The 142333-nt window shown below is 51.9% G+C and overlaps 1 protein-coding gene across 2 annotated transcripts; it reads left to right on the top strand.

Annotated features, from left to right (window-relative positions):
• Positions 1 to 45462: 45462 nt before the first annotated feature.
• Positions 45463 to 134957, top strand: LOC111150890 (cornichon family AMPA receptor auxiliary protein 3). Of its 2 annotated transcripts, XM_022508571.1 has the most exons (6): positions 45463 to 45583; positions 93128 to 93196; positions 96895 to 96942; positions 127662 to 127774; positions 131611 to 131754; positions 134930 to 134957. In XM_022508571.1, exons 1-6 carry the CDS (start codon positions 45503 to 45505, stop codon positions 134955 to 134957), a joined length of 483 nt encoding a protein of 160 aa, XP_022364279.1. In that variant the 5' UTR covers positions 45463 to 45502. The 2 variants fall into 2 exon arrangements, with proteins under 2 accessions (XP_022364279.1, XP_022364280.1); XM_022508572.1 differs by lacking the exon at positions 96895 to 96942 and having other exon boundaries at positions 45503 to 45583.
• Positions 134958 to 142333: the final 7376 nt, after the last annotated feature.

The following is a 142333-nucleotide window of genomic DNA, read 5'->3' as shown; positions in this document are numbered from 1 at the left end:
CACGGGGCAGAGATGGAGGGAGAGCAACCTTACAAAAATGGGGCAGATCATTGTGGTCTTGTTCGCTGGAAGGCAAGGATTGCCAGAGGAAAATCCTGACCAGGGGCATGGTTGGAGGCAGGAATCATGAGCCATGGGAAACAGGTGAGCTGGGCTTCAGGCAGGAGAGAGAACAGGCTGGAGAAAGACCTGGAAAGATGGGCCAGACTCAGTCCCGAGAGAGAGGTGCAAGGGGTTTCTGAGTGTGAGAATTAGGGAGAGCAAAGTAATGCCTTCCTCACAGGGTTGTGGGGAGACATGAATGAGCCAGCATGTGGGAAAGTGCTCTTGAGCTAAAGCACCATAAATGCACGGTGCGTATAACAGCAGTTATAGCAACGATCACTGCCGTCTACTCTGGGGTTCAGGGAGATGCCCGAAAAATTTCAGCTGTCCCAATGGGCTGGGAATGACTGCTCAGCGTCAGCATCTCCCGTAAGTCGTGTAAGGGACTTGGTCCCTCCACTGACAGCAGGGGATCTGGGGCACGGAGAAGAGCAGATCTAAGGACAAAAATCAGACACAGTAATTGAGGGGAGGTCTTCAGCCTCAGCTTTGCCAAACTCCTGAATTTGTTCTGTGCTTAATTCATTCCGAGAGAGTCTCTTGGACATGGGAGTTGTCTGCCCCTCGACTGAGTGGTGGAGAGGAGGTGTATGTCCTGAAACATTTATGAGCAGGTGTGTGGAGGGGAGCTAGGGGCCGTGACCCATCCCTAAGCTTCTCTCCTGGTGTGGCTGGAGGAACAGCAGTGGGCATCTCAAAGAGCTTTGGTTTGGGGGAATTTTTAAACCCCATGCCCCTTGGTTAGCTGCCGGGAACATAACTCACTCTCACCATATCTTGGACGGTGTCTTCTCTGTGACTCGTGGCTCCTGGGACTTCTACCCTTGTCACTGGGGCTGGGGGCTTGGCCAGCTTCCCCCACTGGTTCCCTGCTCTCTTCAGACTCCAGTGTCTCTTGACGTCCAAGTAATCAATTGCCACCTCTTGTGCTTTCTTCTTCTGAGCTCCCCAATCCAAGGCCATGGTTCTGCTCTAACTCATGTCCTTATGAACTGTACTCTGGAGATCTCCATAGCTTCTTGACAGTCAGATTTCCAGCCCATTTTCTTCATTGTCACATGGATGGTCTTATGACATGGGTCAGACAGTTTTACTCCCTCAAAATTTTCAGTGGCTCTCCTTGCCCAAAGTATCTGGTTCAACTCCTGGTTGTGGCCTCAAGACCCTCGAGGGTGCAGCCCCAACCCGCCTTTCCAGCTTCCTCACCTGCTGTGTCTGTGTCCCGGACACTCGCCACATGGCACCTTGTGCCATTCCTGCCTCTGTGTTTTTGCTTGGCTATCTGCGGGATCCTCTTCACTTCCACTCAGACCCACCTCTCCAGGTGGCTTTCCCTAAGCCACGCACTTGGAATTCGTCAGTCCCCACTTTGCCTTTCCGCACTGTTCTGCTATCTCTTCTACTAGAGTCAAATATGCTGTATATTATAACTGTTTGTTTTCCCTCCAGATTGTAAGCTGCTCCAGAGACGCTGCTGCATTTTTTTTAAAAGATTTTATTTATTTGACAGAGAGAGAGAGAGATCACAAGTAGGCAGAGAGGCAGGCAGAGAGAGAGGGGGAAGCAAGCTCCCCGCTGAGCAGAGAGCCCGATGTGGGGCTCGATCCCAGGACTCCGAGATCATGACCCGAGTCGAAGGCAGAGGCTTTAACCCACTGAGCCACCCAGGCGCCCCACGCTGCTGCATTTTATTCACTTCTATGCCCTGTGCTCTCAGGACACGCCAGCCAGTGCTCGAAGACGACTGAACCACACAGTGGGACGGTGAGGAGGCTGGCCTCCACGGGCGTACAGGCGTGTCATGGCTGCAGGATTTCTGCTTCCTTCTTGGTAGGCGGAAGTTGGAAACTGGAGAATCAGGTTGGGTGGGGGAGGGGAGTAGCCTTCGTGAGTCTACAACGGAAATGCAGCTGTATTTCCCTTCCCTTGTGCTCCTCTGGTTTTTGTCTCCTGGCCTCGACTTGGAATTTCAGTTGGAAACTTGAAATGCAACCAAAAGAGTTTCTTCTGTGTCACTCCTGAATTAAGGCTTTCGAAAACCTTCCTTTCCACTCGAGCCTTTCTCTTGAAAATCAGCTCTGCTGCAAAGTGGGGCTAATTCCGCCCCCGCTGCCCCCGCTGCACCCCCTCCCTGCGGATGTCGTGGGGAGGATGGCTGTAAATGGGGCACTTTGAGACTCTCCGGTGTGTCAACAAGCTGTGAGTTTCATTCATTTAAAAAATGTAAATAAATGCAGCTGCATCTGGCTGTGTGAACAACAGAAGTAGGACCGCGCTGCTAGAACCAAGGGAGGAGATGCTCTAAATTGAGCGAGACACCCAGCCTTGAGGATAATTTAAGGAGCATTAATAAATATAGTTAGAAGACGCATGCGGCAGAACTCATACCTCCAGCTTGTCTTTTTTCCACCCTGTGAGCTAGCAGAATTCACAGCGACAGCTTTAGAACAACAAAGAAAGAACTGGCTGCTTCCCAGAACCAATTAAGGGGTGAGAAAAGGAAGTCTCATGCGTTAAACATGCGTGTTGGAATTCTCCGTTACTATACTTAAAATAATTATATAACTTCATATTTCTCATTAGAATATTTGATTAGGCGTTAAACAGTGTTCGACTTTGAAAAACCGCATCTTCCGGAAATCAGCCTGAAAGTCTGTTTGCTTGAGGGTCTAATGCACTTTCTCATAAAAATGCCATTATAAGTGCAGCTGGGTTCCCAGGCTGGCCCACGAAAGCCATTTGAACTTCATAATATTGACGCCATGTTGTAGATTTGCGAGAAAAATTTGTAAAAAAAAAACAAACAACAAAAAACCAAACCCATTTTCCTTGCAACAGTGTAAGAGCATACTCAGCACCGATGTAAGTAATTTAATCTCTCATGCCTGAAATTGATTAAGGAAGGTTTTCATTTTTACTGGATGATGCTGCCTGTGGGAAAATAGGATTAATTAAGGAGGATGAACGTATAGATCAGCGCCATGGTAGAGAATCTGCAGGGCGACGGGGGTCCTTCCTCAGGCTTCCAGATTGGGGCTGGGGGTTCTTTAGGACATTAAATCTCACTTCCAAATGCCGGCCTTTCCTTCCTCCTCGTATGGACAGCCTCTGGCCCTTCTGTATGGTGACTGTGACTGGGCTCATGTTTCCTTGGCTCACACATGGAAAAAGAGGAACGCAAAGGGAGGGACATTTTCCTGCAGGAATGGAGCACAAGTTGTGCGAGAGGAAAGAGGGAGAAGAGGTTCTTGAAAAGTGTGCGTGTGTGTTGGGAAAAATAAATCTTCCATATTGGGAAAATGGGGCTGAGTCAGCAAAAACGCACCATATGCCTTCAAGGAGAAGCAGCCGATGGTTAGATCTGAGCGTGCCTGCCATTAGCAGCCCGGGCTGTGGCGTCTCATCCTCAGCAACAAGCCGGAGGACGGGGCGTGAACCCAATGGCTCTTTTTCACAGGACATTCGTGAGTTGATTGCTTGTAACTTTGGGGCTTACTGCTCTCTCTCAAGAACGACTTTGAATTTTATAAGTATAATCATGATTCATTTCTATTCCATTTTTCCACTCAGGGTAAACTACTGTGTCCTATTTTAAAAATGTTTCTCTCTCTCTCTCACCATCACTTCCAACCCACCTTGCTACCACTGTTGGGATTGTACTTCCATCATACCCTTCTCCATACAAAGATTCGGTGGTTTCCTGTTTTCTTGGCAAGTTGAACCTTTCTGCCGAGTGTTCCAGCCTCCATCGTAGGGCCTCCCCCTTCCTGGCCAGGCCCATGCCCCCCGCCTCCTATCAGATCCCTCTGCTGTGATGTGGCCTGAATCCTTCCTGTTCTCGGCAAATGCTACAACCCTTCCAGGATCAGCTCGGTTTCCTTCTTGAAATTCGTGCATTCTCTTCCCTGGCTGTCTGCATTCCCCATACTCATAGGAAGCAAAGTTTGGGGGTATCTGCTCTACCTATAATAATTTAGGCACAGGAGATCCTAGCAAAGATATTTGTGTTATGTGGCCCTGCCTTCTGAAGAGCGACCCTTGACTGAGCAAAGAGAAGACATGGGACTGACCTGCAGACTGAGTGTCTGGAAGTGGAATGTGTCGACTGAGGAAAGGAGGATCGGCTGCATTCTGTTATGTGGAAGAGAGACCATGGGAGCCTAATGGTAAAAAGGCAAGCAATGCTCAGGGTTCTTGGTAGAGAACTACAGAAACCAACCCTGGTGAACCTGAGCAGAAATGACTTGTTACCAGCGTATATGTAGCTCCCAGAATCAATGGGAAGGTGGGAGAACCCGGTTTGGAAAATGGCATCTGCTCAGGAATGTGTGGTGGGAAGGCCACTGTAGGTTCCACTGTCACGCCTGCAGTCCAACACTCCATGGAGCAGCTGCAATGATCTTTCTGAAATTTAACTCAGAGCACGATCCTCTCCTGCTGTTCTAGAATAAAGAATTCCTCTGGTCTTTGTCCCAGGTTCCTATCACAGAGCTTCTAAACCCTTAGGATTTCCCAAGTGATGGAGTGCCATTGTTTTTTGTGGTGGGTCTTGATAGTTTATGCTAACAGGATGACTCAGGATGGGGACAGGCCACATCAGAAACACTCACCATGTGATCAGAGAGTTAGTTGGGCTGTGAGCCACGGAGGTCAGCCTGCCCTTGGGGGAGGAGATGGGTGTTGAAGACACAGTTCATCCATGTGGGCCAACAATTCAATCAGCCGTGCCCATGCTGATGAAGCCCCAGCAGACTCTCTGGACATGGAGGCTCAGGTGAGCTGCCCTGCTTGGTGACATACCCTGAGTCCCTGGGGAGAGGACTCAGACCTGGCTTTATGTGGTTTTTCATGTGGCTGGTCTCGATTTGTACCCTTTATGTGCAACTATAATCAGAAGTGTAGAGCTTTCCTGAGAGCTGAGGGGGTCATAGAAACCCCTGAATTTGTACCTAGTAGGTCAGAAGTGTGGGTGGCCTCAGGACCCTGAACCCGCACTGGTGCTGAAGTAATGACAGCCTTCCTGGGGGCTGTGCCCTTGAACCCCAGGGGTCTGTGTAGATTCTGGGTGGCTAGTGTCAGATCTGCAGTATACCACGTGCTTAACACCTTCAGCTGGCTTCTGTTAAACCAGAATGTCCCAGAATGAAGGAAGTCCTTACTGGCCTCTCTGGTGCCCTCTCCCTCTGTGCTCCTCTTTGTTTGCTCCGGCCTGACCCTGGCCCTCATACTCACCATGCTGGCTTCCTGCCAAGGCCTTACACTCTGCTGGGAATGCCTTTCCTCAGATCTGCACATGGACTTCTCTGCAGGTGGGAGAGCTGCTGGTCTTGTGCGCCTCAATACCCAAGACCTAGAACAGCAACTTGGTTGGTTGATTGGTTCTAGATGACAGGTCACAGAAGAGCCCCAGGGAGCCTGTTAATTATAATTCTGCGACCTACAAGATCAGATTTGAGGTCTGACTTTTTAGTAGATTGGCTCCACAGCTGTGAGAGACACGAGGTTCTCTTTCACGGTTGGAGAGTCTTTATGGGTCTCTAGCCTTGACATCAGCTGAGATGGTAAAGCTTGGAGCTGTCGTTTTCCCTGGGAACTCGGTGTTCAGAAACAGCCAGCCCATCCAGAGCCCTTTATGTTCATCATTTCTACCCAAATGGTCAGTTAGGCCATGCTGGCTCTCCTCAAGCCTTGCCTTCCGGAGCACTTCCTCCCAAGCAGACAGCAGTGAGAATTTAGGTGACCGTTGGCCACTGCATAGCACGGACGCCAGTATCGCATCTCCCACTGGCATCAAGCAAGTCACTACACTCGAGCCAAGGCACCCCCAATAACCAATCCCAATTCCTATCTTTGGGTCCATTTGCTGGGCTGCATTAGGAGCTGAGCGTTAGTTTAGTTGGGGAGCATAAACTGCTCTAGGTTCTTAAAGGGAGGGAATTTGGTAACAAAGGTCTTACCACAGTGGGATCCAGTAAGGGGAAGAAGGACTGATTCAAACGCTGGCTGTTTCAGGAAGGTGGTCCGCCCCTGGGGCTGGATGTGCAGACAAGAGTATGGTGTTGCCCTGAGCCCGCGGCCACCCGGCTGCTTAGTTGCCACACCCCCAGCATCACGATGAAGACCACCTCTCCCCGCCTCCAGCTTTCCCGGCTCCTTCCAGTGCCTTCCAGCGCAGAACCAGCTGTCAGGGGAGTCCAAAATGCAGTCTTCAGGCTTCTGCCCTGGGGTGGGGAGGAGGTGGAGCAGGCGAGGCCACAGGCTGTGAGTGGCCCAGACTCCGGGTCCCCCGGCAAGCCTTCCTTGTCCTCCCAGACTAGAGCAGATCACGCTGTGCTCCCTCTCAGAACTTCCTGGACCTAAACCCTCATAGATCTTCCTGCAGTTTATTGTGTATTACGTTTATATGTACAGACATACGTTCTCCCTGCTAGAAGCTTCTGGAAGGCAGGGCCTGTGTAGTGTCAGCAGCTCCGACTCGTCGTGGATGCTCACAAACATTTGTGAATGCATGCCCAACTGCCAGTGCTGCCTTACTTCACACAGTCCCTCTGATCCCGATCCAGAGGTGTCCTCCAACTCCCACGGAACTAAGGTCAGCAGAAGACTCAGCTCTGACAAATCAGTGTGCTGGAAGCTACAATGTCCCATTGTCCACCTGTGGTCCCCATAGAGCATCTTTCCCAAAGAGGCAGAGATGGGGCACATGTGATGCGGGGCACGGCATAGCTCTAGACAGAGCATGGATTTTTAGCAACAAAGCCCGTGACAGTCGTCAGCCAGAAGGAAGACATTCAGCCACGTAATCAGATCGTTGAAAGAGTCATCGATGGCCCCAGGATGGGTGAGTAGCTAGGGCTACCTGTGTTCACACCTGCAAGGCCGTCTCCACACTGAAGGCTGAATGAACAAAAGGTTGTCAAAATTCAGAACAGCAATGTTTTCTAACAGTTGGAGATGTTTTAGCTTCTCTGGCAATTTGATAAATGAGTAGGGAAGAACAGAGGGGGCCCTGTAACTCTGAATTGGTTTGGAAACAATGCTAGAGGCTTCGATGTTAAGAAATTCCATCTTTTCCCTTTTCTTTCCTGGGCTTTGGCTGGTTCCTGCACCATAAATCTTAAAGGAGGCAGTGCTGAGAGTAGACACTTTTGACCCTCTGGGTGCCTGGGCCTGGAGGAAACAAGGTCTCCTTGGGCCCTTCTGAATCAACGATTCAGATGCTGAATCTGATGCTGACTGAAGTTTATTAGAACTTAGATTAGGGTTTCATGGTCATAATATATTTGGTTAAGAACTGTTCATTTTAATTGTGACTTCACTAATTCATTGTTAATTACTGAGAAACCAGAAGTCCTCCAAGGAATTGCTCTTTTGGGGGCACCTGGATGGCTCAGTTGGCTAAGCGTCTAACTCTTGGTTTCAGCTCAGGTTGTGAACTTGGAGTCGTGAGATTGAGCCCCGTGTCAGGCTCTGTGCTCTGTGGGGAGTCCGTTTGAGATTCTCTCTTTCCCTCTCCTTCTGCCCCTCTCCCTGTTCATGCTCTCTCTCTCCCAAATAAATAAATAAATCTTTTTGGAAAAAAAAAAAAAAAAGAATTGCTTTTTCTATCTCTGTTGATTGCCTAGTGTTCTTATTAAAGGAAAATTTTGGTGAGGAAATGCCAGTATTTTTCAGTTATTTTTCAGGCTAACCAGGTAGAATTCAATGGAACTCCATCCGTCCAGTCAGCCATACACCTTATGTACCATCCATTCAGCAAACCTGTACTGGACACCTGTATTGATCGCCCTCCATCCTACTGGCCAGGAGATGTCTGTCACTGATGGGGGGAGCTTGGATTGCCCCTGGGGTGCTGTAGTGATGAAGCCATCAAAACTTTAACTGGGGTCAGCTGGAACAAATGCACTGGACAGGGTAATATGGCAGGCATTTGTCCGTAAAGGAAGAAGTAAGTAGTAATCTAGAAAAGGAAGCTAGAACTGGAGGGTTGATTACAGGGGCAATCAGTGCATTGAAGAAAGACAATGAAGGCTAAAGGTAATCACCTATTAAGGCCAAGCATGAAGGTTGCACCAAATGGCCCAGAACTTAATTGGAAGAATAGCAGGTGTCTGAGAGAGGGCTGAATTCTCAGTTCTGTTAAGTCTGCTACACAAGGTCAGGGCCTTGAGTGGGGCAGAGTGGAATCCTGACGCATGCAGTGGGGACATCTGGGTCAGTAAAATCTTGAATCTCTAGGTCCCTCTGAACATTCTGGGCCCACAGAAGTAACCTGTTCCTCTGTTAAAGGGTAGCACTCCCTCTTCAAGACAATGTCACCAGGCTGGTAAATAAGGTTGAGTCCTACCATAGCCTGGCTGGAGAAGTGAGGGGCCAAGACCTCTACACCATTCTCTGGCATGAGCTGGGAGAGTGTATGTAGGAAAGGATTCTGATGGTCTAGATCAGCATATGCAGGGAAGTATTCTGAGAATTCTAGATCACTGTATGTAGGAAAGGATTCTGAGAATTCTAGATCAGCATATACAGGAAAGGATTATGAGGTTTCTAGATCAGCAAACATTCTAGGAAAGGATTCTGAGGGTTCCAGATCAGCATGCATCCTAGGAAAGGGTTCTGTGAGTTATAGATCATCATACACAGGAAAGAATTCTGAGGGTTCTAGATCAGTGTATGTAGGAAAGGATTCCTTTTGATCATGTGAAATACAGTTATAACAAGTGTTTTTATAGCCATGCCCACCAATTCTATCATTATTGTGATTTCTGAATGTTTCAGTTCATAGATTTTTCTCCTTGTTATAAATTATATTTTCCTGCCTTTTTGCATACTTTGTAATTTTTTATTGGATGCCAGACACTTAATTTTACCTTCTTGAGTCCTGGATACTTTTGCATTTCCTCTAAATATTATCAAACTTTATTTTGGGATGTGGTGAAGTTACCAGTTGGATACTTTCCAGTCTTCTTTTAATATCTGTTAAATGGGATGAAGCAGCATTTAATCTGGGGAGAATTTCCCCCCAATCCTGACACAGACCTTCTGCATACTCGACTGAGGTGCTGTGAGTTATCATGAGTTCTCACTCTGGCTGGTAAGAAGAGTTGTCATCGTGGAACCTCCAAGTCTTGTTCTTTCTAAGCTTTTCTTGAGTTTCTTTGCCCAGCCTTAGTTTCTTCACACATAGGAGCTGGTCAGTACTCAGCTGATGCCTGGAGGAGGACTTTCTATAGATCTTCTGAGCTCTTTCTGTGTACAACTCTCTCATCTTTGCTACTTGGTCCTGGAACAGTAGGGCTGTCTCGGCCTTCCCGTACTCCCATATCTGTGTCCTTGACTCAGGGATACCATGGGGCTTTGCCCCCATTCTCCTCCCCACTCTCTGAGCCATAGCCCGGAAACTCAAGGAAGACAGGAAGGTAGGCCAGTGTTGGACTCACATTCTGCCTCTCAGAGATCACCATCCTTCACTGCCTGCCTTCCAGTGTCTTGAACACCATAGTTTTATAGAGTTTGTCTGTTTTCTTAGTTGGTTCATGCGGGAGGTAAATCTAGTCTCTATTTTTCCATCTGAGCTGGAAGTCAGTCTGTAGTTAACTTTTTTCCTTTAAATAATATATTAAACTTACATTTCCTAACCTATCAATCTTCTTAAATGAATCAGTGTCTTGACTCTCCTTGTGAAATGGGAAAAAAATTATACTCCAACAGCACCTCTCTTTTCAATCTCCTGGTTTTGGCATGTTGTGAAATTTTTTCCAATATATTATCATCAAATTATTATTATTTTAGAATTGTGTAACACTTCTTCCAAGATTTATAGTGCTTTTGTCATATTTTATAACTGTAGTTACCAGGATTTCTTTCTATGTTTAACTGAAACCAGATTACCACTAGTTTTTTGTTTTTTTTTTAATACCTTGGCTTCTCCATGCATGAATTCATTATTTTGATTCCTCTTTTCATTTCAGAGTGCTCTGTTGAAGGGCGAGTGCTCATGCCATTTACCTTGGCAAATTTGCATCGACTTGTACCCTTAGCTTCCTAGACTCAGCACACCCAGAATGGATCAGTCTCTCTAGGGTGATACTTACTGCCCAATGTCACAATGGATTCATAAGGAATCTAGTACATGATTTTGTTCACTGATAATGAATAATTTAGCTCCTTTCGAGACCAAGACACTGATGTTCTCTGGTCAGTGCATTGCGTCTCAATAGGAAACTTAACACAACAGGTCAAATTTTAAAGATTTTACTTATTTATTTGAAAGAAAGATATATATATAGAGAGAACAAGTGGTCAGGGAGGGGCAGAGGCAGAGGAAGAGGGAGAATCTCCAGCAGACTCTGTATTGAGCATGGAGCCCCACACAGGGCTCAATCTCACGACCTTGAGATCAGTACCTGAGCCAAATCAGAAGTGGGAAGCTCAACTGACTGAGCCATCCAGGTGCCCCAACAAGTCAAATTTTAATGGGCAGTTTCTGTGCAATCATAACAAGGTGGTTGTGGGAGTGAGTTGTACTTTTTTTTTTTAACCATTTTTTAAAAAATTCAAGTGTAATAACATACAGTGTTCTATTAGTTTTAGGTGTATAATATAATGATTCAGCATTCTATATAATACTCAGTGCTCATCATAAGTGTAGTCTTAATCCCCAGCTCCCATTTAGTTCCCTGTATTTAAGAGTCTGGTTTTTTTTAATCTTTTTCTCTTTGTGTTGCTTCTTAATTCCACATATGAGTGAGATCAGGTGGTATATGTCTTTGACGGACTGTGTCACTTAGCATTGTATCCTCTAGGTCCACTCATGTTGCTGCAAATGGCAAGTTTTCATTCTTTTTCATGGCTGAGTAATATTCTATTGTGATATGCCACATCTTCTTTATCCATTCATCTATTGATGGACACTTGGGCCGCTTCCATAATTTGGCTATTGTAAACAATACTGCAATTGACCGCATAGGGGCATATATATCTTTTTGAATTAGTGTTTTCATATTCTTTAGGTAAAGTCCCAGCATTGGAATTACTGGATCATAGGGTAGCTCTATTTCTAACTTTTTGAGAACGCTCCATCCTGTTGTCCTCAACAGCTATACCTGTCTGTATTCTCACCCACAGTGCATGAGGGTTCCCTTTTCTTGTCCACGTCCTTGCCAACACCTGTTATTGTACATTTAAAACACTTGAAGACCTCAGGTTCAGAGCACCCACCTGCGATGTGGAGATGTCCCTACTGTGCGCACTCGGGGTGTGTGCGCAAAGGCATCTCTGCCCGCAGGTATCCTGAGTGTGCGCCTCCAGCAGCAGCTGCCTCTGACAGCCATGGAGTCTGGGTATTCGCTAATCTGATCCCAACTTTTTTTTTTTTTTAAGATTTTATTTATTTATTTGAGAGAGCAAGTGAGAGTGCACAAGCAGGGGGAGCAGCAGAGGAAGCAGCAGACTCCCCACTGAGCGTGGAGCCTGACGCAGGGCTCGATCATAGGACCCCGGGATCATGACCTGAGCTGAAGGCAGACACTGAACCGACTGAGCCCCCAGGCGACCCGTGATCCCTACAATTTTTGTGTCATTTTCTCTGCTTCAACTTTGGCTCTCTAACAATGAAGCAAGAATTTGCTTGGTTAGCCAGGGTTGGGCCCCAGGAATACTTGATCTTTAGGGTAGTTTTTGTACCTGTCAAATCTCACCCTTTAAGAACTGACTTAGAGTTTACTCTTTCAGTTTGGGGGAACGTTGTAGTTGTCTCTCTGACAATGACCTTTTCTTTCTCTGAATGCTGACCTGTTATTTGTTCCTCGTTTCTTACTCGTTCTGCTTGTTCCCTTTTGTAAAGTGGTCTTGCTGTGTCTGATTGTCCCTGTTGGGAGAAATACTGGCTGTCGGACTTGCTTTCTACTTAGTATTTAATACATCTTATACCAAGATGTTCAGTGGGTACTTGTCAGGGGGAGTAAAAAGTTTCCCTGACCTCCTTCTGTTCTTTGGCACCTGAATGCCTAGATCTAGACTCATGTTCCATCTGTTCTTTAAAAAAAAGAAGATTTGGGGGTGTGTGAGTGGCTCAGTTGGTTAAGTGTCTGCCTTCAGCTCAAGTAATGATTCTGGGATCCTGCGATCGAGCCCCGCATCGGGTTCCCTCCCTGCTCTTCCCTCTGCCCCTCCCCCGCCTCATGCGCATGCCTGTTCACTCTCTTTCTCTCAAACAAATAACTAAGAGTTAAAAAAAATTTAGAAAGGTGATTTGGAAACCTGTTGGAGTCCGCTCGATATTATAAGGCATGACCCGAGTCACAGCAAAGGCAGACATGAGTGAGTGGGAAGGGGAGGGAAGGAAAACGCATATTAAAATCCCAAGACAAGTATATTGAGCGTTAAGTTTCCAGTTTCTGGAGTGGACGACCGAGGATGACTGCTCAGAGCATGTGTGAGCAACTTTACTTGGTTATCGCCCATTCTCAGCGAAGCCTCCTGACAGAAGAACCTACAGCTTCTTGGGGGGCCGGGGTCACAGGCTTCTTCTTTTAGGGACCAGCCACGTTTGCCCATAGTCACGTATGTATTCAAATGGAGCTCAAACAATGCTGGGGCCAGAGAACAGTGGGTGATGCCCCATGTGGTGTGTGGCAGAGATCACAGTGCAGCCAGCCATCTGGGAGGTTTGGGTTCAGGCGCGTTGGCAGCAGGGGACACGGTGTGTGGACATTCATCCCCATTTGTCTGCATCAGCTCCAGCCCTTCTCCTGGTTCCCCTCTTTCCCAGGCTCTGCCCGGGGGCGATCGCCTCCTGATTGCTCCTTTCACTCTAGGCAGGGTCAGGGGCTCTTGCCGTGCACTCCGCTGCTCTTCCTGCTGTCATAGACCCCAAACCCGCTGAACCATAGTTGTTTGTCTCTTATTCATCCTTGAGTGTAGTGCTGAGGGCACGGTGCCGGCGAGAGAACGTTGGAGGCCTGTCTGCCCGAAGAGCAGGAGGCTTAGCGGAGTGGTGGGCTTCTGGCGACCCAAGCTACCCGGGGCTCTATGAGACAGACACACTGCTGATGACAGGGCTGCTGAGGCTGCCATGGCCCGCAGACGTCACCCATCTGGGACGCTAGACAGAGAGAGTGAAGGTCACTGTCAGAGTCCTAGCCTCTTGGCCATTCTGCTGGACACAGGTGTGAAGATGGGCTTGCTCTGTGGGGACTGTCACAGCCAAGTGAGCCTCCAGCCCACTGGCCCCTTTCCTGCCTTCTTTGCCCAGTGCTGCTCATCAGCCTGTAAGGTGCAGCGGGGGGTTTCTTCTCTCCCGGCAAGGATCCCTTGCTGTTCCCTTCCATACCCACCTCTGGGTTGTGGGACGTCCACTGGGGTGTGGACGCGTGAGTTCACCTGGAGGTTCAGGGGACCCAGCTGATTCACCAAAGTCTTCTCTCTTTCTATGGGTGGGCGGTGTCTCTGCAGGCCCCTGGGGCTCCCACTCCTCCGTGGACTCCCATCACAGCCCCTGTGGGATGGTCTGCTCTTCCCCAGCAGAGGTGATGCTGTGGAACACGTCTTGGGCACTCTTTCAGCCTTTTTTCTACATATTTATACACATAACATGCACAAATGTGGAGGCTGGTTTCTTTCCTTCACACATGAGCTCATACTACAAATCCTTTGGTTCTAGCTTTTCCTTCCTTCTGTTTTTCCCTCCCTCTGTTCATTTCCCCAGAACAAAATGGATGTTTATAAAGAATCGTTTTGATGTTTTAAGGGCCTATAAAACACTAAACTGGCATTCAAGTAATTGATTCCTCTGTAGGAAACATCCATTTGCTGCAGATCAACCACTCAGCTGTTGATTAATTAATCATGTAGTTCTGCAAAAATTCTCCTTTTTCTCTCTGCAGGCATAAATCACCCACCACAGGGGGGCTGGGAACCACTGGAGAGCCAACAGAGTGAGGCGCTCCACTAAGAGGGTCAGGTCTGTGCCCCAGATTTCTAGCTCTCTGCTCAGCGCCATGCCGCGCCCTGCCCTGAAAGCCCTCCAGGATCTGCCTGCCCCAGGCACCCTCACCACATCCCGAGGAATGTGGGGGAAGGAGTGTCTCTGTCCCCCTGGCAAACACTCGCTTTGGAAAGCCATGAAAATGCTTACACGGTAAGGCTGTGGGATGCAGATCCCACAGCAGATCCCAGATTTCCATGAATGACATATTTATTCCACACTCGCTTTGGGCTGGGCAGTTTGCCTGTGCTGTACATATATTAACTTGGCTGCTTCTCCCAGGCTCTTAAAGTGGGTTCTATTAGGAGGAGGAGGGAAATGAGGCCCAGAGAGGTTGACTTGCCTAAAGACACAAGGTGAAGTATGGAGCGAAGGTTTGAACCCAGGCAGTCTGATTGTGGATCCTTTGCTCGTAATCACAGAAGTTTGGACATTGGAAGACCAACAGTGTTTTGGTCATTGTGCAGAGAGCTGGACTTACTGATGGCTCCAGTGGCCCTTCTTTGTGGATTCAGGACAACACTGGCCAGGCCTGTTCAAAGACCCAAGGAACTCTTTCTTTCTGAGGCCTTAGCCTACAACATTCAAACAAATAAAATGCTACATTAAATGTAAATTTTTGCTATAAATACTTTGATGATGTTTTAAAAATAATTTGCCTTTGAAGTAATCTGGCTTTGAACAGTTCACTTAATTCATGATTGACTGTGATCCCTCATTCGTATTTGGAATTCTTGTCATTGTCCCAGATGTAATGACACTGTTATGAATATTAATTTAGCAAATGAGGTTGACATGATATTATTACATTTTGTAGACATGTAATGAAGCATTTTATTTTTAAAGGTTTATTCATTTGAGAGAGAGATTCACAAGCTGGGGCAGCAGGAGAGGGAGAAGCAGTCTCTCCGCCAAGGAGGGAGCCCAGTGTGGGGCTTGATCCCTGGACCCTGAGATCATGACCTGAGCTGAAGGCAGACGCTGAACCCACGGAGCCACCCAGGTGCCCCATGAATCATTTATTGACCTGGAGAGAGACAGTGAGACCAGGCTGGGGAGGAGCCGAGAACGGAGTGTTCTTCAGTCTCATTTCTACCCCATGCGGCACCTTCTGCACAGTAGGCCCATCATTTTCAGCTCGTAAAAGGTAGTTCGTTATACTGCCGTGAGCGAGTACTACCATAATACATGTTAACATCTGCATGTCATTTTCATTAAGAAACAAATGTCTGTGGGTGAAAAGGGACCTCCCAATGTACCGGTCACGATCAGAGTGCTGGAAGCGCCCATGCCCAGAGGTGCGGCGGGGACCTGGGTGAGGCCGTTTGTCTGTCAGGGGGAAACGAGGCGGCATGAATGGCCAGGATGTGAGGCACGTCCTCCTCACTCTCTGTCCAGCTGGGGTGTTGGGGCACTTCTGCTGCAGACGATGTGTCCACTAATAGTATTTCTTTGGTTTCAGAAAGAGAGAGATGAAAATGCTGTATCATATCATGAAATTAACCTGTGACTGGTCCTTATGTCCACACTGTGGAAGAATCTTCACCTCTTAACCGTCAGATAAGGGATGGGAGCCCTCAGAAGCATGAGCCAGGTCTGTCTACAGGCTCTTCCTCTTTTTTGTTTCATTTTAAAGAAACACATTTAAATATATGTGTGTGTGTGTGTGTGTGTGTGTGTGTGTGTGCGCGCGCGTGTGTGTGCGTGTGCGTGTGTGTGTATTTGAAGTTGTGAAAGGGCGCCTGGGTGGCTCAGTCGGTTTACATCTGCCTTCAGCTCAGCTCGTGATCCCAGAGTCCTGGGATTGAGTCCCGCATCAGGCTCCCTGCTCCACGGGGAGTCTGCTTCTCCCTCTGCCTGCTGCTCCCCCTGCTTGTGCCCTCTCTCTCTCTGTCTTTCCTGAATAAATAAATAAAATCTTAAAAAAAAATAAAGGCATGAAATATAACACAAATAAACAAAATACATAAGGGACACCTGGGTAGCTCAGTCAGTTGAGCGACTGACCCCTGGTTTTAGCTCAGGTCATGATCTCAGGTCCTGAGATTGAACCTGGCGTCTGGCTCCGTGGTCAGCGGGAAGTCTGCTTGGAGATTCTTCTCCCTCTGCCCTTCCCTCCACTTGCTCTCACTCCCATTGTCTCTCTAAAATAAATAAATAAATCTTGCAATAAAGTAAAAAAGAGAAAAATGCATGAAAGATAACAGTAAGATTTTCAAATTATTATGAAGCCAATGCTCGGGGGAAAAGAGACTATTGGCAACACTCTGAAAACCCCTGCGTGCCCCCTCCAGGTACACCCTTTGCCTCTCCCTTGAAGCAGCCACTATCCTGGCTTTCATGGTTATCACGTCTTTGCTTTTTTTTTGTTTTTCAGTATTTTACCACTTGAGGATGAATCCTTAAATACTATATTTGTTACCTGATTTTGAACTTTTTATAATCACAGAGTGCATTTCCGCCTGCACCATATTTGAGAAATTCACTCAATCGTTCAGGTGTAGCTCTAAACAATGTCCACGGGGTGTGCTGTCAGGTGAACACACCATACACTGTTTATCCGCTTGACTTCTGGCCGACACTCGCCTCACTCCAGTGATGCTGCCATGAGCGTTCCCATATGTGACACTGTACGTGTCGCGGGTTATGTGATGACTTCTTGGTACTTCCCTACTCAAGACTGGAATCTTAGGGCCACAGGGTGACTGCAGGTCTGTATTGCAAAAGCTTCTGATGCTACTGCACCATTTTGCATGCCCTCCAGTGACAATGGGAGTTCTTGTTGCTCCACATTATTTCCAGCGCTGGGGTCACCCGTCTTTCTGACATTCACCATCCAGGTGGACATATAGTGATGTGTCACTGTGGTTTCTGTGTGCATTTCCCTCCTGATGAGTTGTACTCAGTATTTTCTGTGAGTTCGGAGGTCCTCTCATAGGACCTGTTCCAGTGTCTTGGCTTTTTCTCTACTGGGTTCTCTGGCTGAATTTTTTTTTCATTGACTTTTTGGTGATTTTGTATTGGTCTGCTTGTGAGCCCCTTCTCAGTTCTGGGTGTTAAAACCACCTTCTCCCACACTGGCTTGGCTTTTCACTTGCCTCTGCTTATCAAAGCAGAAGTTCAGAACTCTGATAAACCAGAATTCTTAATTTGATGTATTCCAATGAATCTTTCTTTTCCTTTATAATTTGTAGGTTTCCTTTCTTGGTCATATATACATTCTCCTGTATTCTTTCCTAAATGCTTAAACTTTGTTTTTCTTTAAATCTTCCATATATATATATATATATATATATATATATATATATATTTGGTCTTTTAAAAAAATTTAATTTTATTTTTTTCATGTTCCAAGATTCATTGTTTATGCACCACACCCAGTGTTCCATGCCCTCCTTAATACCCACCACCAGGCTCACCCAAACCTCCACCCCCCTTTGCTCCCAAACCCTCAGTTTGTTTCTCAGAGTCCACAGTCTCTCATGCTTCATCTCCCCCTCCGATTTCCCCCAACTCACTTCTCCTCTCCATCTCTGAATGTCCTCCATGTTATTCCTTATGCTCCACAAATAAGTGAAACCATATGATAATTGACTTTCTCTGCATGACTTATTTCACTCAGCAAATCCCCTCCAGTCCCATCCATGTTGCTACAGAAGTTGGGTATTTATCCTTTCTGAAGGAGGCATAATACTCCATTGTATATATGGACCACATCTTCTTATCCATTCGTCCGCTGAAGGGCATCTTGGTTCTTTCCACAGTTTGGAGACCGTGGCCATTGCTGCTATGAACATTGGGGTACAGATGGCCCTTCTTTTCACTACGTCCGTGTCTTTGGGGTAAATACCCAGTAGTGCAATTGCGGGGTCGTAGGGTAGCTCAATTTTTAATTTCTTAAGGTATCTCCACACTGTTTTCCAAAGTGGCTGTACCACCTGGCATTCCCACCAACAGGGTAAGAGGGTCCCCCTTTCTCCATATCCTCTCCAACACTTGTTGCTTCCTGTCCTGTTAATTTTTCTTTTCTCTCATAGTTGGGCTTATAATACACAGGGACCTGGTTTTAAAAAAAAAAAAAAAAGATATATTTATTTATTTTAGAGAGAGAATGCATAAGCTGGGGAAGGGGCAGAGGAAGAGGGAGAAAAACAGACGCCGCACTCAGTGGGGAGCCGGGGTTGGGGCAGGGCAGGCTCCTATGACCCCGAGATCATGGCCTGAGCCAAAATGAAGAGTCAGAAGCTTAATGGACTGAGCCACCCAGACGCCCCCAGGTGGACCTGATTTTTGAGAATGGTGGGGGGGGGCAGTGAAGTTTCAGGTTTTTTTCCCTTATGTATATCCCACTGGCCCAGTGCCTTTATTGAAAAAGTATCTTTCCCCCATTAGGCTGGTGTTTATGATGAGGCCATGCTGCCCCTGGCTGTCCCCAGTTAGCGATTGAGCACAGGGAGGGCACAGGAACCAGACAGTCTCTGCCCCTCTACTCAGAGGAAGACTCTGGTGGGACCTTTGCTTGGAGACTGCCATCGGTCAACTGAGGCTTTCTCGGGCCTGCACTGCGGTCCGAGGGCTCCCTGCCTCCTCCTGTACCCAGCCCTGTCCTCCACGGGCACAGGCTCCCTGCCTCCTCCTGTTCCTGCCACCCCCCCCACCATGGTCACCTGCCCCGCCGATGCTTGTGTGTCTAGCCCCTATCTGGCGTCTGCTTTCTGGAGGCTCCAACTGACCTGGGTCAGGGAGAGCGGGATAAGGGAGCTGTGGTGATAAAGGCTGGCACAGGGGACTGGCTTTCTGAAGGAAGAGTGGGCAGAAGTGGCTGGAGGGGTGCAGAGCAGGGAGGACGGGAGCTGAGGCAGCTCTGGGGTTGGACTCGGTCACTGTGCCTCAGAGCAGGGGCTCTGTGGGGACCCGTGATAGCTTTAGCTTTACGCCAGTTCAGGGGATTTTGTGGGAAAAGTAAGGTAATAAATTACATTTGACCTGGGCGTCCACCGTTCACTGGGCACATCTGCTCCAGACCCTTCTCCAGCAGGGCCTTCTGCATGGAGGAAGGGAAGGAGTTGAGGGGATCCCATGTGTCCCTTCCTGTTCGGTCTTTGTGTCAGGCCCCACTCCTGCCGTCTTTCCAAGGGCTGCAGGATCAGCAGAAGAACTGATGAGTTAGGTCGCATCTAGTCCTGGCAGTAGGTCAGGTGGTGGCGGCTGAGAAGGAGATGGGGCGGGGCTGGGGCACGGAGGGCCTAGAATGGGGCTCATTGATCAGGCTTGTGGAGGGTGGCTTGGGGTGGGCCACGGAGAGGACTCCATGATGGGTCAGCGGGCGGGGCTGTTTCACAGAAGGGGAGACCCCAGGACATGAAGTGGGGAGGAGCACACCCATGAGAAGGAAGGACCGTCGTCGTAGCTGGGTCGGCAGAAGGACAAGAACACTTCGTGACCTTTACGTGGGGGTACGGGCGCGTGCATGTGTGTGCTCTCGCCTCAGGCTGGGGAGCGGGAAGGGGATTTGGTGGCAAGAAGAGCAGAGTGCCAGAGGGGTTGGAATCCCAAAGCTTCCAAAGAACTTGAAGGCCCTTCTGATCGGCCGCCACTTGCTTGGTTGGTTGGTCCAGTGGCCTCGAGGCTCTGTGGATGGTGACGGTGTGGACGGCGGGTCGGAGAGGCCAGCTAGATTCCGAGGCTCCTTTCTGTGCTAGGGATGGACAGATGGTTCAAGGGAGTTGCTAACTTTATACGGTTGGGTACCAGGTTTCAAACTAAATTTGGGCTCTGGCTTCCAGCTTTCCGTTGGCCCTGGATTGAGAATAGCCTCTCATCTCCCAGCCATCTGGTCCCTCCTGGTGTCCCCTGCCGAGTGACGTCTCCACATAATCTTCCCACAAAGAGGACAGACTCTCAAACCGAATCTATTAGGTGAACCTATGTTTTTCCCACAGGGGAGCCTCAGGTGGGATTCTGGGGAGGAATGGGTCCCCACATTGGAAGCGTCCATGGGGTATGTATGGGTCACAATTTGTTTGATGGGATGGGATGGCCCCTTGGGCAGCCTCATGTTGAGCTGTGCCCTGGAGGGGTGGTTCCTGCCTGTGCATCTAGATCTTGGTTTCTCGAAACTTCCTTTTCTGATGCCGCCTCTCCACCATCTAGCGTCAGTGGGCGTGTGTGTATGCCTGCTGTGTGCGGGGTGCTGGTGGCCCAGAGTGGTAGAGGCAACAGCTACTACTAGTATGGAACACAGCTGGTTCTCTAAGACGACGAAAGCGAGAACGAGTTAGCTTTAACTGCGGCGTTCATTATTAGTAAGAGAATAATCCGCTGTTATGTCTGCCAGGACCGTCTCTGCATGGAGACCATGAGCTGGGCTTGTGGAGACCAGAAGACAGACCAGACGCTGAGCTTCCTCCACTCCCACCCTCAGCCTCTGCCCCTGACAAGCCAGCTTCTTTCTCCCCGTGAGGTCGAAAAGGATGTCTAGGGCTAACTGGAAGAGGGTCCGTCACGAACTGGGCCACGTGACCGGAGGAGCTGGACAGAAGTGGAGGGTGGTGTTAGCATTTGGCTAGCTCTGGGAAGTCTGGGGCCTCAGGCTTCCCTCCTTGGCCCCAGATGGCAGAGCTGCCCTCGGCTCTCCACTGGTATCCTCAAGAACCCATGTTCGGCCTCAAACCAGGAGGTCCCCATGCGCCAAGAGAAGCTGTTATGGTGGAAACCAATGTGTGGTGACCCCGTGCGGATGGAGCTCAGGTGGCCCCTGACAGTGTCTGGTGAGCGGAGCCTGCGGCATTGTGCGGGGGATGTGTGTGTGTGTGTGTGTGTTGAAGACTCTGGTGGTGGCTACAGGGTGCCCGGAGGGCGCAGCTGGTCGAGTGGTGAGCTCCTGCTTTTGGCTCAGGTTGTGTCTCAGCGTCGTGTTGAGCGCAGAGTCTGGGATTCTCTCTCTCCCTCCCCCCAATCACACACAAGCGCTCTCTCTCTCTGTAAATAAATAAATCTTAAAAATAACAACAAAAAACTGGTGGCGGGCAGATCCACCACATACACCTGTCCTCTTCCATGGCTCATCCCAGATGCCTGAGCGCTGAGTGTGAGCCAGTTAGGACGTGACAGGTCCAGAAACTCATCAGTTTCTCAATAACAACAAGCAGGCTATGAAACTGGTAACATTTCCCCAAATAGATTCTGCAAAGCTTGGAGGCTCTTCTCCACATATTCTGGGTTGGGGGGAAGGGATGTTTCTATGAGTGATGGACCTACAAGTGTGTGTGGGGGGGGGCGGGGGTGCTCACTGCAAATGTTATCTTCTTGCAAAAATGTTAAACAAGCCTTGTAAGGGTGGTTTAAGTCTTTGTGGTTAGCTGTGTATGTCCCAGCCCCCAGCACAGCAGTGGTCAGGGGCTTTCTTGTTGCAAAAGTGCAGGGTAGGGTGGGAGATCCAGGCAAGGCGAGGTGAATGAGTCATGAAACTGCTCTTCAAGGATAAGGACGTACATTTCCTGGGCTTGCCCAGGGGGCATTGAGCCCTGGAGAGCCTGGACCCAGCACCCCTGTGTGCTCTAGGCCCCTTGTCTGTGCAGTCCTTCTGCCCTGTGCTCACTCCCTGCCCTTGGCCAGCTTGGGACTTTCTCTCTCTGCTTTCTGTCCCTGCTCACCCCGCTGTGTCTGGCCAGCGGCAATCCCTGTTTGGAGTCTGGGGTTGGAAATTGCTTCCCCTGGGAAGGTTCTCTGAGCCTCCAGGCCTGGTGATGTGTGCCCCTGTGACTGCCCCCGTGTCTCCTGGACATAGGACATCATTTATCCCCCTGGCTTCTACACTGCCCTTTGCCCGCTGACAGGATTGTTTACTTTTCCCACATGGACCCCGGCATAGGCATACAGTCGGTGCTCAGTGATGCAGCGAGGGGATGAACTGTGTTGTCCTTGGAGGCCCGGCCTGGTCGCCTTCTTTTTCTCCTCTCCCTCACTCCCTCTCCCAGACAACCCTCCTCCTCATCCCAACAATCTTAGAAATGCTATTGTCTCTTTCTGTTTCATACCTGGATGCCACTTCCCTAAAGTCTCTTTGGGTGAAATAATAAAACTTTGGGTTATTTGCTCAGATATTTTTCAAGTTGCATCAAGGTTGCAGAAGGAGAAAATCACAGCTGTGGGGGGGAGACCAATGTCAGAGCCATTTTGGCTAAAACGTCAGCACTGTTCGCAGCTCTTCCTGGTTTGGGGCCTCTTGTGGGACAGATGCTTTCAGATTGCCTCAGCGTTTATAACCTTTGGGCCAGAAGATGATTGATTGAAAAGCAGGCGTTGGGTGTTACAAGAACAGGGGACCGGGGGTGGGGAAGCCTTGTGAGTCCTTGACTTTGAAGCCCCTGCACATCCTTCGATCTTCCAGCCAGTGCTGAGGGTGTAAAGACACCACTGATTAGTGTCCCTCGACTTTGTGCTAAGATACCGACAGCGAAAGAGGAATTAGAGCAACAGCGCCTAGCACCTGCCAGCCCCTCCGCTCATCATCTCCTTGAACAGCTTTGGTTAAATGTTGAGTAGCTTCCAAAGGACAGAGATTTCACTCACCACGGCCCCTGGGCCTCACGTCCTTTGCCCACCTTTGAATTGGGCTGTTTATTTTTTGTTGTTGTTATTGAGTTGTATGAGTTCTTTATTTTTCTGGATATTAATCCCAAATCAGGGATGAGCAAATATGCTCTCCCATTCTGTGGGTTTTTTTTCACTCTCCTATAGTGTCCGCGGATGCACAGTAGTCTTTAATTTTGATGAAGTCCTATTTATCTGTTTTTTCTTTTGTTGCCTTTGTCTTTGGTGTGATATCCAAGAAATCACTGCCAAGTCCAAAGGCATGGAGACTTTCTTCTAGGTTTTTTTCTGCGTTCTGTAGTTTTAGTGCTTAAGTTTAGCTCTTTGATCCTTTTTGGTTTAATTTTAAAAAAAGATTTATTTATTTGAGAGAGGGGGAGAGAGAATGCTTGTGTGAGTGCAGGAGGGAAGAACAGAGGCAGAGGGAAACTTCAGCAGACTCCCCGCTGAGTGCAGAGCCCAACACGGGGCTGGATCTCACCACCCTGAGATCATGACCTGAGCCAAAACCTAGAGTTGGACACTTAACAGACTGTGTCCCCAGATGTCCAAAGCCTTTTTGGGTTAATTTTTGTGTATGATGTAAGGCAAAGATCCAAATTCACTCTTTTGCATATGGCTAACCAGGGTTTCCAGAAGCGTCTGTTGAAAAGACTGTCCTTTCTCCCTGGAATGCTCTTGGCACCTTGTCGCAGGGCTTAGCTGAACTGCACATCTCCTTCCTGTTTTTGTGGGTTCTGAGGGAACAGCAGCTAGTGAGTGTGGTTTTCCTGCCATCCGAACCAGAGTCCCAAGATTTCTGGAAATAAAAAAGGCCTTGTTGTGGAGAAAGCCCTGGAAATCCCTACCCCCACTCTTCTGCCCCCTCTGTCCTTTGTGAGAAGCCTTCACTTTGGGGCCACTTCCACACTCTCTGCTCCGCTGGTTAATCTGACCATGTATTTTTTAAATAAAATATTTTTTAAGATTTTATTTGTTTATTTGACAGAGACAGAACCAGCGAGAGAGGGAACATGAGCAGGGGGAGTGGGAGAGGGAGAAGCAAGGTTCCCGCTGAGCAAGGAGCCCGATGTGGGGCTCAATCCCAGGACCTTGGGAGCATGACCTGAGCTGAAGGCAGACGCTTAACCGACTGAGCCATCCAGGCACCCCCTAATCATTGCTCTTGAGGCGGTAATATGAAGAGCCCAACGCATGTTGATTATCTCCTAACACGAGGTTTTAGGAGAAGTAAATTGTACTAGTCCTAAAAACAGGACTATGTGGTTTGTTCGCATCACGGGGAAAAAAGAATTGTCATTCTCTCAAACCTGTTATTTCATATTGACTTGTTGGCTTTTTAAAGGTGACTGGGTTCTTTTTCTTTTCTTGGGACATGATCTGTTAAGGTCATATTTAGCTCATCTGCTTTGCTAAGGGACTTTCGGGAGAACCTTTGAGTCACTCATAAGCCTGGAAGACAGACATTGTAATATTTGAATTACACTGGGGTAAGGACTCTGGGAAGCTGGATGGCCTGTCCTGATGCCTTTTCCCACCTCTGGAGTCAGACTGGACGGGCCAGGTTGAAACATCAGACATTTGTACATCCAGATGATGGGGCCGGTGTGCACGCATTAGGGATGAAGACTGACCATGAAAATCAGACACAGGGGATGGCGTTGGGCAGGGGGAACTGGGGAAGCCGACTCTTCTCTGGATGATCTTTGCATTTTCATTCATAAAATTAACATCCTTTTTGGCTTTTTGGCTCTGAAAAGCTGAGGGCTGGGGTTTCCTTTACCCTCTCTTTGTGCTCCCCCAACTGTCCCGAGGTTGATTTATTTATTTTAACTGCTATTTCTGGTAGACACACACTATAGATGGCCAGGCCCCGGAGTATGTTAGTGGATTAGCATAAAGTTCTAGAGGCAAATATTTTCTGACTCTGGGAGAGGCGGACATGGCCAGGCTTTTCTGTAGCACAATTTGCTGTGACCAGCATGTTCCCCAAAGATAGAAAAGGACAAAACATGTCACTTTTGTCTCTGACTTAGCTACGGACTGGTTTTTCATCTAAAATAGTGTTGGGTATGGAAATACCCTATGTGCAATGAGCCAGGATCCCACAGAATGTCCTCCTTACAGATGTAGGTAATGAAATGGAAGGACTTTTCTTCACCTGAATTCCTCTTGGAGAGAAGGGAGTATGCGTTTGGGAGGAATATTTTGGGGAGCCTGGAAAGGTCAGCGCAGGGGACCACAAGTGACGTGTTCAAAATCAGAAAGTGTTGCGAATGCCTTCTAAGAAGCGTGAGCCCCACTAACTGCAGAGTTTGCTTTTCTGAAGACTGAGACCGTCAAGTGTGCAAGCTTGCAGTTTAAGAGCCTGCCCTGTGCCTGCATTGCTCTGAATGATGGAGGGGAGGAGACTCTGACTCGACTTGACTTCTCCACCATGCAACCCGGCTCATGTGTTGCTGAGGTCCGCAGCATGTCCCCGGGGGGAAAACACGGCACATTTTCTGGGCATTGGTGGTCTCCATGAACAGACCACGGAGAATTCAAAACTCATATACGCTGTTAAAAACTTTAACCTTGGGGCTCCTGGGTGGCACAGTCATTAAGCATCTGCCTTTGGCTCGGGTCATGATACTAGGGTCCTGGCATCAAGCCCCACGTTGGGCTCCATGCTCAGTGGGGTATCTGCTTCTCCCTCTTCCACTCCCTCTGCTTGTGTTCCCTCTCTCATTCTCTGTCAAATAAATAAATAAAATCTTTTAAAACACACACACAGGGGCGCCTGGGTGGCTCAGTGGGTTAAATCCTCTGCCTTCAGCTCAGGTCATGATCCCAGGGTCCTGGGATCGAGCCCCACATCCGGCTCTCCGCTTGGTGGGGAGTCTGCTTCCCCCTCTCTCTCTCTGCCTGCCTCTCTGCCTACTTGTGATCTCTCTCTCTGTCAAATAAATAATAAAATCTTAAAAAAAAAAATAAAAAAAAATAAAACACACACACACATTACCTTTAAAGACATGGGTCTGAGTCACGTGAGTCTCTGGTCCCGGATGCTTCTGGTCCATCTGCTATGTACCTACCTTCCCTGGGCACTTACCAAGTGCTGCAAGAATTCAGGGGACAGAGGGAGCATTTCTGGCCGTGGGCAGTCACTGAGTGACCTCGGGGTCCTGTAGGGAGACAGCACAGGAGATGAGTCTCCAAGGACCGAGAGTTTTTGTTAGGGAGAGTTTGGTGGGTCTGCGTTGGGTGTGTGGGGGACTTGTCAGGTGAGGGGTGGTGTGAGTCCCAGCTCCAGGGTGGAAATGACAACCAGAGAGGGGACCAGTGTGGGCAAGCTGTGGCACAGTGAGGGAGGAGGAGATCTGCATTGCGAGTGGGAACCAGTGGGCAGGAGCCAACTTTCATCTACCCTGATGAGAGACCAGGGAGGTCGGTCAGCCACCCCTCATCCCAGATGCCTCCGAGGCACCGGGGCAGAACTTTGGGGCCTGCTGGGACCCCGCCAGCAGAGTTTCTGAATCAGGAGATCTCCCGTGGAGCCCAAGAAATCTGTTCAAGGATTTTTGTTTTTAAAACACTGCAATGGAAGCTGATGGCAACAGCCCACTTTGTAATGTAGTCGACCTTGGATTGAGGACTCAGGGGGGTGGCCATGAGGTGGGAGAGGGGGTCCGCTTGAAAGGCTCTGTGAAGGAGCAAGGAGGACGTGAGGTGATGTCAGGCCTGTCGGAAACCCCAGCTGCGGGCCCGGAGTGGAGCCCACATCCCATCCAGCAGGTAGAAAGGAGTTCTCCCGAGCTTTAGCAAAGGAGAAATTTTCACAGGGTGGAGATCACGCGCAGAGAACACAGTTTTGGGTGAGGGTGGCTTCCTGAGGGGGATGGAAGAGGTCTCCTGGGTGGACTGTCCCATTGGGCCACTCCTCCGTGACTGGTTCAAGCTTCCTGGGGCCAGGAGGCTGGAAACTGCTTTGCTGGTGGTGTCAGGCTGCATGGCTCCATGCGGGGCCCGTTTGAACAGACTGCTCCCCACTCTCCGTGCCCCTCCCCAATCAGCCATTGCTGGGCTCCCCCACTCACTGGTGACTGCGTGAACCTCATTAACAGCCTTTTCCGGGGAGATAATTCCACAGGATACGTGGTTATTTGAGCTCTTTGTGGACAGTTTTTCAAAAGGATATTTTTGCATGCTATTATAGCTGACATTACCATCATCATTATGTTTTTAAAAGCTATTTTATTGCAATCTCCAACTTCTGTTTTGTCTGATTCTTTCTTTTGAAAAAGAGTTCTACTGTGCAGAGCAAAGGCATTAGGAAAAAAATTCTCAAGTTTCTGTTGCAGAGAGACACGTAATGCCCCTATAGACCTAATCCCCCTGTACCTCTGATTTGTCCTTGACTGTCCCCGGAATAACGGGCGACTCCTGGACAGTGCGAGACCCGGTGTTATGTAAGACAGCAAGGGACTGCTTGATCTCCAACAAACTGGATTTAAGTCTCGTTTGGGCACCAGAAGAAAATTACCCAGTTCTATCACAAACCCTCACTGCTGGGGCAGACAATGTTTCATTAAAAGGCAGAGAAAAAGTGCTGATATGCACCCTTCCTGTTTGGGAAGCTGATCCTTTTGTCATGGAACAAAGAAAGGCTGGTAAAAATATTCACTCTGCAGTCATCAGGATGGCAGAACTCGAATCTGATGAACAGGCGTATTTATCATTTGTCATGATGTTTTGGCTACATGAGTCAGCATTATGACTTGCAGTGATCGATTTGAAAAGATGAGGCCGTTCTTGGTCCTGAGATGTGTTTCTTGGGAATATTCCTACTTTGAGGACTGGTGTTGACTATGTGGAGCTCTTGGCCTTCATGCAAGAGAAGAACATGGGAGTCTCAGAAATGTCAGTGTGGGTTGGCCAGCGTGAGGTCTGTGAGGGAGGGACTGAGCCAGGGCCACATGTAGGAATGGGAAGGACATGGCAACTGCTGGCGTCAGCCTCAAAGGTCAGGGAGGAACCCCTAGAAAAGCTAGTGTTGGGGAGGAACAATTTTACTCTACCCTTCAGAGTTTCTTCTGGTTGGTCTGAGAATCACATTGACATGAGACAGATTAACAGCAGCAAATCAAATTTAATTTTGCGCCTACTGGAACCCCACATACAGAGAGGTTCAAAGACAGAAGAGGTAAACTGAGCCACATGTGCTGTCTTGAACTAAGGATGGATAGGGGCCTGGGGCCTCTCCAAGTGGAGGACCGCCATCCACAGGGCACTGTTTGGTAACGAAATGTCTGCTCTGTCATTCAGATGGGTCACTTGGATAAAATTGATCTCTAGTAATAATTCTGATTCTGGGAAAGACCCACAATTTACATCCCTCTAGGTAGTCAGGGGAGGGGCAGAAGTTTCTCCTGAGTCTGCTGCATCCTGATTGCCCTTACCCCAGATAGTCCACATGCCAAAGTGGCACATTTGGAGAGACTTGCTCTGAACCCCTTCACTGGCTTCCCCAGTCGTCTGTCACAGGCCAGTAAGGCGTTACTCCATCCGAACAACCCCAGAAGCAAGCTCTGTCTTCAGCCTGTATCACTTCCCTCCGTTTTCTTCCTGTTAAATCCCAACTTGGCGTCATCAGAGGCTTACCTCTCTGGCCTCATCTCCCACCCCCACTGGCCACACAGGGGTCCTCCGCCTCCAGGAGATGCCCTCGCTGTCATGCCTCCATGCCTTCGGTCCTTTGCCCTTTGCTTATAATGCCTTTCCTGCACATGTGCCTCGATCAAAATCCTACTCACTTATTTTCCAAGGCCTGACTCAATGTCACCTCTATCAGGAAGCCTTCCAGATCTCCCCAGTCATTCAACACACATAGAACAAGTGTCCTCCATATGCCAGGTGCCATGCTTATGAGAATAAAGATGGGCAAGACATGGTCCCTTCAGGGGTCCCGTATGGGATTCCTTAGGCAGTGAATATGTGTGCCAGCTACTGGTGGCATGAAATCACAATATAGTTCTTTCGTTGCTGAAAGTCCCCATTCCTGGTGGTCCCATAGCTGTGTGTCTGATCCATCAGTGTCTCAGTGAACAGTGGGCATAACGAGGGACAAAAGCACTCAGCTCTAAACATCATAGTTGGGTATTTTGCAAGATTTTATTTATTTATTTATTTGACAGAGAGAGAGAGAGAGCTAGAGAGAGAGGGAGAGAGAGAGAGCATGAACAGGGGGAGCAACAGAGGGAGAGGGAGAAGCATACTCTCCACCAAGCTGGGAGACCTGGGATCATGACTTGAGCCGAAGGCAGATGCTTAACTACTGAGCCACCCAGGTGCCCTGGTTATTTTGAATCTATAATCAGGCAGTAGTCTTGAAAGACAGACTTTGTGGGAAGAGAAAAGGGCTTTCTAGAGACTTTATGTGTTCTCCTTTCATAGTGAGAGACAACTGGGCCAACACAAGTCATGGGCTTTTTACTGAGCCTAGAGAGAACTCCAGATACAGATCTGATATAGGAACGTTCTTACATGAACAAGGAAAGTCCTTCCCTCCTCCCCAGTGCTGGGGGAGGAACAGGGCAGTGTGATGTTGTGGTTTGTAATAGAAATATGCATATTTGGTTTTCATTCAATTTCTAAGGGATTTTCTAAGGGATAAGAGCAATGGGACCATCTTTTGCTTTAATATTTGATTTTTATCCTCAGTTTCTGGAAAGGCTTGAGAGATATAAAGGTGAAGTGGGTGCCTTCTTATTCGTAAGAAGCCCCTTTCAACCATACTTGAGTTTATGCTAATGAGGTGACTTTTTGTAAACCCCTAAGCAACCTTAGGCTGGGGGCTGGTTGCCCAGGGTGGGCACTGTGTGACTAGAGGGGTGGAACTGTTAGTCCCACTCCTGACCTCCTGGGAGAGTGATCTGGCTGGAGATTGAGTTCAATTGCCAATGGCCAATGCTGTAATCAATCGTGCCTATGTAATGAAGCCTCCACAAAAATCCAGAAGGATGAGCTTCAGAGGGCTTCCAGGTTCTTGCACAGATGTTCACATCTGTGCTCCTCCAAACTCCTTGGGGACAGAAGCTCCTGTGTTGGAGATCTTTCTAGACTCAGCCTATGTATTTCTTCATCTGGCTGCTCATTTGAATCCTTGTCATAATCTTGTAACCTGTTAAGACTTTGCCTGAAACAATCTTTTCTGTTGCTCATAACTTCTTGCCCCACCCTCCTGCCTATAAAAACCTTCCATTTTGTAAACTCCCCAGAGGTCCCTCTACTTGCTGGGTGGGGTGCTGCCAGGTTTGTGAGCTCATTGATAAAGCCGGTTGGATCTTCAGATGTACTCAGCTGAACTTTGATTTTTAACAACAGCCTGTGGGTCAGGAGGAAGGCTAACAGCCTGCACTTGTGTTTGGAGTCTGAAATGGGGGCGGGGTCTCGAGGGACAGAGCCTAGAACCTGTGGGGTCTGACACCACCTCCCGGGAGACAGTGTCAGAATTGAGTTAATTGTAGGACATGCAGCTGGTGTTGCAGAAACTGCTTGACGTGGGGGACAGCCTCCCATCTGGAGAGGGAAGTTGACGATCTATCTATGAACGATCTGCTGCTCTGTGTGGGATGAGCATTGGAACCTCCAAGGGGCTCTCATGACACCTGATGATCTGGGGACTTTGGGGACTTGTGAGCAAGTCCTCTGCTTCCCTGGGAAGCTGCTGCCTGCTGAGAGAAAGTCTGGCTTTTGGCACGTGGGGAGACACAGGATGGAGGCAGAGGTGGGGTGATGCCACTGCAGACCAAGGAGGGCTGGGAGTCACTAGAGGCTGGAAGGGGCCAGGGGCGGGGAGTCCTCTTATAGAGACTGTGAGGGGGTGTGCCCCTGCTGACCACCCTGGCCCTGTGCTTCAGACTTCCTGCCCGCAGAACCCTGAGAAAATTCATTTCTGTAGTTCTAAGGCCCCCAGTCTTTGGGACTTCATGAGATGAACACTGTGTGGGAGCGCTAGGCAGGGCTGGCACTTTGGGCCATATTTCTGGTTGTCCACGCTCTGCACACTACCTTGGGTCCTGCAATCTCTGTGGGCCGGGTAGGGGTGCAGTCGTGAAGAAGGAGCCAGGGGTGGGGACCAGGGAGGCCACAGAGGAAGGCCAGCCACCTAGGACCTCAGCCCTGGGGCACAGCAGCCCAGGACACTGGTGGGACCAGCCACGGCGGGGACATCCGTGTCCAGAAGAGGTCAGGGGACAGCCTGTGGATCATAGGCCCATGTGGGGTGCTATCAAGACAGGACGTGTGCCCCTGCACGTGTCCCCCTTCCATGTGAGAAGGAAGCGGCTGTGTGGCCAGAGCCCCTCTGGAAACAGGATATAGACCTTTTGAACTTGGAAAGTGAGTGAATATTTACCTGAAAGCAACATTTCCAGCCACCAAAAGCCTGAGGCTAAGGCTCCTGGAAAAACCTGGGAGTGTGCGTGTTGTCACTGGGGATAGAGCACAAGAAAAGACTGGTTATAGAAAATGTATTTATAGTTTTTGCATATTTGAGTTTTAGAATATAAAGTCTGCTCTACCCTTCAATATTTACCATATTCTGTGTTTTTTCCCTCCCATGTTTGCTTCCTCCATTAAACTGTGAACTCTCCACAGGTAGAGATGGTGTTCTGCCTTTTGGGATATCTGTGTCCCTGAGACCTAACGGGACAGCCCTGACACACAGTCTGGTCTCATCAACTGTCTGTTGCCTGAATGACAATGTTCAAAGTGTCACTGGCTGGCTCAGTCGGTGGAGCGTGTGACTCCTGATTTCGGAGTTGTGAGTTTGAACCCCACGTGGAGCGTGAAGATTATCTAAAAATAAAAAATCTTAAAAAAAAATGTATAAGTAGCATTTCCTCTCATTTTCGCTCAATATCTTTCTTTCAAGTTTTATTTATTTTTTTTTCAGTTTTGTTGAGCGATCACTGACATATCGCACTCTGGGAGTCCAACATGGGCAACAGAAGATGTGATATAGGTACAATGCCATGAAATGGTCATTACAAGGAGATTGGTTAACACTGATCATAGTTACAATTTGCCACAGAGTTAGTTTTTCTTCTCATGATGAGAACTTTGAAGATTCATTCTCTTAGCAACTTCCGAATCTACAACACAATGCTGTTAATTATACTCCCTAAGCCGTGTATGCTTCCCCAGGACTTCTTATCTTGAAACTGTAAGTTTGTATCTTTGGACCCCATCCCTCACTTTTTTTTTTCAAATTTTAAACAGTGTCCAGGCTTTCTTAGGGCCTTTGCCTTGGATGCACACTCGGCAAGATCATGAGGACTGGGGTGCAGGCCCAGGCTCCAGAAGGAGCCGGGAGGACAGCAGTGGCTCTAGGGAGTACTTCTGTATGAGTTCCTTTTTGGGACCTCGGCTAGCACAGGACTGTGGCCCTGTGGCAGGGTCTTCTGCATCTGTCAGTACGTCAGAGGTGAAGGAGAGGGATTTTTCAGAAACAGCGTAGTTTCTAGTAGGATCTTTGCTGCTACTTTGGCAAAAAAAAAAAAAAAAAAAATTTAAAACTCCTGTAGTGTAAATTAATTCAGATGTAAATAACCATTCAGACAACCACGGAATTTGACAAGCAGGGGTGTCTGCCAACATGTCCCGAGTAATTAACTTGATTTTTGCACTTTTTTTTTTTTTTCATTTTGCTGGCAGCACCAGGAAAAACTTACTTAGTTCTTACTCTGAGTTGATGATGCTGATTCTAGGAGTCAGAAGAAGACTTGGGGGTTTGGGTGGCTGCTTCTCAGGCTCTGAAGCCTGCTGGCCCAACCTGCTGGCCCGAGAGGCTTGCTTGGTCAGTTCAGAAGCTCTGTTAGCATCAAGCCTTGGGCCACCCCACCTGCTTCTCCCTGGCCCACCTTTGTTTGGAGCCATCACAAGGGCCGTATGATGACTCTCCGCCTCCCAGATCCCCCCTTGGGATCCATTCAGAGGTCTGGGCTCTGAGATGAAAGGCTGGAAGGCAACTCTTACTGCTCAGGAGACCTGTCTGGGTCTGCTGTCACCTCGCCTTGGCCAGACGATCAGGTTGTTGACTGTTCCCGGGCACAAGCTCCGTGCGCTGCTATGCACGGTGGGGTTCCCAGCCACTCCGTGCTCTCCTCCTCTTTGAGGCCCTAGGAAGGGATGATGTGGTGACATCATTACTGTACGTCCACATTTGAATCAGAATAACTGCTCGGTCTTCTCAGGTGAGACTGAGTGTCCGGGTTAAATGAGAAATAATTCCCGTTAACTTCCTATGTGCAAGCAAAATGGATCTCAGCCTGGCTGAGCTGCAGGCCTCGGTCTCTTCTCTAAGCCAGCTCTCGGAGGGGTGGGTCGAGTCTGCTTTCTCCAAGAACTGTTCTTTGACATTTGGACACCTTTATTCTATTTTTATTTTAATTTTTAAAAAAGATTTTATTTTATTTATTTGACAAACAGAGATCACAAGTAGGCAGAGAGGCAGGCAGAGAGAGAGAGAGGAGGAAGCAGGCTCCCCGCTGAGCAGAGAGTCCAATGTGGGGCCTGATCCAAGGAACCCAGGACCATGACCTGAGCCAAAGCAGAGGCTTCAACCCACTGAGCCATCCAGGTGCCCCTTTTTGGACACTTTTTAAAAAAATATTTATTTATTTAAAAGAGAGAAGGAGAGCAAATGCGGGGAGTGGCAGGGGGAGAGAGGGTCTCGAGCAGACTCCATGCTGAGCACGGAACCTGGTGTGGTGCTTGATCTCACGACCCCAAGATCATGACTTGATCTGAAACGAAGAGTCGTCCGCTTAACCGACCGTGCCATCAAGGGGCCTCTGACATTGAGATGCTTTTCTCTCTGAGGACAGCTCTGATGCTCAAAGTGAGCTTTTGCTTCAAACTTGAGTTTCAGGAAGGAAGAGAATTTTTAAGCCAGAATACACACACAACTACCACAAGCCCGAGAAGGACAAGACAGGACAGAGCCGGTGCTCACCGCGTCTCTGGCACCCTTGCCTCCTGCTGGGGCTCTGGCGGGGGCTTACTGGTGGGACCTCACTGTGCGGTGTGGAGGTTTGAGGGTCACAGTTTATCAGCATATGTGTTTCAATGGTAGACCATGAATAAATGTCTGTTGAGATGAAATTCCTTCTAACCCTACATGAGGTGTTCGGATTATTGGTTTCTTTGGGCTGCTTTGCCTCCATAACTCCCTGCCCTTGCCCTATGACCACTCTGCATCTTAACCGTGAGCGTGGGGCTGCATGTGCCCCTGTCTCCCCGGCACAGCCCTTGGCCCTTCCTCGTCACACCTGCTCCCAGGGGAGGGGCCCGAGGGGACTCCTGGCCTCTGTGTCTGCAGCCTGCTAGGGCTTTGGTTCTCTGTTTACGAGTGGTGGGTTTCCACGGAAGACTTAGAGGGTCTTGCTACAGAAACAGCTCCTCCCCTGCAGTTACATGTGCCGAGACGTGATGCGGGGGGGGGGGGCTGGAAAAGGCAGGACTCTGACTTCACCTGAAGCTGTTTCGTTTGGTTTAGGCCTTGGCATTCAAGGCCTGTTATGCTTCCCATCTCGCTCTGTTAGCCCAACAGTTCTGTTCCGTGATCTGCGAAAGAACACGCATGTTGGCACCCTGCGCCCCTTTCCTTCCCTGAGTCCTGCCTGTGCTTCCAGCTGTGGCTGAAGGGACAGCTCCTCCATAAAGTTCCTCCTCTATTTCAAGTCGTGTATAATGTGCAGGATTAGTCCAGGCCCTCTGTGAGGTGAGGGGTTTCGGAACCAGCTGTGTGGTCAGATCGCCTGGGTTTGAATCCTGGCCCCTCTGTCTACCAGCTGTGTTTCCCTGGCAAAGTTAACTAACTTCTCTACCGCTGAGCCTTACAAATGGCGTAGGGGACAGGTTTGGTCTCAGCGCGTGGAGGTGGGTTTCTTGGAGGCCCATTTCAAAGGATCAGGGGAGGACACAGATTAATCAGGCCTGCCCATCTTGACACCCACTCCCTGTCCTGTACACCAGAATGCAAAAGATGGCGTGGTTCCAACTGGAGAACTTCTGTTTTTAGGCCCCGCGTATCAAGCTATAAGATAGCCCATTTGTGGGGCACCTGGCTGGCTCAGTTGGTTGAGCGTCTGTCTTCAGCTCAGGTCATGATCTCAGGGTCCTGGGATCGAACCCTGCCTCGGACTCCCTGCTCAGTGGAGAGTTCGCTTCTCCCTCTGCCCCTCCTCCACCTCCCCTGACTCGTGCCCACTCTCTCTCTCTCTCTCTCAAATGCATAAATAAAATCTTAAAAAACCCACAAGCCCATTTGTGCTGTCAAAGGCTTAGCTGCTAAGTGTCTTTGCATCCCTAGGTCTCCCTGTCTTAGAAATCAGGCTTCCAAGTCGGACAGATTTGAACATGAATCCTAGTTGACCCTACAGTCTCCTGTGTGACCTTAGGCAAGCGCTCCACCTCTCCAGAGTCTCTGGTTTCCCGCCGGTGAAAGGGAGATGCTGATACGATACACACACGGCAGAGTGAGAGGATAAAGGGAGACAAGGTGCGGCAAGTGCTGGCCCCAGGGCCTGGTGCCTGGAAGCAGTTGGCACTGACTATGAATAACCACGATGTAGGGGCGCCTGGTGGCTCCCTCGGTTACGTGTTCGACTCTTGATCTCATCTCAGGTTTGGATCTCAGGGTGGTGAGTTCACGCCCAGCATGGAGCCTACTTAAGAAGTAACCAGAGTTCACAAACCCGCTCTCCCAGACACTTAACGGTTGTTGTCCTTCTCTGCTGGGGTCACCGTGACGGGTGGTGCTCATTCAGATGCAGCTGTGGGGACTTCCTCAATCCTGCGTGTGCAGGGGGGGGGTGTTGTGCCTGATCATGCCTGTGCATGTGTGTATGTGTGCACACACACAGTACGTGTATGTGTGCATATACATGGGCGTGTGTCATGCGTGCACACACGTGTGTGCGTGTGCAGACACTGATCTAAGCAACACTTTCAGAAACCCTTCACACAAACTGAGAATACAGTTTGTATTCTGATAACTGATGAAGGGACTCACAGCTTTCTGAGCCCAAGTTCTAGGGGAGCAGAGAGGGCGTGGATAAGGCTGCAGAACCTGGCCAGAAGAGAGGCCTCTTGGGGCCCATGGGAGTTGGGGTTTGGGGAGGGGGGTGGGAATGGAAAGGAAATCACGACAGTGATACTCAGACTGTAAAATTAGGCCCAACATTCATCTTGAGAGTTACAGACTCATTCCCTGTGAGGCTAGACCTTATAGCCTCAGATTTTCTGCAGGACCCCTGAGACCGTCCCTCAGAATGGCACAGCGCTCCCAGCGTGGGGAGGCAGGGGGAGATTTGTCACATATGACCCCAAAGCCTGAGTCCTCAAGTTTCCTATCCGAATTCTCAAGTAGAACAAAACAAGAGGCGGTACAGTGGGCTCATGTCAATAGTCACCCTGCCCCAGACCCCAGAGACTTCCTGCCCTGTGTGTCTGGAAAGGGATCTGGGTCGGGGGGGGGGGGGGGGCGGGGGGAATTAGGGCAAATGGGAATTATGGGATCTGGAGGCACACCTTATCTAAACTATAGGAGCATTTGCTTTGCTGGACACTTTCCCTTTCTAGAAGCTGTGAGTTCTGTCCACAGTGGGCTCAACATTAAAAAGGTCTGTTGGTGAATAAAGGACTTTGGCAATTATCACTGCACAACCAGCAACCCCCAACCCCAGCGGCTTGAAACAGCAGCTAGTTTTTAATCTGTTCGTGACTGAGCTCTGGGCTGAGCTCCGCTGGTCTCTGCTCCACGTGGTGTTGGGAGCATTTATCAAGGGTTTGGGGCTAGAAGAGCCAAGGTCTTCCCCAGTGCAGCGGCTGAGCCCCATGACCAGAGACTGGGGACCAGTGGGGCCTCTCTGTCCTCAAGGAACGTATTTCCTGAGTCGCATTGACTTACTAATTTTTGATCGCCTTCAATCCATGGAGCTTTGCAAATGTAGTTTCACAAAGTAACAATATTTAATCAACGGAAAATTCACTGAGCTTCTTACTTGTGTCATCGCTTTAAGTAATTTACTAAGGTATTCGAAGAGCTTTCTTAGGATTTATAATTTGCTTTGTTTCAAGTGGTGTAACATATTTCTTTGTTTCTTTGTAGTTTCTTTGACTTATCCTTAGCTTAATTACTTAATTACTTTATTGAGTGTTGAATTAAATTGATTTAACAGAAACACTTATTTCTTATAAAGTGTGAGAACAGAAATATCATTATTATATATCATTATATATATCATTATGTCATTATATCATATATATCATTATATATAAAAATATCATTATTATTGTTTACTAAAGCTTATTCTCTAAATTCTTTTGTCATTTTCAAAATGTTCACTCTTGTTTTACAGGTTACAGTAAAATCTCCATGCTCTCTCTCGCTCTGTCTCTCAAATAAGTAAATAAATAAAAAACAAAATCTTTAAAAAATAAAAAAATAAAATCTCTAAATTCTTTTTGCATTACAGCATTACAGGCTGCCCATCAAGATTCAGATTTTCTTTCAATTATTAATCTTTACTTTAAACAATTCTATTTATTCATTTGAGAGAGAGAGACAGAGACAGCGCAAGCAGGGGGAGGGGCAGAGGGAGAAGCAGACCCCCAGCTGACCTGGGAGCAGGACGTGGGGCTCGATCCCAGGACCTGGAGATCATGACCTGAGATGAAGGTAGATGCTTAACCATCTGAACCACCCAGGCGCCGCTCTGTTCTTAATCTTTATCCCCAGATTATCATGCCACTGAATTCTGTGTATTTGACGTATGGTATTTGTTGTGGACCCAATTGTGTCTCACCCAAATGCATATGTCAAAGCTTGAACCCTGAACCCCTAGTGAGGGTATATTTGGTGGTGGGGACTATACAGAGGTGGATATCAGTTAAGTGGGGTCACAATGGGGCCATAATCTGATAGCCCTGGTATCCTTGTAAGAAGAGAAGGAGACCCCAGATCCCCCCTCCTCTTTGAATGCATGCACAGAAGAAAGGCATGTGGGGGCACAGCAGGCAGCCTGGGGGAGGGGATCTCACCAGAAACTATATTCCCGGCACCTTGACCTTGGACACCCAGCATCCAGGACTGTGAGAAGATAAAATTCTCTTGTTTGGGCCACCAAAGTCTGTGACATTTTGTTACAGTAGTTGGAGCAGGCTAATACAGTAATAAATAAAAAGCTTATCAAGAAAAAATTTAAAGTGGTTTATTGAATTTACATGCTTGATTGTATCACCCGGGAATAACTGAATACAGTGACTTAATCAATTTTTAAATTTAAATTTAAAACATTTAGATATGCTTCTAAAATGCTGTCTGAAATGCCAGACTTTCTCCCTAACATAGAGATACCAGCCCCGCCCGAACAAAAGATGTCTACGGAAATATTTCTCATTGATGCCATTTTTCTCAAACATTGACAATAACATTCTGTAATTATTTCAGAAATGATTCCTTACAAACTTCAAAGACCACCAAAATTCAATTTAAATTTCTCATTTTAAAATAAATTGTTACTCGGAGGGGGGTGGGAGGGCTGGGGGGGGCTGGGTGATGGACATTGGGGAGGGTATGTGCTGTGGTGAACACTGTGAATTGCGTAAGACTGATGAATCATAGACCTGTACTCCTGAAAAAAATAATGCATTATATGTTAATAAAAATAAAATAAAATAAATTATTACTATGCTTTTATGCAAAACACTGAACTTTCATAGAAAATGAATATTTTACTGTCTTGATTTATAACTTCTCAAATAACTTGTTTTTTCCTTTCATGAGATATATGTTTTCCAATAAGTGGGACGATAGAGATTGCAGTGTATGTTTATATAGGTCGTACTTTCTCTTAAATGGCTGTTGAATAGTTCATGTTTGGAAATGCTCTATCATATTTAAGCAGACGGTGGCTAATGTTCATATTTTCAGGGCATTTTCTTAATATTTTTAGTCATTTTATCAACATTTCAAACATTTAAATTTAGCAGTTCTGTTCTTTCAAGTGCATTATTGTGTGAAACCGATCTCTGGATTGTTTTTCTTATTGAGAATTATAATCATCTTATGAAACCATGAGCTTTGGGAGAATGTGATCTGCCCTTAAACTCAGCACTGTTTGCCTCCCTGGCATCCATGAGATGCTCGTATTTTTGTTAAAAATGCTCAAATTAGGGGCGCCTGGCTAGCTGAGTGCATTGAGCCTCCACCTTCAGGTCAGGTCATGATCTCAGAGTCCTGGGATGGAACCCCACATCGGGCTCTCTGCTTGGTGGGGACCTGCTTCCTCCTCTCTCTCTGCCTGTCTCTCTGCCTTCTTGTGATCTCTGTCTGTCAAATAAATAAAATCTTTTAAAAAAATGCTCAAATTATTATGAAGTGTTGAGTTATTTTGTCGTAATTTCATGTATTATGTAATTTTGTAGTAATTGTTGTGAGTGTGGGAGCTGGGCTGGCCTGGCTCGCAGCCGCAGAAGGGGCTCTGGACTGTGATTCACTACCAGTATCACTCCTCGTTCTCTGCAGACTCGGAAGATAGAGGTGGACCATATTTAAGTGAACAGTAACAAACAGATTCACATTTCATTTTCTTTCATCAGTTCATCTTTAATATTCTATATGTAAATTCTGAAATGCAGAAATACTGGAACACTGCATTTAGCCCTTGCACAAACATAGTGACTGTTGGAGTTGGTGGCAGGTGAGGGCCAGGGAGAGATCTGGGAGTCAAGAGCCGGTGCACCCTGGGACACACGAGCCTGTCTTGGTGTGCTCACCATGGACTCTTGTCACAGCTTCTGACAATTGGCCTGAATGGATGAGTTTCACTTAGAACTTCATTATTTATTAATTTTCCCATCCACAGCCACAACCGTTATGATATTTACCAATCAGAACAGAAGATTTCAAGACAACCAGACCATCCCTGCTGCAGTTATACTAGTGAATTTTGGCTGAATACAACTGCGAGGTGGAAAGTTGAAGATCTCAGAAGTCAAAGATCTTTCCAGTTCTGGAGAGATTCTGGGAGATGCCCCTCTGGGGTGAGACGAGAGGGGAGAATGACTCTGCCAATGACCAGGAGGAGGTGGGGAGCAATGTCTTGTAGACGGGAAGGAGGCTGAAGTTGGGGTTCTGGAAGAGAGGGGACCCCTCTATGCTGTTTGACCCCCATGACTCGGGGAGGGGGCAAGACCTCACAGACACAGCTGTGTGGTGCCCAGGAAGGGTGCACGTGGGCATAGGGGCTCCCAGCACTCCAGCTAGGAGGGAGCAGAAGGCCAGAGGTCAGAGGACCTGGGGCCAGGCCAGCTGGGATGGCAGCAGGAAGCAGGGTGGGCAGATGACCAGTGGCAGAGAGAGGATCTGCCCAGTGTTTGGTGGAGGGCAGCCCCCTAGATCTCATGGGGAGCCCCGGCGAACGTGATACTGAATTCCTTGCTAGTCAAGTGGGAAGAGGACACACAGTTAGATTTCAGTTATTTTAAAGAAAATGAAGAGGGGATTGATCCAGTACTCTCAAGTTAGCTCGTCCACCAAGTGCACATGTGCCACCCAAGTGGACATGGTCCAGAGTCAGACAAGCCAGCTCACAGAGATGGAGGCACGCACAGCAACAGACAGGGGCTTCCTGAATACGGTCACTGTGCTCAGCATGGAGCTCTCAATGGCAGACGTTCAGCTTAGAAAAATTAGTGTTGGATAAATTACACGAAAGAAAATGGTTAAAAAATCCTAAGGGTGAGAGATGCCTCGAGGGAAAATCTTTACATTCTGTGTGGAACAAATGAGCTATAAAATACAATTTGGGACAACCAGGAAGCACATGTGGCAAAATATTGATGGTTGTGGAATGTGGGTGATATGGAGGAGAATGTTCATTCTACCCCTCTACACATTTGAAAAAATTTTTAAATATTTTATTCATTTAGAGAGTGTGCATACAAGTTGGGGAGGGGCAAAGGGAGAGGGAGAAGCAGACTCCCCGCTGAACACGGAACTGAGGGTTCATCCAAGGACCCTGAGATCATGACCTGAGCCAAAATCAAGAGTCAGACTGACTGAGCCACCCAGGTGCCCCTACACTGGAAAGTTTTATGAGTGAAAATCCCACTAATGGGTAGGGAAGAAATGTGAACATCCAAAAAGTCCACCCAAAACCTTTTTTTCTTTGCCTTACTATTTGATAAAGGCCAGAATGAGAAAAGACTCATCTCAGACTCACTTGCAATAAGGGATGGCAGCTGAGTGTCCGAATTCTGGCCTATCAAATGGAAGAGATCCCTCAGGAGGATTTCCATTACTTTCCGAAAAAACATGCCTTTGTGGGCTGAAATCTTTTGGCTCTTTTCTTTTGTCCTGCCTGCAACATGGATGGAGATGCAGCAACCTTTCTGTGACCATGAGAACCAAATCCACGTGCTAAGCATAGTAAGTCAGGAAGGTAAAAGGAGTTGGGGGCAGTAATGGTGTCAAGGAGCTGCTATACCAGCCCTGAACTGATTATCTGATTTCCTCTTGCATCAGGAAAACATCCACCCCCCAACATTAAACCATGGTATCAGTTAAGAATTGTGATGGGGCACCTGGGTGGCTCAGTGGGTTAAGCCTCTGCCTTCGGCTCAGGTCATGATCTCAGGGTCCAGGGATCGAGCCCCACATTGGGCTCTCTGCTCAGCGGGGAGCCTGCTTCCCCCCCACCCTCTGCCTGCCTCTCTGCCTACTTGTGATCTCTCTCTCTGTCATATAAATATATAAAATCTTAAAAAAAAAATTGTGTTTACCTGTAAGAGAATTCCTTACTCTCGTGCCTTAAAAAAAGTCAGAAGTTTTATTGTCTCACATTGTAAGAAGCCAGAGAATAGGAAATTCAGGGCTGGTTTGGTGGCTCTGTCATGTTGTCAATGGTACTGCCTCCATCTTTTTAGCTTTTCCATTCTTAATATGTTGATTTCTTCCTCATTGTCACAATATGGCTTCTGTACCTCCCTATATCATATCTGCATTCTAGGCAAAGAAAAGTGTATATCTCCTGAGCTCAAACAGTGTCAAATGGCTGTTTGTGGCTGCATGGTGGCTAGGAAAAAAAAAATAAATAAAGCAATCGCCTTTTCAATGTCTACAGTTGGTGAAACAATGTAGGTTGGTCTCTCAACATCCTTTCCTCAATACTTTTTCTCCTGCCTTCCTCTACTGTGTCACGGGCAGTTCTTCTCCTCCTCCCTCTTCCAGCCCTCCCTTGTGAAGGAGTTATTTATAACCTCACCAATGAGGCTGGGAATCTTTCAAGTCCCTGACAGTTCTCACCACCACTAAATAACATTTGTTGAATTAATAAACTGTAACTGCGAGCGGTTCTTATTTTCTGAGATTCTACTACCCCAGATAATTCTGCAATTGAAGACACAAGATAGAGTAGGGCTGGGGAAAGCTCAAGAAAAACAGAGGCTAAAGTATGTATGGAACTTTGAAAGTCAGAGTGGTAGGATAATGGATTCAATTTTTGTTTGCTTGATATTTTATTTTGATGTAGACACTCCTGATTCCAGTAATGCTGGGCTAGATCATTCAGACCAATCCTCCCACTAAAAACAATTTAAAAAGCCGAATAAAGTCTAAAAACATCTTCTGAAAAGCACCAAAGACTTACCCAGAGAGTAAGGAATTACTGCGGCCAAATTCTGAGAGTGGGCGAGATCCAGAGCCGTTGACCTAGCACTGGGAGACAGTTTTGCCCCTTGGCAAAAGATTAGCATTTGCTAATCTGGAGGAAGGGTAGGAGTCTGAATTACGATTTTAGTGCTTTGTAGGGCTTTGGGGCAAAAGCCGAATTCCAAGGACTAGGAGGGCTTGGGGCTTGATAACCACTTGCTTTGCCCGGATATCTAAAAGGACCACTCCTTGTGAATAAGGGTGAATTGAGAAAACCAGCCCTGAAACAGACGATGGTCTTCTGGTTACCCTAGAAAATCTCAAACCCTGCATTTGGAGCAAGAAAATTCTAGAATGTTCATGTCCCCCACTCACCTGGCAAAAGATGTAGAAAATCCTCCTTGGGGAAAGAGGACACCATCTTAGTCTTCAAATTTCTGCAAAGAACTTAAAAAAACAAAAAACAAAAACCAAAAAACCAAACCTGTTTGACACACAATAAAAACCTTGTGGATATCAGAGGAGCGAGGACTCCACAAGCACGAGCCAGCAGAAGCAAAAGACAATAGATCAAACCTGAAGGAACTCAAAATACTGCAACGATCACATCTCCCTGTGATATTTTCTTACTGTTTTGGTGGCATACATAATTTGTATGGTATAATTACAACCTTAGTGACTGATATAAAGGAATGGTTGATATACAATGAAAAGCAAACAGAGCTAGAAGTCAGCACAGCCCCATGGTGTTGATGGTGTCTGAGAGCGGCCAACTCTGGTGTCCGTTTTATCCTTTTTCATTTCCGTATTTTCCAAATTTTCTTGAACAAGAATTTTTACTAGAAGACATACAAGTAAAAGACAAAGTGATAAAGAGTGTAACCCAGAGTGGGGCTGGATTCACAGGTGCAAAACATCCTCAGTTGCCCAAGGTCCTGTGGCCAGAAGGGCGCCATACTTGGATGAATGCTCTGCTGCTTCTATCTTGAGATTCTTAAGAATTTTGAACAGGGAACTCTACATTTCCATTTTGTACTTGGCCTCCCCAGTCCTGCATAGCCAGCCCTCACCCAGAGGCAGTTGAATGCTGATCGGTGGACGCTCTGTCAACAGCCACTGGGCTGGTATGTTTTCTGTACTTTCCACTGAAAGGTGTCTAGTTTCCGAGTTGGAGGTATGCCCACACAGCTGCAAGAACACGGAGGTATGGAGGAAAGCCCCCTGGGGCAGGAGCATGCAGGTCTCATCCTCGCTCTGTCCTGGCGAGTCTAGGACTAGCTCTAAATCCTTCCGTCCATCCCCAGAGCCACTGGAGTCATAACTGTGCATGGCGATTAACACACCGGGCTCAGAACTGATCAACAACTATTTATTTAGCATGCACTCTGCAAGACAGCAGGTGCTCTGAGACCCACTCTCACCATGTGCTGAAATGACTGGAAATCGCTTACAAAGGAAACATGGCACGTTTCCAAGATGCTGGGCCACTGGGGCAAAGTGTGCAGACTATAACCCTACCGCATACAGAACTACAGGCCCAGCACCCCCACCCAGGTTCTTTCCTCATGTTTCCATTTAACCCCTTGACATAGATTGGAGTAGGCGTAGCCACTTTTTTTCAGATAAGAAAACCGAGGTTTAAAGAGGTTAAAAGGGGCGCCTGGGTGACTCAGTGGGTTAAGCCTCTGCCTTCCGCTCAGGTCATGATCTAAGGGTCCTGGGATGGAGCTCCGTGTCGGGCTCTCTGCTCAGCAGGGAGCCTGCTTCCCCCTCTCTCTCTGCCTGACTCTCTGCCTACTTGTGATCTCTCTCTGTGTGTCAAATAAAGAAATAAAAAATCTAAAAAAAAAAAAAAAAGAGGTTAAGAAACTTTCACGAAGGGGTCCGACTCCAAAAGCATATGCTCTGGACAGTTCCACTGGACCTACACCAATAATAGTCAACGTGGCTGCCTTTCAGCCCAGACAGGGTCTGGGTCTGCCAACCCCAAGTCAGACAGCAGGGTGAGGGGGCTCTCCAAGGGGAAGCCGTCCCTGCGGGACTTTGCAGGGGCTGGCGCAGCGCCGCCAATGCGGACCCACGTGAAGGGCACTACAGGAGCAGTGCTGGGGCCCAAGGGCTCGTCCCGCGTCCCCAGCCACACAGGGCCGGCCCACTCGGGCGACGCTGCGAGCACCCGCGGCGGCGGCCGCTGCGGGGCGCGAGTACGCACGGTCCCCTCCCGCAGCTCCCACCTCCTCAGACGCACGTGTTCCGAGTCCCCCCCCGCGCCGCCTGCCGCAGGTGTCCTGGGAGAGGCGGGCGCGCACAGCGCGGGCGCCCCCGCCGAAGATCTCCCGGCGGCGGGGGGGTGGGGGGGTGGTGGGCGGCGCTCGCAGGAGCGGGAGCCCGGGACCGAGGCACAGGCGGCGGCGGCGGCGGTGACAGCAGCAGGTGGAGCGAGCTCCGAGGCGGGCGCGGCTCCCGGTCTGAAACCCGCCTCGGCGGCCGCCGGGAAGCAGGCAGGCCCGCGGGGCCCGGAGCCCTGCGCGCCGGGTCCAGCCTGGTTGCGGGGAAGGTTGGGTCGCCGCGCGGGGCTCCCGCGCCTGCGACCCCCGCAAGACCTGTGCTCGCGGGAGGTAGCGCCCGCGGCTCTGGGATCTGGGAGGAGCTCGCGGGGCTGCGCGGGAGGGTCCCGGGTGGCGCTCCCGCCTCTCCTCGGACTCGGGCGCGGGAAGCCGCGGCTCTTCGGGCGCAGGAGCTGGTCGCGCGGCCCTCGCCGGGTTTGCTTCGGAGGCTCTCTGGCTGCACTGGTCTGCACGAGTTCTCTACTGACTGGTTTCCTCGATTTGGGGACTGTTCCCGCCAGCGACGCCGGAGCACCCGGCCGTGAGTCCGCGGGCGGGCGGGCTGGTGTCCTCCCGACCGCAGCTTCGGGATCCCGGCGCTGACCGCCGCCCCTGACCCTCGAGGCTCCCCTGCTGGCCTGCCTCCTCCCAGCCTCCGGCCTCGACGCAAGGGTGTGGACCTAGCCTGCCCCTCTAGGAGGGAGGGCGGTCCTCGAGTGGCGCTGGCCTCCGAGGACCTTCTTGGTGTGCGGCGGGACTGGGGTGCGCTTGGCCCCGCCGCTGGCCATGGCCTTCACTTTCGCTGCTTTCTGCTACATGCTGTCCCTGGTGCTGTGCGCCGCGCTCATCTTCTTCGCCATCTGGCACGTGAGTAACCGGCAGCGGCTTCTCTTTTTTTTAGTCCCGTTCCTCCCTTCCTTCCCCGCTTTCTCTGAAGTACACCTGACCGTGGAGCGAGGGGCGGACGGCGCCAGCCGCCGCGCACCCACGGGCTGGACCCTCGGCCGGCCAGGTCCCGGGTCAGGGGGACAGTTAGGGGCATCCCGAGTCCGCGGCGCGCGCGCCCTTGGCGCCCGGCTGCTGGCGGGGGGGCGGAGGGAGCCCTGGTTCCCCGGCGAGGCCCCAGTGCTGGGCCCGCGGCGGCGCCCCCGCCTACCCTGCTCCTCCCTACCCGCCGGGAGCGAAGGAGCGACGCCGCTGCCGTCCCGGCAATTAGTCGAGTAGCTGTAACAACTAAACATTGAAAATGTCAGCGTCTGCGGTGGGTTGCGTTTAGACACGTTTGGAGACAAAACGGAGACACCACGGGAGCGCCGTTGGAGAGGGCGCGCAGCGAGAGGGGCCTGGAGGAGACGGGACCAGCAGCGGGGATCGCCTGTCCCGTGGGGGAGAGGCCCCTGCGGGCCACGAGTTTCCCCCTCCTCCGCTGTCTCGGGGCCCAGCCACCAAGTTGCTGCAAGGTCCCCCGCAGGTGGCAGACTCCCCGCTCCAGCGTCCCGCCGTCCTTCCCGGGCTGCGCCCGGCTGGGAGCAGTGGAGGTAGGCCCCGGTTCTGAAGGTGCAGTGGGGGTCTAGGACGTGCAGCACTTCTGCATAAGGGGAGGAGGAGGCCGCAGTACAGATCGGTGCCACACTTGGCAAGCCCAGTGCTCCCAGGGGCCCCTTCTTTGAGGGCCCCTTGCCCTAGCCAGTGGGGAGCTGGTGGGTAGAAGAACAGCGGAGGTCTGAAGTTCCAGACTGAGCGCGCAGATTGCAACCTCATGGACCCGCGAGTCTGGGGGCGAATAGGGACCCTGGCAGGGGTTCCTGGAGGCTGGTCTCTGTCTCAGACCAGCCTTCCAGAGCTCGTGTGCAGGGGCAGTTGCCCCACGGGAAGAGCTGCAGGCTGGGTGGGATGCTGGTGTTTCCTAGGGGCGATTTCTGGAGTGAGAGGATTTATCTCAAGAACGAACTAAGCTAGAGCAGGTCCTGTTACAGGGCTTCCCAGGAGTGAGGAGAAGGAACAGGTTAACACTTCCTTTCATATCCCCAAAGCGAGAGTTGACCTAGGTGGTCCCCAGGCTTCCTCTTGCGTCTAGATTGTGCAAGTCTGTGAATCAGTTGGTTTAGGAAGGTGGGGGAGTGTTGGAGAAGAAATTCAGACACAGGAATTTCGGGGCTGATCAAAAAATCCGGCGGTGAAAGTGATGGGATTTTGTGGTCTCTCCTCTGTCCCCGGATTCTGGGTCTAATTCTTTCTGCAGAAAGGAGCTTAGAGGTTGTTGACGTTGTTAAGGGAGAATGAAACTCTACCTAATTTGGAATAAATAGGGGTGCAGAACAGATCACACCCAATTAGTGCCGCACGTACCTGCCCGTGTGTTTCAATGGAGCTTTCTGTGTTTCCCCGGATCTGGGGAGTTATTCGGATTCCAGAAGGCTAACAACTCCCCTTTTCGGCAATACTTCAGCTGCTGTTTCTTTATGTTCTTGTCTTGGCCAGAGGGTGGCGGGTAGCCGAGAGCTCCATCAAACTGTCAGCCCAGGAGCAGAGCAGGTAACCAGCAAGAAGAATTTCCTCTCCCTCAGGGGAAGATAATAAATAATTCAAGAGCAGATTAATTAAGTGGATGGTGTGTGCAGCTGGTTGACCTGTGAATCGAAGCTGGCCGGTGGGGTGATTCCCGGCAGCCTCCGTTCAGGTTCCAGGCGCGCACCCCCTTGTCCGGGGAGTAGTCGAATGCTGGCGGGTCCTGACCAGGTTCCCAGTGGGAGTGTCGTGTCAAGATTCCATTTTCTGATAATAAAAAGAACCTGTGCTCTTTGAATTCCGGTTATGAAGAGCGTGGCCAAGTCTCCAGCTTCTGTTCTTTCCTGTATATTTTCCTTCCCGCTGCCTCGGAATCAAACAGCCCAGAGCCTCCCCATGTTGACTTGGCTCCCAAGCATTGAAAGGGGAAATCGATGCACATGTGGTGTGTGTGGGTGTTGCCTATAGGGTGGTAATTACTTCCATGAAAGTTTAGGCTGTGCGTTTGCTTTGCTGGCTTCTTATCTTCCTTATATATATTTTTTGATCTGATAAGCCATATCGATTGCTTAGCTTATGCTAACATCCCCAGAGAATACAAGGTGCACTTAGCAATATACTACAGTTAAAAAGCCTGCCAGTCGCCGTGTGTTGGTTGTAAGACAGGAGGACGGCACCTTTTTCTTACTTAATGATACACGCCTTCCTAGAGGGAATGATAGTAGTTACCACTTAAGGACCGAGTCCCGCCAGCCAGTTCTAGGCACTCAGTGAGGACCTGTCACATGTCCCTCTAGGTGTTTACTTCCCCTGGAGGCCCAGGGGAAAGGGGGATGTGGCCATATCCACATTGCTTTCAAGTCTTGTGTTTTACTTTGAAAATTTATTTGCATCTGTTTTCAAATGAAAGGAATTTGAATGGCAGATTAATTTTTTTATCAACCACTATTTGCCACATTTGGAACATTCAGAATAAAAGTGAGGGTGTGATTTTATTTTGGTGTGTGTGTGTGTGTGTGTGTGTGTGTGTGTGTGTGTGTGTGTGTTTGGCTTTGTGTGCCTTCAGGCACATGGCTTCTGCCCCTGGCAGTCCTGCATTCCTCAGAGCTGGCATTTTATAGATCCAGGAACTGTGGATCAGAGAGGTTATGAAACTTGCCCGAGGTTGCACAGCTGGTGTGTGCTGGAGCTGGGATTTGAGCTGCGTCTGAGCCTGGTGTGCCCATGTTGTCTTTCTAACGCAAGTCACTATCTTTGGCTTGTTTAACTTTGATAATAGTAGCTAATGTTTTTACACAGTGGATTACTTTTCTGTATAAATGAAATATTTGGGTCCAGAATATCTGATTGGAGTTATAACAACAGAAACGACTGACACATTATATATCCTTTTAAAAAAGAGGAGATCCTCAGTCTTTAAAAAACTAGTATTTCTGCTTATAAAATGATACAGGTTCCTTGCCGAAAAATTTGAACTATACATATATGGAACAAAGTCATCATTAATCATGTTCTCCAGAAAAGATTTGGGGGTTTCTTCTTCCAAACATTACATATCCATGTATCTTAAAAAATTGCATATGGATGTTTAGGAGGAAGCAAGGTGTTCTGAAGAGTTTCAGATGGGCAGTGATTTCTCTTTCCAGACGATATAAAATGAACAGTGTTTACTGACAAGAGCACACTATCTCTGCCTTGGCTGGCCCTTTTGCAGATGGTCGCATTTATATAAATATAGATGAAACCATTCTTGGATCAAAGACCCATTTCAGGTTTTTAGCTTTCAAAGTTTTTTTTTTTTTTTTTCATTTTTTATTTAAATACACAGAGTCACTTGTAAAGCCTCTGAATTTTGACAAGATACAAATAAAATGAATTCCTGATATTTCTTTGGACGTCCGGCAGCATTTGCTGTGGGAGGGCCTGCAGGGGCCCCAGCAGATGATAACAGCACGTATTGACGCGACGCAGTTTTGCTGGGCAGGACGGTGTCCTGGTGGAGCCCCGTGGCCAGTCCCAGCCTGCCACAGATCCCGCCCCGGGGACCTGGTGCTCCTCTCAGTCTCTCCTCTTTTCCATCTGGAGAAAGGACGTAGTTGACGTGATGTGGTGGGCTGTCTGGGGCTGGACTAGCCTGGCTTTGGAGGACTCCACTTTGGTCTGCTCAGCAGGCGGAGCTGAGAGGTCAGCGACGCTCCCTTCTGCCTGGGACGTCCCGTGCCCTCTGGCATCTCTATGCCCGACGTGGGGTGCGGAAGGAAGCTCCCCCCTATCGGGGTCCCCCTCGTTCTCCAGAGCTGAAGGGCACTGCAGGGCTTGTGCAAGGGGCTCAGCAAATAACCCGGGGATGATTTCTTGTTCTCTTCTGGCTGATGTGGTGACTCATTTCTGAATTGGCTTCTGGCTACTTCTCTGGGACTGTTCCCTGGGTGGTTTGAGCACATGCATTTTCTGCAGTAGCCTGGCCTTTTGGAACCCTGGAATCTGTTGCTTTTACAACAGAAGACTGGCCATGAGCAGGGGTGTGAGGGCCCATCTCGAACCTAGCGGTTCTCTTGTGGTGCATAGCCTGGGGACGAGTGCTGGCTGTTCCCGGAGAGCGCGCCTTCAGTAAGGGGTGACATCGGTGCTGCCTCATGTCTCCTGGCTATTGGCTGGGGTCTTCTGCAACTACCCTATACAGGACGGCCTCCAGCCTCTGGTTTGTCCCCTGCCCCCACTCAGGCTGGAGAGAGGAAGGAGGGTGCAGAATTCAGGGAGGCACCGGCCCCTATCCCCACTGCTTGGTGAAGTTCGGGGCCTGGTTGGGTGGGATGTTGGGAGGGGGGCACTGTGACATTTGACTTTGAGGTCAGTATTCCTGAACAGACAGTAAAGGCAGAGACTGTTGGGAAGCTTTTGCCAGGTAACGCCTGAAGCCAGCTGGGCAGAGTCCCCTCCTGAATCACGAGGCCTGGTGACCTGGCTTCACTCCTGTCCAGCACCTGTACCCCTGCCCACGGCTCTGCACGGGGGTCTCCCCTACGCTCACCTTCTGCTGCTCCCCCTCCCAGTATGTCAGCAAACCAGTTCCCCTGGCACCCCGCTCCCCTAGAAATGTGCTGGGTGGTTAGAGCCCTTGCCAGCTCTCCCTGGGCTGTCATTCTGCCTCTGTCGGCCACTCCCCTAGGGTCTTGCCAGGCCCTGGCATCTGTCGCAGTCTTGGGCCTCCTCTGTGTCTCCCACCTTTCCAGGGGAGGGGGCAGGGCCCTCCACACTCTGTTGTTTGGTCGAGGCCCCGTGTGACCGGGACCGTTTCCTGTGTTCCACCCTGCGCCCCCTGACCTCACCGACCTCCAGCCAGCTCTCACCATGGCCTTTGGCCCCTTGTGCCCACGGTCCCCTAGGAAACCACTCGGCCCCTGTCTGCCGTCTGCCTGTGCCCAGGGCTGCTGGAGCGGGTGATGTATGGCTCAGTCCTGGACCTCCAGCAGGCTCCTGGCCGGTTCTTTCAGCTCTAGTGATGCTGTTCCAGATCCTTGGCATTTCCCCAGAGCCCCCAAAGCCCCATACCCTCTCTCAGACTTCAGTCCCAGTTGACAGAGAAGGTGGGGTTACTGGCAGGGACACATGGGTACCTCGCCCGTCCCTGAGCTGCTGAGTCTGCCAGCACCGGTCTCCTTCCCTCTTGGACTCAGAAGCGTCTCTCCCGTCGGGAGGCCAGCCCCTCCCCTGTGGGCTCCCCGGGGACATCACCCATCATGGCTCCCAGCCCCTGTGTCCTCAGCCGCTGCCCTCCGCTGGTCCATCCGCGGTGTCCCTGAGCTCACGGGCCAGCTGCTTTGTGCTGGACCCTCACGATGCTGCCGGCCTCTTCCTTCTCAGACTGGTTTTGCCTCCCCGTTCCCTCTTTATTCTTGTAGCAAATGTTCAAAAGCACCAAGACTGAAAAGCCTTCTGCTCCCGCCATCCAGAATCAGCAATGTTAGCGTTTTGCCACTTGAGTGTCTTAACCACCTTATTTAAGGCAATGTGTTTTCCTGTTGGCTCCGCCTCGCACCCCGCCTATTCTTGGCTCTGCTCTCGGCAAAAGCTCTGGTGGCCAGTCTCCCAGTGCCATTCAGGGCTCCCCTGTGGCCTGTCCGAGGCCTTGGGCTCAGGTGACCAGTTTCCCAGTGCCATACAGGACTCCTCCGTGGTGTGTCCGTGGCCTCGAGGTGCTGGCCCACATCCTCCTTGTGGCTCTTCCTCCCTTGCCCCCATCCCAAAATGCCAGTGCCCTTGACCCCGTAGATCGTGTATGGGGCTGCCTGCCCCACAGCCTGGGTCGTGCCCTCCTCCACCACAGTGATCTGCCTGCGGTGCCCATCTTTCCCCTGTTAGCATCCGCTCCTATCTGTTTGCCTCTGGCCGCCCCACGTACACCTGGCCCAGGCCCTCTCCTGCCCTTTCTCAGGATGCATGCCCCTTCTGGAGCAGCACCCTTGGTTAAATCTCACCGGAATGACTTCCCTGTCCCAGCTTCTAGGAGCGACCTTTCGAGCTCCTCATGTCATCCTCATACTAAACACTTTTTCTGGCTGCTAGGGCCTGCAGGGTCCGGGCCTAGGTCACGCTTTGACCACTTGGCTTCAGTGTTCCTGACATTCTCAGCTTCTTGTAGTTCATAGCACGGGCTGTCCTGCAGCTCAGCAGAGCTCAGCGGCTCTGCTCCGTCCCAGCCTCTGTCCTCGGCGATGCCTGGCTGTCTTGGTCCCTGACCCCGCCATGCTGGTGCCCTGGTCTGAGCCCCTCTGTTGCACTCGTCCCCAGGGATTGCTTTGGATTGTTAGCCCTTCTGGGGCAGGAACTACCACCCTCACTTGTAGCCTGAGGTGCCCCCTACCCTCCACAGAAGTGTCCCCATGGTCAGAGCCCAGAGAGGGTAGAAGACACAAATCCAGGATCTGGGTGATTGCCTGCACCAGCCAAGGCCCGCAGACTCTTCCTCAGTGAATGGTTTCCCCGATTTACCTGGTTACAGCTGTCATCTGGGTGCTTATTAAAAGTGCACTCATGGAGCCTGGCCAGGTGGTAGGAGCACATCTAAGCTCAGCCCGGCATCCCTGGGGTGGTGGAGACACTCGACGGGGCACCCAAGTCTGGAGGGCCACTCTGGGCTAGGATTCTGAACAGGAGAGGTGAGGAGGGAGGGAGCCATTGGAATGGGCTGTCAGATAGACAGGATGATGTCGGCTGGGCTGATTTATGCATGGAGACAGCAAAGCCACAGCGTCTGGGGACACCCATTTTTGATCAGTGGTGATGGTGAGATGCGCCATCCTCCCCTCCTGTGATGCCCGGGCGCAGATAGTCCCCTTGCAGCTTAGATAAGGCGTATCTGAGGTTCTAGCCTGATGTCTCTGCCGTTTGGATTCCTGGTGAGATGCTGGTCTTCTGGTGGAGGGAGGTTGTCAGAAAGGGACAGGGGCTGTGTCCGTTTAGAGAAGAGGCCGAGTGGATCCTGCTCCAGCCCTGAGGCCGTGCATAGGACCTGTGCACCCAGCTCTGCGGGACGGGAAGTGGTTAGTATCTGGGATCACTTGCAGCCAGGATCCCTGCATCCTAACACGGGAAACCGAGACTTGCCAGAACATCTTTTAGCAGCTCTTGGAATCTGATTAATTCCCATAAAGGTTACTGGAAGCTCCAAGTGCACAATTAAATCCTGAATTGGTCTCTGAATACCAATCTGGAACCTAACAATGAGGCTGGCGAATATTTTTAATTTGACATAGAAGCGGCAAGCGCGAAACGTTCTTGCATGCTGAATAAAATAAAGCCTGAACGAAAACCACCTCAAAAGATACAGAAATCAAGACGAAGCTGGGAGACGTTAATGAAATTGCCGACATTTCTGGGGGTTTGGGGTCCCGGGTGTTAGGACGTCCTGGTCTGGGTGGGGGGGGCTCTTGGCCAAAGGCATGGCGGGCTCACAGGAAGGTGCCACATGGCTCCGCGCTCAGCGTCCATCTCACGCCCCACCCCACAGGTAGGGTAGGTCTTATGGCGCCCACCTGTGTGCTTTTCCCCCTCTTCCATCATGGACCTAAGTTCCATGTGTTCTTCCACCGTGTGGGTCCTGTCTCGCCATGGTCAAGCCACTTGCTCTGGCCCAGCATGACGCCCAGGGAAGCTTGTGGGGCTTATCGGACCCTGCGCCTGCGTGACCGGGGCTGGCGTGCCACTCGGGCTGCTGGCTCTGCTGTCAGTGAGGTCGATGCGGACGGAGGGCAGGCTCTGCCGTCCCCATCACACACCGTGGAACCTAGGAGGATGCGGTGAACAGGGGCAGAGCGCAGCTGTGCTTGGTGGCTCTGACAGTCACCTCTTTCTCTTCTTGTTTGGGTGGTGAGTCTAGAAGACCCTGGAAGAAGAGGTTGTCTATGGCTTTGGGGACGGTGGTGGCCGGCCCCCAGGAAGGGTGTGGTGCAGCAAGCACTGGCCTCGCTCCACCTGCTCCACGCCAGGCCGACGCTGCACAGTCCCAGGAGCACCAGCAGCCGGCGGGCATGCGCAGCCGGCGGGGGGATGGCTCGGCACCGCGGGCCCTGGCTCCCCCTCGGATGGGCCTGTGAGAGCGGGGCCTCCCATCACCGCCCGACCCCCAGGCCGTGCTTGCAAGTGAGGCGTGCGGTTTTCTCTCTCCAGGATCTGTGAGCCTCCGTCTTCCCAGAACCGGCACGGGGCCCCAGTCCAGGGTTCAGAGCCGGGTGGGGTGGACCTGTCCCCTGCCCTCATGGAACTATTTGGCCCAGACTCAGCCTGCCTGGTCGAGCTCCCCAAGTTTCTGGCCCATGGCTGGCCTTTCTCCACATCGGCCTGGCTGCCCAACCGGGAGATGGACCTTACCTGGCCTGGTGGTTTCTCCTTTAGGCACTGCCCTGCTCCTCTCATGTTTTAACTTCAATTTTTTTTTTTTATTGTAGTAAAATATACGTCACATAGAATTGACTATTTTCCAGCCATGTTTAAGCGTACATCTCAGCGGCATTAAGTGTGTTCTCGTCATTCCGCCGCCATCCCTACTGTCCACTCCTAGAACTTTCTCATCCTCTCACCCTGTCCCCATGAAACACTGACCCCCACCCTCAGTCTCCCATAACCCTGGCGCCCTCGTCCCGCCATCATCCTGCCTGTCATCTCTGAATGTGGCTGTTCTCAGTGCCTTGTACAAGTGAGTCCTATCTGTCCATCTGGCTGCCTGGCTCATGAGCACAGTGCCCTGGAGACTCCTCCACGTGGGGGCAGTTGCCGTCTTGTTCCTTCTTGCGGTCGGAGAGCATCCAGTTGTCTGTCTTCCGATTTGCTCATCCCTTCCTCCGCTGGGTCCACCTGTGCTCTTTCTGGGAGCAGGTGGCCAGGGGTCTCTGCGTGCATACCCAGAAGCGGAGACGCGGGGTCCCGTGGGGATTCTCTTTACTTTCTGTGGTTCCCCTACTTCCACAGGCAAACCTCTCTCAGTCCTCAGCCTTGGCTGCGCGGGCTCTGGGCCCTGTCTTGACCTCTGGCCCCTGCCGGTGGCCTCTGTCTGCCTTCCTCCGGGACCGATGACAGCTACGACTGCCCCGGTGAACTCATGGGCTGAAATGCCCACTCCGTTTTGTTACGTTACTCTGGAGCCCTCAAGTCTTCTCGGCGAGTTGGTGAAAGACTATCTTTTCAAGTCTCAGCTTTGGGTCCTCATAGTCAGAAATTGTAAGCGGCTCTTGGCTTTGCCAGGGAGAGGGCCCCAGGAGGCTTCCTCAGGAAGACACAACAGTATTTGTCTGAGAATGGGGACACACACCGGAGTGAAGATCCAGGGGATCTGGTGAAAATTTTGTTGTTCAAAAAAACCCAACTTGCATTTCTGCTCTCACAAGGATGGGGGCCACAGCGGCTCGCTTGCCCTTGGTGGCTGCCAAGGGTGGAGGGGGAAGCCTGAGGGGGCTCACCGGGGCTGGGAGGGGCCGCCACGGGGGGAGGGGACTGTCAGCTCATAAGCGATTCACAGAATGGCTTTATTTTCTAGCTCTCTTGAGCTACCTTGAGTCACAAAGGTGGTTAAAAAAAAATACACCACCCAGATTTATAAAAATGTAGTTGCCCTCTGTCTGTCTGTGTCTCTGTCTCTCACACACGCACACAGTTACCACCACCACCAAAAATATTCCAAAGCAGGGACAAGCCCTCACTTCCCCGGCCAAACCTTCGGGGAGGATGGATTTGCTTTTCTCCGTTGCCCTGGGAGAAGGGTTCGTGGTGGATGTGGGGGGGCGACGAGTGCCTCTGTGCCCGTTTGCAGTTTGGGCCGAGTGCCTTCGTGGGGGCAGTGGAGACATACACCTCCCCCGACTCTCTGTACCTGGGGGCTTGTGACCCAGAGCCCCAGCTGGAGCCTGCCTGCAGGTGGCCAATGCCTGGAACTACCCGAGTGTGGGCTGGGATTGATGCCACCCGGCCAGACTGGGCTGTAACGGGTCCTTGGCGCTGGGTACACGTTTCCGACTGGATGAAACCTGATGTCCAGCCTTCCCACTGCAGGAGGAACCGCAGGCCAGGGCACCAGGAATCCCTGTTGAAAATGTCCCCCTCCTTCCATTCCTCTGGCTTTCCATTCATATTCTTTGTGGGATTGAGCCCAGCTCTGCACCGCCCCCCACAGGTGCTCCCGTGGGCTGGGTGCTCCAGGGCGTGTGGTGGGTGATGAGTCCGAGGCGTCAGGGGCTCCCAGGCCTTGACCGCTCTCTCCCTCCTTCCCGCCCTTCTTCCTCTCTTGCTTTTGACCTCCTTTTGTTCCTTCTTCTTGGCATGGAGCCTAGATCTGTCGGAGGCTGCACAATATTACTTAGCCCAGCTGGAGGGCCCCAGGGCTGGGAAGTTAGCTGCCACCACATCCCTCCCCCGAGGCGAGGAGAACTGCAGGCTGACATTTCCAGAGCAGCAGCCTTAGGTAACTCTGCTGTCGCGCCTGCCCGGGGTCCATTTGGACGCTCAGATCCAGCTCTCCCGCTGGGGAAAAATGCAGGGGAGGAAAGCAGAATCTTGGAGCTGACTTCCTTTTTTTTTTCTTATTGGCAACTGATTCATGAACCCTAAAAAAAGAGTTGATAGCAACATAGCCAGCTAGCTATAGCAGCCCAGATGGTCCCCTATATAATAGAGACATTTGTCTCCTGGATAAAAAAAATATTTAAATGTGTTCTGTGAGCTTATTGAGAAAAGGAATTAGCAACAGCAGGGGTTGTGGGCACGGAGACAGCCCGGTGATTCGAGCCCCGTGGAGCGCAGAGATGAGGAAGGGGGAATTAGAGGTGTGAGGCCTGATGTGCGGGGAACCCCGAGCCGGCAAGAGACGGCTCCAGGGTGCCCGCCGCGCCCTTTGTCCCTCGGGCATGCTGTGGGCGGAGGGGCCTGTCCTGACGCGCGCATGCGGAGATCGGGCCCTGTGGCCCGAGGCACGGCCAGCTGGGGAGGCTTTGTGGCAGCTGTAGGCAGACCAGGGCCAAAGAGGACACGTTTGTGCCAACCGTTCAATTCTACACTGAACGGATAGACAGATGATCCCCTGCTTCCTTTCTGTGTGGTCGCTGGGAAATGGTGCAGGCCCCGTGAATCCCCTGGGCCTGCCCAAAACCCTTTCAGAGCTTTGATTGTTCCCATTGTCGCCTGTCCTGGGCAGGTCACTGGGTGGAGATCCTGCTGGAGATGGGGCTTCTGAGCCGTGGTGGCCAAGAACTGACGCCAGCGGCTTTGTGAGGAGGGAGGGCGCAGTGGCAGCCACGGAGCGGGAGCAAGGAGCGGTGGGAGTGGGGGCGGCGGGTGGGGGACCGTCTCCCAGAGCATGCAGAATCCTCATCTGGGGTTGGGATCGAACCAGATGCGTGGCACCTCGAGCCCCTTCATCATGACTGGAGCGTGACTTTCCTAGGATGCTGTTTCTTGGAGGATGCGGAGGGAAATGAGAGCTCGCCAGGAAAGCATGTGTGCTGAGTGTAGGGAAATGACTGGAGAGACATGTGTTTGGTCTTGACACCCTTTTCCCTCCCTGGCTGACAGTTTGAGACTCCAAAGTCATGCCCTGAGAAGGGGCTGGCCGCCCCCTGAGTGGGCACTGCTGCTAAGCGGCGTTCTCTGCACACTGCTCTGTGGGTGCCCGGTCCCTGCACTTCCCCGGGCAGCGCGCATGGGTGTGCATGTATGTACACATGTGCGCATGCACGAGTGTGTGCCTGCATGTGTGTGCACGTGTGTTAGCATGTGCATGTGGGTGTGTGACGTGCATGTGTAGAATGAAGGCGCTGAACACAGCGGTCTCTGGGGTCCTCTCCAGCTCTCCTGCGGCTTGTGGTCGGCACCCTGTTCCCTGTCCTCCGACGGTGGCCTTTCTTTTCTGACGGCCTTCCGTGTAGGGGACACATTGGCTGAGGTTCTAGAGATCGGTTCTGGTCCCCCATAATCAGCAAAGGGATTCTGGGGAGCGTGGGTGGAGGGCTCATACAATGCGTGGGGTGGCAGGTCTGCAGAACAAGACTTGACACAAAGTCCCTGGATTTAGGTCCTTGGCCCTCCGCCCCCCGTCCTGGAATCGCTGCTTCTGAGGATAGAGAGTCTCCTAGGCTCGGCTTGGGTGGTGTCCCTGTTGGCAACCCCGAGCAGTGAGAAGTGTCATGGGCTCTCCAGGCACCTGGATTTTCCCTCCCCCGGGACAGTGCTCAGGTGGGAAATCAGACTGGTGTGAAAGGGGGCATAGATGCTGGGTGACCAGAACGGGATGATGTTCCCTCCCTGAGCTCTCCAGTGTCGCTGTCCCCTCCCCTGTGCTCAGAGAAGGTGAACTTGTCCCTAAAGCAGAGGTTAGCTTCCTGGGGACACGGACGCTATGCTGTGTTAGCCCAGGGGAGCTGCAGAAGCTCACGTCACAGGATGCGCGGCAGCTCTGCTGTGGCCATGAGACTGGACCACCCGGGTGATGACTGTCCACTGCCCCTCAGGAGGGTCTCCACCATCATTTCGTTGAAGCGTGCCACGGGGGCCATGTGACATGCCTCCGTGGCACACGGGCTTCATCTGACTGTCCCAGCCTCCGTCCTCTGCCTTGTGCAGAGCCAAGTGTGGGAGGCCCCTCCCAAGCCCTGTCTCAGCCACTGAATGTACCCGCTCGGCGTTCCTGCCTGGGGCCACTGTCGCACAATTAACAAAGCCGGCAACTTCCACCACTGTAGAGGAGTAAGCTGTTTTGCTCTGTACACGGGAGGCAGCATCAGTTGTATCCCGAGGGGGCAGGTGACGGTATTGGCTCAGAGCGAGGCTGTGCGCCGGCTCCTCTGTTAAAATTAGCTCCTCCTGCGTTCTAGAATCGTCATAAAGGAGCCAAATAAAGGTAGGCGTGGCAGGATTCTTCCGTGGCTTTGGGAGGAGCGTGTTGTTTTCAGAAGTCAGGCCCCCAGCCACGGCACCCGCTGAGCACTGGGAGAAGGGCAGGATACGGGCCACAGGGACAGAGGAGTGCTTGGCCACATCCCTGCGAGACCTTGGCTGCGAGGAGCCGCTCTCAGTTCGTGGACTCCCTCCCTCTGGGTCCTCTTTCTTCCTCTTTCTTTCTTTCTTTCTTTCTCTCCCTTTCTCTTTCTTTCTTTCTATCTTTTTAAAGATTTTATTTATTTATTTGACACAGAGAGAGAGATCGCAAGTAGGCAGAGAGAGAGGGGGACACAGGCTCCCTGCTGAGCAGAGAGCCCAATGCAGGGCTTGATCCTAGGACCCTGACATCTTGACCTGAACCAAAGGCAGAGGCTTAACCCACTGAGCCACCCAGGTGCCTCCTGGGTCCCCTTTCTTATGTCAAACACCAAGGGGGGCATTTCATTCAAGGAAAAAAAAATCAATACAACAAACCGAAACCAAAGGCAGTAAAGTGTTTGGGGTCAAGGGCTCAGCTGTGCTGTTAAGGGGCTTGTGGGCTGTGGTGCGCTCGGCGGGTGGCACTCCTCCTGAATTCAGGGCAGATGAAGGGTTTGTGTCCTTCTTGTTGATGTATTTGGGATGGAGTCACACAATCAGGCAGTGCTGGAATCCCGACAGCAAGAGGGACCTGAGGTCATCAGGCCGGTCTTCTCGTTTGGGAATGGAGCTCCGTTAACCCCGAGAGACTGCACACAGCCTGTCCCGGGGAGGCTGAGCTGCCCGGAGATAGGGCCGTGGTGTCTGTTGGGGAGACCGGGAGATTCTGGGGGACCTGGGGCCAGCCCTGCCCCCAAGACGCCCATGCCCACAGCCAGGTGGATTCTCTTCCCTTCCTTGTAACCTGCCTCCGTTTCCTGCTCTGGAAGAAGTGCGGTGGCGGGGTCAGGGGCTCCCGTGGCTGCCTGACTAGCCTCCCCTCCCCCCGCCCCAGTGTTGCTCTTCAGAAAGTCTTGGGGGTGGGGTCCAGGCCTCGGACTTTCTCCCAGGCCATTCCAGGTCTCTCACCCTCCTCTCCTCTCTATTGTGTTCAGTACTGCGGTTTGGTCCCACACGTGTCCCCAACCCTCCCCATCCCCCGACCCCTGCTCACAGCTCCTTCTAGGCTCACTGCCTTGCAGAGAGGAAATGTGTTCTCTTGGCCGTTTGGTCTGTGAGTTTTCCTCCCCCCTCAAGACTCTCCTTCCCTCCCCTCAAGGACCTTGGGTATCGAGTAGGAGGCTTGTGAACAGTGCCGGTCTCTGACCTCTGTCTTCAACGGGAATGGCCGCTGCCTTGCCCTCCCCTTGAAGTGGACTTTCAAGTAGAAGATGTCCTACTAGCTGACGATTTTGTGATTCACTCCTGGATGGGATCCCCTTGTCCTGCTCCCCACCCAAGTCCTCTGGTCTGTGTAGGAGTCGGGGGTGATCATGTATTTACCCCTCAGCATCCCTACCGCCTTCCTGAGCTGCTGTCCGCTTGGAGTGTCTGTGCCCAGGGTGGGAGGGCCTGGGGGACCGGGTGACTCTGAAATGCTTTCCAGCCCTGCCTGCTGTGTTGTGAACCAGGGGTTATGGGAGTGGCCCTGAGCCCAAGGGATATGGGTCACCAGCAGCCAAGATGTCCTTCATGTGTGTCATCACCCGAGGGAGGGCTGAGCGGTCCTTATGGAGCAGAGGCAGTTGAGACGGGCTGGAGGTCCCTGCTGGTCGTTTCCCATGTGGCAGGTCTGACAGTGGAGGAGGGAGGGCCAGCGTGAGGACAGGTGGAGGTGGCAGGTTCCTGCGAAACCGTTGACTTTCGGTCACAGGGTCACACTGAGTTATTTCACTTGGTGCGGTTGTCTCCTTGCTCAGGCAGGTGCGGTTCCTGCGGGCCTCTGAGCTCTCTTCAGTATCTCTGGGGTTAGGCTCCTCAAGGTGCTGAGGGGATCGCCGGGGGCCTGGGCTGAGCCTCCCAGTGACCCGGGTGCCCCTGGCTGTCACCCTAACCTGTAGCTCCTGCTCCCTGGCGAGGGGCTCAGCCTGAGGCAGGACAGGCTAGGCACTGTTACAGGGGAGGGGAGGGGAGGGGAAGGCCCCCCTTGCCCACCAGGCACCTCCTGGGAACAGTGTCCAAACAAGAGTACCTGTGCCCCCAGGACCCACTCAGCACCCCTCCCCCACTGGCCCCTCTGGGGTTCCCACTGTTACTGTCCTCTGGGGACAGTGTCTGGGCCTGTAGCCACTCTGGACAGTGCCTCCTCGCTTCTCCTTCCCTGGTCCCGTCCATAGAGACTCAAGGCCTAGTGGGCACCTTCCCGCCTCGGTTTCCCTGTGTAGCCACCAGCACAGCCCAACACTCTGAGTTCTCGGGCCCCAAAGGAAGCCAGGCACATACGATGTGACAGGGGGAGATGGTGATGACCACGGTCCCTCAGGGCCTCTGCTGGATCCCAGGGCCTGTTTCGAGCGCTGGCGCATTTCCCCTGGCCGTCAGAGCCTGCAGGCCGCCGCCCACAGCACCCCTGCTGTCTTCTCTGTCACACTCTGGCATCTCTCACAGGATGGGATACTGGCCTGTCCCCACCTCTGCGGATTCCCAAGGCCGCCGGGCTCCCGATTTCCTTCCCCAGGACTAGTTAACAGAATGCAACCAGGTTGTTGGAGGGGCGAAGCCGGGCTGTGCTGTTTGATTTGTCAAGAAGGCTGAGCACCTGTGCTCCTCCCACAGGGACACCTGTGGCCGCCGTCCGTCCGTCCGTTGGTGGGTGGTGCGTGGTTGGTGAGAGACAGCATACCCTGGGAAGGCTGCTGCTTCTTGCTCCGCAAGTTTGCTGTAGGAGGTGTTTGTCACCTGTCTGAGTGTTCCTTCCAGTTCTTCTAGATCAGCGGGTCTCCAACTCCTGGGCACATGCGAGTCACCGGCAACCTGACACCCAGTTCTGATGGCTCCTGCCCGTGGGGCTGTGGTTTGGGCAGGAGCGCTGGTTGTGCTGTTTGAACATGGGAACGTGTCAGTTATCCTTTACCTACGTGGCTGTTTGGCGTCCTTGCGGGGAGGGTGGGCATCCCTGTGGGGGTCGCTAGTGCTGGGGGAGCACTGACCCATCTGGGCTGTGTTCTACTGGCAGGGACCTCGCGTACCTGGCATTCTGTTACTGTAGATCTTAGAGTTCTGTGTTTTCCAGCTGAGAAATCGAGGCACTTTACAGGGAGTACATGGCCAAGACAGTATTGTCCCCGGGTTGCCTGCCCCCCGGCATAGCCCTGGGCATGTGCTGCGCTCCCCTCACTGTGGTCCGCCTGCTGGGAACCGGTTCAAGCTCTCTGTGCTTTGTAGCTACAGATTCATCTTTTATATTTAATTTATTTTAATTAATTTTTAAAAGATGTATTTATTTAGAGAGAGAGCAAGTGAGTGGAGGGAGGGGGACAAACAGACTCCCCCTGAGCACGGAGCCAGATGTGGGGCTCGATCCCATGACCCCGAGATCATGACCTGAGCTGAAATCAAGAGTCGGACGCTTAGCCGACTGAGCCCTCTGGGTACCCCTGTTTTTTTTAAGGAGAATGGCCAGTGTCTGTGATTTCTCATGGTCCCAGAGCTGCATGTGTATGAGTAGCTCCAGTGGAAGGGAAGTGAGACGTGGTTGGTCCTTCATCTTGGCACAGAAAGCCTGGCCCTCTGGGGGGTTAGGCAGGAGGAGAAGGGGGACATTGTGAACGGGGCTGCTCTGGGCCGGAATGTCCGAGAGGGCTCTGAAGGGACACTTGTCCGGGCAGCTGGACACACAAGTCAGGAAGCAGCACCTGCAGGCCGTCTGCGTGTTCGCTGGCTGTGGCGGGCATGTGTGTGCGGGGTGCGCACTGAGGTTGTAGTTCGTACACTCCTGTCCTCAAACGCACTTCCTCGTGCCTCAGCTGTCATACACGAACTGAGGAGTGAGACAAGGCCGGCCCTGGAGGGGATGGCAGCGCGCTCCGGACACACATGGAGTCGGAGCAGGTGCTCCCAGCAGCGGCGGCAGCCACACAGCATCTTAGCTGCAGAATCTTTTGGATGGTGGTTCCAGCCACGCAGAGGCTCCTCCACATTAGGAAACTAGTGAAATGGCACACAGAGCCTGGCTCTGTCTGACCCCTGCAGGCCAGCTCGACTGGAGTGGCCTAGCCGGGACCAGGGGTCATGGAAGCCAGGCCAGGAGGGGCGGGTTTGGTGAACAAGGGGGAACCTGCCTTCATGATGGCCGGTAGCCTCCAGGCCATGGCCGGATGCTTGGGGCACATGGGGGTGAGCCCCGTCAGGGCAGGAGACCCCAGGGTCTCCAAAGCCAGGCAGTGGGTGTTGGTGTGGCCATGTGACTCTGGTGCGGTGTTTAGATTGGGGCAGAGCCTGGGACCTCTGTGATTGGAAGTCCCGCAACGGTAGGACCCGTGTGTGCTCCCAGCCCGGGCCTGCCCGGGGCTGCCGAGGGTGCGGAGGACATGGCGACCACCTCTCCTGGGTGGTTTGGCACACGTGTGGAGGACTGGACTCCAGAAGCTGGTAGGAGGTTCAGGGCACACAACATCCAAGTGCTGGTCAGCTCTGACACCCACCTGGACGCATGTGCTGTTTTGAAGCCAACTCAACGACTCTAGGAGGGATAAGGGCGTCCCAAGAACCCCTGTCCATCTGTCTTTGCTCTCCTTCCCTGTATAAGTTTCTCCCGGCTGTGGGCGCCGACCCCTGATCCTTGTCACAGCACCAGACTTGTGCTTTCCTCCCAGGCTGCAGCGCCCCCCCGCCGCCACTAGAGGGAGGAGACTTCGGGGAACGCGGGGCCTCCTGCCTGGCCGCTCTCAAGTCCCAGACTGCCTGACACTGGCTCTCTGTGCTCCCGATTCGCCCATTCCCAAAGTACAGCGGGCAGTGAGGCCCAATGGCGGCCCGCTCTGGCAGGTGACGCCGTGCTCCGAGCTCTTGTGGCTACCCTGCATGTCATCTGTCCCAGCCTGGACTCCTAAAGGCTGACATGCCCCAGCCCACGCCCCTTCACTCCCACCAACTGGAGGACTCTCTCTTTCCCTGAAGGAGCCAGACTGGAACAGCCCAGTGGTGGGAAGCCACGGGAGACGCACAAGAGAGCACCGGCTGTGTTTGGTTCACCAGTCAGACCATCCCTTGCCCTTGGCCATGCATGGCAGATTTTCAGCCCCGTGCAGGGCAGTCCTCTGGCCAGCCAGCCATGTTTAAGTTTGTGTCTATGCATCGAGCACCCATTGGTCACTGCTGGGGCATCCAGGACACGGAGGTCCCATCGGACTGGGGGCATCATGGAGAGGTGGCCTTTATGTAGGCTGGCACATCTTGATGGACGGATGGGAGGCCAAGGACGGACAGATTCGTCCAGACTAAGGATGCATTTGGGAGAACTCATCAGGAGTCTGGCGTGCATTGTCCGCGGAATATGATCTCTGAGTAGGGACTGAGGTGAAACAGGAATGTCTGACCCGCTGCACTGCCCAGGCTGGGGGACTCGGGTAAGCAGAAGGTGGCTAAGCATGGCTGCTGGAGACTGAGTCAGGCATGGCCAGCGCGGTGGCTGGAAGTTCCCACCCAAGATTGAAGGTCAACAGGAACCAGGGCAGTGAGCTGCCTCAGAGCCCCCAGGAGAAGGTGTAGCTTAGACACTTGGGAGAACTTGAAAGAGACAAGCTACCAAGCCACGAAAGACGGGGAAGAAACTTACTAAGTGGAAGAGGCCAGTCTGGAAAGGCTCCACCCGGTGACATTCTAGAAAGGCAAAGCTGTGGGGACAGGAAAAGATCAGGGGTGGCCCGGTGTTGGGGGAGGGAATGGTGAACAGGCAGAGCACAGGGACTTTGAGGGCCAAGAAGGGACTCCGAGTGATGCCATAATGGTGGACACTTGTCATTAGCCCTGTGTCCCCACCCTCAGAATGAGCAGCACCCGGGCTGAACCCTCATGTGAGCTGTGGATTTTGGATGCCTCTAGTGTGTTGACGTGCATTCATCAGTTGAACAAATGTCTGGCTGTGTTGGGTGTTGATAATGGGGAGGCTGTGCCTGGGTGGGGACGGGGAGTCTGTGGAAAATCTGTGTGTCTTGCACTCAATTTTGCTGTGTACCTAAAACTGCTCTAAAAAAAAAATCTATTAAAGAAACAACTTGGGAGACTCTGTGCTAACCCCAGGCCTGAAGAAGACAAAGGCTGATGAGGCTGAGACTCCCAGAGCCAAGAATTTGTGGCCGGGTGGCAAAGCGGTCAGAGAGAAGGCAGGTGGGAGCAGCCGGTGTGGGGAGAGGGAGGATATGTTAGGAGAAGTGAGAGCATCAGCCAGTGCTCCCAGATGGACATAGCAAGCCTGCAGGGGCTGGGGGGACGGCAATCAGTGGCAGGTGGATTAGAAATGAGTTAAAAATCTCTGAGGTCTTTGAACCCCTCTGAGTGGTGCTGGTTACACGGCTGGACAGGGGCTTTTGGATGAGCTCTTTTCCGGGCATGCTGACCTTGAGGTCTGGAGGAAGGTGGGGAGGGAGTGTACATGTCCGGCTGGGAGGTATCAGTCTAGAGGTGGTGGTGGAATGAGGGGGAAAGGGTGAGTTCACCAAAGGAAAGATCATAGTGTTTTCCCTTCATTGGCGCATTCATCAAATGTCTGTTGGCACCAGGTTAAGCAATAGCCAGTCCTCAGTCTTCAGAGCCATTTAGGAGTGAAGAGCAGTGATCCGGTTCAGGGAGAGGTTTGCTTGTTAAAGGGATCTTTGAGCTATCTCAGCAGGATTATCTGCATTTCCCCTCTCCTCTCCCCTGAGATGTTTCTGGAGGGGATGCAGATATAAGGACTGGGGACGGGAAATGAGGATTCACGTTGTCATGACTCACCCCCTAGTGCGGAGGGCTCCCGTAACGGTGCTGAGCTGCAGCAGGGGACTCCTGGTCAACCTGAAAGCCGGAGTCTCTACCTCCTCTAAACTTAGATCCAGAGCTTAGCACTGGCTGGCTCCCATGCTCCAGTGGTGTCACAGAGCCCCGGAAGGTGGCTGGCGATCAGCTCAGGAGAGAGGAGCAGCGTGCAAGGGCATCCTGAGCTCTTAACCCGCAGCACACCTGCCCACCGGTAGGCAGGCCTGGTTGGCATCTGCAGTGGGATCGTGCTCTTCCTTTCCGGGCCGGGAGGAGCCAGGAGTTTCTCAGCCACTCTGTTAGTGAGGGGAATGGCAGGCTCAGAGGTGGTGGTTTATCCTCAGTGTGACTAAACCACGGCCCCTTGTTCCCCGTTCTTTCTTTCTGAATCTCCACCCAAGGAGCCAGCTCAGAAGTGGGTGGGCTTCCCTTGGTTGTTGTGCTGTCTGGGTGGTAGGCAGGATGACGGCCCCAGCGATGCCCAGGGCCTGGTTCCTGGCACCTTCTACTCTGTTACTTTATGTAGCAGAAGGGACTTTGCAGATGGAATTAAGGGTACTGAGATGGGGAAGGGCCTGATGTAACCACAGAGGACATTTGGCAAAGGAGGCAGGAGGGCCAAGGTGGTGTGGTGAGCAAACAGATTCTCCCCTGAGCCCCAGAGAGAAGGCAGCTTTGCTGATACCCAATCTGAGCCCTGCATGACTCATTTCAGCATTCTTCTGTCCATGTCTGCAGTGGTTTGATACAGTAGCTATAGGAAACGAGGGCACCCACATAAACCTCTTTTCCGGCACACACCTGAAATCTTGGTACATAGTAGATGCTCAATGTCATTTATTGGATGAATAACGAACCCCACATTTACCTCCAGCCCAATAAGGTTCTCTCGACTTGGCTTCATTTGGAAATGCAGAAACTCGGGGGAAACTTGGTCCAAGCAAAGACACCTCCAGGGGCCCCTCTGTTCAGTGCAAAATGATCAGTTCTCTCCGGTCCAGAACACCGGATACAGAGTCTGCCAGGGAGGCTCTCCACTGGGGAGAGCTGGTTCGCTGCCTGTCACTGGCCTGCCCTGCACTGTTTTATTCTCTTGCACTACAAATCCAAGTGGAGGAGGACTGTGTACCCTGGGCTTCACGGAATCTTTGAGGCCTTTTCATCGGCAGAAATTTCCAGTAAGTGAAGTGTGGAATACCTGCCCTAGAGGTGCTCACACGGGCCATGGGTATGACCTATCGATGACAACTACACGTCCCCTCTAAGCCCCCCCCCCAAACACAGCACCTGGGGTAGGCTAACCACACTGTAGCAGCTTCTGAGACTGGGGTGTCCTTGTGGGCTGTGCAGGGGTCCTTGCCCGGGATGCTGTGTCTGGGGTGTGGGCCAGGGATCTCCCGTCTGAGCAGTGCTCGTCAGCGGATGGAGGTGTCCCAGCACCCTGACCAAGCAGGGAGGCTCACGGGAGGCACACTTTCAAGAAGTTGCACAGACTAACCACTTTGACCCTAAACACTGGGAATTAGGTCTCTGGAAGCCCACATACACATTTATGCAAAACCATATGCAGATGAGCACCAGGGCCCTGTGGCCCGGCCCCGCCACCTTGCTTGGGACCCTGCTGCCCTTGTGTTTGGTTGTTTTTGGCTCTGGGACTCAGTCTGTTGTGTCAGCGTGTGCGGGGAGGGGGTTGGGGGATTGGGGAGCATGGAAGGAGACTGTTCCAGTTTAAGCAGACACAACAGCAAAATTCTTCTAGCAAATTGGCCTGCTGTTCATCAACAGTTTTCTGTTTGCGTGGGGTTTCAGAGGCCGGATACACTGTCGTCCTGAAAATAAGAGGCAAGGAAAAGATATGTCAGCTCCCATCTGCTGAGATCATAATCGAGGAGAAGACTCCTTGGTTCTCTGGTGCAGCCGCGCTGGTGCCACTAGGACCCAGCACAGCTCCCCACCAGCCCAGCCGAGGCTCTGGGCTCCTTGGGCAAGCAAGGCAGTAGGTGTGGAGCCCGTGTGTTCAGTATAGACCCGGCTTGACGGGGTCCTTCTGGTGCCAGGTCCTCAGCTGTCTGTGGGCTTGTTCAGATGGTGGTGGGCTGGAAAGAGAGTGAGTGAGAGGGAGATATTACACACGTGCACACACAAGTCAGGCATGCACACATGCATGCACATAGGCAGGTGTGTACACACAGGCAGGCATGCACACACACTTACATACATGCACACACAGGCAGGCACACTGAGGCAGGCATGCATACACGTACATGCAGGCACACACAGGCAGACATGCATACATGTATATGCATGCATACAGAGGCAGATATGCACACATGCACACACATGTGCAGACATGTGTACACACATGCACACAGAGCAGGCACACACACAGGCAGGCACACACACGCGTGCATGCCCACACGGGCACACATGCACACATGAACACGCATGCACACAGAGGCATGCATGCACACATGAACACTCATGTGCAGACATGAACGCACACATGCACACAGAACAGGTACACACACGTACATGCATGCACACAGAGGCAAACGTGCACACACATGTGCAGATATGAACACACACATGCACACAGAGCAGGCACACAGGCACGAACACATGTATGTGTATGCACACTCACATGTGCACACACGAATACACACATGCACACACAGGCATGCATGCACACACCTGTACATGCATGCACACAGAGCAGGCACACACAGATGCATGCACACACCCATACATGCATGCACAAAGAGGCAGTCCCACATGCACACGTACAGGTAGGCAGACACGCACACACAGGCATGCACATGCACACAGAGCAGGCACACACACACTTACATGCACGCACACACAGGCATGCACACATTATACATTGATGCACACAAAGGCAGGCACACAGGCAGGCAGGCGGACATGAACACACATGTGCAGACATGAACACACACATGCACACAGAGCAGGCACACACATAGGCATGCACACACGTGTACGTGCATGCACAGAGCAGGCACACACATGCATGCACACACAGGCAGGCACACACACACATACATGCATGCACACAGAGGCACTCCCACATGCACACATACAGGCAGGCAGACACTCACACCCAGGCATGCACATGCACATGCACATGCGCACATAAGCACACAGCTCAGCACCGATGAAGGTGAGCCCAGTGCTGTCACTGGCTGCTGCCATGCTGCAGTTTATTTGGTTGGAAGTGATGCATTTGGAGTGATGATAGTTAGAAAAGCAGGGGAATGAAAAAGCCCAGTAAAATAGCTTTGCAGGGTATTTCCCTGATTCTATGAATATTTTATGCTTATTATAAAAATACAAATAGCACGGGAATGGTGTGGATAGGGAATGGGCCCTATCCAGCGATAGGGCCCATCAGCATTCCGTGATGACTTCCATGTATCTTTCTGTGAGTGCGCGCATGCATAATTGTACGTAAATGGAATCAGATGGGATTATCTATGTTCTGTGTTTCCTACCATGAATTAAACTGTGGTTTTGTTGCTGTTTTGCATAATTGCCCCCTCCAGCCACAGTGCCCGCCAGCATTCCCCACCCACTCCACTGTGCTTAGGGCACCAGTGGTAACAGCCTGGTGTTTGCCCTTCACAGGCTTCCCCATGCTCGTCTACAAACACGAATACTTAGGATGTGTCTTGGTTTTGCTTTTCCATTTCTCTGCGGTTGACTTTTCTCACCAAGTAGCAGCCAGGAAGCCCCTCCAGTTTAGGCTCCACGTGGCTCGGACCCCAGGCTGCACACATGTCATGGCCCGTTCTGCCTCAGCCTACTGATGGGCACTTACTGTTTCTCCAGTGTTTTGCCCGTGTTTCACTTGGACCTCTGCTCTGTGGTGGAGCCTTCATTTCAATGAGCGGCTCCCCTACAGTTGGGGTTGCTGGCTGCGGGCTTTGCAAATTGGGACCACCAGGCTGTATGCGTTCACGTTCTCAGCAGCACTGAGCAGGTTTCCATCTCCTGCCTCTCCGACAGCAATGTATGCAGCACAGATTAAATTTCTCTTTCAATCTGATATGTGTAGAATAACATCTCGTTGTTACCTGTGTTTGCATTCCTTAGTCTGTGGTGTGGTTGGGAAACTTTCATGGAATTGTTGACCTGCTGCCTCTTCTTACAAAGCAGAAGTATTGGCCTGGAAGTCTGAACAGTGATTTCTGGGTTTGGGAGGAGAGCAGAGAGCTGGCCCATGACCTCGCCCAGACCTCTCTTCCAGGTCTGTGGCCCATGGCCAGAGGCTGGAGCAGATGGTGTCCATATGGAGGCAGATCAGCAAGGTGGTGGGGGTCACTTTGGGATTCCTAGACTGGGACTGGACACGAGGTGGTGGACTGCAGTCCCTGGGGGGCTGCTGGCTGATCTGTGCCCCCGCCAGTGGGTCTGATGAGTTTAGCGGGCAGGTTGGCACCCGAGTCCTGCCCAGGCCATCATCCTTTCCTTTACAGTTGGCTGGGCTTCATCCATTTGTCCACTGCAGGAGGACGGGGGCTTCGGGAGATGGACTCAAGGCCGGGGGTTGGCAGTAGACAAGGGCTAAGCAGTGTTGCCTGACAGCCCCTTCCGGTCACTATGGGGCCAGGTGGCTGAGAAGGCATCCCCGCTGTACAAAGCACATAAATGCAGAGGGAGCAGGAAAGATAGCAGAGTCCCCCATGGGGACATCTCTCAGGACTTCCAGAAATCAGACCCAGGGAAGCAGGATCAAGCCAGTTTGTACCAGGTGGTGGGGTTGGGACCGCTGACGTGCATTGTGTTGCCCATGAGGATTACAGGACGCCTGGCTCCCGTTCTCCCAGACCAACCGGGCAGAAGCTGTGCGGGCAGAGTGGAACTCGATCCCAGGACCCCAGGACCATAACCTGAGACGAAGGCAGACCCTTCACTGACTGAGCCACCCAGGCACCCCTGATTCTGTTTTTAGAACAGGATTTCAGACAATGGTTGAGCGAAATGTCTATTAAGGCCACTCGTCGCTTAGGACCAAGAGGGAGAAGAAGGAAGATGAATCAGCAGCACACAGAATATGCTCTCTACTTAAAAACAACAACAAACTCCAGAACAAGGGGGCAGACATCAAGATTACCTAAAAGGAGCTCCAAATCTCTGAGCTTCAGGTAAAAAAGCAAGAGAGGCTTTAACCCAGGAGCCTTACTTGATTGAAACGGGTATCTGGCCTGGAAGGGGGAACACTGACATGTGGCACAAAGCATTGACACCCAGTGTTTACACAGAGCTCACACAGCTTTGCGTCCACAGAGGGGACGGTGACAGGTGCAGTCCTGCGAGAAGTGTGTACAACTGATCTGTTAAATATGTAGAAATGCCTGACATCCAGTTGCTCCCCACGTGCAACACTGATCTGAGAAACGCAGACCCACAGATTGAAGGAAGAGACACATGGAATGCCCAGGCTCAGGCTCATAAAATACCCTCCATTTAACGACGAGGCCCTCCCAGTTTGAAACGTGATTGGCCAAGCAGCGCCATAGGAAGAAAATGGAACCCGGCTGATCATTCATTTCAGCAGCCAATATTTCGCTGGTCTGTCAGCTGGGCTGGCACAGAATGTGTCCCCTTCCCCCACTTGGCCTTTGCCATTCTCAAGGAAGGAAACCTCTGGGGAGGTTCATTTCTCCCTCTGCCCCTCCCCCTGTTCATGCCCTCTCCCCCAGCCTCCGTCAAATAAATAAATAAAATCTTTGTTTTTTTAAAGATCTTTTATTTATTTATTTATTTATTTAACACAGAGAAAGGGAACACGAGCAGGGAGAGTGGGAGAGGGAGAAGCAGACTCCCCACTGAGCAGGGAGCCTGATGTGGGGATTGATCCCAGGACCCTAGGATCATGACCTGAGCTGAAGGCAGACGCTTAATGACTGAGCCACCCAAGTCCCCCTAAATAAAATCCTTAAAAAAATAAAACCAGAATCGTCAGACATCTTGCAGAGTTTCATCATGTATAACCAGTAACCACCCAGAGCAGGTCACTGGCCTCAGTTATTTAGGGACACGTATAAATAATTCAGCCTGGAGAATTCATGGGGAGGCTGTGCTGTTTAAAACTGAATATTCCACAGCCGCGTGATTGGGGTTGAAACAAACAAAATTCTCCGCTGAGCGGCAAGAGCAGCCAGTCGCTGGTCGTGCTTGCTTTGGAAATTTCCCCGGGTGAAGTAATTCTGCGCCCTGCGGCTGGGATGTTGAGGCAGGGACCAGTCATCGGCTCGCATGCCGGGATGTATCCAGAGTCTGTATTTACTCTGTTGTTAGGAAAGGCAACTGGCCTGCTCTCGAGGTCCCTCGGCTCCTGCCTCAGTTAGGGTCCCAGTAAGACAGAGAGCACTTCCCCAGGGGCCATCGCGGAGAGCTCTCAAGGTCATTTAGAGAGGTATGGCCAAGGGGTAGGGGGCTCCCACCCCAGGTCTGAAGGGATGAGGGGAGGGGGCTGTTCCCATGGGGGCGGGGGTGTCCTTGACCGGAGGAACATAGACCCTGAGCCACCACCGTCTGGCAGGAAGGGAATGGGGAATAGGTGCCCCCTAGGATCCTGTGGTCTCCCTCGGGCACCTCCTATTGGCCTAAAGTGATGAACAGCCAGCAGGCGAGGAGGGACAGGTGGTGCACTCTTTGGAGAGCAGGAGGGAGAAGGGCGGAGAGGCATCTGGAGGGACAAATGGAGACTCACCTTCTGGTGAAAGGAAAAACGGACATCCAGGCAGGAGAGAGCAGCCTGGTCTTTGCTGGGGACCCTGGCCTCCTCTCGCCTGTGCTCCGACTGCTGTGGCCCCTGGGGGGAAGGTTGGTTAGTGGGAGATTAGGGAAGCGCATAGACCCTGCCTGCCCCATCAACTGCTTCTTCTGGGCCACACATCGGTGCTATTTCTCAGCCACTGTTGAAGGAGGCTACAGTAAAAAGTGCAACTCCTGGTTCTGTGCTGTGTCCTCTGCTGGGTTAAGGTCTGTGCAGTGAGCAATTTCAGGTGTGTGTGTTGAGGGGCAATTTGTTTCCTCTGACGAGTGCGTACCCTTTTTTATGGATGTTGAGAGCTGTGCCCTGGGTTTCTCTTTCCACTTTTGCTACGGGGAAGTGGGGATCCTAATTGTTGGCTCTTTGGAGTCCTGGGGTCTTCAGGTGTGTGTGTATTTCCCCCTCACAACTTTTTAAAATTTCATTCAGGTTCAAATTATTTTCTGACCCTAATCTTTCTTTTCATTGTTTTTTCCACTATTTTATATAGTTCTGATAAACCACCCAAAATAATTTTTTATAAGCTGGAGTATCCTTACACACTCCCAAATGTGGGTAAATCACTAGTTAATTGGTGAGTGTGGACGGAAGCCCCGAATCCATGACCTGCCTCGGGGGACTGCCCTCCCGGACCCTGGATTCTCCAGGGCTCCAACATGGATGCAGAGAAAATGTGTCCTTAAGCGCACACATCCACCCTGGGAAGACAGTGCGGGGTAGCAGGACGTCCCCTGCTTTGTCTGCAGGGAAAGCTGGCTGGACAGCTGCGATGAACTAATGAAGTATTTGTGAAAGTGGTTTGAGAAGTGTAGAAATCATTAACATTTGTTCGTGCACTGATTTACCAGCTGTCACAAATGCTAGGCCGGGGATACAAAGACGGGCAAACTCATTCATTCATTCATTTTCTCAGTAGATACTTACTGAACAGCTTCGGTGTGCCTGGCCCCAATCCACGTGTGGGGGAGGCAGCCATAAAAGAAAGACGTGGTTTCGTCCTCCCTGTGGTGTCTCCCCTCCTGCTCACACACAACACCTCACTCTGGTCACCTGATGAGTGGAGGTTTTCCCACACCGAGGTTCTCCCACACCACGGTTCTCCCGCGCAGCTGCACGGGCTACAATTTTACTCCATTCTGCTACTGTCTACCCGGAGACAGCACAGACCCCAGAGGGGAAGGGCTTGGTCCTGCGAGACCGTCCCCCACTTCAGGTGCCAACAGCAGGTAGCAGGTAGGTCTCCAGGTGACCCACAACTTCTGCCCGACGTGATTACCAATCAGAAGTTCCCAAGACCCCTCCTTGGGTTTGACTAATTTGCTACAACAGCTCATAGAACTCAGGGAAACCCACTCATCGGGTTATTACAGGATTTGGTAAAGGGTACAGATGAACAGCCAGATGAAGGTCTGGGGTGAGGTCTGGGGTGTGCCGAATGCAGGAGTGTCTGTCCTTGTGATGTTGGGGTGCATATCACCCTCTCAGTGTGGATGTGCTCACCAACCCCGAAGCTTCTCTGAACCCCGAGCTATTGGGATTCTATGGAGGCTTCCTCACATAGGCATGACCAACTCTCACTTCACCTCTACCCTCTCCCCTTTCCAGAGGGTGGGGGAGTGAGTTTGAAAATCCCAAGCTTCCAATCATGGCTCAGGCTTCCTGGCACCCAGCCGCCATCCAGGAACCCATTCAGATTTGCCTCCTTAGAACAAAAGATGCTCCTAGTGCCCTTATCCCTGGGGGGAGGAGAAGGATTTTAGGAGCTCTGTGCCAGGAATGGGGGCAGAGGACAGCCTCTGTGTTTTCCATCGCACAGCAGCAGCGAACAGAAGCCTCTCCTCTCCTATTTCACGGTGTCCTAGAGACCGCAGCGGGACTCTTTACACGTGTCCTTCGTGTTCTTCACATACGTGGCCTGGGCTAGGACTAACTTTTCAGGTGAAAGCTGTGTTTCTGAATTCAGGTCTAGAGATGGAGGCTACGATGTTGAAGATGTTTGTATTTGCATAGACATAATGTGGCATCTCCATGAACAGTATCTGGAGGTAAGTGTCAGAGGCTAAGTAGGAACCTGTGGCTTGGGTCTGCAGTTCCCAAAGAGGCTCTTAGATTGGGCTTTGATTGTCTGAGGGATGCTGCAGGTGGCCTGGTGGGGTAGCATTCTCCAGGACGCTTGTAGAGCTGGATGGAGTGGTCCCTCTCAGTGAGCCCCAGCAGTGCTCCCCTCTGATTTGGGTTGAGCAGATCCTGCACAGGGCCTCTGCCCCCTTGTGCTTTGACAACTCCCCTGGAGTCAATCTAAAATGCATACCATTCCTCTCCTATGTTCAGAAATGCTGATCTAACCCAGGAGGCTAATTTTGCACATCAGGAAAATGAGGCACGGTAGTGGGGGCAAAAAGGTTGTCCAATATCACATGGTGAAGAGCAAAGCCAGGACCCAAACTCAAGTCCATGACTTACATGTGATGCCCTTTTTGCAAGTGCAGGCTCTGTGCCATCTGTGAACATACAGGTGGTGAGGGCTGTGAAGTGGGCTGGTGACATGCACTTGCTGTAATATCATCCATCCCACCCTGGGCGCTGCTTGGAGAACTCCTGGCCTGGGCATCCTTATGTGGAGCCTTTTCCTGGCAACCCACAGCTCAGGGAGTCCCCATTTGTAAGGAGGGCTGCCACTGCTCCTGGGACAGTTGTACCCCCCACCCTACCGCCGTGTGTGCTGTGGGGTGCAGAGTGTCCTGAAAGTCCTTTTTCTTCTCTGGTCCTTAGGGTCTTTGTCCATAAATGGAGCAGCCTGGATCACACTCTTTTTCCAAGTTATTTTAGGGTAGCCTCCTTCCTAAAATGAGCTCGTTGACAGATGCCAAGATTCACGATGGTTTCTCCCATGGGAAAAGCACCTGCTGGGGGCATAATTCTGTCCTGCTTCTCCATTTGCACCTGCTGGCCAGGTCCCAACATGCCCCAGAGCCTGCAACAGTCCTAGCTACTGGGGTTTGGGTGCTTAATTTTGCATCAGCTTGATGGGGCCATGGTGCTCGGTTATGTGGTCAATGTTAGTCTGCATGTTCCTGGGACGGTGTTTCCGGATGAGATGAACAAATCAGCCAGTGACTCTGAGGGACTTCCAGGGAAGATGGTGGAGTAGGAAGATCCTGGGCTCACCTTGTCCCACGGGGACACCTAAATCATACTGACGTCAGCCTAAATGACCCAGAAAATGACCTGAAGAGGTGGAACAGCCTCTCCACAGCTAAAGGTAGACAAGAATCCACATCAAAGAGGATAGGATTGGTAGAGACAGCTGGGAACCAAACGGGCCTGAGACTGTCCTCAGGTGCAGGCAGGGAAGAGGAGCAGACTCCAGCCAGGTACCGGGGGCCCACACCGGGAAGACAAATCCCCGGTGGCTTTGAAACCCAGAGGGGCCCAACTTCCCCAGTTCTTACAATCAGTGGGACTTAACACCTGGAACTTAAAAAATCAGTGAGCAAGCTCTAGGAGAGCTGGGAGGGTGGGGGGAAGCTGAATCCCTGTCCTTAAAGAGACGGAACAACCAGCAGCCCCTCTGAGATACAGCACAGAAGCAGCAGTTTGAAAAACATCTGGGGTACATGAGGAGGAGGCTTATTTGCTAATATAAGAATGCATGCTGGAGGAGCAGGGGTCTTTGTGAGACTTCTCTAAGAGCAAAAGGGCTGGCAGGAGCTGTATCCCTCCTCCACCCCTGGCCTAGATACAGGACACCTATGGGAACCACGGCAGCACCAACACTGTCCATCTAGCTTGCTAACAGCTGGCTCCATCCCTGTCCTCATCTTCAGACCTGCCCCTTCTACCCCAGCCTCTGCAGCAGTTTTCCTGGATGGCTGCATGTCCCCTCCCACAACATATTGCTGGCATTTTGTGCTCCACCCCTGCATTCTCCTGAGCACCTCTCCCTCTAATACACCCCTGTAGAATCCATCCAAAGCAGTATCATAAACGTGGCAGTGTGCGTGCAGCCCAGATTGGGACCAGCACCACTCTGGAGTGAGTGTGCAAGCACCCCAGATGAGGGCCAGCTGCACTCCAGCATGATTGTACAAGCAGCCCAGACAGGGGCCAGCCCCACTCCAAGGATGAGTGTGCAAGCAGCCCAAATGGGGCCAGCACCACTCCGGAGTGAGTGTGCAAGCACCCCAGATGAGGACCAGCTGCACTCCAGCGTGAGTATACAAGCAGCCCAGACAGGGGCTAGCCGCATTCCAAGGATGAGTGTGCAAGCAGCCCAGATGGGGCCAGACCCACTCTGGGGTGAGTGTGCAAGCAGCCCAGACGGTGGGGGGGGGAGCCCCACTCCAGAGTGAGTTCTGCCAAAGGGAGAGGGAGAGAACCATAGGTCAGTCTGACTGTGACCCCAGCAGTGGGCTGGGGGTGGGCAGCTGGTCTGACTGCAGGCCCCGCCCACCACCAAAAGCTCAGGGGACAACACAGGGAAAGTGCCTGCAGTTTGGGGCTACTTCATCTCTGGTAACGCCTGGTCTGACTCAACTCAAGCCCATGGCAGCCCCAGACTGGTCCACTAACACCACAGGGACCAGACTCTGCCCACAACAGGCAGAGAGCCATCGCAGGCAGGACTGAAGGCAAACACAGCTCTGCCACTACAGGAAGGTGCATACAACATACAGGGGAGATGCCCTGAAGTGCCAGGTTCGGGGGAAAGGGGACACTGCACTACGGGACCTGTTCTTCATAAAGCCGCTACTTCCAAGTGCATGAGACATGGCTGAATTTCCTAACAGCAATATACAGAATGAGGAGACATGTCCCAAATGAAAGAACAGAACAAAAATCACAGCAAGAAACCTAAGCAAAATGGAGATAAGAATATGTCTGATAGAGAATTGAAAGTAAAGGTCATAAAGATACACACTAGATTTAAGAGTGGAGGACCTCAAGTGAGACACCAAAAAAGAGATAAGAAACATAACCAGTCAGAGATGATGAACTCAATAAATGAAATAAAAAATACACGACCTGGGGGCGCCTGGGTGGCTCAGTGGGTTAAGCCACTGCCTTTGGCTCGGGTCATGATCTCAGGGTCCTGGGATCGAGCCCCGCATCGGGCTCTCTGCTCAGCAGGAGCCTGCTTCCTCCTCTCTCTCTGCCTGCCTCTCTGCCTGCTTGTGATCTCTCTCTGTCAAATAAATAAATAAAAAAATCTTAAAAAAAAATACACGACCTGAAATATATAATAGACAAGAGGAAGAATGGATCAGCCACCTGGAGGACAGAGTACTAGAAAGTAATCAAGCTGAGCAGTGAGAGAAAAAAAATTATGCAAAATGAGAATACAGCCAGGGAACTCAGCAACACCATCAAGCATAGTAACAGTCACATTATAGGGATCCCAGAAGGAGAAGAGAAAGAAAAGGGGGGCAGAAAATTTATTTGAAGAAATAATAGCCGAAAACTTCCCAAATCTGGGGAAAGAAAGAGAAATCCAGATCCAGGAGGTACAGAGAGCTCCCACCAAAATCAATCCAAGGAGGTCACCATCAAGATACATAGTAATTAAAATGGGAAAATGCAGTGATTAAGAGAGAATTCTAAAAGTGCGGATAGAAAAGAAAGCAGTTACATACAAGGGAAACCCCCTAAAGCTCTCAGCTGATTTCTTAGCAGAAACTTTGCAGGCCAGAAAGTAGAATGCTATATTCAAAGTGCTGAAAGGAGAAACATGCAGGCAAGAATATTCTGTCCAGCAAGGCTCTCATTCAAAATAGAAGGAGAGGTAAAGAGTTTCCCAGACAAACAAAAGTTAAAGGAATTCATGACCATTAAATCAGCCCTACAGGAAATATTAAAGGGGACTTTTTGAGTGGATAGGAAAGAGCATAAGCAGAAGAACAGTAGGAAGCATAAGGCAGCAAAAATAAGTATAAAAATCAGTCAAGGGATTCACAAAATAAAAGGATGTAACATCTGACACAATATATCTAAAATGGGGGGGGTAAGGAATGAGTTCAAATATAAGTACCCACCAACTTAATATATAGACTGCTATATGCATAAAATGTTACCTAACGGTATCCACAAATCAAAACTGGTAATAGATGTGCAAAAAATAAAGAGAAAGGAGTCCAAATATATGACTAAAGAAATCCAGCAACCCATGAAAGGAAAGGAACGAACAGGAAAAGAACAGAGAAGAACTACAAAAACAACTAATAAAGCAAGTAGCAAAATGGCAACATGTACATACCTATCAATCAACCTAAACAATTACTTTGAATGTAAATGGACTTAAGCTCCAATCAAAGGACATAGGGTGTCAGAATGGATAGAAAAAATAAGACCTATCTATATGCTGCCTACAAGAGACTCATTTCATATTTAAAGATGAGCAGATTGAAAGTGAAGGGATGAACTTATCATGAAAATGGAAGTGAAAAGAAAGGGTAGCTATACTTATATCAGACAAAATAGACTTTAAAACCAAGACTAACAAGAGATAAAGAATAATATTACATAATCATAAAGGGAACAAACCAACAAGAAGACATAACAATTGTAAATATTTATACACCCAACATCAGAGCACCCGGATACACAAAGCAGGTCATAACAAACATAAAGGAAGCAATCAATAAGAATACAATAACAGTAGGGGATTTTAACACCACACTTATGTCAATAGATAAATCATCTCTAAACAGAAAATCAACAGGGAACAGTGGCTTTGAATGACTCATTGGACAGATGGATTTAACAGATATATTCAGAACATTCCATCCTAAAACAGCAGGATACACATTGTTTTCAAGTGTGCATGGAACATTCTCCAGAATAGATCACATATTAAACCACAAAACAGGTCTCAACAAATTAAAAAATATTGAAGTCATACCATGCATCTTTTCTGATCACAACTCTATGAAACTAGAAATCAACCACAGAAAGAATTCTGAAAAGAACCCAAAGACTTGGAGGTTAAGTAATTTGCTACTAAACAATGAATTGGTCAACCAAGAAATCAAAGAGGAAATTTAAAAATACATGGAGACAAATGAAAAAGGAAAACACAATGGTCCAGAATCTTTGGGATGTAACGAAAGTGGTCGGAGGAGGGGAGTGTATAGCAATATAAGCACAGGTCAGAGGGCAGGAAAAATCTCAAATAAACAACCTAATCTTACACTTAAAAAGAAAAAGAAGAACAAACAAAACCCCAAACCAGTAGAAGGAAGGAAATAATAAAGATTTGATCAGAAATAAACAAAAAAGAAACTTTAAAAAAAAAACCAACCACACACACACACATACACACACACACACAACCAGAACAGATCAATAAAACCAGAAGCTGTTTCTTTGAGAAGATCAACAAAATCAATAAAGCCAGACCCACAAAATAAGGGCTCAAATAAACTAAATAAGAAATGAAAGAGGAAAAATAACTGACACCATAGAAGTACAAAAGACTGAAGAGGATATCATGAAAAATTATATGCTAAAAAATTGGATATCCTAGAAGAAATGGATATATTCCTAGAAACATATAACCTCCTAAAACTGAATCAGGAAGAAATCGAACATTTAAACAACCTGGTTACCAGCAATGAGATTGAATCATTAATCAAAAAACTCCCCCAAAACAAAAGGACTAGGACCGGAGGACTTCCCAGGTGAATTCTACCAAACATTTAAAAAAGAATTATTCTTTAGAATTATCTTTTTATTATCTTATTATCTTATCTATTTAGAATAATTCTTTAGAATTATCTATCCTATTCTTCTCAAACTAATTTAAAAAAAATCCTATTCTTCTCAAACTAATTAAAAAAATAGAAATAGTTTCCAAATTCATTCTATGAGGCCAGCATTACTATGACACCAAAAAGATAAAGACACCACACAAAAAAGAGAACTACAGGCCAATATCCCTGATGAAGGGATGCAGAAATCCTCAACAAAATATTAGGTGCAGAAATCCTCAACAAAATATTAGCAAACCAAATCCAACAATATGTTAAAAAATCATTTATCATGATCAAGGGGGATTTATTCCCACATTCGAGGGTGGTTCAACATTCACAAGTCAAATAATATGATACATCCCATCCTATCCTTTCAGTAAGAGAAAGGATAAGATCATGCTCCTGGATTGAAAGAACAAATATTGTGAAAATGTCTATGCTACCTAAAGCAATCTACATATTTAATGCAATCCCTATCAAAATCCCATCCATTTTTTTCAAAGAAATGGAACAAATAATCCTAAAATTTATATGGAACCAGAAAAGACCTTGAATAGCCAAAGGAATATTGAAAAAGAAAGCCAAAGTTGATGGCATCACAATTCCGGACTTTAAGTTCTATTACAAAGCTGTCATCATCAAGACAGTATGGTACTGGCACAAAAACAGACACATAGATCAATGGGCAGAATAGAGAGCCCAGAAATAGACCCTCAGCTATATGGTCAACTAATCTTCGACAAAGCAGGAAAGAATGTCCAATGGAAAAAAGACAGCCTCTTCAATAAATGGTGTTGGGAAAATTGGACAGCCACATGCAGAAAAATGAAATTGGACCATTTCCTTACACCACACACGAAAATAGACTCAAAATGGATGAAGGACATCAATGTGAGAAAGGAAACCATCAAAATCCTTGAGGAGAACACAGGCAGCAACTTCTTCAACCTCAGCTGCAGCAACTTCTTCCTAGGAACATCGCCAAGGGCAAGGGAAGCAAAAAATGAACTATTGGGATTTCATCAAGATCAAAAGCTTTTGCACAGCAAAGGAAACAGTTAACAAAACCAAAAGACAACTGACAGAATGGGAAAAGATATTTGCAAACGACGTATCAGATAAAGGGCTAGTATCCAAAATCTATAGAGCTTAGCAAACTCAACACCCAAAGAACAAATAATCCCATCAAGAAATGGGCAGAGGACATGAATAGACATTTCTGCAAAGAAGACATCCAGATGGCCAACAGACACATGAAAAAGTGCTCCACATCACTCGGCATCAGGAAAATACAAATCAAAACCACAATGAGATACCACCTCACACCAGTCAAAATGGCTAAAATTAACAAGTTAGGAAATGACAGATGCTGGTGAGGATTCAGAGAAAGGGGAACCCTCCTACACTGTTGGTGGGAATGCAAGCTGGTGCAACCACTCTGGAAAACAGCATGGAGGTTCCTCAGAAAGTTGAAAATAGAGCTACCCTATGACCCAGCAATAGCACTACTGGGTATTTACCCTAAAGATACAAACGTAGTGATCCGAAGGGGCACGTGCATCCGAATGTTTATAGCAGCAATGTCCACAATAGCCAAACTATGGAAAGAACCTAGATGTCCATCAACAGATGAATGGATAAAGAAGATGTGGTATATATATATGATGGAATACTATGCAGCCATCAAAAGAAATGAAATCTTGCCATTTGCGATGACATGGATGGAACTAGAGGGTATTATGCTTAGCGAAATAAGTCAATCGGAGAAAGACAACTATCCTATGATCTCCCTGATATGAAAAAGTGGAGATGCAATGTGGGGGGTTTGGGGGGTCGGAAAAGAATAAATGAAACAAGATGGGATTGGGAGGGAGACAAACCATCAGAGACTCTTAATCTCACAAAACAAATTGAGGGTTGCTGGGGGGAGGGAGGTCGGGAGAGGGTGTGGGGTTATGGACATTGGGGAGGGTATGTGCTATGGTGAGTGCTGTGAAGTGTGTAAACCTGGCGATTCACAGACCTTTACTCCTGGGGCTAAAAATACATTATATGTTTATAAAAAATTTTTTAAAAAATTAATAAAAAAAGAAAGGATAAGAACCATATGATCATTTCAATAGACACAAAAAAAGCATTTGACAAAGTGCAACAGAGATTCATGATAAAAACCTTCAACAAAGTGGGTTTAGAGGGAACATAACCTCAACATAATAAATGCCATTTATGAAAAACCCACAGCAAACATCATCCTTAATGGGGAAAAACTGAGAGCTTTTTTCCCAAGGTCAGGTACAGGACAAGGATGTCTGCTCTCACCACTTTTATTCAACATAGTATTGGAAGTCCTAGCCACAGCAATCAGGCAAGAGGAATAAAAGTCATCTAAATTGGTAAGGAAGAGGTAAAACTTCCCCTATTTGCAGATGATATGATACTATATATAGGAAACCCTGAAGACTCCACCAAAAAAACCCTGGTAAATTGGGTAAGGTCATAGGATACAAAATTGATATACAGAAATCTGTTGCATTTCTATACAAATAATGAAGCATCACAAAGAGAAATTAAGAAAATAATCCCATTTACAGTTGCACCAAAGATAGTAAAATACCTAGGAATAAACGTAACAAAGGAGGTGAAAGAGCTGTACTCTGAAAACTATGAAACACAGATGAAAGAAATTGAAGATGACACAAATGGAAAGATATTCTGTGCTGATGAACTGGAAAGAGAAATAGTGTTAAAATATCTCTACTACCCAAAGCAATCTACACATTTAATGCAATTCCTACCAAAATACTAACAGCATTTTTCACAGAACTAGAACAAACAATCCTAAAATATGTCTGAAACCGCAAAAGACCCCAAGGAACGAAAGCAATCTTGAAAAAGAAAACCAAAGCTGGAGGCATCACAATTATAGATTTCAAGTTATATTACAAAGCTGTAGTAATTAAAATAGTGTGGTACTGGCACCAAAACAGACACATAGATCAGTGGAACAGAATAGTCCCAGAAATAAACTGATGATGATATGGCGAATTAAACTTTGAAAAAGGAGACAAGAATATCCGTGGGGGGAAAGATGGTCTCTTCAATCAATGGTGTTGGAAAAACTGGACAGCAACATACAAAAGAATAAAACTGGATCAGTTTCTCATACTATATAAAAATAAACTCAGGACGTCTGGGTGGCTCAGTGGGTTAAGCCTCTGCCTTCAGCTCAGGTCATGATCCCAGGGTCTTGGGATCGAGCCCTGCATCGGGCTCTCTGCTCAGCAGGGAGCCTGCTTCCACCTCTCTCTTTGCCTACCTCTCTGCCTACTTGTGATTTCTCTCTCTGTCAAATAAATAAAAATAAAATCTTTTTAAAAAATAAACTCAGCTTCGTTTAAAGACAAATGTGAGACCTAAAACCATAAAAATCCTGGAAGAGAACACAAGCTGTAATCTCTCTGACATTGGCTGTAGCAACATTTTTCTAGATATGTTTCCTGAGGCAAAGGAAGCAAAAGCAAAATAATCTACTGGGACTTCATCAAAATGAAAAACCTCTGCACAGAAAGGAAACAGTCAACAAAACTAAAAGAAAACCTATAGAATGAGAGAAGATATTGCAAATGACATATCTGATAAAGGGTTAGTATCCAAAATACATAAAGAACTTATACAACTCAACACCCCCAAAAAATCCAATTAAAAATGGGCAGAAGACATAAACAGACATTTTTTTTTCCCAAAGAGGACATGCAGATGGCCAACAGACACATGAAAAGATGCTTAACATCACTTACCATCAGGGAAATGCAAATCCACAGGGAGGTACCACCTCACCCCTGTCAGAATGGCTCAAATTAACTACTCAAGAAACACAGATATTGGCAAGGTTGCAGAGAAAGGGAAACCCTTGTGCCCGCTTGGTAGGAATGCAAACTGGCATAGCCATTGTGGAAAACAGTATGGAGAATCTTCAAAAAATTAAAAATAGAACTACCCTAAGATCAGCATTTCCACTAGTGGTTATTTACCCAAAGAATATGAAAATACCAACTGGAAAATGTACACACACCCCGATGTTTATGGCCACATTATCTACAATAGCCAAGATATGGAAGCAGCCCAAGGGTCCATCCTGACAGATGAATGGATAAAGAAGATGTGGTGTATAGATAGAATATCTATAGAATAGATAATTAGATAGAATTATCTATAGAATATTATTTGGCCATAAAAAATGAAATTTTGCCATTTGCAATAACATGGATGGAGCTAGAGATTATAATGCTAAGTGCAATAAGTCAGAGAAATATGATCTTACTCATATGTGGAATTTAAGAAACAGAACAAGCAAGGAAACAGAGAGACAAACCAAGAAAGAGACTCTTCACGCTAGAGAACAAACTGGTGGTTACTAGAGGAGAGGTGAGTTGGCGGGGTGGTGAAACAGGTGAAGGGGATTAAGACTACATTTAGGATGAACACTGAATAATGTGGAAAATTGTCGAATCACTCTATTGTACACCCGAAACCATTAATACATTGTATGTTAAGTATACTGGATTTGAAAAAAAAAAAAAACTAAGAAAGAAAATAAAAATAAATCAGTGACTTTGAGTAAAAGCAGGTTTTATCCACCATAACGTGGGTGGGCCTCATCTAATCAGCTGAAGGCCAGAATAGAACAAAAGACTGACCTCCCCTGAGCAAGAGGGGGTTTGCAGTGGTGGCTTTCAGACCGGTGCTGCAGCATCAGTTTTCCTGTGTCCCCAGGCTGCTGGTCCACCCTGAAGATCTTTGATTAGCCTTTGTAAATGCACCAGCCAATTCTCATGGGAATGCTGACTAAAATGGAGATGAGATGGGGGTGAGGTTAGGGCAAGGCCCGCCTCTGCTGGTCTGGAATATTTTTCTTTTCTAAGCTCTTGGCCAGGTAGGATTAAGCAATTTATTTGATGGAGAGTCCTTAGCAAGTAGAGGTGTGCGTGCTAAGCCTGCTGTATCATGCCTAACAGGGCACCTCATACCGATGGGTGCTTTAGTAAACCATTCTCACTCTCCAGTAGGAAGATGTGAATCTGTGTGGCCTGATGGTAAAAGCACGGGGAAGAGAAATGGAGACACTGAGTGCAGGTTTAAGCCCTCCCCCTTCTGGTGCACCCTTTCTAGAAAAGGAGGTGGGCAGTAGGTCAAGTGTCAGAGACATTTTTTCACAGGCCGCATGATGCCAGGAGCCGAGCCAGGACCAAGGAAGCAGCTGGTATCCACGAGTGTGGAGCCAAAGCCTCTTTCTTCCTAGGGGCTGAGACATGTTGTAGCAAATCCTTAGAGCAGCTTAGGAGCGGTGATCAGGGACGCTGGGACTCACAGCTGCACCAGTGTGACACGTAGAACCAGGACGAGACATTAAACCACGTGCATGTCCCAAGCAGTCAAGTTGTTCCCATCCATCACTCCTCTCCCGTCCCATGGAGCTCCTCACCCTCACAGAGCCTTGGGCTGTGGTTTGTAGGAATTGCTGTGTTTGGGACAAAACATGACGAGGACACAAAAACCTGATTTTGGGGGCACCTGAGGGGCTCAGTCTGTTAAGTGTCCGACTCTTGATCTCTGCTCAGGTCTTGATCTCGGGGATCTTGAGTTCAAGCCCCACACTTGGCTCCAGTGGGGAGCCTGCTTAAAAAAACAAAACATACACTGGACTTACTCTAAATCACAAGTGCATTCTGAGTGTGGCTTGGGGCACGTGTAAATCCCGCCTCCTTGGGGAAGTACTTTTTTGGGTTAGCAATACTTCTTTCACACCAACATTTACTGTGCAACCAAAGCCATTTACAAGATGGTTCTTGTAAAAATCAGCAATACTAAGTACAACAATCTTTATTTTAGAGATGAGCTCATCCAAATAATGTAGGGGGGCTTAAAGGGCCAAAAAGGAAGAAAACATATTGCTGTGGGCCATGAGAATGAAAATAAATGCATTTCAAATTGAATAAGGTTTGATAGGTAAATAAAGAAAGTCACTTTTTTATTTAAAAAAAAAAATGACGTCACAGCAGAACTTTCAGGCGTTGTGCAAGTGGAGTGCCTTCACAGGCTCCCACTGCCTTGGTGGCTTTAAATGCCTGGTTCTGGAAGCTGGAAGTCTGGAGTCAAGGTGACGGTGGGGCGTCAAGGAGGGAAGAGCTCTCCTTCATCTTCCTGGCTGGTGGTGGTCCCCAACAAGCCATGCTGCCCCTTGGTTTGGAGTTGCAACACTGCAATGTCGTGTCCTTTTCTCTTTTAAGGATGCCGTCCCTGGCTTTAGGGTCTGTAATCAGGTATGACCTCATTCTAACTGATGTATCTGGAGACTCTGCTTCCAGATAAGGCCAGGTCTGAGGATAAGACTTTGGGTGGGGGTCATAGTCTAGCTCACAGCAGGGAGAAATCAAGAGAGGAGCTTGGCCCAGGTGGCCTTACTGTCTGTGGGAGTCTGAGCACAGACCCTGCAGCTGGATAGGGTAGTAGGCAGAAATTCTGGGAGTCCCAGCCACGTGCCCTCCTCCACTAGAAAACTGTGGCCTGCTTTCCCCAACGTCCTGTTGATTTCCGGGGTAGGGAAGCCAAATTCATCTGTGGCTTCCTGAGTTTGATGAGCCAAGATGCATGGTCTTTTCTCACTGCCTCCTCTGAGCATTGACTTTTCACTGGGTCTGAAAATCACCAGCCCAATAGCACCTCTCGGGTGGGTGTGGTTGGCGCTGGGTTCACAAGCACTGACCTGTCACCGATGGCCCCTCGGTCACATCCAGACCACTCCCTGGGTCAGGTTGAGAGGCCACAAGCAGCATGCATGCTCCGTTCCACAAGCCACCCAGAGGCCACAGTGCCCGGGGACGAGGGGGCGGCTCGGCGCCCCCAGGGGGCCTACCTCACGGAGCGTGGCTACAGGAGCCCCTCGCGGTGGGATTCTGGGCCCATCCCTGCTCTTGACCTCACCACCTGTTGTGTCTCCATCCAGTGGGCTGTGGCTGCTGTGACCCTTCTGCCTCTCCCTGCTGTAGACCTTGATTCCCTTCTTGGGGCCTCTGTGGCCTTACTTCCTTCTGGAAGCTTCCATGTCCACCTCCTGGTCATTCAGGTCTCTCAGATGACACGAACCCTCCCCGGAGTCCTCCCTGATGCGCCTCAGTTCTGTTTCTTCCTATCACCCCCTCCCCCGTCACCATGATAAATCCTGTGACGACAGGGTCTTGGCTCGCTCACTGCTGTGTTCTGAGGCTAAGAACAGGGCTGGGCATGTTCAGGAAATCAGCACCTCCTTCCTAGCCTGTCGACCTCGGAGAAACAGTACATGGGGTTGGGTGGAGCACAGCTGATTCTGGATCCCAGGACGGGCTCCAGGGGTAGGGGGCGCTGCTCACTCACCGTGCCGGGACTCGAGGGGAGCATGCCTCTCCAGGGTGCTCAGGGCGTGAGCGAATCGAACACTGCAGTGAGATAACGTGACACAGACCCACGGTCCCGAGGGCTCACCCACGTAAGAGCTTTCGGAAGCCAGAGGGCACTGTGGAGTGGAGGCAGGGGAGAGAATGTTCCAGAGAAGAGGCTTCTCCTAATGCTGAGCTCTCAGTGGGGCAGCCCTGGGGACTCATTAGCTCCTGCAGGTTGAGATTTCAGCCGTTTTCTTACTCTTCCAGGGAGGCTTTGCTGCAGTCCAGCATGGTTATTTTTAGCAAATAACTGTTTCAGTCAAGCACGGTAATTTTTAATCGCCTGGTTATCCATGCCATGGGCCTGAAGAAGGAAGGCTCCTTGAGATGCTTCTGGAGTATTTCTGTGTTTCCCCACCTCTTGAGGTGGGTCCTTGCTGCTCCTGCCTGACACTTGGGGCTGATTTGCTGCTGGGAGGGGGTGTCTCTAGCCCGGGGGAGGCCCCTCATGGGGGCTCCGGTGGACAGTGAATCATTGCTCTGTGACCTTGTGGAGGCTGGGGCCGGGGGCCGCTGGACCTCGGCGCCCAGTGTTGGCATAGACAGGGCTCGGTGTTCACAGAAATAGCCTCACACCACGTGCTTCCTCTGCTTGTGACCCCCTTTCTTCCTGACTTGCCTGCAGACTCCCCCGGCCTGCCTCGGCTTCTCCTGAGCCTCCAGCTCGGCACACGTCCAGGTCCTGGCATCTGACCTCCTGTCTCCCTCTTGTCTCCGGCAAATCTCCGATTTCCACCCCAGGCCTTGCTTCTGCCCTGTCTGCCCGGCCCAGCCCAGCGAGGCCCCAGGCAGCCTGGGTCTCCAGAGTCCCTGGTCCTCGGCCGGTGGGAGAACCGCTCTTCTAGCTTTGTCCCTGCTCATCTGTGGCTGCCCTTTCCAGCCTTTGTCTATGCTCATTGGAACCTCTGTCTCAAGTTTGGTGAGAAAACAAGGAGAGGAGATGGCCTACGAGAGAAATTGAAACAGCCAGGGGGGCCCCTGAGTTCGAGTGCAGCCTGTAAACATGACAGTTTTGATGAAATGGGCCAGCTCCTGCAAACTCTCAGAGCTCGAGTTGACCCAAATAGTCCTACATCTATTTCAGAAATTGAAGTTGTATCTTAATAAACCTTCCCATAAAGAGGGGCATCTGGGTGGCTCAGTCGGTTAAGCGTCCAACTCTTGATTTCGGCTCAGGTCATGATCTCATGGTTGTGAGATGGAGCTCGGCGTCAGGCTCCATGCTCAGTGGGGCATGGGCTTGAGACTCTCGCCCCCTCTCTCTCTGCCCCTCTCCCATCTTGTGCACACAGTCTTTCTCTCTAAATAAATCTTTAGAAAATCATAACCTTCCCATAAATAAAATGCTATTTAGGAAAAAACCAGAAATATCTGTATAGCCTTAGGAGTTCTTAGATCCAACACCAGAAGTCTGATCAGTAAAAGAGAAAGAGATACATTGGATAAACTGAGAAGTGGTAAGAAGACATTTGCTCTGAGAAACATGCTACTAAGAATGGACAGACAGTCCACACAGCAGAAGAAAATATTGCCAAATCATATATCTGACAAAGGACTTGCATCCAGAATATATAAAGAGCTCTCAAAAATCATCAATAAGAAAACAGCTTAAAAACAAAAAGATGGGGAAATGATCTGAGCACATGCTTCACCAAAGAAAGCATACAGGGGGTGATTAAGCCCATGAAAAGATGCTCAACATCTCTGATTAGTCATTGGAGAAATGCAAATTAAAACAAAATGGGACACCTTTACACACCCATGGAAATGGTTGAAGTAGAAGGCATCCAAGCTGACACAGGGCTGGCAAGAATGCCAAGCTTCTCACTCATTGCTGGGGGGCGGTGCGCTGAGGTGGTACAGCCTCTTGGGAAAGCAGTTTCTTGGCTCCTTAGGAAGTTAAACACACAGCATGCACAGGGCCATGCCCACCGCACCACCTGTGTCTCCCAGGCTCGGACCTGAGCGCTCAGGAGGTGGGGGCTGGGAGACCATGAATGAGTGCTAAGAAGAGGGTGACCTAACCCTCACCTGTTCTGGAAGCTTTCTTTTTCTTTCCTTTCTTTTCTCTTCTCTTCTTTCTTCCTTTAAGATTCTATGTATTTACTTATAGAGAGAGAGTTGGGTGGGGAGGGGCAGAGGGAGAGGGAGAATCTCTTGCAGACTTTGCACTGAGTTTGGAGCCTGATGCTGGGTTCGATCTCACGACCCTGAGATCAGGACCTGAGCTGAAATCAAGAGTTGGACGCTTAACCGACTGAGCCCCTCCAGGAGCCCCTGGAAGTTTGCTTTCATTCCACAGACACAGTTGCTTATTCTGGATGTCCTTGGGATCCCGCTTCCTTCCCTCCATGTGTCTTGGGAGGCAGAGCCTTGTAAAGCTAACTGCCCGGAGGTCAGCGTCAAGAGAGGTCTTGGTGTGAATCCTGGGGCCAGAGCAGTGATCTTGGGCGAGGACTGTAACTACTTTTGGTTTCAGCTTCTTGGCCTCTAAGACAGGGACAATAATAGTACCTACTTCACTGGGTGGCCAAAGGTTAAACAATCAGAAGCGTGCACTTGAAGCCCAGGGCCCTGGTGTGACGAGCATGTAATAAACAAACAAGTTGTCACGTGAGCGATGCATGGATTCGTGAGTGGTTCCGGGAGGCGGGGATGCTGAAGCCTCTGTCCTCCTTGTGCCCAGTGCCAGCACTGGCCCAGGAAACACTGCCGAGTGCCTGCTGTGTCACGGAGCTCTGGGGCTGAAGTCGTACTCAGAGCTTACTCCTTTCTTCACTCCTTCCTCCAGGCCTGGCCCTGGCTCTCAGACGCACTCAGCAGCTCAGAGTCCCCAGGGTCCCTCCCCATCCTTCACGCACCTTCACTCCAGACTCCCCTCCCAGCCCCTGCACCGGGTTGGGGCGGGATGGGACCTGGACAGTCACAGCTACAGCTCAGGGTCTGACTCATTTCCTCCTGGGCTCCCTGCCTCTTTGGGCTGGTATGTGGAACACCAATGGTTATGGGGTTCTAAAGCCATCTGGGGACTGATTTTAGGTTTCTGGATCAAAATATGGTGAATTGTCTGTGTAATTGGATAAATAAAAGGCTGAAGGGTTGCTGATGCCAACCTCGTGGGAGCAAGGAAGGGCGAACTTCGGGCTCTGCCCTGGTCTCTGATCAGTTTGCACCTGTGTCTGGGTGAATGTGGATGTGCATATCGAGGACATTAGGTTCATTAGGATTTGTGCTTGGGAGATAGATCATATCTCAGCAGACTGGACTGATGGACCAAACCAAAGAGGGAGGAAGAGGGATAAAGAGGGATAAAGTTTGGTTCTTGCTCTTAGGCCTTCAAATCCAACAATGTGCATACAGAACAATGTGAATTATTAAACTGAGTTTAATGAGCCCATGAGAAAGATCTGGGGCTTTTAGGCAGTGCAAGGTCAGAATGAAGCCAGGGCTATGATATAGAAACAAAAAAGCTAATGCTATCAGGCTGCATTAACAGAGACATAGGTTACAGAACAGAGGAGGTGATATGTTTGCTCTCTGTGCTAAGCTGACCTCATCTTGAATGTGGCACTTATTTTTGACAGTCACATTTTAGTATGGACATTTCCAACCCCTAACGCCAGCAGAGGGCAACCAGGATGACGAGACAGCTTAGTGCCAGTTTATAGAAAGGTTGGAGAGAGTTAGCTTAAAGAACAAAGATTTGCCAGGTTCAGGATAGCCGACAACACTTAAGGGCATTCCTTGTGCTACAAGCGATTTGACTTATCCTATATGTCTCCAAAGCAGAGTTATATAACAGAACTTCCTGTGATGATGGAAATATTTTGTGTCTGTACCATTTAGTAGCTACCAAACAGATGTGGTTTTTGAGCAAATAAAATGTGGAAGCTGAATTTTTTAATTGACCTAGCTAAAATTAAAATTTAAATGGCTTAATGTGGCTACCTTCTTGGATGGTAAGGCTATTGAGGGAAAATAAGAGTAGACTAGGAGTTGGCAAGTTTTTTTCTGCAAAGGGCAAGAAAGTAACTATTTTGGGCTTTGTTGAGCATATAGTGTCTGTTGCAACAACTGGACTGTCCCATTGTAGTGGGAAAATGCACAGGGTATAGCAAAGAATGAATGCATCTGTGTTCTAATGAAACTTTATTTATGGCAACTGAAATTTGAATATAACTTTTACATGTCACGAAATATTCTTCTTTTGATTTTTTTCAATGACTTGACAGGCATAAAGACCATTCTTAGCTCCCAGGTTGGACAAAAATGGGTGTTGGGCTGGATTTGGCTTTGTAGTTTGCTGACTCAGGCTTAGGATGTGGGCGGGATCTTCAGGGAGTCCTATGTAAGTGCGAGAAAGGGAGACAGTATTAATTAGAGGGAGCCAGGAACGGCCTGAGCCCCCTCAGTGAGAGGTGTGTTCTTGTCACTAACTGTTCAAGGACAGGGGTAAGGCAGAAATACATCTACTTACTACAGGTTATACTAGAATTTCCCCCGAATTCTGGAGGAGTTTTGAAACCAGGATGACATGTGATTGCTTTAAAATTACACCTGCTTTGTGCTGGGAACTAGGTTGTTTCCTCCACTGAGTACTTACTCTGAGCCCTGTGTTGGTGAGACGAGAGACACCTGTCCTCCATGCCGGTGCTCTCTGGCGAGCTGTGAGTCCAGAATGAAGCAGAGGACCCACATCCAGTGACCCGTCTGTGAAGATGGGACTGCTCAGGGCTGATTGTCCAGCCCGTGGACTGCTGGAGGTCGGGTTCTCTCTGTTGACATCGACCCTGCTTTCTTGCCTTTTTTTTCTCCCTCTGTCCTGCCTTCTGTCCGTCTCACTTCCAGTCAGCATCTCTGCCAAAATAAACACAAATAGAAAATAAACAGCTTCTTCATGCAAGGAGAGAAGTGGAAAGCGCCAGCTTGAAGTTTGAATTTCTTGTGCCTTTATCCACACCTGCACCTGCCGTCACCGTAATGGAGTTTGCTCCATGTCTTTGTAAAGCACGGGAAGCCTGTGAAGCCTTGGGGCCTTCACAACCATTGAGATAAATACCTTTAGCTTGAAACATTGTGTAAGTTTAAGTATGCAATGTATCGATTTGATACAGGAATGTTGTGGAAAGGTTCCCCTTGTAGGATTAGCTGCCCTCTGTCCCCACACATAGTTATCACTTAAGAGCTCCTCTCTTGGTCAGTTTAAGGTTTAGAGTACAGTGTTGTGTGTGTGCGTTACACACACAACAGTGGGTGGATGCGTTAGGTCTGTAGGACTTCCTTGTCTCCTCATGGCAGGTGCGTGCCCTTGAACAGTATCTTGCCCTTTCCCTACTTCGGGGAGTTCGAAGCATATGAAGAAAACCCAGGAGGACCATCAGCCCCAGGTATCCATCACCAGCTTTGACGGCAACCACCTCCTGGCCATTCTTAGGTCACGGGTACCTTCTTCCTGCCTCCTATATCATTTTGAAGCAAATCTACAGGGAGACGTGGTGCACTGATTCACCTTTGCACTAACTTCTTGGTTCTGCGCGTTCCATTTCAGATCATTGCCTTCGATGAGTTAAGGACGGATTTTAAGAGCCCCATAGACCAGTGTAACCCCGTTCACGCGGTAAGTAGCGGGTGTCAGCGGGGTGCAGGATGGTGTCCAGGTGGGTTGCCAGGGCCCATGGAGGAGGGATGTTCTGATGGGGGGAGTGGGTAAAGTGCCTCCACTCCTGACTCAGGGCCGTTGGGGACCCCTCTCATTCCTGAGGTCCACCAGGTCCCAACATTGCATCTTACAAAGTGAAATATTTTGATCCCAGGAAGCCAGGTGCGAAAGGTCTGCTGTGCTCTGACGGTTGAGTCTTCAAGGCCTCGTGCTGGTGTTTCTGGTTATTCATCTTGAATAAGGAAAAAGGCTCCATGTCGGCCAGCCTGCTGGCAGGGTATGGGACCCTTAGCGGCTCTCTGCCCGCTGCGCTTGGCCTGGTCTCTCAGAGGGAGACACACAGAGTGGGTGGATGTACAGAGACCTTGGGCCCATGTCCATATCCGCTGCTCCTCTCGAGAGGCTCTGTGATCCTGAGGTCAGCTTGCCTCCCACTGGGGAATCTGATGCTGTCTGGTCCTTGGCCCCAAGCTCAGCATGCGCTGATCTGACCATTCCATCTGGCTGCTGTCCCCGTGTGCCCTGGAGTGCACAGGGAAAGCAGCCTTGGCAGGAACAGGAGGAGGACCCTACTTCCAATGAATGGGCCAGGGACTGGAGGTCTGCCTGTCCCCAGAGCCCGTGTTCTTACCACCTGCCTCCTCAATGTTGTCTCTTTCAAACATTTGATTTTCTAATGCCTGATTTTATAATCCTTGGGCATCAGATTCTTTAGTTCTGTGAAATAGAGCCAAAGCCTTTCAAAGTTGACGGTGTGAAGCTGAAATTTGTGGCAAGTTGCAAGAATCTCTAAGATGCACTTGAAAACTTCTTAGGCTTCGTGACATGTACTTGGCATTAAAATCCATTTTGTTTCCATCTGCCGGTCTCCCCATCACCCACCTGTGATGACTTGGTAGCACCAGGCCTGAAGGGTAACCCCCTCCCCTGGTCTCATTTCTTCCTGGATGTTTAGTTTTTGGCACCAGTGTCACACACCTGGCCCGTTGGTCCCCACCAGGTGTCCCGAGCTGCTCTAGTCTGAGGGAGCCTGCTTTCCCTCCTCCTAGACAGGCGGGTTCAGAGGAGCTCACCAAATACACCCAGGGCTTTCTTGAATGAGCCCAGGCACACACTAGCACAGACACGCGTCCTCTGCTCCATTCTGTCCTTCCAATTCAGCCCAGGCGATCGGCGAAACCAGAGATGGCTTTGTGGAGCCTCGTCCCTCCGGCCATGGCAAGTTCTGTCGTTCCGACGGAGTGGAGAATATAGGACTGACATGCATGCCTCTGGGGAAGGTCACTGCAGGAACGAAGCCTGCACACAGTAGGCGCTCGGCCTGCACACAGTTCGTGCTCACAGTAGGGAGAATGCACTGTAACACGAAGGCTGGGTCTCAGCTCTTCACTCTTATCATGAAAGCCACACTTCTAACTGGGTAATGACTTAATCAAGAAGCTTGGACCCTGCCAGCCATGGATAGACCGAAGTCTCCCTGGGAAAGGACTCTTCTCCAAGATCTCTAAAAAAATCCGTTAAAACCCTCCATGGAAGAATAGCAGACTTATTTTCTTGGTTCTTACGATTTCATCCCCAGCAGGAAGTTAAGTACTTTGGATGCCTCATTAATTCATGTGCAAGGTCTTTGGGCTCCGTAGAGCCCCTGAATCTGCGTCTCCGTCTCAGGTGGCTTGGAGAAGCTACCACACCAGTTGGTGACCCCGCTTTAGGTGGACTTAGCTTACAAACAGTTGCTCTACACGTGAGCCCCAGGCCCACCGGCTCTCTGGGTCGGAGACCCCCTAGAGCTCCAAATCTTGTGGGGCCGTTGGGGTGGACCTCCTTCCAGGAGTTGAAAGGAAGGAGGAGGGCCTTGTTTTACTCCTAGCTTCTCATTCAGCCCTTCCCCTACCTTTACCAGCGGACCCTTTAGTATCCCTGTCAAGTAAGGGGAGCCACCAGACGACTAGCCTGCGGGGAGTTAGTGCATTCCCTATCCATGCCTGGCCCCTCACACCTTTCCCCTTACTCTCCATGTAGGCGGCCTCAATGCCCAGTGGTGTGTGGGGTTTGCATGTGCACATGCGTGTGGACACACATGGGGTTTGTTGCAGAGGACATGGTCTGTCTTCCTAGCCATGGGGACACTAATTTGTCCTGATGTGGGCTCTTTCCTCAGGGCTTAATAGATGCACAGGAATCACGGTATGATTCAATTAGGGAAGCTCAAGTGGCCCAGCCACCTGTCTTCTTCAGATCCGTGAGCAAGTTCATTAGCATCACGTCCATGGTCACCAAATTGCCTTGTAATGAAGCATTGGCAGACGCCGCAGCTGTGCTCAGAGGGGCTTTGGAAAACAAGAAAGTCACTGCGGGAAAAGGGCAGAGGCATGCCTTGTGTGTGTGACGTGACCATCTCCTCTCGCCTGGCCGAGGGCTCCTGTTCTCAGCCCTGAGCCAGGTTCCGAGGATGGACTTCGATGTCTTGAAACCTCTTAGCCTGGGGGCACTGTTGGTGTCTAATTTAGTGGGATGATTCCTTCCTCTAAATGCCCTCACTTTAGAAAAATAGACTCAATGGCAGAGAACTTCCCTTACCTTAGACTCTAATCTGTGCTCTGGAGAAAGTGGGCGGTCTTCCCAGGAGGGCTGACTCAGCCTCGAGGGCGTCCCGAGGTCTTTGTTGTCTTCTAACTGGCAGTTTGTACCTTTGACCCTCTCCATCCAGTTCTCTCTCCCCTGCTCCCTGTCTCTCATAACCACACATCTGATCTCCTTTTCCGTGAGTTTGCTTTGTTGTTGTTTTGTTTTGTTTTTAGATTCCATGTAGTAGCGAGATCATAGGGTACTTGTTTTTTTCGGGCTTATTTCGCTGACTGAACCCTCAGGGTCCACTTGGCAATGGCAGGATTACCTTCTTTTTATGGCTGAGTAATATTCTTGTGTGCGTACCGTGAGTGTGAGAGTCTACTGTAATGTAGTACGCTATGGTGTGTATTTATGTATACATACACAACATTTTCCTTGCCCATTCGTGCATCCAGGGACGCTCAGGCCATTATAAATGTTGCTGCCACGAACACAGAGGTACAGATACCTTTTCCAGACAGTGACTTCATCTCCTCCAGGGAGACATCTGGAAGTAGAATTGCTGGATGATACAGTAGTTCTGTTTTTTAACTCTCTGAGGAACCTCCCGAATGTTTTCATAGCGGCCACCCCAATTTCCATTCCCAGCAATAGCACATGAGGGTCCCCTGTCTTCCACATCCTCAGCGGCACCTGTTGTCTCTTGTCTTGTGGGTAACAGCCATTCTGACAAGCGTGAAGTGAGCGCTCACTGCGGTTTTGATCTGCATTTCCCTGATTGTCGGTGACCACCACCTTTTCATGTACCTGCGGCTAGCTGTATGTCTTCTTTAGAAAAATACCTGTTCAGATCCTCTGCACATTTTCATTTGGATTATTTGTGTTTTTTGGTTGTTGTTGTTGTTTGTTGGTTTTGCTATTGAGTGCTATGAGCAAAAACTCTGGTTAGGAGCTGCTGGGTGGGAGCCTGCAGGCCTCAGGGGGGTTCTGCCTCCTCTCCCAGGGGGCTGACTGTGGGGGCTGCTCACGTTCCTTCAGCAGAGCATCTAACCTCCCCTCTTCTTCTTTCCTGTGCACCCCGATAGAGGGAACGGCTGAGGAACATCGAGCGCATCTGCTTCCTCCTGAGAAAGGTCAGTGCGGGAGCTCCACGCCTGGGGATGGATGGTCCCATGGGCATGGCTGGTCACCCAGTGGAAGGGGCAAGTGAGGCTCAGTGCCTGCTCCGGCTCTGTCTCCCCAAAAAGGCAAATGGCAGGGGAGGGGGTGGGGGGAGCAAGGGAGCCTTATGTTGGTTGGAAACCTCCAGAGATAAAAGGAGCTCATTAGAAGGGTGGCCATCAATCAAAGTGACAGGCAGTGCTGGATATTTGCAGGTGCCCTCTGGTTGGACTTAGAGGTTCTTTTCTTTCATGTGATGATGGATGACATTTCCAGCTCAGGTTCCCTCGGAGCCTTTGTTCCTGGCTGGCGCTGCGCTCAGGGAAGTTTTAAACTAGATGGTGGGTTTCCTTTGAGGTTTCAGCCTCCCACTCAGCTTTGTATGGACAGTGTCACTGGGAGTGTTTTACAACCGGGACGGGAAGTGTTGTCGAAGGGGGAGCCAAGCATTGGGAGAGTTGTTGTGAATGGATGGGTGGTCAGTCACAGTGGCCCTAAGTGTGTCTGGGAAGCCTGCATGTACATGCACAGTCACGTGTGCACGCACGGTCATGTGTGCACGCATGGTCACATGTGCACGCATGGTCACGTGTGCACGTGCAACTCACACTTGGTTTTTACCACGCCTCTGTGACATAACCAGGGAGGCCCTGCGGCAGAGCGACTGCCGCTCCCCAGTCAGGCCCGTGCCTGCTTTCTGTGGCAAAGTGCGGGGAACAGCTGCTGGCAGGTCGAGGAAGCAGAGCCCATTGCCTGGAACCAAAGGACATCCCCAGTCTCTGTCCAAAGCACATGGGACATGGGGAAGCCACCCGTCAACCCAGAGGCTTAGGTGAATAGGAGAGAAACAACTACTCTGCCAACATTAATGGAGGACAATAACCACGCTCTGTTGAATTTTTTTCTCTACTTCCATAATGGCGCCTTTCATGGGAGGAACGAGCTTAATGAAGCAGTTACTTATTTTCCCAGCTACTTACTTGTCCATTCATGTTTTCCTGGACCCTTGGTGCGGTAGAGTTCCCCAGCTGGTGGGTTGCAGCAGGGAGAGGTGGTCAGATAAGGAAAATACATGTGAAAAATATTAGCAATCCAGAGTAGAGGATGATGTAAGAGAACACATGACATTTGGTTTTAAGGGCAATTCATGAATTTGTCAGTTATTTTCCCCCATCATATCTTGGACACCAGTAACCCCTTTAGCTTCCAGTCTGACCCCTAAGTGTCTGTCACGATTCCTCCCCTCCTTCTGTCCTGAATATGCCTCCCGGATTCTCCTGCAGGGTATAATCCATACCCATCTCATGAGTCTGGCTCATCCTTCAGCACTGACTCTGGCTGAACAGTGTGGCAAGTGGCTGCCTGGGCCAGGCTCCTCCTTATAGCCCAAGGTCAAAGCCGAGGCCATGAAAGAACAGAGGCTGGGCGGGAATTAGCGTTACCATTTGCAAATTTACATACAGTTTGCATAAGTTTCTGTCAACAGTAGATGGAGGCATTTTGTTCCAGGAAACACACTCCAAGTACCTTTTTTGGTTTCTTGTCCTTTTCATGTGGTCCTTCCCTGCCATGCCATGGCCTCTGTCTGGTGAATGCAGATGCTGTTCCTTGTTAGCGGGAAACATCAGGGAGGAGGGCCCATGGTAGACACATGAGGACAGGAAACACTGACTTCAAGTTCTTAGGTATCACAGCTGTTCCCGATTGCGTGTCCTGTGCTGCTTGAGAACAGAGCCTGAAACATGTACATTTACTATATTTTACTACATTTACTACTTACATCAGATTTGTATTTTTAAAATCACATGTAACTCTTTATTGCATTTGCCATCGACCCGGCAGGTCCCTAACTGACAGCTTCTCCTACCCTGTCCGCTCCTGCTGCCCTCCTTGGGGTCTATGCGGTAACTTGACCTGCGTCTGCTCCCTGCCAGCTCTGAGCCCTTCCACGGGAGAGGCGGTGGGGTATGCAGGCTTCTGCTGTGACCGGAGGCTGCCCCTGCCCCTGATTATCCATCCAGCCCTCGGTGCAACTCTAACTCGGGGGCGGTGAGAACAGAGCCCTCCCTGTGCACCTGCTCTGAGATTCAGCCAGAGGATACAGGTGTGTGCGCCTCTGAGCTGCCCCACGCCTCGTGTCACCTGACTCTTGGTGGCTGCCGGGAGTGCCCTGTGACACCCCTGGGTGCATGCCCAGTGCCGAGGCAGGTGAGGTGGCCCACGGCCGGTGGCCTCCCCAGCTGGAGCCCTTGCCGGGGACGTGGGGAGGGCCAGCAGGTCTGGTTAGCCTCGCCACCTTCTGGGAAATATACCTTCCAAGAAATTTCTTGGAACTTGTCCCCCAAACACCCAGAATGTGATGTATCTCCGCGTCTGATGTTGCTAAACCACCTCCTCAGCTTTCTGGGGAGGAAGGAAGGGATTTTCAAAGTGGATCCGTTTTTAGCTCTCTAATTATCAGAAAATGTGTTCTCCGGGTAATTGTCTGAACTGTAGGATTCTCGTGTCAATGTACGTGTGGGATTCATTTTCCGTGGCAAGAGCCACTTCACATGCTGCTCTCCCGCTGGAGCGGGACGCGGGCTCCATGGGTCGTGGTGGAGGACAGCTTGGGAGCCGGACTCATCACAGGCTCCTGGGGGGAGGAGGCTGACCTGCCAGGGGAGGGGGGCAGCTGTGTCTCCAGCTTTAGGAAAGGGTTGGAGGGAAGGAGCTGATATGGAGACCGAGGTTGGCAGGAGTGTGAGAGGCAGCGGGCTTCATGAGCGGGGCTCATCAGAGCCTGGACTTGGTTGTCCCCGGGGGCCCATGAAATGTCACCTTCCTCGGGCCAAGTCAGACAACAGTCTGTGACAGTTTTGTGTTGGCTGAGCCTGCCCGAGGGGGAAGGGACTCAGCGGCAGAATTTGGGATGTCCCTTCTGGCTTTGACACTTAGGTGTATCTCCAACTTGCCCCCCAAACTCCACAAGCGCATCTCCAACCACGCTGTGGGTTTCTGATATTTGTGGTTCTAAAAATCCCTGGAGGGTGGATAATTCTCCCCCACTCCATTGAGCAGTTGCCCTGGGACATGGAGGAGGAGGAGGAGTGGATGGGGCTGGGGGGCTGGGGCGTCGAGTTCCCTGGGGTATAATCAGGCTGGTGGGAGGGGGCGGGTGTGCCAGGTTTTAATCTGGAAAGAACAGGGTGGTTTTAAGGCCACGCGTGTTACCACTAGTGACCACCTGTGCCCCTCCCCCTTCATACTTACCTGAAACACACCTGCGGGGCCGGAGACAGTGGCATGGGGTGAGGTACACCTGAATGCTGTGAATCCCAGGTCCCCTGGGACCACGATGAGGTCCCGCCAGCAGGGTTGGAGGAGGTGGGGAGCGGCTAGGACCTGTTTTCAGCACAGAGCGCATTTGGCGAGTAGGAAGATCACACTGTTGCTCCCAATTCTTCCCCCTCTCCTGTGTCAGTGGGGTCATGTGTGTCTGCACGGGTCCCGTCCCTGAAGCTAGCCCTGCCTGTACCCATGACCTTCCCATGTGATTGCGCAGTTCCCCTCCCCCACACTCATGTTGGGCCGGCCATGTGTGCTGCTGTCTTCAGAGTCCTGGGTGTCCCTGCTGTCTTGAACTTCTGACACCACCAAGGCCAACCCACTGGTGCAAGGAGCCTGAGAGGCAGACCCCAGCGTACCTGGAGCTCAGAGCCACAACCACTGGATCTGGTGACCCCCAGTCGACCTTTAGATGCACGAGCAAGTATGACTGATTATCACTGAATTTAGGAATGATTTGTTATGCAGTATTATTAAGGCAATGGCTCACTGACGCTGTAAGCATGTGCTACTTACATAAGGGGGAGATTCTTTTTTAAAAAAGTGATTGTGTCCTGTGCCTGTAGACATCAGCCGTTTGCTGACTCTACACATTTATAAATGGAAGGCTTCAAACTCTGCCCTCATTTCTTTGACCTCAGAGGAGGCTACTTAATGCATTAATGGACTGGAACCGAGAGAAAGACCCACATCGCTTGGGATCACAATGTTTGTCATGCATTAGCTACTTGGAAGAAGAGTGAAGATGGTCCTTTTTCTCTAATCCCTGCCATAAGGGACTGACTTGATTTCCAGCCTTTTTGGTGGCTGGTGCAGTTCTTCCTGCGGGGTTCTGGAGGGAGTGGTGTATTTTATTTGAGAGACGTAATGCAGTGAAAAGGGGCACGCAAACTCAGTGACCGTAGACATGCCATCCTTGACTCAGAAATCTTCCATATCTGAATTCTCTGTTGGCTGGAGGGTGTCTAAAGCGTGACGGGTCTGAGAGCTGCTTACATTTCCTGAGTGACCACTGTTTGCCTTTAAAAGAATGAACTGGAGCCCCATTTGATAGACGAGAAGCTAGGGCGTGGAGACGTTTACCTCCGGGGTCTCAAGCTTCCCAGGTCGGTGGAGCTGGAATCTGAAGACAGGTCTGATCAGAATCCACATTTTTAATCCCCAAATTGGGGAAATTGTTGGTTTTCTGAAACATGCACCGTGTGGACCTGAGCTCCGGTAACATCGCTCGGCTGTTTCAAGGGAAGATATAAGACCCTGAAGCCACAGAGGGCCGAGGGGGCTCTGTCCTGGGCTGGCTTGTTAAGATGGGGCCCAGTGGAGTCCTTCAAGACTCTTTTCTATTTCCATTTAACTTCTTGTTAGGTTAGTTCACCCCTGAAGGGATTGTTTGAAGAGAAGTAAAAATATCCTGGAACAACACTTGCAACCAGTTCAGAAACTGTGTCTCATGTATAATGTATTTCCAGTCACTTTCTGTGGCAAAGTCCTTATTAGTCAGAGGGGAAGATGGAACATTTTACGTGCTGTGTGAACAGGGGTGCTGTCACGGAGGTGCTGAGCCCAAAGTCGGGTGGCAGGGGGAGCAGGAGCCCTGTCCTCGCTTCCCTCTGCTCCCAAGGCCACGGCAGGACCCGCAGAGGACCCTGCAGCAGCTCTGACTCCTCTGGCCCAAGGCTGGTTGGCCCTGTCTTTTGGAGTTCTTCATTATGATGATAATAGAGGATTAAGCCAGTTTCCATTTCTGGTGGGTCCATGGATCACCCGGTTGGCTCCCCCCATGTTGGTCGGGCTTAAGGGGAAAAGGGGTTGTTCTGCTCCTTCCTGGTCCTCCAGCACGTGCCCAAGCCCTTCTTGTGGTGTCACAGAGAAGCTGGGGGAGACTTGGAAACACTTCAAGATTCGATTTGCATCAGATCTACCGGTGTCCTGTTGGCTGAAGCGAGTCACATGACCAAGGCCAGGTTATTGGTCTGAAAGTGCCTCCGGAGCCTCCCAGGTGTGAGCAGAGGGCAGTGAGGGCCTCAGAAGAAAGGCAGGCCGCTCCGGTTGGCAGGTGGCCAGTTTCACAAGTGAGGGGATGGACAGGTGGGGCTTGTCTTGGGAAGCCACAAGATGAGTAGATCTCTGCATCCACCCACCGAGTTTTAGAAGTTTGTAAAGAGCCTTAATGGGGCTTAGTCCCATGGACAGTTCACATAGTCCCAGCACCACATCTGTCTGAAGGCTATCCCGGGGGTGGGGGAGCTCCTGGGAGCAGGGAAAACAGCAGGACCCACATTCCAAAGACAGGGGAAGGGTTAGTGAGACCTAATCACCAGGGTCCACCTCACAGGTCAACCGTTGATCATGTCCTCTCAGTGACCTTCCCTAACGCAGGGCAGTAGTGGGAGGGACTACAGACTTACAGGCAACGGTGTGGATATAGTGAGGCTGTTCATTGGCACCATAATGGCACTATAATTCAATCTACCACATATCTGTATGAAGGGGATTAAGATTCAGGGGTCTGGACAAGGAGACATCACCTGACTCCTGTTAGAAGAGTTTGCATCAAAAAGACACAGGATAACAAGTGTTGGCGAGGATATATGGGAAAGGGATCCCTCGTGCCCATCGTGGGAATGCAAACTGGTGCAGCCGCTCTGGAAAACAGTATGGTGGAATCTCAAAAGTTAAAAATAGAAATGCCCTATAGTCCAGCAATTCTAATTCAGGTTATCTATCCAAAGGAAGTGAAAACACTAAGTCAGGGAGACATGTGCACCCCTGTGTTCGTCATGGCATTATTTACAGTAGCCAAGTTGCAGAGACAACCCAAGCGTCCATCAATGGATGGATGGATAAAAAAGTTGTGGTGTGTAGACACCAATGTCTCGTTCATTCTCAGGACCCCGGATTTTAGCACAATGTGGGACCTGAGGCTGATGTTTGGTATATGACCAGGGGATGAAATTCTAAACCTGGAATTGACCTTCGAGTTCATCTGGCCAGACCCCTCATTTTCAGATGGGGAAACTGAGACCCGAGGGCTTAGTGGTGAGATGACATCAGTGCTATATGTCTGGGCCGCTTAACTGGCATGGCCACGGCCCTTCTCTGAGAGTCTGAGGCCACCAAGGCTGGACCGAAGGGGACCCAGCTGTGAGCTCTCTGGGGCAGGGACCACATCACTAATGCCTCTGTGGGGCCGAGCTCAGGGCACCGGGATGGGTAAATCCCTACCTTGTGCCAGTGGCTGTTCCGCTGTGAATAGCATTTCCTCCGCATGAGTTCTGTCTTTCCCCCCAGGCTATAATCCCTCACCCACTTGACATCTGTTAGGCCTGGGAATGAGGCTGCCATGTTTATAGTCTGCAATTCCTGTCAAGAGTTGTGGAAAAGATTCTTGGTTATTTCAAAACTAGCCTTTCCCTTTCTCTGGTGCAAAGTGAGTGGTCTGTTCATGTAGATGCAGGAGACACGGGCAGTCTGACCGTCTGCAGGGGACTCGCATCTCTGCCTGTTCTTCTTGTCATGACAACTGTACAGAGGTCTTAGCTCACTTCCCCCAAAGAGGTGACCTCATCTGTGCCATGGGTCTTAAAGGACTTCTCCGTGGTTCTGTTTGCAAGCAGCCCTGGAAGCCAGCCATGTGCAGAAATCGGCAGTAGATCCGTGACATGGACTTGGATCCTGCATGTTTCTAGGCTAGGGCTGTGAACGTGTTCCTGAGCTAGTGAGTGAGCCTAGTTAGCCACCCAGCACCCTCCCAACACTGCAGCACGGCTTTGCTGTTCTCCAGGGTGCATGCTACACCCAGGACTTCCACTTACTGCCCACGGAGGACACTTACCACTGGCAGGAAAGTTTTGCGATCTGTCTTGTGCAAAATCGTGTGCGAGCATTGTGTCAGGAAGCGGTAAACAATGCACTGCTTTATTGTGTCTATTATTAGTGGGAATGGTGGTTCCTGACCACTTTATGCGTCAAAATCCCCCATAAAGATCTTTTGTTTTTTAAAAGATTTAAAAAATTTATTTGAAAGAGAGAGAGAGCATAAGCAGGGGGAGGGTCAGAGGAGAAGTGGATTCCCACTGAGTAGGGAGCTCGACGTGGGGCTTGATACCAGGACCCTGGGATCATGACCTGAGCTGAAGGCAGACACTTAACCGACTGAGTCCCCCAGGTGCACCCCTTGTCCCCGGTGGAGGTCTTCTAAGATGCTCTGCTAGAAACCACTTCCAGAAGTTATGCTGTAGGAGGTCTTGGGAGGGTTTTTTTTTTTCTTTTCTTTTCTGCTACAGAAAGCTTTATTGTTTCCATGTGGTCTAGGGCTTGGGTGAGGGCCCTGGGGATGGGTTAAAAAGCTGCCTCATGGCTACAGGGAGAGGCTCAGGCACAAGCTCAACATGGGGGTCCACTGGGGGGCCCCAAGGGCTATGGGGCTCCAGAGGCACCTCATCGTGCCTGAGGGTAAGCCTTTCAAAGAGATGCTTGCCCAGTCTAGCCTGGGGGCCGCCCGGCTTCTGGATGAGATCATCTGCTCATCTGGGAAGTCACAGAGATGGGGGTCCGTGTAAGCAGAACCCAGGCATGTTGACCCCACAAGGGTCCCGTGCAGACTCTTCTCTAGAACCCAGGTGGCTTCCGCAGTGTCCAGGGTCTGACCCCATGGCTACACTGGTTCTCCTTTCAGGGACGCTCAGTGTCCACTTCTCCTCACTCTTCTCCTCAGCCAGTTCGCGGGAGAAGTGGCCCACACCCTCCAGAGCCACGTCCTTCCGGTGCAAATAGAAGCCTGGAGAGAGGTGGGTGTGGGAGTGAGAGGCCCACGGGTGGACCAAGAGGTCGACAGTGGCGTCCGTGTCCATGGGATGACTCTGACGCATCTGGGAGCTCATGGCTGATGGGTCGCAAGAAACTCAAAATAAGGCGTTAGCTGGTTGCAGAGGCACAGGATTGAAGCAGGAGACAGATCTGCGGGACCGTTGGATGTGCTGCCTGGGAGTATTCTGCTCTGTTATTGGATAATGCCCCATATGGGCGTCTGTGGGCAGCCACGCTGGAGGGACATAGTGAGATGTTTCTGGTGATTTGAGTGGTTGGCAGATGTCCTGGGGATTCTCAAGCAGCTCCCAGGGTCTGGAGAACTGTGTCTGCTGCAGAAGAGGGGAAGGAGAGATGAGCTTCGAGCCAGGGAGGGTGGCCATCGGCAGGCAGCCCTGGACCTGAGGAGCAGCCCCGGCTCACTGTGTCCTTGGCCCTGCGTGGAGGGAACGTCTTCGAGGCCCCACGTGTGGAAGACTGGTTCCACTCCACTGAGGAAGGCCAGCGACCCTTGTGGAGGTGGAGGGAGAGCCCGGAAACCGGCAGTGACCTTAAGGTGCCTCAATGAGAGTGGTCCCCAAACTTGGCAGGGCTTCACATCACCATGGGGAGGTTGTTGAAAGTATGGATTCCTGAATGCCCACAAACATGTGGTCAGACATTATTCTAGATGTATCTGTGAGGGTGTTTGCAGATGAGATTAATATTTACATTGGTGAACTTTGAATAAAAAAGATTGGTCTCCTCAATGAGCGTGAGCCTCGTGTAATCAGTTGAAGGCCTCAAAGAAAAAAAAACTGACCTCTCCAAGCAAGAGGGAATTCCGCAGACTTCAACTGCAACATGGGGCCTCCCTGGATCTCTGGCCTGTGGGCCCACCCTGCAGAACTGGGACTTCCCCAGCCGTTACACAAACAAGTCGCTGCAAATCTCTCTGTTTATGTACATGTAGATGTATGCATCCAACAAAGCCATGTTGTGCAGAGGGTGTGGGCAGCTGACTAGGCTAATACACACACAGGCACTGTGCTCACAAGTGCACACACATGCACAGTCAAAGTCATATAAACCTGCACACACCACGCACACTCACAGTCACATACATATGCCCCATCCTGGGAAGTGCAGGCTCAGCGGGTTTGTGCAGGGACCCTGAGACGGCCACAAGTGGCATCTCCTGTGAAATAGGTAGTGTGATGGTCACCAGCAGGTGGTAAGGTCACCCAGCTCCTGGATCTGGCTCCAGAGCCCACGCCCATGCCCTTTCTCCCTTGCTGCTCCCGTCTGTGGGAGCTGGTAACTTTCTATGCCTTCCCTAGTTTCTTACCGCACACAAGGGACCCATCTCTGCAGGCCACCGACCAAGAGTGACAAGCACCTGGTTTCCCTTCTGGTCTCCACAGTCGTGTGGACCAGAAAAGGAAGCCGACGCCCTCCCTGTGGCTGTTGGCAAGGCCTGTCTCACAGTCTGAGGCTCTAGGTGGAGTTACGGAGCCAGTGGTTTTGCCGTGAGAAGTCGCCCATTCACTGGCTGCTTTTTGTAACCCCACTCTCCTCTCCTGAATGTAAAAAGGAATTCCCAGTGCTGCGGTTGTGGGAGGCAGGAGCGCGTAATGAGTGTGGGAGCCACTGGCAGTGAAGGACACAGGGCGCTCACTGCCGGGGACGCTCCCCCGGCCCAGAACGGGGTGTGGTGGGAGGAGACTCTGTCCCAAGGGTTCGTCTGGGGACCCAAACTCCCACTGCCTGTCCATGCAGTCTGCAGGGGTGTCACACCACGGTGTCCCTTCAAGCCCCGGGGGCAGGGAGGAGAGGGGATAGGGCCAGATCTTCCACTTAACTCATTGGCCAGATCTTAGGCAAGTAGACACAGCTGGTCTTATTTTGGGGGGGATCAGCCAAAGAGCAGGGATTTTGTTCCAGGGAAAAGGAGAGATCTCGACTCGAATCGGTCAAGCAGACCACCAGCTCAGAGCTCATGGCCGCGGTTATGCACTGCATGAGGTGGGGAGAGGGGCCCTGCCAGGCAGAGGTGGGGGTGGGGTGGGGAGAGACGGGGTCCTGGAGGTTGGGGTGCTGGTGCTAACCTGGAGAAGCCTGTGCATCGTGGGGCTGGAGAGGGGGGCCAAGGCCTCCTGGATGTTGGCTTGGCAGGTTCCAGCGGGCACTGAGCTGACTGGATTCATTCATTTGACTGGAAACCATTTAGCAGCTGCTGTACCCATGGCCTGGTGTCATGTGCTGAGGGGGATGGATGTGTGTGTGTGTGTGTGTGTGTGTGTGTGTGTGTGTGAGAGAGAGAGAGAGAGAGAGAGAGAGAGAGACTGAGAGAGAGAGAACTGTGGAGATACGCTCAGTCCAGCTAAAAGGGGTCTTGCTTTTTTCCTGACTTCCTGCCTCAGAGTCTCCCAAAGCCCCAACCACATGGGACCTTATGTTATAGTTGTGTGTACACACGTCTTACATAATTGTATTTTTGAAGGATGGGATCATGCCCTCCTAATTTGTGTCCCTACCACATTGTCAAGTGCGGTGTCTGCTTTACGTTAATTAGCTAAATGGATCAGGGCACTGGAGCCTGGCGGCCACATAATGGCTTATAGCGGAATTCTGTCTGCTGAGTGTGGAATTAAGGCTGGGACGGGACCAGAGAGGCCGGTGGCAGGTGTGACGTGCTTTGCTTGTGGAGCGTCCCTCGATGCCCGGTGCGTGAGCATGGTAGCAGATGGGGTCTGAGCGCCAGTTCTCAACCTGCCTGCCCATTGGGACCCCCTGGGTCCTCACCCCCAGAGAGTCCGTCCCGTGGGTGTGGGACATGGCCTGAGCATCGGGATTTGGGGAGCCCCTGGGGCGAGGCTGCTGATCTCGGAGTTGGAAGATAAGCCCAGCTCTGGCGAAGTGGCGTGGGGGGGGGTGGCACGCCCTGGCACGTCCCTCAGGGTGTGAGTGAGAGCGCCGCGGTTCCCTAAATGTGGCAGAGTAAGGGCAGGAATGTGCTGTGGGCAGCGGGGGTGGGGGCCACGGGACCTGAGGAGGGCTTGCCTGCTGCCTGCTTCCGAGGAGAGGGTCACCCTGGGGGGAGGGCTCCACACAGAGTCTGCACACAGCCTGTTTTTCTCAGTGCAGCTTTACTTCCAGAAGCCCCATTTCCCACAATGTGATGAGTAGTAAAACCTCCTGTTTTCAACAACCGCCCCCCACAGCCTGCCCCGCAACACCCAAAGGCTTACCCTCCCAGACAGCCTTTCTTGCCCTTTGCCCAGTTGCTGAAAAAGCAAGAAACATTTCTGGGTCATGTTTCTAGGTCCCAGAATGTGCCAATATTCCCCAAATCTCATGGTCCCTTGTTCCCTGTGGCACGCCTGGGCTCTGCCCATCTGTACAGTGAGATCCCAGCCCTGACCTGCATTGACACAGAGACCCCCAGGACTCAGATGAGCCTTGCTGGGGGCTCCCAGCAGGTGCGGAACCGAGTCCCATGCTCCCGACGTGTCTGCCCCCGCCCCCCGGGTTACCCGCGCTGCCGTGCTGGCTGCATTCACCACGTATGTGGGATTTGTGATTCTTTAAGCAATTCGGGGCCTTGGTCCTCCTCCAGCACAGAGTTTCACTGGCTCTGATCCCTAAGCCGTGTCCATGGCACACAGACAATTACAAAACACGTGGAGCTTTGTTTCATACAGATAAGCCGGCGGTAGACAGGGAAATGCACTGGCTACCTGGACGGGCTCTACAAACACAGAATGCCATCACCACAGGGGGCACAAGAACCATCCCGTTCCCTTTCTGTGTCTGCCAGATGGTGCAAGTGTTGCTGGGATCGTGGAGGACAACGGTTGCTGGTCAGAGAGCAGGGAGGTGGGCGGGGAGCCCACAGCGAGAACAGCTCTGTTACTGTGGTCTTTGCTCGGGGACCTCACCATGGCAAGTGCGCTCCAGGCATCCACATCAAGTGGTGTCAGGACCGCTGGTGTCCCGGCGGGAAGCAAAGAAAGGAGCCACTTAGCCGGGCTTCTGCCCGCAGATTATGCCAACAGGACGGGCCACTGACAGTTCGAGGGCCGTTGTCTCCCTCCCTGGGTGAGCTGGACGTTCATCCCGGCCACCATGCTATCAGATGCTTTCTCCATGCTGGGAACACCAACTACACCGATGTCTGGTTGTTTCCTGTTAATTCATAAAGCATCTTGTGAGCCAAGCGTCAGGACTTGAAGAGGAAGGCAGTGAGGGCAGGAAGGGGAAAGTCAGAGGCACATGCTGGTTGTCCCCAGTAGACAGCACGGTGGGCGCGGTGGTCTGGGCGCCTGGCTCCCCGCTCAGCGCTCTCCCTGCGAGCAGCAGGCCACCAGGACCGCTTGGCGGGTGGCCTTGTAGTTCCTCCGTGGCCCCCACCCATGGTGGTGTGTGTGGAGTCACCCGGCTTGACTCCCAGGCTCCCATCCTTCCGGAAGTCCTCGTGTTTCCATGTCCATGCTTCACAGGACAGTCCCCTGCCTTTGTGGCCCTCAGAGGCGCCAGGTTGCCACCCCAGGGCACCCAACATTTGTCCCTGCGCCCATGGGTCCCGCACGCATGCCCCTCTCAGCGGGTCCCCGGCCTCCAAGTCAAGTGCAGGCTGAGAGCTTCAGACCAAAGGCATCTTCGCAATTTCGAGAGACTGTTGGGGGCAGGTTGGCTGACGAGATTTGTCAGAAGGTGCGGTGCCCTCTACCTGTGTTAGTCGTGAGGCCTGGCACATCTGGGCAGTTTAGACGCCAGAAATTCATTTCTTCGCAGTCGTGGAGGCTGGGAGTCCAAGATCAAGTGTAGGCCGGCCGGTTCCTTCAGAGGCTGACCCTCGGCTTGCCAACAGCCACCTCCCTGCGTCCTCACATGGTCGTCCCTCTATGTGTCTGTGTGTCCTCACGCATCCCCTGACAAAGACGCAGGTCATATTGGATCAGAACCCAGCCTAATGACCTCATTTACCTTAATGACCACCTTAAATACCCTCTCTCCCAATGCAGTCACGTTCTGAGGTACTGGGGCCTAGGACTTCAATGTGCAGATTGTGGGGGAAGGGTCCATGCATCAGAGAAGGGTTTTTATGAAGATGACATCCCTGTGGTGAGGAGAGAGCGTTGGCCTTTCCTTGAATTTCTCCTCAGTGAGTAACAGGTGTAATCCAGTGAAAGCACGGACAAGACATTGCTCGTTTCCATGGGATTTATTGCATGTTCATTAGAATGAAAAGCAAAATTGAGCTGAGCAAAGCCTGTGAAGATGGCCCCCCTCATTCTCAAGGGGAGAGGGGCCAAACGAAAGGGACGGTGAGCTCCCTGCCTGGGAGCAGCGCCCAGAGCCAGCCGCCCGAGCCCAGACAGTGAGTCAGATGCCCACGGGACGAGTCCCAGGTTCCCCGTCGTTCTAATCAGCTCAGTGCCTGTCTCCCCAGTGGGCCCGGGGCAGCGCCAAACCCAGGTTCATGATGTGTACTCTCACACGAAGGGCTGCTTGTTGATGTAATTATGATAACTATTTTTGTTTACAGGACATGCTTTCCAAGGGGATCGCTGGCACTTCTCTGTCCAGAAATTGTCACTTGGTAGCTGGACAGTGCGACCCATCCTGGGGCTGGCAGAAATCATAAGGAGCATGGCCCACCCCATGGCGCTGTGCTGGCCGCTTGGGAAGGTCATGACACGCACGGCTCTGGGCAGCACAGGACGAGGAGAGGGGCCTGGGTCCTGTCTCTCTGCTGGGGGGGTCGTGCCTCCCTAGACGTGGAAGCCTGTTCCCTAGAGGCTGAAAGAATGTTTTCTCCATGACGATGATGTTTATTAAGTTATTGTGGGTGGTAGAAAATCTGCCAGCTGCTGTGAGAAGAGCTTGATGCTGTGTCCCCGGGTCCCCCCTCACCGACGGGATCATGAGGACACATGGCTGGGACCCTAAGCCCAGACTCCACTCTGGGCAGCCTTATTAGCCCAGAGCTCACTCTTTGGTTTTCCTTTGAATTGTGGTTCCTTTTAATTGTGAAAGTAGTCTGTCCTCATTTTTACTAGAAATGGGGCTGATGCTAAGTTAATACAAAGGAAATACTAACAAACCCCCAACTCTTCTCCCTCCCTAAAACTCTAACTTAACTGATGGCACCAGCTGAGGCCTCCATCCCTGTGCTCACATTACCTTGCACGTTTGAACACGACAGGTGCACGTGCGTGTCCACACACACACACACACACACACACACACACACACACACGTGGTCTCTCTCTGAGCTGACTTATTCGTTTCTTTTTCCCAATAATGGAAAAATTGGTCTCTTGCACTTGTTTCCCTGCCCACATATGGTGACATTAGGGACTCTCCTGTAGGTCACTACTACAGAGCTAACTCTCTTCAAAATCAAAATGGATTTGCCTAAGAACCTGTCCTCATATGCCATCCCACAGACCGTCTGTCCAGTCCACGGATTCATGGACATTCTGTTTTTAGCCTTGTTTATTTGGCCCCTGCCAGTAAACACCCCACAGTGAACACCTTTGTGACTTTATATCCCAGGAGTAAAATTGTCAGGCTGAAGAGTATATGAATTTGTACTTAAAAAAAATTGCCGGATTATTTTCCCAAAAGGTGGAAGCCGTGTGCCGCGCCCCCAGCTGTGTGCGGGGGTGACTGTTGCCCTGTGTCGAGGTCTCTGTGGCCAGATGCTCCCGGGGAGCCCACAGGCTGACTTTCTGTCTGCAGGCCTTCTGGGTGATCAGAGTTTCCCAGTCCCATCAGCACATTCGAATCTCCCGGGGAGCTTCTAAAATCTGGGTACGGGGACCAGCCTGCACAAAGTTTCACTTAACTGGTCCAGGGGACATGGGCAGTGGTGTTTTCAAAAGCCCCCTCCCCCGCCATGATTCTGATGGGTGCCAAGGAGGAGCACTTCTGGGAGACCCTGCAGACACTAGATCCCACACTCCCTTCCCCCGCTCCCTTCCCCCACCTCAGCTCCTCTCAGGCACAGGCTGTGGGGACTCTGCTGGAAGCTCCAGGCAGTTTCCTTCTGCCAGCCGCAGCTTACTCCCTGTCCTGGTCCTGCAGAAGCACACTGCTGGTCGGAGCTGCCTCTAGGCTTTGCACAAAGTCCCCTGCTGGCTTCCAGTGTCTTCAGGATACTGCAGGACTTGCACTGACCTCCAGAGAACCTCTCCCAGGCTGGTTCAGAGCTCTTTCGGGGGGAGAAGAGGGTGTGCGCACACCCCTATTTCACGACCAGAAACATGTGGGAGTTCCAGGGCTGTCCTCCTCCTGCACAGGGGATGTCACTCACGTCCTGCAGCACACAGACCGTCTGTTCTCCTGCCCGGCGCCCCCACCACGTCCCTGCGGCACGCGCTGATGTCATGCACGTGGCTGCGGTGGGAGGCACAGCCTCCATGGAAGGCACACCCCTGGGCAGGTGTACTGGCCACATACAGGGGCCAGTGTGCTAGACCCTGGTCTCTTCCAGGGCACGATGGGTACCCTGCTGTTGACGGCCATCCATCGTGAGCCCCAAGTTAGAGCATTTGGAACCCATCAGGGGCTGATGTAGGAAGCCAGCAGACCCACAGGGACTCAGACATTTTGAGTGCGGCAGGTGTGCACGCATGTGCACCTGTGCGTGTGTGTGCACACGCTCACGTGTGTTGGGGCAGAGGAGATACGAAGGTCCTTGCCTCATTCCACCTCAACAGTGCGGTGTGCTGCGTGTAGACCCCGCCATGGCTGGCGGGAGAGCTGACGGGGTCCTGCGGAACCATGGGGGAGTTCACATGTGTAAAAATACTAGGGATGTTTATGCTTCATGAAAAAAGATGAGCTTCTATCTTTCAAGATACAAATGGCGTCAGAACCTCGATTCTTAGCTCAAGAGCTGGTTTAGGGATCCCCCAATGAGGCTGCCAGCCTGGGGAAGACCCCCGAGGAACCAGGGAATTGGGAGCCGGGCGTCGTCCTCGCCTGGCCCACATAATTATCAGCTGTGATACCTAACGCCCGCAGAGTGCTCTTTAGGACCCCGGTTTTCAGACTTGGCTGGACACTGGAATCGCTGGGGGAATTTTAGGAACTCTTGTCTGTCCCAGAGATTCTGACTTAATTGGTTCGGAATAAATAAATCCCGGGCATCAGGAGTTTTAACGCTTCCCCGGGGTGACCGTAATGTGCAGCCCAGTGTGAAACCCTTTGATAAACAGGCTTCATCATTCAGGTTCAGTGATGTATTTTGGCTGCGTTGGTGGCCTGGCCGCTGGGGCTCAGCGGAGCTGGTGCCTGATCCACATTGCCCGCCCAACTGCGCCCCCCCCAGGTCCCCGCCCCTAGCGCAGGGCTGCGAAGGGTGCACGGGGACCCAGTCATTCGCTCCCAGAATCTCCTGACACTCCCAGCCAGGAGGGGTGGGGTTTCAGAGGTCAGCCCCCGCCTGCACGCAGGAGTCCCCTGTTGGCGGTTTCGTGAACTCTGAGGCTGGGTCCCGCCCTCTGAGTCTCCAGGGCGGTGCTGAGGTTTGGATGGGCACTTTCAACTTCTCCGGCAGGAGGTTGTCAGGTGTAAGGGCATGAAGAAAGAGCCGTGTGACGCGTGCCCACAGACTTCACCAAGACCACGTGGGCTTCGTCTGCCCTTCCTTGCCCCGTGTGCAGAGCACGGGGGCGTTTGCCCGGACCATTTGGTTGCACACCTTATAGCTCTTCCCCCCAAATGCATTCCACAGCATAACTGCAACCCCTGGCCGCGCCCACGGACACCGATGATGACATCTGATTATAGTTCATGGTTGTTTCCACTCCTCCCCATAAAGGACTTTATTATAGTTTTTTTTTTTTTTTTTTCCAAAAATTCAGGATCCTGTCAAGTATCCCACATTCCATTTGGTTGTCATGTTTCCCAGCATCTCTTTTAGTCTAGGATAGTCTTTGTACTTTGTTTCAGGACAATGATCTTTCTGGAGAATCCTGAGTGGGGGTGGTTTTTCAGGGTCCCCATGGTGTGTGAAAAGCAGGGGTGGGGCTGGGAGGCTGGCGTTAGGGAACTTCGTGTCCTGTTTCCCATGTAAAACATTTATGTGTTGGCCAGGCCGTGCCTTCCTGCTTACAGCTGGTGCTGGCCTCCGGCAGCCCCATGGCCTGTGCCACCCCATCGCGTGCCCTGACTCTCTGTGCTCCCCTAAGTGTCCCAGCTCTCCTGTGGTTTCCTAGCAGTGACCCTGTGTGCTTGTGGGTAAGTGGGGTGCTGGCGTTGGGCTCCCTGTCTCTAGTCCTCTCTCAGGGGCCCTCGCTGCCACACTGGCTGGCCGCCCCTTCCGTGGGCTCCCTCCGCTCTGTCTCCTTCCTGCTCATTCCAGAGTGTGTCTGGACTAGCTATCTCTTTCCTGAGTATCTTCTGGCTCTTTCTTCAAACACATCTTGTCTTCCTTGTCCTAAAAATGTCATTGGCCTTGGTAACCCTTTGTGCTACCTGCCCCCGTGGTTCTTTGTTCATATGTTGCCAGATTCTGGAAAGAGCCACAAACAGCCTGGCCTGCACTTCCTCCTACTCATCTGAGAATCGCTTGCAGGTGACAGGTGCTCTTTTCATTCCACAGAAACTGATATCTTGAAGGTCACCAGTGATGTCTTGACGATGAACTCCAATAGCCTGATGCATTCATTCTCACCCCCCGCCTCTCCATAGCATGACGCTGCTGGTCATGTCCTCCTTTCTGGCCACCCGGCAAAAGAGCACTCCAGGTTCCCTCTGTCCCACGCACATGCACCTCTGTCCGCCTTAACGCCCCCAGCCCCACGCCAAAGACACCGGTGTCCATTTGGGTTCTGCCCTTGGCCCCGTTTTCTTCCTGTTCTGTACTAGTGTTGCAGTCAGCAACCTGTGGATCCTATATGGACTGCACATTTGTCTTCTTCAACCCACTTAATATTTTAAGCATCTGAAATATTCACACAAAAATCCAGGTTTTTCAGCTTGCTTTTGGGAAAAGGTCACAAGATCCATCAATACTAGAACCGTTTTTTTTAAGGTAGCCCTCTGCTGGGGTTGAGCGACAGATGACCCTTCTGATGGGAGGCACGTTCCTCAGACCCCCTGCACCCTCTCCTCCCCAGTCACTGTGCACCTTGTGCCTCTGAGCGTAAGGTTCTGTGTCCTCGGGGCTCACCTCCCCCAGATCTGGGGCTTCTGTCCTCAGTCAGCTTGCAGTGGCCCCCAGACTGTACCTTTTCCTGCTCTCTCCCTCTGGAATTCTGGGCTAGCATTCTTGACCATCTGCTGAGCTCCTGTACCTAGTTCTATGTCTTGCATTGGGGTTAGAAGTGCTGAAGAACCACACTTCTCCACCTCTGTGGGTTTGTCCCAGTCAAGAACAGACACAAAAGTCTAGATGAGGATTAAAATACGTTGTCATGCTGCCAGCTGCATGGACGGCCATGGTCCATGTATGAGAGAGACAGACACACACAGAAAGTGCCCTACAGGGGCAGGCTCCAAGCTTGTGCTGGGGCGGAGGCAGCTCTAGGTCCTGACCTCAGGCACCTGCCACATGCTTGCAGGCATGGACAGAGAATGTGTGGCATTTGGGGACAGGAGCAAGAGAAGCCAGGCCACGGGCTTCCTCTCTAGTGCTTCCCCAAGGTGTGGAAATTGCTGGTGGGAACTCCCATTGTATAGGGTGAAGCAGGAAGGCAGAGAGGTTGAAGGGTTCTGAGTTCACCCTTCACTCAGCCATAAACATGCCGGCTTGACCCGTGTTGGTTACTGGAGACACTGTCTTCCGTGTCACTCAGATATAATACCACACTTGTCCTCTGTGGGTTCTATTGCCCATGTGCTTCATGAATGGCAACCCTCCTCCACCAAGTCCCTTCCTTAAGAGCTCAGACTGTCTTCTTTTGCCTGGACTCTTGCAGTAGCTTACTAGCTGGGATTCCCCCCCCCCCACCCCAACCCCGGCCTTTGGTCTGTTTTCCAGCCTTCCTTCCAGATTCAGCCTGTGCTAATGATCTGGCCAAACTTGGTCAGGTACTCCTGCCTTGTCCCAGAGCCTGCTCTGGGTCCCAATGTTGGAACACAAATGACCAAGACATAGCATGTTTCTCAGGCTATCTGTGATTTCTCCTCACCTTATGGAAGTCTACTTCCTTTCAAACACTTTTCTGTTCACCCAGCAAATATTGAGTCCCCACTGCGTGCCAGGGATTGTGCCAAATCCTGTGAACAGAGATGTTTGAGACTGCCCTGTGATTTCCTTTCTATTTTTAAAAAAGTTTTATTTATTTATTAGAGAGCATGAGCAGGGAAAGCGGCAGAGGGAGAGGGAGAAGCAGACTCCCCGCTGAAAAGGGAGCCCGTGAGCTGAAGGCAGACGCTTCACGGACTGAGCCACCCAGGCATCCCAGTGGTTTCCTTTCTTTGTGTCTTTTCTTACACTATTTTACCTCCTGGAGTGTTCTCCGATGGCTAAAATATTATCTTTTAGTTCCACCTCTGATGTCTCTTCCACGAAGCTTTCTCTAACCCACTAAACAAGAAATACCCTCTGCCTTCTCCGTCCTACGGCGTACATCGCAGTCGTTCTGCAGAGTTAAGCCCAGTCCGCGTGTTCGACGCCCCTCACAGGCTGCATCTTCTCTGGCCCCGCGGGCCCCGTGGCGCGTGTGCAGTTCTAGCACACGGGGGATGCTCTGCCACTGAGTCATTACAACACTGCGTTTTCTTCAAAGGAGGAAATGGAACAAAGCTAGAGGGAAAGTGTTTAAAAACACAAATAAATCACACACGATCCTAGGTATTGCTAAATATAGCCGGACAGAGACCAACATGTCATGATTAATTAGCATGCTGGTGAGCCACCTACAATCCATTCTGAAATAAAGCCGCATCTAAAAATGTTAAATACTGCTTCTTTGTCTCTTGCCTTTCATTCCTACTGCAACCAACTTAGGGTTTGTTTTTGTTTTTGTTTTACATTATTTATTTATTTGAGAGAGACAGACCGTGAAAGAGAGGGAGAGAGAATCTGAAGCAGACTCCCCACTGAGCATGGAGCCCGACATGGGGCTCAATCCTAGGACTCCAAGATCATGACCTGAGCCAAAACCAAGAGTTGGATGCTTAGCCAACTGTGCGCCCCCCTCCCCGCCACCAGCACCCCTCCAGCGTAGAGCTTTACTCCTTTACTTTAAGGACCCAGTTTTGCTCACTGATTTCTCTGAAACCAGATGCCTGCTTGTGCTGCTCCGGCCATCTGAACCCTACTGGGTTGTTTCTGCCGATGCTGGTGTGTGTGTCACTCCTGTCCTGGAGACGTTGCCCACCTTCATGGCCCTCCCCATGGCCTGTCCCAGGGGCTTGTCCTGCTTGGCCCTGGGCCTCGGGCCAGCCAGGTGGTGTTCCCTCTGTGGGAGAGCCGTGACCTTCCCAGACGCACAGCCACCCCCTGACACCTGTCCCTGTCCTGTTGCCTGGGTCAGCTCTTCCCCCCTCACCTTTACCAGCTGCTTCCAAACCCTTTATCAGTTGCTTTATCAGAGCAGTGAGCACAGCATTTGAACTACAGATCCCTCTGGAAATTCTGAAGTGGGGCCTGGCAATCTGCATTTTAGCAAAGTTCTACCCAAGGATTCTGATGTGCAGTAGTGGTAGAAACCCCACAGTCATGACAGGATCTCCCACTGCCTTGGTTGTGTTTGCGTCTCTGTCTGCTGGATCGTCCTCTTCCTGAAGGCAGGATGGCACCCGCAGTCATCTGGCCTTGGGCCCCTGGCAGGACTTGGCTTGCGGAATTGTGACAGTCTCTGCACAAGTGGTGAGGTGTGAGGGCTGGAGGGAATGTGTGTTGTGCCCAGGAGTTGAGAGAAGACACCAATGACAGGGTGACCCCTGGGGACCTTTCAGTTTTAATATTCTGTGCAAAATGCAGGCGGTCATCTGGCCTCTGGGGCATCACCTCGAAGCCTGTTTGCTTCTGGGGTCAAAATACTTCTCACAGAATTATTTCCCGTTTTGAGAACATGCTCATCTTTATAAGGGTTGCCAATGTGTACCTTATTATTTCATTGATTCGCTTCTGGCTTTCTGATGATCAGCTGGGTGTTTTTAAAATAGAACATTTTAGAATATGGTCCCCGAGGTTGCTTTGGAAACCACCTTGAAAACTCCGGAACGCTTTAGCCTGTTGCCAGACTTCATAGATTTTTCCAGCTGCCACACCGTGTCCGGGCTGTGCCCTGACGGAGGGGTTAACACTAACTGATCTTCACCGGGTCATTGATCCGAGGTGAGGGGCAGGACCGGTCGATCACGTGCCTTTGCGAAAGCAAACCTGGGGAAGGAGACCCTAGGCCCTGGCACGTTTCCAGGCCTGCCCTTCGCAGACACCTGTGTCTGAACGGCAGGGACGCAGCGGGAATGTGGGTGACCAAGGCCAGCAGGCGTTTCCTCCCCAGTGAGGTCAGTGTCCTTTCTCCTCCGACGTGGGAACTTGCCTGTCCCGATGCCGGCCTCCGCCGCCCTTCCTTACACTCACGGGCTCTTCCCTCTCCCCTCGCCCTGCACGCTGGGGGGCCCCGGGCCCAGTGCTGGGCTCTGTTTCCCACCTGCTCTGCTCAGTGCCTTCCGGCAGCTCATCCGAATTTCCTCTGCCACGTTTCCTCAGCCTCCAGGTCCCTATTGTGAGGATCGACCCATGTGCCCAGCCGTCCCAGACTCTTAGGACACAGGCCAATGCTGGGCTCACGGCCCCCCAGAACTCTTCCCCTTCCAGTGCTCCTCCTGTGTGTGAGCCCACAACCGCCATGCAGGACCTCGGAGTGACAGTTTGTCCTCTCCCTCCCGCAGGCTCTCAGTGACCAGGTGGGAATTCCTGTCTTTCCAGCCCCTCTGGGTGGCTCTGTCCCCTCTGCCTATCCTGTCCTGACAGCCACTGTCTCTTGCCCAGACCTTCCAGAGAAGGAGGGAGGCCCGAAGATGACCCTTGTCTGCCAGGGCAGCCCTCCCAGACCCCAGGCCACCGACCTGCAGCTCCTGGTGTCACATTCTTCCCTCTCCCAGCACATGTTTTCCACACCAGGATGGAAGCTTCCTACAGATGGGGTGACGGCTCTTTCCCTTTCTGTACCACCACCGCCGGGCACATGGGCCCCAAGTACAGTGACTGTTGAGTGAATGAGTAGGAGCCACAGAAGTGGGATTAGTAGTCATGGAAGTCTCTGCTCACCTCTTCCGGTCTCATGGCCGGGCCTCCTGCTGGGCCTCACCTGCCGCCCTGGACGCTCCGAGCTCGAATTGCTGAGCCGTGATCAAGTCTGCACCCCTTCTGCTTTACTCAACCCCTTAGGGACCCACTGCAGGTGCTGTGAAGGACCGGCTGGGGCTGGGACTCCCATCTGTGGGTGTGGGAGGCAGACTGCCGGCCCCGAGGCTTGCTGAGCAGCCGTAGAGTCAGCGCCATGTGTCTCCAAGACAGCTGTGCAGGTTTTACACTGAGCAATCAGTTCAGGGTGGTGATCGTGGTGTTTGCACACACACTGACCTTTCACTCAGCACAAAGTGGCACTGTGTGCCAGCTGCAGGTCCAGGTGCCAGGGAGGGAGTCGTGAGTATCTAGCAGTAGACAAGTAACCAGATGCGCAATTGACATGTTCAGACAGTGATGGTAGGTTCTGTGAAGCACTTAAAGAGAATTGAACAGAACAACTCTGGGCCCAGAGGGTGGGCTCCTTTGAGGAGGTGACTGTGCATGCATTCCAGGATGAGGAGGAGCCCGTCAAGAGGAGGTCAGGGGCGATGGTGCGTGCTAAGTCCCTGAGGTAGCAATAGGCAGGCTGGGTGTGAGGATCAGCAAGGGGATGAGTCTGGCTTGAGTGAGTGGGCAAGGGAGCGATGTGGGGTAGGGTTCAGGAGGGCAGGGGGACCAGGTCATATAGGGCCATGGAGATCATCGTAAGGAGTGGGTCCTATTCTAGAAGCAGCAGGGAAGCATTGCAGGGTGGAGCGGAGAGGCTCCTGCTAAGAGTGGGCTGGGAGCTGGGCTGAGGGGGCAGTTAGGAGGCCAGCCCCTCAAGCAGTGGCCGTCGCTCCCATGACTGGTGGCAGAGGCTGGCACTAGCCCCCGGTGTGTCCTGTTTGTGCAGTGGAGCTGCGTGCCTGCCTCGGTTTCCCTACTGCCCGTTGTTCGGGCTTGCTTACTACTAAGTATGGTGCACTTTCTGCTGCTCAGCCGGGGTCCCTCGCACCTGCCCGGGGAGCAATGGTGCAGTGCTCGACAATCGGTACCTCCAGTGCCTGTCCGATGTTTGAGCCCTTCAGGAGGCTCTCAGCGCACGTTTGTCCACGGAGCAAGTGGTGAGTTTGCTGGTGCTTACCAGGCACTGTGCTGCTGGAGCTGCATGGAGAGGGACCCAGGGAGACACACACACGGACACGTGCGGGACTCGGTGGGGTGGGTGGTGAGGATGTCACTCCTGAGGGGCATGAGAGCTTTAGGACCTCACAGTAGCTAACGGTGACATGGACAGTGATGGCTTTTCTGTGGACAGAAATGCACGTAGGGAGAGGATTTTAAAAAGATTTGCAAGCACTAGAAATGGACTGGAGAGGAAAGGGAAGACACATTGGTTTAATTTTCAAGAGACTTTAATTGTTCAAAATCTCAAAACTCAAAGTACTTGAGTTGACGTGACCCACAGTTGTGTGGGAACGTGCGGGTCAGATGCCTCTTCTCCTAGGCGCCGTTCTTAGCCCCATGTTATCGATGAAGAAACTTGACCACCCTTGACCTCAAACAGCTCACCCAAGGTTCTGACATGGGATGGGCAGGTCTAGAGTTCAGCTCTCGTTCCTGAATCAAATACTGTTTCCGCCAAGATATTGCCACTCGAGCCCTTCCTGGAAGCCGGAGTTACCATATTCTTTTGCCTTTTCTCCGAAACGTGAACTTGCTCAAATTCGCGGTAAAGTGTGGCACAGTTCTGCTACTATCTGCCTTTGCCAGAGTTTGGAAAACACACTTGTGTTCACTGTTGACCCTTGAACGGCGTTGGGGCGTTGAGGGGCGCCAACCTTCGTGAGATCCGTCAGATTATATACCATATTCTTGCAGTCAAGCAAGCTAGAGAAAATGCCACTAAGACAGGAAGAGGAAATACCTCTACCACCCCGTGTTGTAAGAAATCCATGTCTTAGTGGACCTGGGTGGTTCGACCTGTGTTGATCAGGGGTCACCGTGCTTGAACTCAGACCACCCTGTGCCCGGCACTCTGGAGGGCACTGCTCACCAGTCTTGTCTTTGCCTGAGGGCTCTGGGTTGGGACGTTGAGCCCGCCTCCCCATGTGGGTGCTGTTGGGCACGCAGGAAATAGGACTGACAACTCTCCTTCCGCAGGTGCCCATACTTGTTCTCCTGTTCAGCCTCCTTTGCTCGTTTTGAGCATAAAGTCTCCAAGCAGCTGGAGGTAACAGGTAATTAACACACTTCAGAGCTGTTAAGTAGGATAATCGTCTGTCTTTATCCTGGAAAATGCTCTCCTTTGGGAATGTATGTGCTGCTCAGGCCCCAGGCTGCTACCAGCCTCCTCGCTCTAGTAAGAAACTGTCTGTGGTGCCTTTTCCAGGAGAGATTTGGGGACAGAAGCATCCCATGGAGAGGACCGGGAGTCAGGAGGAGAGCTGGGGCTTCCTGCCTTCAGCCGGGGCTCGGAGGGCAGCTTGGGTGGGCATGTCTAGCCACTGAGCCTAGTTTCTAGGGGAGCCTTATGACGGGGACTCCGACCTGGAGACTGACTCGCCCACCGTGTGCCCCATTCTCTGCTCTGGGCCTAGAACAATAGTAGGACAGAAGCCCCCTAGCTGTCATGTGGCCTTTCCCAGTCAGGAGAGCTCTCCACAGCCATTCCCCGCTGTCTTGAGCTGTAGGAAGCTGGTACGAAGTCTCCGTCTCACCTCCAGGGGAGGTTTGTAGGTCATGTCATTCCAGAACGGAAAGGAGAATGTGATTCTTTCAAGCCACAGTGAAGGCTGACACCAGGGCCTCATGGGGATGCCCTTTGCCCAACACTCTGCCTTCCCCAGAACAGCAACCTCGGGACCTCAGCTGCGCTCCCTCCAAGGAGTGCATCCAGAACGCGTGTGTCTTGTCTCCCCTCTCCCTGCATGGAGCTGCTTGCATGCTGTGCTCTGGCTCCCGTCTGGTGGTGCTCCAGGCCCCACACACACCCCGTGCGCCTATGACACGGTCTCCACTCACCAGACTGCTCGGCGTTCATGCCTGGCTAGTGCTTATAATACGGATCTGCTGAGTGTGCAAGTGGGCTCTTCAGCACCAGCAGGCAGGCTTGTGAAATCCTTGCCCTTCTGCCCTTCTCCTTCTAGAATATTCCCCTGCCCCCTTAGCGTCTCTCCTCTCAGACAGTTTGAGCTTTTGCCTAATCACTCCCTGTATCCTGACCCCAGTTCCCACTCCCACCATCCCTGGCTTAAAGAAAAGGAATGAAGGAGTGGGGAGCGGAGTGTGACTTAAGATCTCCCTGGATTCCCAGGCATGTGTCCCTCTGAAAGCGTGGCATTATTTGAGAGAAGGCTTTTATTCTTAACTCCCCCTCGCCGGGCTCTTAGGTACTTGGTAACCGTGTGTGAGGAAGTGGCAGAGGGGTGTTTGGAATTCAAGTGTGTCTGGAAGCTGTGAGAAGACAACGGTTACAAGAGGCAGCTGGGGAGGTATGGGCGGGGTAGGGCTGGGGCCCAGAGGCTTGGTCATAAAAGGGACCAGCCCCCTCCCCAAACTGGAAAGCCCACCCGACAGGAGGAAGACTGGTGAAAGGAGCCGGGTTTGGGGGGTGGGTAGCCTGCCAGGAACAGGAACAGGGATGGGAGGCTGGCGTTTGGGTGGCGAAGGATGATGAAGGAGATGTCCCCCATCCCTGGAAGATGCCAGGCTAACCTGGGGGGTGCTTCCAAAGTGTTCTCCCACAGTGGAGGCTGGGGGAGCCGGGAGCCAGACACACTGCTCTTACCTGTGAAGGCTGCCTGCCCAGTGCTCAAGTCCGAGAGTGTAGATGGTCCTGCTGGAGGTTGGGGGTGAGGAAGGAGACCGCAGTTTTTCAGAAAGGAAGTCTCTGCCTCGTGTCCTCTTCGAGCCCTTGGTCTATGAACCTCAGCTCCAATGTTTAACAGAATCACCTGGGCCGGTCCTAAAAAATGCAGATTCCTGGCCCAGAGAGTCTTTCTGGGTAGACTTGCGTAGGACCTAGAAATCTGCACTTTAACGTGCATGCCCCAGGCATTCTGGGGCAGGTGGCGGGTGGACCCTGTTCTGAGATTCCGTGCTCAGGGGCCCTCTCGCAAACTTGAATGTGCACGTGGATCCCCTGCGGGTTCTGTTAACTGCAGGTTCTGGTTCCGCCCGTCTGGAGGGGAGCCCCAATTCTGCATTTCTCACAAGCTCCCAGGCGACACTGGTAATGCTGGTCCCGGGAGCACTGTGAGGAGCACTTTTCCCAGCAGGTTCCTGGGATCTGGTTGGGAAAGACCCCCCCAGGCCTACGAAATCTGAACCTCTGGGGGTAAGCCTCAGCCATGTGTGTTTTAGCCACACCCCCCCGCTGAGGTTTGAAATGCCCTGCTAGGAGCCGGAGGCTTAAGGAAAGGGGCTGGAGGAGCAACTGGTGTGGGTAGGGAGGTCAGGGAGCTGAGCCATCTGTTCCCAGCTTCCCTGTCCTCCAGAAAGAGCCGAGACCCGTATGAATTCAGACGTTCTTCCTCGTGGGGTTGGGCATGCACACTTCCCTCTGGATCAAAATGGGGAGTTTCCCTAGTGGGTTGATGTCTTCACAGGTGGTACGACAGGTGGGCAGGACCCACAGGGAGTGGCAGTAAGGCCAGAGGTGCTGACAGCCACCAGTCGGGCTGGGAGCTGGTCCTAGGAGCAGTCAGGGCAGGAAGGACCGGGTGGCTCTGGCGGCCGGGGCAGGGTGAGTGGGAGCCCAAGCAGCCTGTGGCATGTCTGGAGCCCGTGTGACAGGTGGTGCAGCTTGGTCAGCTGGGGCCTCCGGGCTGAGCTGTGAACTAGGCTGCGCACACGCTGGGGAGCCAGGAGCAGTAGGCAGCGGGGGAATGGGTTTGCTCCCCACCTTCTCTCCCTGTGCCTCTGTTGCAGAGAAGTGAGTCCGTGTGGGTGGGCAGGAAGGCCGCAGAGACTCCCCTGGTTTGCATAAGATGTGCTCAGGGATGGCAGGGGAAGGAGAGGGTGGGAGGCCCATGGGCTGGAAACCACGCCCCTTGGCTCCGGGCCCTCTCTGTGCCCTCGCTGACCACCCGCCTCCCCAGGGAAGGCAAGTGCTTTTGTCCTCATGTGCTGGGACCCAAGCACGGAAGTCCTTTCCTTGCTGTCTCCCTCTGATTCTCCTTGAGCTCTTGGCATTCAGAACAGGCCCACAGGGACATGATCGTGGACTGGAGTCCCTGGAGGCTGGGCCCGGTCCCCAGGAGCAGCCATGCGGTTCTGGCCCTGACCCTGACGCAGGACGGGCACCAGGGTTTGCTGCTGGCTGTGCGGGGCTCAGAGCCAGGCCCAGGGTTCTTGGGGACACGCCTCAGCACGCATCTGACTGGTTTCTGGTGGCTTTTCAAGTTACATTTCTAGACCAGGTGACCCTGTGCTGGGCACTTGGGTACCACAGTCATCCGCTCACCCCTTAGAATATTGGGTGGACATCGGGGCACATTCCAGGAGGTCAAAAGCTTCAGCTGGCTAGCACCATTAAACGGGCAATACTCAGGTCAGCCCAAACCATGCCTAGCTATCGGGGTCCCAGCTACTCAAGCCAGCTGAGGCCGGCGCGCCAGGCCCCAGCACGAGGGATCAGAGCCCTGGAGGGAGGCCACGCTGCTCCCTCCTCCCAGCCCCCAGCCCGCTTGAGCTCTTGCCCAGCTGCCCTCGAGGAGCCCTTCGCCCAGAGTTACTGCAGAGAAAGCAGCCTCCCTTGAGCAAAGGGTCTCAGAAGGGTCCTGCCAACACTTGGGGTGGTTTTCTCTTTGTCTTCCAGGTCAGCGAAAGTCCAGGTTCCCAGGCACGCGAACCTTTCCCTCCTTCCTGCGGCCCCACCCCTGAGGTGACCGCGGTCACCTGGGGGTGCGGGTCCCACCTGGGGACTAGTGACACGGGTGCTTCCTCCTGGAAGCTCCTGAGAAAATGGTCTCCTCCCTGCTCATCCCAGGAGGCCTCCTGTTTTGGGGGAATCAAATGAAAGGACATTATCCTTCCTTTTCCCACCCACCGGCCCCAAAGCAGATGGACACAAGATGTCCTTGCCCGGTGTCCTTGAAAACAGGCAGGGCTGGGTTTTCTCGGTGGGAGAGGCAGGTTTGGTTTCTGTCCCTGCTGGGGGAAGCTGGGAGCTTAGTTTAAGCAGGGGTAGGGTTGCGGTTCAGAGGAGCCTGAGCGGAGAATCCGGGAACCAGAATCGGTCCTGGGTAAGAGCGACAAGGGACCGACCCGAGGTTGGGGTCAGCTGGCATGTGATTGTTGGTGACTGTGATGGCCCCGTTCATCACAGCGCGCCTCCCGTTCCGACACTGCCCTGCCGCTGAGAGCAGCCTCCTGCAGGGGAGAAGCTGGGTCCCCCCAGCAGCCTTGCCAGTAGGCCGTCAGGGCTGCTGTTTACAGATGAGGGAGGGAAGGCCCCGTGTGGTCAGCTGCCTCGCTCAGCACCGTGCAGTAGCCATTATGTAACCGCCAGACCTTACCTAACACTTGCAGATCCTGGGCTGGTATTTTTAGCCCCACGTGGTCACAGTTGAAAAGCTTGTTGTCTGAGTCCCTGGAGAATGGGTCTCACGGTTGCCACTCCCTGTGGCCACACTCAGCCGTGGGACCTTCCCTGTGGCTTCCGTGTGTGGTCCCAGGATGTCTGACCCCAGGCACGCTTACACCGGCAGCTCAGCCATCTGCCTGGGACGTGTGGAGGGGGCGGGAGCAGGTGCACAGCGGTCGGGCGGGCACGCTCTTCACCATCTTCCTCTCCCCCTGTCTCCCGGGTCCCATCCTTCTACTCCATCACATCTCCCTGTGTGCAGGCTGGGAGAGCACCCTGGCGTCCCACAGTGAAGACAAAGGAGCGGCATCACTGTGCTCCGCTCCCCGAGTCCTCAGGCTAGCAGTCAGCACAGATCTTTGTGAGCTAATGCCAGGAATGAAGGTCTACACCAGCGAACGGGAAGACGTATAAATGCAGTTAAACCACTTCTAACATGAGTAAAATCACATGCAAAACACGTTTGTGGATTCAGGACCTGAGCAGAGAGGTGTGTGTGGGGGAGAGAGGATGGCCCTCCAAGACCGTGGGCATGCGTGCAAGGACAGAAACCTGCCAGAAAGTTCTTGCCCTGGCTGCGGGAAGGGGTGCTGGGACCCAGACCAGCAGGGGTGGTGCTGGGGAAAGTGGAAAACAACCACAAGTCCATGTGAAGGAGAAATGGCAAGATTTGGAAGCAGAGCGGAGAGGGGACGGGCACCACGGAGGAGCCAGAGCTGGTGGGGTTGCAGGGGTGGGAGGAACGGGGGGTGGTTGGGGAGTATCCAGGTGGAAATGTCCACCAGGACGAGGAGGTGAGACCTAGGGCCTGGGCAGGGGATCAGACCAGGAGGAGTGACGGAAGAAGCTGGGGCATGGATGAAATGGGTGAGGTCTTCCCGGCCAGTGTGCGCACTCGGCTCGGCGCTCCACATGCCGGGTCCTCGCAGCAGCGGGCAGTGAACTCACATTGGAGATGAGCCTGGAAGGCTGGCTGGAAAGGTTTTTCAAGGAGTGCGGAGGCATTCATGTTGCATATGGGCTCCTATGTTAGGGGGAAGAGGGTGCACGTCCCTCTAGGGGTGAATTTATTGGCCTGGGGACGAGGTTACTCCTTTACAGTCGCTGTGATCTCCATTACAACTTTGATTTCTATTAAACACCCTGGGGAGTTCGTGACTTGAAGGTCCTTTCACCATTTACCCTCATGTGGCTGCGCTGTGGGCTGGCGAGCTCAGTCTTCCTGCTGGTCCCCGAGCGTCGGCCCCTTCCTGGTCTGGGGTGGCCTCTCTCTCTCTCCTCCATCATCACTGCCATCTCTCTCGTGGGCTCCCAGTTCACCCACATCCAGCAAAATGCTCTTTCTCGATGCTTTCCCAGTCTGCCTCCATCTGAAACAAATACATGTGTTTGCTGTAGGAGTGTAAGTTTGTAGAGGGGGGTACGTAGGGACCGGGAAGCCAGGAGCAGGGGGGTTACAGAACCGTGGAAACCCTCTTGGGGTGTCTCCTCCTGCCCTCTGTGACCACGCAGGGGTGACCCCAGAAGCAAGTGCCCCGTTCTGGTAAGTAGGGTGCTGAGAGCCTATGTCCCTTGGACCTGGGTAGGAAGCATGACTTTGGGACCCCAAGGAGGAGAACAGAGCAGAGCTTGGCCATGGTGTCAGGGCAGCCTCAGGGTCGAAGCACGGTGGCAGCCTGTGGGGCAGGAGTGACTCTCCCTCCCGCTGATGCAGGCCTGTGTCTCTGCTCCCCCTGCAGCTGGTGCTTCCGGAATATTCCATCCACAGCCTCTTCTGCATCATGTTCCTGTGTGCTCAGGAGTGGCTCACCCTGGGGCTGAACATCCCTCTACTTTTCTATCACTTCTGGCGGTGAGTCTGCTCGGGACTGCTCTGGGCTTCTTCCCTTCTGCGTGGGCAGTCGGCCCTGCAGAGACAGTGTCGTCCAAACAGACCAGCTGCCCCGAGCCTCTCCTCCCTCCCTCCCCTGTCTTTCGGAGACCCGTTCTTCCAGCAACTCCTGGGTGGCGGCCCTGTCCCTCAAGGGACTGGTGTTAAGATTCACAATCTTATGATTTTGCGTGATTCACAATTGTCCACAAACGGAAACCATCCAGATTGTTGTCAACAGGGGAATGGGTAAACAAAATGCGGTATGTCCTTGCAAGGACGTGTGATTTGGTGATAAAAGGTAATCACGTACCGACACATGATGTAACATGGGTGACAAGGGAAAGAAGCCGGTCCCAAGAGGCCATTTATGGGAAAGGTCCAGAATGGGCAACTCCGAAGAGAAGGGAAGTAGATAGGTGGTTGCCAGGGGATGGGAGGGAAGGGATGGGGACAGCTAAGGGGTACGGGGTCTTCTTCGGGTGTGACCAGGTTCTGAAGTAGATACTACTGAGAGCCAGAAAATTCTGTGAACATGCCAACAATCACTGGATTGTATACTTTTAAAAGGTGAACTTTCTGGTATGTGAATTCTATCTTTTTTTTTTTTTTTTGATTTTTTTATCCTAGACAGCGAGAGAGTGGGGGCAGAGGGAGAATTCCAACCAGGCTCCACCCGCAGCATGGAGCCTGACCTGGGGCTCAATCTCGTGACCCTGAGATCACGACCTGAGCTGAAACCAAGAGTCGGATGCTTAACCGATGAGGCCCCCCAGGAGCCCCCGAATTATAGCTTAATAAAAAAATCACCTACCAGATGGGCTGGATTTTCTGGGACACTTCTGATTTTAAATATTCTATTCTCTGTCAAGACTACGCATCAGATCATGTGATCCGGGCTTTCTGTAAAATCTGGTCACCATCTGGACTTAGGGCGTAGGAAGGGGGGACTGGAGTACAGAAGGCAGCTGTGCAGGTGAACGAACCACCCTTTGCCCCTTGCTCCCAGAGCTTCCATCCCACCAACATCTCATCACTCATTTTACCATAAAATGTAGCCTGTGTTTGTCACGTCTGGGGTGCGCACTCCTTCATCTAGCAGACATGGGAGGCACGCCCCATACCGGGCACTGGAGGGGACTGCCATGTGGATGTGAGACAGAAGCTTTACCCTCGAGGAGTGTGTACTCCAGTGCCACAGGGAAGCAGAGTCTTAGCAGACGTGAGGAACACACTTAGGCACGCAGGGAAGCAAACATGTGAGTTAGACTGGTACGGGGACGGTGCCAAATAAGAAGGTTGGGGGGCTAGCGTGGGCACAGGCTCGGAGGTAAGACAGCACTCAGTGTGTTGGGGAAGGGCCCTGGTTCAACGCGGCCGCCTGCAGGGTCCTGGGGGAGACGTGAATGGGCGTGAATCGATGTAGGCTTGACAGACAGCAGAGGGTCCGGAACTCTCCGCTGGGGAAGTTGGGATCAACGTATTCTGTAGGAAGTGGAAACTCTCAGCAGCTTTTGGGGGAGAAAGTGGCATTGCCTGATCTGAGTTTTAGGAAAGCAACCGGTGGCAGCTGTGCAGATGGGTAGGACGGTGAACTTGTGAATCTGGAATTAGGAGGTCACCATGGACTCGCAGGGGAAGAGAGAACGGAACTTGACTCCTAGTGTGACTAAGCAGTGGATGTTGGAAGAGACAGAGAGGGTCCGTGGAGGTGAACTTGGCCTGTGAGCAGGTGCAAGGGGCGGGGCAGAGGCAGCCTTGAAGGAGGGGATGGCGCCACTGACGGGGGGCAGGAGAAAGCACAGGTTAGGAAGAAAAGAAAATGACTCACTTACACAAGAAAATCCTGCTGTTGTTGTCATTTTTTATAAATATTTAATTTATTTATTTGATCTATAGAGAGAGTAAGCAAGAGAGAGGACACAAGCAAGGGGAGCGGCGGGCAGAGGGAAAGGGAGACTCCCCGCTGAGCAGGGAGCCCACACAGGACTCAACCCCAGGACCCTGAGATCATGACCTGAGCTGAAGGGAGGACACTTCACTGACTGAGCCCCACAGGCACCCGCGAGAGAGTCCTGTTTTGAGTGAGCGTAACCCCCTGAGGTCTGAGCTTGGAGAGCAGTCAGGTGGGAACATGGTGTTGGAAAGTATTTCCTGCCGGCTCTGGGACTGTGTGGGCTCAGCTCACCCAGTATCCACACAATCGGGTGAGCACAATCTGGTGAGCCGCAGTCCCTTCTCTGATTCAACCATGGGTGGGGGGTGGGGACTGGCGGCTCACAAGGTTAAAGCACCCCCCAGGGTCGCTGAGTCAGGACAAGGAAGGGCCGGTTCAGCCCCGCCTCTGTATGGATCAGTCGTCCTGTTGCCCCGGGTATCAAAGACATGGTGGCTTTATGAGACTCTGACTGGTGCCCTGCTTCTCAGGGCCATTGGCGGGGAGGCGTGGGCGGGGGGAGGGGGGAGAGGGAGGCAGGAGGCGGGAGTGGCTATGGTCTCTTCATCCCCAGGGTGAGGACTGCCTTTGTCTGACCATCTAGCCTACTTCCAGAAATTCCTAAGTGCTCAGGAAATGAAAAGGCATGAGGAGCAGAGGGTCCTTTGGAAATCAGAGTCCTTGAACATAGACTTCCTTGGGTTTCTGCTCCCGCTTCCCCCCGGGCCCAAGCCAGGACGCTGTCCCGCCGACCCAGCTCTTTCTTAGATGCTGGTGGAAAGCAGCGGGGCACATCCATCTGGTCCTGTATCGCATCCTACACCCAGTCGTCTCAATGCATTTTTGTCCCCATTTTACAGATGACAAAGCTGAGGCTCGGAGGGGTCAGTGATAGGCTGGAGGAAGGTCGGTCTGGTGGCCGGTGACCCACAGAGCCCTGACTCTCTCCACTGAGCTGCTTGGCCGCCTGGCCCCCTGGGCCCCATGGAACGAGTTCTCACCAAAGGCCCCTTGTTTGCAACCTGCCCCTGGAGAGGCGAGGAATGAGGCCTGCCAACTGGCAGGCGTCACTGAACCCAGCTTTTGCTGTCCTCCTGGCACCCTGTGATGACCGACATTGTCGCTGTCCTTTGGGGTGTGAGGATGGGCTAGAACACCAGGGCCCAGGTTCCTAGCGACAGGGCGCTCTTCCGAGCCCAGGGGTCCTCTGCTCAGGGCCTCTCTCCGGCCCGGCCTCCAACCTCCTTCACTTAGTGACAGACCACAGCCCGCTGAGGCCCTGCCAGGGGCCAGAGCCCCGGGGTAGCCCTCGTGTCCCGCCCAGCCTCACCACCAGAGTCCGGCCTCTGCTGGGTGTTTCCATGGAGATACATATAGCTTTGCTTCAGCCTCCCCTGTCCCGCGCCCTGTGCTCTCACTTCACTGGGTCCCTCTGCTGCTCTCTCCCCGCCGAGGCCAATGCGCTTTGGCTGTTCTGGGTCCTTCTACCAAGAAGAAAAATGTCTGAACTCCACCACACTCCCATGGGAAGGTGACATCCTTTCCCTAGCATTCTGGATTTGAAAAGTGGAGCTGCGTGGAGAACAGCATGAGACCCAGGGTAGAACGTGGTCGGTGGCAATGCCACCCCTCGTGTCACCATCCCTCTTCTGGGCTGACACCCACAAGGGGCCCACAGGAGCAAGGAGGCCCTTCTCGGTGCCTCCAGGTGACTCAGTTTCCTTCCATCGGGTAGCTCGGTCTGCGGGCGCAGTCCCCCTGGTACCGGGGGATCTCAGTATCTGGAGTGGCTCTCAGGGCCAGGCAGCAAAGAGGGCAGAGTTCCCTCAGATGTCCTTTCCGAGCCCCAGAGCCAAGGATGTTGTGTTCTCTGTCCCTGCAGGTACTTCCACTGTCCGGCTGACAGCTCAGAGCTTGCCTATGACCCACCGGCGGTCATGAATGCGGACACCTTGAGCTACTGTCAGAAGGAGGCCTGGTGTAAATTGGCGTTCTATCTGCTGTCCTTCTTCTACTACCTTTACTGGTGAGTCTCTGTCCCTCTGGGCCTCTGGGTCCTGCAGGCACTTTGTACCTCCTGCTCTTGGCGGGGGTGGGGGGTGGCAGCTGTGAGGGTGGGTGTTGCAGCCATGTGGGTCTGAGGCCAGCCGTCTGACTCGGTTGGGAGCCTGGGCTTGTGCACAGAGGCAAGGGGGGTGGGGCGGGGTGGAGGGTTCTACAGGAGGCCTGGCTCCTGGCAGGCACATCCATAGGACCTCACAGAGAAATGCATTGTCCTTACCCTCTGGGTAGGCGGTTGGTGACATGCAACTAGTCACTCCTTCCCCATGGAGCTCCCTCCCCAGCTCAGCCCCTTGGGTCCCCTGCAGCCCCTAGTCTGCGTGGGAGCTTCTGGGGAACAGAACAGAGACCCTGAGGGGTAGTCGTGTGTCTCGAAGGGGCACACGAGGTCCTCATGTGCTCACATTCACGTTCTCCCGATGTTACACGGCACCACGCTAATGAGGGAAACTGTGCTGACGTTGTGATTGTTTGGCGCCCCGCCCCCTGCCCCGCCCGTCTGCACCTCTGCACAGAGTGGCCCAGGGAAGTAGATGGCTGTAAGCAGCCTGCCTATGGCCGGGCGCCCAGAGTGCCTTTTCTTAAAGTGTCTCCCTCCTGTTCCTCTTGGGGGCCCCCTCCTGGGCGCTGTCGATCCCCAGGCGAGGAAGAGGAGGGTGGGGTGTTAGCAAGGCCCCCCGGCTTGGGGCGGGCTGAGAGGGGGGTGCTGCATTGATCCACATTTAAAAATGAGCCGTGCTTTGAGTCAAGAGCTCAGCCTGGGGCTCAACACCTTCATTGCCCAGACAGTAACAATCAGGAGATGGAATCCCAGATGTCCGATGTTTTCCCATGTCGCAGCTAATAGTGCATCTTAAGTCTGATCCCAAATGTGTGTGTGTGTGTCTTGGGGGGAAGGGTGGCTCCTGTCCGTTGGCTGAGTGTGACCATCCTATAAACATCGTGTCCCAGACATTCCATTCAGCCGTCTGTCCTTTTGTTCAGTCTGGCTCTGCCTTTGTGTTGCATTTACTAATTACTTTGTTGCTAAACGTGATTGGAACTGCTCCTCTTGCCTTGCAGGGACTTTGGGTGGCAGCCAGGACTCCCCCTTATTTGTTGAACTTGGCGTCTTGGGGCTCTGCAGAGCTCCTCCAAGGCCGTGTATCTGCAGCTCTTGAACTCCCAGCCCCTTAGAGCCTGGGCTTGTGGGCACACGGAACTGTCAGCCCCGGCTACTCTCATGGGGGGCGGGGAGGGTGACCCATGCACGTGGACAGCTGCATCCAGGCTGAGCACAGTGACGGACTGAAGTGACAGCTGCTGGGATCTTGGGGTTGGCATTTCATAGGCCCTCCCAGTGATTAAGAAATGTGTCCAGGGCCCTGGCTGAGACGCGTTTGTCTGGTCCCAGAGCCCAGGCTCTTCTCCGTGTCCTGTGCTAACCACCCCAGCAGGTGCCCCGTGGACCAGGAAATGAGCACAGGTTCCTGGAATTGATCCTAGCTAACACAAACGCGAACACTAGCAGCTTAGTCCAGTGTGGGTGACCTGCCCGCACCAGATAACCATCTGTCAAACCAGGAGGGGGAAGTAGCACCAGTCCCCTGCCCGTTCCTCCAGGTCACAGCTGCCTCCTCCTTCAGGTTTTCTCCTCTCCCTGTATGAGCATCTTCTTGCCGGCTGGCCTGGTGTCAGACCCCCTGCAGGTCTCGTTTGCCATGTGTCTGCGGTGCCCTGGCCGGAGTGTGGTGCACACTGGGAGCCCACGAGCTCCTCGTTATCATGGAAGCTTCTCTCTGTGCTCCCTCGAGGCAGGTGTCAGGCTGCACGCTCAGCACTGTCTCTCAGCACCGAGGATGGGGCCTGGCATGCAGGAGGTGCTCAATAAATGCTGAATGAGTGACTGAAAGTCTGAAAGTGAGTAGAGCGGGTAAAGGACACCCGTGACCTCACTCGGTGTCATTGTGGAGAGAGCACTGGCTTTGGCCATGGGACGTGGCTCCTTGCCTTGCCCTCCCTGGCTCTGTGACCTTGAATGATCTGCTTCTTATGCAACCTCCCCCCCAACCCTGAGTGCAGGGAGACCCTCCAACTCCTGTCTGACCAGTCATGCTCCGTGGACACAGGTGTTACTGGGTTCTCAGAGACGGCACTTGAGCTGCTCAGAGGAGCTCACCGGGCCTTGGAAGCTGGATAGGGTTAGACATAAAACAGAGTAACTTCCCTTGGTTTCCTTTCTCAGATGATCCTTCTTCCTCTCTCTTATGTGAACAGGTAGTTGTTTTCTTGGTGCCAGGAGGGCAAAGTGGTATATTTTGTCATGGAATGTTCCTTGATGTTGCAGAATTAGCCCGCAGCCCTTGCTAAAAACATAGGGTTGCGTCACTCCTTCCCTGGTAGAGTCGGGGCACAACCTTAGGACACATGCTCTTAATGCATGCTCAGTGCCTGGATTCGGTTAAAAGCCAGAGTTTTCAACACGTAGGGAGTGACCCAATTCAGAATCCATGTCTTTTTTTTTTTTTTTTAAGATTTTATTTATTTATTTGTCAGAGAGAGAGAGGGAGAGAGAGCAAGCACAGGCAGACAGAATGGCAGGCAGAGGGAGAAGCAGGCTCCCTGATGAGCAAGGAGCCCGATGTGGGACTCGATCCCAGGACGCTGGGATCATGACCTGAGCCGAAGGCAGCTGCTTAACCAACTGAGCCACCCAGGCGTCCCAGAATCCATGTCGTTTTTGTGCCAGAGGGCCTGCATTCACGTTGGTCCTCGGAGCAGAGGTGACAGGCATCTCCCCAGCAGTGGGGTATCATGCGGCATCACAGAAGCATATGTGGCAGGTGGCGGGAAGAGAACCCCTCGCGCCCCACCCCGGGGACCTGCTGTACAGTTGCAGGAAGGAGGAACAGCCGCCAGATTGTCCACGCGGGTGAGGGTAACACCCTGCATGTACAGCAATCACATCTACTACCCGAGGGACTCAGTACGCGCTCACAGCACAGGTGTTGTCCGATGTGGTGGAAGGAGTGGGGCTCCAGAACCGGGATGAGAAAGAAGCCATGGGGTCTGGCGTGGGGAAGGACCCTCGGGTGAGGGTCAGTCTGAGTCCCTCACAGGTTCCCGCTCACTCCTTCTCTTCCTTTTCTCTCTGCCTTCAGCATGATCTACACGCTAGTGAGCTCTTAACTCAGACCACGCACGTCCTCCAAGGCTGAGTTCACGGGTGTCAGGCCCAGATGGGGACGCATGAGAGACAACTGTGGACTGTGGGCTCCCGCAGCAGCGGTGGGCCAAGCTTACCGAGCGCAGGGATCACTGCCCAGCCTGTGCTCGGGTCGCGATCCCTTCTGGGCCATGGGACCTCTCCTGGGCAAGGACTGCCGCCTCCTGAATGTACGCCCCTCTCCGACAGCTCCGTGCCATGCAACAGAGCCCCAACACCACGGGAGGGGCAGCTGGCAGGCTGCAAGGGGCCTGCCCAGAACAGAATGACCTAGGATCCAGGCCGAGTGTGTGGGACCCGCTGAGCCTTGAGGGTATCGTGGGCTGTCTGAGCCTCTCGTGTTTCTTTGGACCCCTGGCCATGCCCCGTGCTTCCGCGGGACAGCTTGGAGGGTGCACGGATTTGCCTCCCGCTCCAACTGTCCCTGAGCCCGCAGGCTGTCTGTTTCCACGCTCTGCCATGAGAGAGCCAGCTTGGCCATGCCAGAAATGCAGCTCGGGGCTGTACGTCAGTCATGAGTTATCTCCAAAGTCAAGGGGAGGTGGGAATTCGAGGGAAGAACGATTTTGTAAAGCATTCACAGGTTCCAAGTATTAGTTCTTGGCCCCCACAAATGGTACTCTTCAGCCGTCAGTCCAAAAGCATCACGGAACCCATGAAGGCCGATGGATGGCTTCCCCGTGTCCAGCTGCCTTGTGTCAAGGACCACACGACCAGAAAAGGCGGCAGTGTCTGCTTTGTGCCCGCACGGCCGGCGGCCGGGAAGTGACTCCGCAGTCACGTGCTGCTGCCTCATTCCTTCTGTTCGCTCCATGTGGGGACATCCGCTGGTTGAGAATTTTCCATTCCACATTTCCATTCGACATTCCCCCCTCTTTGGGTGGGAGTTGTTCCCGAGCGTTGTAAATAATGACAAGGCTGAGATGTTTGATGTTTAAATTGGACACAATGATTTCCAACTTGTTCCCCGACCCTGCTTTCCTTTCTTCTGTTTGACACGTACAGGCTATTTATACCCGCTCCCGGCTCCCATCCGAGGCCTGTGACTCAGGTTTATGAATGGTGTTTGTGTGACGTGTCGTGCGTTATGGTTGAGACGTGGTGGCAGCTTGGGCGTCTCATCCGCCTACCTGGCTGGTCTTGTCTACACCCCGATACAGGCTGCATTGGGCTCTGTGAGCTTGGTGCATTAGGAAAAAGCTTCCAAAAGGTGTTTTGCTTCTAAAAATTGTACAGAGAACAAAACACAGATTTTTTGCTCTGAGCCTGAAGCTATAAAACCAGGAGATTCCGGGTGGTGTTTTGGGGAGCAGAGCCCCCTTGTCTAGGCTGGGTAGCTGGAGGGTTGGCCGGCCCCATCTCTGAACCCATTCCTGAGAAGACAGGCTGCTGGAGGGCGTGACCCACCACACTTCTCACCCCAGAGTGTCTTGTTTGCTTTCATAATTTGCCTCCTTCCAGAAAGATGCGATGGGGCTCGTAGCAGCAGACACAAGTACAAAGAGATCATTAAAATGGAAGTAGGGAATTCGGACCCATAAAGGGGGATGCACCGACTTCCCAAGGTTCTGATTCCTGAGACCAAACCTTGAATGTTGCCTTCTCTTTGCAGTAAAAGGTAGTCCACGTTTGCCTAGAACTTCACCTTCTATAGGTTCCTTTTGCTTCCTGTTTGACCTTCCTCACAGTCCTAGGAGGTCAATAGTTTCCTTTTTCCCATTGTCTAAGTGAGGAAGCAGAAGCTCAGAGAGGGTAAGTGACTTAACTGTAGTCACACAGAATCCACAGACCTGCCTTTACACCCAGGTCGTCCGACTTCAAAGACCCCGTGTCCTTTCCATCCCCTGAAAGCCAGCGAGTGACGTAGCTTAGGCTCCTAGGACGGTTCGATTAGCATAAAAATTTTCGAGATAGGGAGACTTAAAGATGTAGAATTATAGACAAAGTGCCGGGTTTTCTTTTCCTCTTGCGTGAGCCTCAGGCTTGCTTTATCGTGGCGGGTTCTTCCCCAGGGGGATTCCTCTGAACGCTGTAAGAGGCGTGAGTGCACAGACACCCCAGGACTTCCCTCCCACAAGCTGTGACCAGGAACCCTTGTGGCTACTCTGTCAGGACCTTCAGCCATTTTTGGGTCCTGCGAGAGCTAATAATGACCACGGGGTGTGAGAGCCATGCTGGGTGCCCATCTCTGGGCCATGACGTTGCCAGACTCATGGCGACCCCACAAAGCAGGGGGTGTTTTTATCCCCGTGTTAGCGACGAGGAAGCCAGGGAAGCTCCGGTGGGTGAGTCTGCCCCAGGGACCGAGCCAGACCAGGGCTCGGGGCTGCGCCTGAGTGGCGGATGGTGATCACAGCTCTGAATCGAGGTGTGGGACGGACGTTACTCCAGGCGCTCCCCTCCTAGCAGCACCGTGGGGTCGACGTCCTCCCCATTTTATAGATGAGGACGTGGTGGGCCCTCAGAGATCTTCAGCCTGGAAGGGGTGGGCAAAGCTGAACCGGCATCCAGGCCCACATGTGCCTCCCTCCCACGTAATGTTGCGTGCTGGGGTATCTTTTTCCATCATTGTTCATCCCACTAAAATGACCACAGGCAGGGTGGAGGGCGGAACACGGGACAGTGCTCTGGGTAAATCCCCAAAGTGACTGATGGACAGCTCTGCCCGCCCTGCACAGCTCTGGCCACCCTGGAGAGAGGCTTTGGGGGCACAGGCAATAGGGAAGGGGCTCTGGGAACCTGATTCCTGCTTCCTCAGAGACACAGAACATTGGCCTGCTGTGCCCAAAGGGGCAGAGTGGGACCTTGGGGGGTCACTTATTTTCATGTCGCTAAGTCACGTAGATGGTTACACCTAGGTCACCCGACTTCAAAAACCCCATGTCCTTTTCATCCCTGACTCGTTAAGTTAAATGTGATCATATTTGCAGAGAACTGGGAAAAGTGCCCTGCATGTGGGAAGTCAGGTAAGAGATCCCCTGCTGTGGGAGGGTCGCCCTCACTGTCCTCACTCTGCCCTGTGCACATCCAGGTTCAGGACCTCGGTGGGGAGGGGACATCACCTGGACCAGCTGCCTGCCTGACTCCTCATTCCGGCCACAGTACCTCAAGCCCTCTTTCCAGCACCGTGCTCTCCAGCCCGCGACAGCTGCCCTCCAAAGCTTGCCCTGTGCATTCCCACGCAGAGCACGCCGTGCGCACGGTCTCACTTAACCCCACAAGAGTATCTCGAAGTAGGAGCTGTCCCCGGGTCCGGTTCATAGTTCCAGAACCGAAGCTGGGGACATCTCATGAGTGACAGTTACCTGGGAGGCAGGGAGCCTGGACTCCAACCCATGTCTGTTTGTCTGCTGGGCTCTGGCCACTTTGCAGTCCTGAAGGGGTGCGGCTGGACAGGGACGGAGCAGGGAGAACGGGATAGGCACAATCCCAGAAGTGTGGCCAGCGCATTTCCCTTCTCCACAGCCAGTAGCTCAGGTTCCGTGACCTGGCGGCATTCGGGAGGATCTGCTCTACTGGGTCTCGTGCAAGCTTCCCGATCTTTCTGGTACCGACCTTTCCCCTCTAAGGTGGGGCAAGAATGCCTCCCTTGCTAGTGTGGTTGTGATCATCAGAGTGAGTTATGTGCATAAGGCTTGTGCAAAAGGCTCGGCACACCTTGGTCCTCAGTGCCTGGCTCCCCTCTTGCCCTCTAAGACTTGAAGGGAAACTTCCCAGAATAGAACCTCAGCTGCCTTCCTTTCAGCCCTCTCAAGATCTCCCCTTTGCTTCCTATTTCTAGGCTTGGCCATTGCACCAATGTTGACTGAAGCTATCACTGTTGAGAAAGTTTTGTTCTCCTACGGGAGAGCTGAAGAGAGGCAGCAGGTGCTTTGGCCACTGCACAGACCCCTTTCTAAACCCTTCCCGTTACCGGGCTGGGGCTCCTCCTTTCCAAACTGCGTGCTGGTGACCGCGGTCCAGTCTCAGGGCAGCCGCCTGGGCCGTGAGGCTTAGGCGGAGGGCTGTGGTTACTGTGGTCACTGGGACATACCCTGGATTGGGTTTTGGCGGCCCCCACGCCCAGGAGCCAGGGGCAGGGTAGCAGGCCGCAGCACAGGGCCTCCCAGGATTCATCCCACACCTCATCACGACCATTTCTGCTCCCAGCCCAGATGGCTTCACCCCAGCCCAGATGGCTCTGGGCACCCCAAGAGTGTCTTCCTGTGCTTGACCTCTCAGCTGCTGTGCGATGCCCACCCAGTCTTCCTTCCCAGCTGGCAGAACGCTGGGCTGTGGGGGCTGCTCGCTACATTTCTAAGGGCTCTTGCTCTGAACACGGCCCTTATGAAAACCGCTTGTGTAAGCTCACAGTGAAATAAATCCTATTCCAAACAAAGGTAATGTATAGTCAAAGCTCACCACCTCCTGGTTATTTCACGGCATTTTGCATTCTCTGTGGTTGGAGGTTCTGTCTGCTGTGCATATGGGGGGATCCCTGTGGGCTGAGGCTGGGAGCTGGAGGTTGGCCGCAGTGGGCACATTTGCACCTGCGGGGGACCGCGTGCCCTCCTCTCCCCTGCGTGCTACCCCAGGGCCCAGTGCTGAACGTCGACCAGTACCCGGGGTTCACGTCCACTGGCTGCAGTACAGCTATGCTCCAGGAGCCGGCGATTCCATGGCAGCTGGCAGCCAGCCCCGCTGAGGCTGTGTGCACCAGAGCCCAGTGTCCAGAACCCTCAGGGCCAGACCCACCACCCCGGCAGTGACACCAGCAGCTCTCACTTATGCACTTTGTCCCCAAGAGGTGATTGGACTTCTCAGCTGAAAGTCTGGAAGGTCTGGAATGCTTCTGAAGTGTGAACGTGCTTCTGAACTTGGACCCTGGTGCCCCTGAATTACCTTGGGGGCCACCCTCCTTCCTGGAGGGTGGGTCCCATCCCAGGGGTCTTCCAGGTCCTGCAGTTGGACACCTGCATCCCATGTGAATGCTGGGGTGATCTTGACTGTACTCCACATGTTATCTGTTCCAATGGGGGCTGAGGAGGGTCTAGGGCGTCTCCGGGGTGCCTGCCGTGTGCTTTGCACACAGAATAATCCTGGGAACCACAGCTCTTCTCTGCTCGGCTCTGCAGGCTCGTGAGTGTGGTGTCTGCTCCCGGCCAGCCATGGGGCGGCGTTTCCTCTGTGCCCGCCTCCTCCGGGCAGGCCACTCTCCTGCTGGACCAGGTACCTCAGGGGCAACCACACCTCTTGGTGGAGAGATGCACCAGCACCTGGATGCTGTTTGGCTCCTGCAGTGACTGGCAGCCGGCAGAGAGACTTACAGATCACTGCAGTGTTTCTGTCCAACGCCGCGGCTAGGCTCTGAGCAGCAGACCCCGGCCCTCTCGGAGATGCTTGGCATCTCAGAGAAAAGTCATCACCTTTCCATTAGGAATACATCGCTGAGATTTCAGAGCAGGGGCCCTGGGGGAAAGGGAACCCGTTAAACACCAGTCCCCACATTAAATGATAATGAAAGGCATCCATCAGGCCCCCATGCTGGGGCCTGTCCGTTCTGACTGTGGAAAACAGTGAAAACAGCAGGGCCGAGCTGGAGACTTTCAGGGAAATGCCTCTGGGCAGGGGCCTCATGATCCTGGTCTGCCTTTCCCACAGCTGCACGGGGAGTGAGTGTGATGGTGAGGTGATGTGCAGGGCTCCACGGGCTGCAGAGAGCCCTCTGTGTGGAGGGCTGGTGGGTGGAAGCAGAGATCTGTGGTCGAGCACCCGCAGGCCTGCAGGGCTAAACACACCGTAGGCCGTCCCAACCCACTGGTGCAGGGAGTTCCAGTCCAGGCCTCCAGGCGGAGGTTGGCCTGTGGAGCACTCTCTGGGAAATGCAGCCCTGGGGACTCTGGGGGTGGAGTGGGGCAGAGCCCTCCGGTCCAGGGCGGCCTGAGACATGAGCGTGTATTCGGGTTGGAGGGGTCCACAAAGGGGGGAATGACTGTGAAAAAGTAGGGCTTGCCCCGAATTGGACGATGGTATTCAAGAGAATGAAATGCAGAAAAAGGTTGGAAAAGCCTGGATTCAGCATCCCATGGATTACAGACCCCACAAGGACAGGCTTTCATTCTGCAGCTCCAGACCTGGCTCAGTTCTCATTAGGCAGCCACAAATACACGTTGAGTGAAATTCTGTGTCCCTTCCGGAATCGGCAGGAAGCAGAGAAAGCTGCTCCGGTCGGTGGGAACCAGTGTCCTGGGAGGAATGTGGAGGCTCGTGCAGTCGTGTCCAGGCTGCACCTTGTTGGGCTCAGTAGTTCTTCTTGGAATCAGGAAAACACAAGCCCCAGACTCACAGGAGCGGATGGTGGCTCTCCAGAGTCACGGAGTGACCAAACCTTCAATGCCACCACCTTCCCTGCTTGTAACAGCTTAGAAAACCTGGAGGAAGAAAAGAGCCAGGCCTCTGCTTGCTGCTCCCTAGTCCAGCCCTTGAGCGGCGCGCCTGCAGACAGGGGCCTGGTGGCCCCCCTCTCCCCATGGGCCCTGGGGATTCTCCCAGCTGGGGCGGCCGTGGGGAGCACGAGGGTGGGAATGGTGGGTAGACGGTGAGAGAGACTTTAGCCCCAGTCACTTCTGCAACAGGCCCTCTGTTCAGGCCCAGCTTGGGGCTGGGGGGCCTGGTCCCCAGGAGGGCAGGGGAGTGGCCAGGCTCGAGCAGGTAATGTGGATCGTGGGTCTGGTTCTGATGTCCTGTGAGTCCAGGCAGTTCCAGGCGTGGTGTAACAGGGAGACTGACTCCATTTCCCATGTGTGTTTGCTGCCAGCTTCCAGGCCTCCTTGGCCCCTCCTCCTCTTTCCCATATCTGGGCTGGCTGAGGAGAGGGTTTGCACACTCCCTCCCTCGACACCAGGGAAGAGTTCCAGCTGCCCAAAACCCAGCCTGTGTGTGGGACCCCTCACTCTAGTCCCCCCCACCCCCATCACTACCAAATCCAGACCCCTCCTGGCTCTCCAACCCTCCCAACGGGAGCCTGCCCTGCCCCACTGAGACTCATCACCTCAGTTATAAACTCTTCTTTCCTCTTGGTCCACATGTGGCACCATCAGGCTCAACATGCAAGTCACATTTTGAGTGGGCGGTTGGTCCAACCCCTACCTTCCAGGCAAGCAAGCACGTGGGTACTGGTAGACCCTGGACAAGCATGAGGAGCTTATTTCTGGCTCAAGTCATGGTCGAAGGGAGAAGCTTCTGGTCCCCTGGCCTCCTGTGAGCTCATCGGCGGCTGTGCCCTTCTGTCCCATAGCCCCACCTGTTTGAGGCCTTTCGGGTTGTCTGCATCGTCAACGGTGGGGAAGAGCGGGGAGAG

This window comes from Enhydra lutris, unplaced genomic scaffold (genome assembly GCF_002288905.1).
Source record: "Enhydra lutris kenyoni isolate GAN:26980312 unplaced genomic scaffold, ASM228890v2 scaffoldscaffold24, whole genome shotgun sequence".
NCBI classification, from domain to species: domain Eukaryota; kingdom Metazoa; phylum Chordata; class Mammalia; order Carnivora; family Mustelidae; genus Enhydra; species Enhydra lutris.
This window is presented reverse-complemented; position numbering and strand designations above follow the sequence as displayed.

Coding starts and splice junctions, on each gene's coding strand:
- LOC111150890 (XM_022508571.1), top strand. CDS start 45,503: ATGGCCTTCACTTTCGCTGCTTTCTGCTACATGCTGTCCCTGGTGCTG. Junction 93,197..96,894: donor AGTGTAACCCCGTTCACGCG/GTAAGTAGCGGG, acceptor GCACCCCGATAG/AGGGAACGGCTGAGGAACAT. Junction 127,775..131,610: donor CTTTTCTATCACTTCTGGCG/GTGAGTCTGCTC, acceptor CTGTCCCTGCAG/GTACTTCCACTGTCCGGCTG.